The 141,443-nt window shown below is 47.1% G+C and overlaps 3 protein-coding genes and 1 long non-coding RNA gene across 22 annotated transcripts; 3 read left to right on the top strand and 1 right to left on the bottom strand.

The window, feature by feature from the left end:
- The first annotated feature begins 5,192 nt into the window (after window positions 1-5,192).
- Bbc3 (BCL2 binding component 3) lies at window positions 5,193-13,763 on the top strand. Of its 6 annotated transcripts, none has more exons than XM_063252966.1 (4): window positions 5,193-5,214; window positions 8,579-8,867; window positions 10,242-10,432; window positions 12,643-13,763. In XM_063252966.1, the coding sequence occupies exons 2-4, from the start codon at window positions 8,594-8,596 to the stop codon at window positions 12,757-12,759; spliced, it is 582 nt and encodes a 193-aa protein (XP_063109036.1). In that variant the 5' UTR covers window positions 5,193-5,214; window positions 8,579-8,593; the 3' UTR covers window positions 12,760-13,763. The 6 variants fall into 6 exon arrangements, with proteins under 6 accessions (XP_063109036.1, XP_063109038.1, XP_063109040.1 ...); XM_063252968.1 differs by lacking the exon at window positions 5,193-5,214 and adding an exon at window positions 5,980-6,267; XM_063252970.1 differs by lacking the exon at window positions 5,193-5,214 and adding an exon at window positions 6,681-6,859.
- Window positions 13,764-23,579: 9,816 nt separating this feature from the next.
- Window positions 23,580-86,488, bottom strand: Sae1 (SUMO1 activating enzyme subunit 1). Of its 2 annotated transcripts, XM_013146929.3 has the most exons (9): window positions 86,286-86,485; window positions 78,334-78,445; window positions 71,354-71,527; window positions 68,468-68,610; window positions 66,808-66,907; window positions 59,699-59,804; window positions 33,800-33,944; window positions 28,820-28,889; window positions 23,580-24,252 (listed from the first exon to the last, which is right to left on the bottom strand). In XM_013146929.3, the coding sequence occupies exons 1-9, from the start codon at window positions 86,381-86,383 to the stop codon at window positions 24,160-24,162; spliced, it is 1,041 nt and encodes a 346-aa protein (XP_013002383.2). In that variant the 5' UTR covers window positions 86,384-86,485; the 3' UTR covers window positions 23,580-24,159. The 2 variants fall into 2 exon arrangements, with proteins under 2 accessions (XP_013002383.2, XP_063109035.1); XM_063252965.1 differs by lacking the exon at window positions 33,800-33,944 and having other exon boundaries at window positions 86,286-86,488.
- On the top strand, window positions 36,325-38,082 carry LOC134476880 (uncharacterized). The gene is made up of 3 exons (XR_010048666.1): window positions 36,325-36,454; window positions 36,530-36,665; window positions 37,944-38,082. It is a non-coding gene; the product is annotated as an uncharacterized LOC134476880 (long non-coding RNA).
- A 14,124-nt stretch (window positions 86,489-100,612) lies between the features above and the next one.
- Window positions 100,613-139,642, top strand: Zc3h4 (zinc finger CCCH-type containing 4). 13 transcript variants are annotated; one of them, XM_063252958.1, is made up of 15 exons: window positions 102,029-102,125; window positions 103,510-103,571; window positions 117,646-117,865; window positions 118,116-118,226; window positions 120,338-120,560; window positions 122,035-122,189; window positions 122,661-122,763; window positions 122,847-122,986; window positions 123,493-123,603; window positions 125,040-125,151; window positions 125,614-125,723; window positions 131,373-131,737; window positions 131,936-132,279; window positions 135,358-135,609; window positions 136,456-139,642. In XM_063252958.1, the coding sequence occupies exons 2-15, from the start codon at window positions 103,534-103,536 to the stop codon at window positions 137,973-137,975; spliced, it is 3,804 nt and encodes a 1,267-aa protein (XP_063109028.1). In that variant the 5' UTR covers window positions 102,029-102,125; window positions 103,510-103,533; the 3' UTR covers window positions 137,976-139,642. The 13 variants fall into 13 exon arrangements, with proteins under 13 accessions (XP_063109032.1, XP_063109023.1, XP_063109033.1 ...); XM_063252957.1 differs by lacking the exon at window positions 102,029-102,125 and adding an exon at window positions 102,274-102,401; XM_063252953.1 differs by lacking the exon at window positions 103,510-103,571 and having other exon boundaries at window positions 100,614-102,125; window positions 125,040-125,156; window positions 125,619-125,723.
- Window positions 139,643-141,443: the final 1,801 nt, after the last annotated feature.

The raw sequence follows: 141,443 nt of genomic DNA, 5'->3' as shown, positions 1-141,443 counted from the left end.
GGTGACATATATTAACCACTCACTATGCCCCAATGATTTTGCTGTGTAGTCCAAACTGGCCTTAAATTCTCAAGATCCTCCTGTGTCAGCCTCCTGAGTGCTGGGACTCTAGGCAGAGACGCTCCACCCAATACTTTATTGACGTTCTCTGCAGGATTCTAAGAGGTAGTGGCCTTTACTCCCTCAAATCAGATACAATGAGGCACAAGCTTTGAACACTTGCCAAAGGGCACACAGCCATTAGGTGGCAGAACTGGAGGGCTGGGATTGAACTCCAGGCCTGCAGACAGAGCCCAGGCTCTTTTGGTTTCCCCATCCACCACCACCATGCAAGCTGGGGATTGCACAGCTGTGAGGACCCTGCCTAGCTTGTTCTCGAACAGGGATGATTTTTGCTTCCTTTAAGGAAGCCTTGCTACATGTTTAGTTTGTTGTATTTTTTACACAGCAGAGGATCCAAACAAGGGCTTTGCTCATGCTCAGCCCTTGTCCTACCACTGAGCCAAATTCCCCAGCCCTCTTTCCTTTCTATTTATCCATTTATTTTTGTAGTACTGGGGTTGAATCCAGGGCTTTTGCCCTGAGCTACATCTCCACACCAACACCCCCTTGGATTTTTTCTGTTTGTTTTTGAGACAAGGTCTCACTGTACAGTACCAAATGACTCTTGAACTCGCTGTGTTGCCCAGACTGGTTAGTCTCCTGCCTCAGCCTCCAGGGTGGCAGGATGACAGGTGTGTACCACCACATCCGGCTCACTTGTAATTTATAACACAAGCTCTTGCTAAATTGTCCAAGCTGGGCTCACTTCGTGATTCTCCTGCCGCAGCCTCCTGGGCGGATGGGGTCACAGGCATAGGCCTCCACCCCTGGCAGTAGTTTGTCAGGTTACTCTTCTGGACAAAGTTTTAGAGGTTTTTTTGTTTGTTTGTTTGGGAGCAGTGTAGCCACTCCAACCCTATTCCAGGGGATACCTGGCACTACCTGGGGATGTGGTTGTTAACTCAAAGGGGAGGACTGATTCAGGCATCTGGTAGGGAGAGGTCAGGGGTTCTATGCAGCCCCCTACAATGCCCATGACAGCTCCTAAGACAAAGAATCATTCAAGCTCAAAAGTCCCCACCATCAGGCACCGCCCTGCCCCCTTCTTTGCCCAGGATTTGGTCTCTCTGGCTCTGTGGAATTCCCTCCCCTCCCCCATTGGAAGCTTCCAGCCTCTCTCTGTTTACTTCTGTGGGTCACCCTCTAGCAGAGGGACCTATGACCCCTAGGAGCTCAGGAATCCTTGTCTCCTTTCAGAGGAGCAGTGGTAAGAGGCAGGGTTGCACAGGGCAGGCTTGGCCAGAGGCCCGAAATGTTCCTCCAAGAACTCTAGCAACAAGGAAGCCCCTTGATCCCTCAAGAATATTGTTAAGGCTGGACCAGAGAGGCTGAGGCAGGAAGATTGCCCCAATTTCAAGGACAGCCTGAGGTACATAGCAAGGCCAGCTCCAAAAATGAATGAATGAATGAGTCAGAAAGAGAGAGAGACAGTAAAAATGAGATGGGGGTAGAAGCAAACAGAGAGAGCCTATTGTTTCCCTCTGATCCTAAGGCCACAAAATTTATGTCACTACGCATGGGGTTTTAAATTTGAATTTGTAGGGCTCTAGAGAAGGCTCAGTGCCAGTCAGCCCCAGTTCCCATGTTATCACTTCCCACTGAACTCCTTGAGCTCATTTATTACTGATGCCCTTAGACCATGAGGCCACCAGCTTAGGGCAACAGGCTGGCAGGCTTTGGAGCAGGGTCAGGTAGTGGGAAGGGCTTGGACTGTGATGATTCTAAGGGCCTCTTCCCCTCTCTGCCACCTCCGGCCATCAAGTCTGTCCCATGCATTTTCTCTGAGACAGGGTCTTGCTATAGTCCAGGCTGGCCTTGAACTCACTATCCACCCAGGCTGGTCTCCAACTCAAGGTGATCCTCCTGCCTCAGCCTTCTTACAGACTAGGATTATGGGGCGTATGGCCTGGTGGCTGGCTTATATTCCAGCAGGTCTCTGGGTCCTGCACTGGGCAACCTGAGGGCCCCAGCTGGTGGGGATGACATCCAGGCTGCACCAGGAGCCAGCAGAGAACCCACCTCACCCCCAGCTTCTACACTGCATGGTCAGGCCCTGGCAGCCCTGACAGTAATTACTGATACTGACGACAGCAAACATTTATTAGGCACTTACTGTGTGCAGATACTACACAGAATGACTTCCATGTGTGATCTCATTTAATAAGTTTAAAGTAATATTTCTCAAACATCTTGGAACTTGATATATAGCCAGAAATATATCTTTGGGTTCTTTTGTCAATGTTTATTTTGTTTGTTTATTGAGGCAGGGTCTTGCTATGCAGTTCAGGTTGGTCTTGAACTCAATACCATATATAGCCTAGGCTGGCCTGGAACTCATGGTGATCTTTCTGCCTTAGCCTCCCAAATTCTGAGATTATAGACATCCACCGCCAGGGCTGGCAGAAACACATTTTTTTTTTTGAAATGTACTATCCACTCACTATACAGTAATAAATTCTTTTCACTTTCCTTGATTTCTTGATTTTGTTTTATTTTTTAGTTATTTATTTAGTTAGTTTGTTGCTTGAGACATGGTCTTGCTATGTTGTTCAGGCTGGCATTGAACTATGTAGCCCAAATTGGTTTCAATGCTCTAGCAATCCTCTTGCCTCAGCTTCCTGAGGGACTAGATTTACAGACATGTGCCACCACACCCAGTATATAATTTTCCTTTTAGATAGGGTCCCACTATTTAGTCTGGGCTGGCTTTGAGCCTAGCATGTTCCTGTCTTGAATTATAGGCATGGGCCATCACACCTAGCTGGATTTTTATTTTGTTTTATTTTTTGGTATCAGGAATCAAACTCACAACCTCACACTTGCCAGGCAGGTGCTGTACCACTGAGCTATATTGCCATCCCTACTTCATTTTATATATATATATATATTTTAATATATATATTTTTTAATATATATATTCGCTTTTCTTTACCTCATGTTTGATATGCATGCACTTTTTCTTTCTTTCTTTCTTTTTTTTTTTTTTTTTTTTTTTTTTGTCTTTTTCCTTTTTATCGGTACCAGGGATCGAACTCACGACTGCCAAGGCAGGCGCTTATGCCGCTGAGCTAAATCCCCAGCCCCTGATATGCATGCACTTTCATACTGAGCTCCACGCTCTATGATGTGTTCAGGGCTGACCTGGAGCACATAGAGATCCTGGCTCAAAAACTAAACAAGGGGACTGGGGATTTAGCTCAGCGGCATAAGCACTTGCCTTGCAAGCAGGCAGTCATGAGTTCGATCCACGGTACCGATAAAATAGAAAACAACAACAACAAAAAAAAACCCTCGGGGCTGGGGATTTAGCTCAGCGGCATAAGTGCCTGCCTTGCAAGCAGGCAGTCGTGAGTTTGATCCCTGGTACCGATGAAAAGGAAAAAGACAAAAAAAAAAAAAAAAAACCCTCAAAAAAAAAAAAAAAAAACAGCCAACAAAACAAAACAAAACAAAAAAGCAGGGGCTGGGGATTTAGCTCAGTAGCATAAGCTCCTGCCTTGTAAGGCAGTCGTGAGTTCGATCCCTGGTACCGATAAAAAGGAAACAGACCAAAAAAAAAAAAAAAAAAAAAAAAAGTGGCCAAGACCTATAAGTAATGGTGAGCATGGTGACACATGCCTGTAATTCCAGCACTTGGGAGGCTGAGGCAGAAAGATCACTGTGATTTTGAGGGCAGCCTGGGCTTCACAGTGAGTTCAAGTCCAGCCTGGACTACATAGCAAGATCCTGTCTAAATAAAGAAAAGAAAAGAAAAGCTGCAGGCAGAAAGTGATGATTACAGAGAAATAAATGTGAGGATGGAAACAGTATATATTTTCATTGATTGTGGTCTAGGGCTAGGGATGTAGCTCAGTGGCTCAGTGGTAGGACCGTGGCCTAGCATGTCTGAGGCCTTGAGTTTAATTCCCAGCACTAAAAAAAAAAAAAAAAAAAAAACCAGATAAACAACCACGATGGCAAATTATTGTGCACTTTTGTTACGACTCATCAAACTGTACACCTACAAAGAATGACTTTCATTGTGTGTAAATATATCTCAATAAGCTTGAATAAAAAGCAGGAAGACTGTGTGTGTGTTGTGGCTCCATGATGGCCAGGGCAGAGCATGCATCAGCCTCAGGTTTGCTCCAGAGTCCTCTGTTTGCTGCTGACAATCTGAAAGGCACCTGGAAAGGCCAGGATGAAGCTCTGTGGCACAGCTGTGTGCCTATCCTTAGGGAGCTCTGGGTTCTGTCTCCCTCTTTTTTTTTTTTTTTTTTATCGGTCCCGGGGATCAAACTCAGGATCCCCTGCTTGCAAGGCAGGTGCTTACGTTGCTGAGCGAAATCCCCAACCCCTTTTGGTGGTCTTTTTGAGACAGGGTTTCTGCTATGTACTCAGGCTGGCCTTGAACTCATTTTGTAGCCCAGGACGGAGTCTCGAACTCACAGAGATCCTCCTGTCCCAGTCTCCTCGGTGCTGGGATCACAGGTATGGAACATCACACCAGAGCTCTGGGTTCTATCTTTGCACCAAAACCAAAATCAAAACAACTCCTTGGGAGAAATAGAGAGAGAGGAAGGGAGGCTAAATTATTCTTGGAAATTTAGAAAGGGAGATTTCACACTAGGATTTGGATTTGCTGTTGCTCTAGGGAAGTATAAGCATCTGGTCCTGGAGGAGGCTGAGTCTGAGGACCCACACAAGCCAGCGGTCAGGCGGGTCTGTTGGCCATCCTTTCCCGGCCAGCCCAGTGCTGGGCAAGCAGAAGTGACGTGCCCACTGGTGATGGGATCTGGTTTGGGTGAGATGCAGAGGAATGGCAAGTGCAAGCTGGATGGAAGTCCAGAGTGCTGGGGAGGGAAGGTCAACAGTCAGAGAGGGGAGGGAAATGACAATAGGAAACTGAAAAGAGAAAGGGAACAGAAAGCTACCAGCAGCAGGGTGGAATTGGGTGCGGGGGCTGCCCGGGCATGTCTTGGTGGTGCCAGGTGCCTGCGGCTTCCTCCTTCCCACGGGTCCGCAGCAGATATGCGGGGAGCGCGGGCAGATGTGGATGCTCCAGAGTGTGTGCCATCAGGGAGCCGGGGCGCAGGAGCCTGGCTGAGGTGTGATTTTGTGCGGCGCACCAGGGTCAGTCTCTTCAGGGTCTGTAGTGATCTGTGTCTGAGGCTGGTTTCTGACAGTGTCACTGTTTTTTTTTTGGGGGGGGGGAGCACGTGCGGTGCCTGTGTGTCTGCTGTGGGAGTGTGGTTTGGCTAGGACTCTGTGTCCAAGTGTCCCTGGGACAGGTGTCTCTGTCTGTGTGCAGCAGAGTGGTTGGAGGTCCTGGTTAGGAGGTCCCCCTTCCTACCAGCCTGTCACTGTGTCCCTGGGCCAGCACCTGTGTGTGGTGGCAGCCTGCCTCGTGGGGATGCGTGTGAGCACAGTTTGGGGGCCTGCATGTACTCCCCAGTGTGTCTGTGCAACTCCGTGTCCCTATCGTTGTCCCAGTCTGTGTGTGTCCAGGGGAGCCTGCTAGTGACTTGGTCTGTGTGCTTGTTTCTGTGCGTGTGCGTCTGTGGGGCCGCGGCCGTGTCAGCATGTCACTTTGTGTACCTCAGAGCGTCAGCCGGCCAGTGAGCCTGCGTGCGGTCCCCGTGCTTGTCTGTCGGTCCCAGTCAGTGTGTCAGTGTGTCAGGGTGTCCGGCTGTCCGTCGGTGCGCCTCTTCGCTGCGGGCCAGGCCCTGCCCCGCCCCCGGTTGCAGGGAAACCCCCGGCAAGGATGTAGGGGGCGCGGCCCGCGCCTGCAAGTCCCGACTTGTCCCCGGCGGGCGGGCGGGACTGTGGCGTCACGCGGGGGCGGGGCGTGGGACCCGCCGGGCGGGGGCGGGGCGGAGCGGAGCGGGGCGGGGCGGGGCGGCCGCCAAGCGGCCCGGGATCCGCCGGGCGGCCAGAGACGCGGCGCGAACCACATGCGAGCGGGCGTCTGGCAGCGGCGGCAGTGGGGCGATCGGTACGACGCAGACGGCCAGCGGCCCGAGCAGCGGCGACAAGAGCCGCTACTGCAGTTAGAGCGGGGGCAGCCGGAACCTCAGCAGCAGCAGCAGCCGCGGCCAGCGGCGTTCGGCGGGCGCGCCCTCCTGAAGGAAGCGGCCCGTCCCCGCTCGCTGCCCCCTCCGGCGCGTTCATGCCCCCGGGGTGAGGGTGAGTGCGCCGTACCTCTTCCCCGTACAGCCGATCGGCCAGGCCGGGCGGGCTCCCTGGAGGAGGTGACGGGCATGCACTCGGAGAGCAGCGCGGGCGCCCCGCTCCTCACTCCACGCTCGGCCTCACCTCTGCTGGGGACTCAAGGCTGGGGCCGCCGCGCGGGAAGCTCTCGGGCCATCGGGCGCCAGTTTTGGGCGCACAGGTGCCTCTGAGGTCTGGCGGGTTTGTTTACAAACAATGGGGTGCGGGCTCGGCAGCGCCCCCTGGTGGCCAGTGAGGCCCGGGGAAGAGACTCGACCCGGGGTAGCCCCGGTCCCCGTAGCCGGGGCGGGGGGGAGGGGGTCGGGGGGCGGCACCAAGGGGCGGCCACACCCAGGGCGCGTGCCCGCTGGGGGCGGCGACAGGGGGCGGCTTGCGGCTCGCGGGCCGAGGAATCTGCGGCTCCTGCGGGCGGGGGCTGCGCCCCAGCAACAGCCGGTTATTGGCCCCGCGCTCGCCTGGCGGGCGGGGCAGATGCACGTGGCGGCGTGGGGGGGCTGTGACAGCGGAGGGGCGTCTGGGACCGCCGTGGAGCGCGCGCGTGTGCGAGGTTGTGGATCTGCAGGTGTCTCGCCTGGGTGTGTGCGAGTGTCTGGCTCCGAGTTTGTGCTGGGGTCTGCAGGGAGTGGTAGCGTCAATCCGAAGGAATGTGGGGCTTCGTGACCCGCCGGGGCGTCTGCGTGAGTCCCCGCGTGTCTGTGTGGGCTTGTGTCGTCGGCGGGTGGGGTGCACCTGTGTGTGTGTGTCTGTGTGCGCGCGCGCGCGCTCTGTGAGAGTTGTCTGTCGCGGGCTGAGTCTGCGGGTCTGGCGCCAGCGTTTGCCGCTGTATGTAGTTGTGATGTGTTTGTGTTGTTTGAGCAAGATCCCTGTGTTTATCCGTGTGTGATGCCCGAGTGTGCGGGGTCAGCATGTGCCCGCGTCTGGCCTGTGTGGACCTCCTCGTCTGTGACGGTCTTCGTGTGACTCCGGGGCATGTGTCTGCCAGTATTGGCGACGCTGTGCCTGGCGGCCGAGGGCTGCTGTGCCTTCTGCCCAGGTGTCTGAGTTGTGTGTGGCGAGGGCTGGTCTGTCTCGATCTGCGCTTGGCTTGGCTTGGCTGCCCGAGAACTGGTGACAGAAGCTCCGTGGGGTCCACGCAGTGCGTTTAGTCGGTGTTGCTGGCAGCCTTGAGTTGTGTGTGTGTGTGTGTGTCTGCGCGCATGCTGGGTCTGAGAGGCTTGTCACTGTGATCGGCTGGCTCATGTGTGTCATGTGGCTGCGTGTGTGTAGTGTTTATGTCAGTCACGTGAGACTAGTGTTTTCTGCCAGTGCTTTAGGTGTGTGTGTGTTTGTGTGTGTGTGTGCCTGTGTTGGGCTGCGCGGGATTAGAGTTAGCAGTGGTGTGTGTGTATGTGTGTGCGCGCACTCCAGTGCTGGTGCTGACAGTTGGTGACAGTGTTTTGGGGTTGGGAGGGGAGGGCGGAGGGCTGATGTCTGCTGCTTTGCTGGTGTCGTTGCCGGCGTGTGTTAATGCGTCTGGCTCTGTTGACATGTGTCCCTGTGTCTGCTTCCCACACGCAGTCTGGCGGCTGAGTTGGTGACGTGCAGGTGTGTTTTGGTGGTGCCCAGCACATGTGTCTGCTGTGTGGCTGTGTGCATCCTCCGGGGCCTGGGGGTGTGTCTGCGTGCAGAGGGGGAGACTGTGGGAGACTCCTGCTTGTGATGGTGCATCATGTGTGTCCCTGTGACGGTGGGGATGGAGTGTGTGGTGTGTGTGTGTTGTGTGTTCCTGGAGTACTGAGTGGTAGCGTGCCTGAGTGGGACATCTCACTGGGTGCCAGTGGGAAGTCAGGCTGGCAGTGCTGTGGGTGTCCTTGTGTGTGTGTGGTGCACTCTGCCACACAACCCATACATGTCCTGTGGGAGTCCCATGTGTCTGAAGCAAGTCTTTGCTGCCCTGCGTGCCTGTCACTGTGTTGGGCAGGTTGTCCCCACTCGCGACTCCCGGAGCAGAGTTTGCATGGAGTTTGCATAGCAGGGCCCTCACTAAGCTCAGACAACCCCTCTCCATGGGGGGCCCTGCCCTCCCTGTCCATCACCTTAATCTCCCCCAACCTACTGGCCAGCACTGCCCTATGTCATTCCCTAGTCGGGTGGGTCTTGTGAAGCCATCTCTGTCCCCTGTCACACACCCACTTTCCTCCATTGGGGTCCAGTGTGAGTGGGGTAGTGTGTGTGCGCGATGGGGGCCTGGCCCCTGCTTCCCGATGACCTCCCTTGTGTCCCGCAGGCTCCAGGGAGCGCCATGGCCCGTGCACGCCAGGAGGGCAGCTCTCCGGAGCCCGTAGAGGGCCTGGCCCGCGACGGCCCTCGCCCCTTCCCCCTTGGCCGCCTGGTGCCCTCAGCTGTGTCCTGCGGTCTCTGCGAGCCCGGCCTTCCGGCCGCCCCTGCCACCCCTGCCCTGCTGCCCGCGGCCTACCTCTGCGCCCCGACGGCCCCACCCGCCCTCACAGCTGCTCTGGGGGGCCCCCGCTGGCCTAGGGGGCCTCGCAGCCGGCCCCGAGGCCCGCGCCCTGACGGTGAGTGACTGCCCTGCGGCTGGGATGAGCGGCCTGGGAAAGCCAGGGTCGCCAAGAGTGGAGGAACTAGAGTGGGGGTGGAGAGGGAGGCCGCCAGCTGAGGAGGGCCACTGGGAGGGTGTGGCCAGTGTGGTCTTTGTGTTTAGAGAAGCAGGAAGCAGGGTGGGAGACGGGGATGGAGGGGGAGGTCGGGTGGGAAGTCCCTCCTGGAATCTGACTGCAGTCTTCGAGCTGCAGCCCACGGCCTTTTCCGGGCCTCGGGCAACAGCTGTTTCCCAGCTCCCCTCCCCCAGCCTGGTCGCCCCCACCCCAGATCCCCGAGGGATCGTAGTGGGAAGGAGTGTGGGCAGAGTGGGAGGATCATCACCTCCAGACTTTGGGGAGGGGGAGGTAGAAGGGAGCGTTTTGCCTTTATTTGCATCTCTTTGGCCTGAGCTGGTCCAGGCCACAACCCCAGAGACGGAAGGGGGGAGGGGCCATTGTGTCGGGAAAGTCCCCTTGGGGCAAGGGTGAGTCTTGGGGAGGGAAGAGTTAAAGGTCCCCTGCCTGATGGGCTATTAACCCTGTGGTGCCTGGCAGCCGGGAGTGACCGTCCTGGTTTCCCTTTTCAACCCCCCTTTTGTCCCTGGAGCCCAGGCAGTAAGGAAGGAGAAAACTTCCCAAGCTCAGTTCCTGGACACCCGCTGGGGCACCTGGGACCAGGGCCTCAGTGTCACAGATGTGGTAACTGAGGCCCTGGTTTGAAAGGCTTTAGGGAGCCCTCCTGCCAGGACCTGCTGTGACCAGGGGGAGGGACGCCAAAACGCCCGGGTGGGGGTGGGGCAGGAGGCATCTCCTGGATCCCAACCCCAGGCCTGGCTCTCAGGCAGCCCTTCTGGCCTTCTGGTCTCCCAGCCTCTGCCACATCCGGAGGTGTGGCCTGGCTGCGGTTGGACACCAGAAGGCAGGAGACCTGAGGCTTGTGACTCTGGGTGGGGTCAGTTACTGTATCCCTGTGTGACCTTGGCCTCTTGTAGGAGGGTATGTGTCAGTTTGTCTATCTGTCAAATACAGCAGCAAGATCTGGCCCTATTTTGGAATAGAGGTACTCATGCTGGATAAGAGTAAGGACTGCTAGACCGCCCGGAGGACTAGGGAGGCAGCTGGTCGCCTCCCCCGGCCCTTCTCTGGCTTTCTGATTTGTATCGAGGAGGAGCTGAGAAACCTGGCCCCAGAGGCAGGGATCGCTAGAAATGAGGCGGGGTGGGGGGGAGCCCGGAGGAGAAAGTGGGCGGCCAGGAAAAGGGAGAGGCAGGCCTTGGGGACCTGGGTCCCCCTGCAAACCTCTAGGCGCTAAGGGTGGCAGGTGGTGACCACGCCCTCTGCCTCCGCCAGGTCCTCAGCCACCTCTCTCAGCGGCCGAGCAGCACCTAGAGTCGCCCGTGCCCAGCGCCCCGGAGGCCCTGGCGGGCGGTCCCACCCAGGCAGCCCCTGGAGTCCGGGGGGAGGAGGAGCAGTGGGCCCGGGAGATCGGGGCGCAGCTGCGGCGGATGGCGGACGACCTCAACGCGCAGTACGAGCGGAGGGTGAGTGCGGGGAGGGCTGGCGGCAGGTGGGACTTCCCGCAGGGAGGGGGCAGCGGGCGCCCCCGCCAGATGTGCGGCAGCTGCTGGCCTGTGCGGCGGGGTCGCGGCGGGGACAGGCGGGCGGGGTGCCCGGGAGCCCCCGAGGCAGGGGTCCGCGGCTTGCACGGCCCTGCCCGGCCTGGTGCTGCGCGTCGCGGCCAGAGCCCGGCGCTCCCGTGGCCCGCGGCGGCGGGGACTGAGGGCGGCGCTCGGCGGAGCGGCTCCTATATCCTGGGCTATTTATAGCGGATGAGTCAGCAGCGCGCCGCGGCCGCGCCCGCCTCTGCCTCCGCCTCCCCGCCGCCCGCTCTGCTCGGCGCGGCCGCAGCGCCCCCCCGCTGCCCGGCGGCCCCGGCCCCCCCGCCCGGGCTGCGACCCCGCCGCCTCGGTGACAAACACCCCGCAGCCACCTCCCAGCTTGGTTCCTCAGAACGGGGCACCTGCATTGTTTGCTTGTGGGGGAAAAAACCCAGCGAGGAGCAAAATAAAAAATACTCACCGAGCTCTGCCCCGTCCCCCCCCCCGCCCCCCGCCCCCCCCCCCCGCGGGCCTGTCTCAGTGCCCTGCAGGTGCTGACCCTGGCTGTCCAGGCACTTTGCCTGCGGGCCAGAACAATCGCTGAGGCCTCTGGCCTGCGCTTGGCTTGGCTTTGCAGCTTTGCTTCCGGTGCGCTCCAGTTCACACAGCTGCCCCCCCCCCCGCCCCCGCAGGGCTTCACACCCCAGTCCTAGGCTAAGGTGCTTTCCACTTTTTCACTGCTGCATACTATGCAGAATCAACAATTTTTTTCTTTTTGGACTGAGGATTGAATGTAGGACCTTTGCACTGACCTACATCCCTTGCCCTTTTTATTTTTTATTCTGATACAAAGTCTCACTGAACTGTCCAGGTTGGGCTCCAATTTGTAAGCTTCCTGCCTTAGCTTCTCAGAATACTGGAATTAAAGGCTTGCGCCACTGTGCCCTATTAGGGCAGATTTTTTTAATACAATAGATCTTGACTTTTTTTTTTTTTAAGCCATTTTATTTCACAGAGAAAAAACAAACATAATTTCAAAGCGTGTTAATCAAGGGGCAACAGCAGTACATGAATTGTGCATTGTCGGCCCCAAATCATTCACAAGACTTCTGGGTTCGGTACTGGCACAAGTCTTTCTCTTCAGCGAACTCAGAGAATAATTGTTTTCACTGTTTCTTACATACATATGCATACTTTGTTTCAGCTTCTCACACTAGAGAGACAGTACCCTGTTTACACATGCGTGTCTGATTTATGGTCTTGAGCTGCTAGATCTCAGATTTTATTTCCATGCCTTCTCCCTGTCAGGGCGAGCACACGTGTGCATGGTGAATCTTCCCTGACTCCATCCTGCGCGGCGCCCTCCCCACTAGTAGTGTTTGGTGACTGCCTGCTTGATGGCGTTTCATAGCCACTGATCATAGCAGGTTTTTCTAACCTGTGCCTCCTTTGCCACCTTCTCCCAGCCACAGGAGCTAGAAGGCAGTGTGGAGGTGGCAGGGGCTGGTGCCAGGCATCTACTGCCAGGGTCCCTATGTGGTTGTTAGGGTCGTTCACTGACCAGCTGTGGAAGTGGCCTTTCCTCCTCACCTGCAGGGACAAGGGCAAGCAGGAGGGGCCTCTGGAGCTAACGGGTCATGTTTAGTACTGCTTTTAATTCCTCGGGGTGAGGGTCCAGATCAGTGATTTGGAACAGAGAGGGTCCTGGAGGCCCAGGAGCAGGCCATGGGCACTTGAACCACACCCAAGGCCTCTGCAAGGAGGCCCAGCCCCTCCCTGCCACCTCTCGTCTCGTCTGCCCCCCTTCCCACTATCGTGCCAGCCTTTAAGAGGACACAGTGGGAGCAGGCTCAGCCAGAGGTTAGCTGTGTGGCTTCCCCGCCTGGCACACAGGGATGGGGTAGTGTGCAGGGTCTGTGCTCTGTGGTCAATTCCGTCCACCATCCCTCCCTCTTAGGCTTGTATGAGAATGTGACCTCTGTCCCTAAGGAGGAAACTGGTAGCCCTGGGGGTGGAAGAGAGCTGGATGGGGGTTGGTGGCAGCGTGGTTCTGTTTCGGAGCTGAGCTGGGTCCTCACTGCCCTTTGTCCTAGTCACTCACTGCCATGTCACAGCATAGGTCCCCCCTAACCTCTCTTCTCTGTCTTTCGTAGAGACAAGAGGAGCAGCAGCGACACCGCCCGTCCCCCTGGAGGGTCCTGTACAATCTCATCATGGGACTCCTGCCCTTACCCAGGGCCCACGGAGTCCCTGAAATGGAGCCCAATTAGGTGCCTGCATCAGCCCGGTGGACGTCGGGGACCTGGGGGGCAGGACCCTCCCGCCTCCTGACACCCTGGCCAGCGCGGGGGACTTTTTCTGCACCATGTAGCATACTGGACTAGCAGCCCTGCCTGTTCTGGGGCGGCCCAGGGCAGCTGCCCTGGCCTGGCTCTGCTCCAGTGCCCCGATGGACTTGTGCCCGGAAGGAGGGTCGAAGGACTTGGCATCTGAAGGCGGCGGTGACCCCAAGGGGTGGGGACTGAGCCGCTGCCGCCGCCACCACTACCACCCCTTCCTTCTCCTCTTCCTCCTCCTCCTCCTCTTCCTCTTCCTCCTCGGTGTCCACCACCATCTCAGGAAAGGCTGCTGGTGCTGGCTGCCCGTTCCAGCTGCAGGGGGGACGCTGAGGGAGGGGTCCCCGGTGCTCCTTCACTTTGGGCCTGGCCTCAGGCCCCTGGTGCTTCCCCCCCTCCTCCTGGGGAGGGGGCCCGTGAAGAACAAATGAGCCAAATGTGACCCCTGGCCTCCTGGAGCCAGAGCGGGGAGCTGATGGTTTCCCCATGCTGGCGCCCAGCCTTGCTGGAGCTGGCTGGCAGGTGGTGGGCTCGCCTGCCTCACCTTCACCCTGGGGTGGCCAGGAGGGGTCCAGACTGTGAATCCTGTGCGCTGCCCGTGACCACGCCCCGTCCCCATCAGTCTCATCTCATAGGTTTAGAGAGAGCACGTGTGACCACTGGCATTCATTTGGGGGGTGGGAGATTTTGGCGGAAGCTGCCCCAGCCTTAGTCCCCAGGGCGAAGTGCTGGGCTGGAGGGAAGACACGGGGTGTCAGGGAGGGGGGAATCTCAGCGGAGGGAGGAGTCTGGGAGCGGGGAGGGGTGGCCCAGCCTGTAAAATACTGTACATGCGCTGCTGTAGATACCGGAATGAATTTTCTGTACATGTTTGGTTAATTTTTTTTGTACATGATTTTTGTATGTTTCCTTTTCAATAAAATCAGATTGGAACAGTGGATGAGTTTACTGCTTCCCTTCCCCATTCTGTGTTCTGGGATTTGGGACAGGTGCCCCTTTGGGCTCAGGGAACTCAGCAGGAGGGGTAGCTGGCTGTGCTGTGTGAGGGGCAGGGTTCTTATTTCCTGGGCTGCCTCTGTCCCACCGGGTCCAGGGTGTCATTGGAGCCCGGCATCTGAAATAGCTGATGGCCTATGACTTGCTCAAGCTCCCAGGACACCCCGGCTGCCCATGCAGAGGCGGGAATGCCGGAGCCCCTGGGGAACAGCCCATGCCCCTCTAGCCCCTCTGGCCCCTCTGGCTGCAGGTGCACCCCAAGCCAGAGCCAAGCAGGGCTTCGCCTCACAGCTGCCCTGAGGCCTCTCTCGCTGCCAGGAGCAGCCTGTGGTGAATTCAGGTTACAGATGGGAGCTGAATGCTGTCCTTGAACCCTCTTCTATGCTGGACTGGCACTGGCCCAAGAGGATCAGGGCACAAAATGCATGAGGACACTGATCCTGAGCCCAGCTCAGCTGCTTTTTCTTTCTTTCATCCTTTTTTTTTTGGTACCGGGAATCAAACTCACGACCTCACACTTGCCAGGCAAGGCGTGCTGTGCTGCTGAGCTGCATCCCCAGCCCTTTATTTTATTGCTTTTGGTGCTGGGGATCGAACTCACAACATGGAGCTTGCTAGGTAGGCACTTAGGTATTTTTTTTTAACAGGCATTCACTATACTGTAGCCCAGGCTGGCCTTGAACTTGGTGGCAATGCTCCTGCCTCAGCCTCCTGAGTGCTGGGATTACAGGCATGTGCCACCACGACCTGCCTGGCGGCTTTCTGGATGTACCTCTCTATGGGGGACCTTGAGGAGGCGGCCCTGAGTCCGCAAGCCAGGCACGGAGAGGAATCTGGCAGGACCAAGCAGAGTTCTGTGCCCGCGGCAGTGGCTGCCCGCTCCACGTCCTTCCCTTAGCAGCACATGTATGTGCGGGAGAGGGCACCTCAGTGTGGCAGCAGCGCCCTCATTCCTGCAGTCGCTTTCAGTTACCTGGGGTCAGGAATTGTTAATGAGGGATTCCCAAATTCTTTGCTTTCATTGCATCCTTTTTTTTTTTTTTTTAATCGCTACCAAGGATTGAACTCACAACCGCCAGCTTGCAAGGCAGGTGCTTATGCTGCTGAGCTAAATCCCCAGCCCCTCTATTTTTTTAAATTTTTTTTTGTCTTTTTCTTTTTTAATTGGTACCAAGGATCGAACACACGACCACACACTTGCAAGGCAAGTGCTTAAGCCACTGAGCTAAATCCCCAGCTCCTCCTCTATTTTTTTAAGAGTAGGAAAATTCATGGGGAAAAAGGGGAACAGGAATAGCTGGAGAGAGACAGGAGGGGCCCGGAAGGGTTGCCCATGCCTTCACCACTTCTGTTTGTTTCTATTTTTGCTTTAAGACAGGGTTTCACTGTATCATTCAGGCTGGCCTCAAATTCATGGTGATTCTCCTGCCTCAGCCTCCTGAGTGCTGGGATGACAGTAGCGCAACACCTCACCCAAAAGATTTGTTTGTTTCTTTGTTTTTGTGATACCGGGGATCGAACTCATGACCTTGTGCTTGCCAGCCAGGCTTATTTATGCCACTGAGCCAAATCCCTAGTCCCTCGCCCAGCAAATTTAAGTGAAATTCTAAAAAATATTCAAGTTATCCAAGGGAGAGCAGGGTGAGGGAAATGGGGACCAAAATGGGACCAATGGAAGGCAACCTGGAGTACTTAAATTCCACCATGAAACATTACTGGAATCCCAGCACTGTGGATGGCTGAGTGAGACAGGAGGATCACTTCAAGTTCAGGGCCAGCTTGAGCTACAGAGTGAGTTTAAGGCCAGTCTGAATTACACAGTGAAACCCTGTCTCAAAAACAAAAAACTACAAAACAAAAATTTGGTTTGCAGCATCAAAAATTATTACCATCATTATTGTTTTTTGTTTTTTTTTTTTGTGGCACCAGGGATCAAACTCACAACCTCGCGCTTGCCAGGCAGGCACTTATGCTGCTGAGCTAAATCCCCCGGCCCACCACCATTATTGTTTTGCAGTGTTGGGGATTGAACCCAGAGCCTCACATAAACTAGCCAAGCACAAGTTTTATGTGTAGTTTCGCAAATAAATTTGTCTTTTTTTTTTTTTTTTTATCGGTTCCAGGGATCGAACTCACAACTGCCTGCTTGCAAGCCAAGTGCTTATGCCGCTGAGCTAAATCCCCAGCCCCTTTTTTTTGCTTTTTTTTTTTTTTTTTTTTTTTTTTTATAAATTTGTCTTTTTAAAAAAATTTGGATGCCTTAGGATGTTTTTAGCACAGCTTTAAAAATTAAAAAAAAAAAAAAAATACATCTGCCCAAACAAAACAAAACAAAAATATCCTTAGCACTTATAATCTATTCAGAGTTAATATTGTACAGTTTTCAAGTATAATTTAGGAACCCTTATGGTGTACAGGTCCATTCACTCTGCCACCCCTATTACATCTGAAACAGTATTGTCGCCATGAGACAATAGAACAACTTTTGTCCTTGTGCTGGGGAGAAAAGATCACTGTGAATTCAAATTCAACATGGACAACATAGTGAGACCCTGTCTCAGAAAAACTAAAACTAGGCTGGATGTCGCAGCACATGCCTGTAATCCCAGAACTGGGGAGCCTGATGCAGAAGGATCTCTGAGTTCAAGCCCAGCCTATACTACATAGTAAGATCCTGTTTCAAAAAAAAAAAAAAAAAAAGCAAAAAATGAAATTAGGAACAAGTGACTTCCTTTTCTCCATTTTCCATTTCTATCACTCTTTAAATCCATGCTGAAGTTCCATGACCCCAAAGTATTATTTCTCTATGAAAAGTTTCCATTAGGATTTTCATCCATCCTTTTTTATTTTTTTGATAAGATCTCCTTAAATTGACCTGGCAGGACTTGAACTTTCCATCTTCCTGCCTCAGCCTCCCTTGGTGCTGGATTATATAGTATTGCCAAGGCGCCAGCTGCATTAGAATTTTTTTGTTTGCTTTGTTTGAGACAGGGCCTGGCTATGTAGCCCAGACTGGCCTTAAACTCACAGGGATCCTCCTGCCTTAGCCTTGTAAGTGTGGAATTACAGGCAAGTGCCGCCACCTCCAGCTCCAATAGAATTTCCTTTTTTTTTTTTTTTTTTGTCTTTTTCCTTTTTATCGGTACCGGGGATCGAACTCACAACTGCCTGCTTGCAAGGCAGGTGCTTATGCCGCTGAGCTAAATCCCCAGCCCCCCAATAGAATTTCTTATATTTTGGCTGGCAACAAATTTTCTTCATTTTACTTCAGTGTCTCCAAGGATATTTTCACTGCTTACACCCCCCTTGGTACCAGGATCAAACTTAAAACCTTGGGCTTGGGGCTGGGGATTTAGCTCAGCGGCATAAGCACCTGCCTTGCAAGCAGGCTGTCCTGAGTTCAATCCCTGGTACCAATAAAAAGGAAAAAGACAAAAAACAAACAAACAAACAAAACCTTGCGCTTGTCAGGCAGGCGCTTACGCCACTGAACTAAATTCCCAGCCCCTACAGGTTGTTTTGTTTCTTGCTGGGGACTGAACCCAGGGCCCAGGGGGCTGAGCCCCGTCCCCAGCCCTTTGCCAGTTCTTTTCAGCGCTTTTAAAGAGAGTTTTCCTGTCTTCTAGCCCCCATCACTGTGATGAGGGATCCCGAAACCTTTGGGCCACAGTTCTCAGGTGACAATGTCATTTTTATCAGGTGACTCTTGAGCCTTTTCTTCATTCTTAGTTTTCATATGAGTATGATGTGTCTAGATAGTTCCCTTCGTATTTACCCTTTTCAAATGTTTTATTTGGGGACAAGGTTTTGCTAGCTTGCCCAACCTGAATTCAAACTTGTGATCTCCTCTGAAGTGAGTTCAGAGCCAGCCCACACTCTAGGGGATCCCTTGTCTCAAAAAACCAAAACAAAACTTGCAATCCTCCCCCACCTCAGCCTCCTCTAGTTCTCAGGCTAGATAACTGTTTTGTTTTTGTTTTGAGAGAGGGCTTCACTACATTGCTCATACTGGGTTTGACCTTTAGATCCTTGTGCCTCAGCCTCAAGTGCTGTGATGACAGGTGTGCACCAAGACTCCCAGTCTTAGATGAGATAATTTCTGTTCCTCTATCTGCAGTTCACTGATTCTTTTCTCCCTTACGTCCTTTCTGCCACTGGGTCCACTCAATATATTTTTTATTTCAGATCCTCTATTTTTCAGTCTTTTTTTTTTTGTACGGGGGATTGAACTCACAACCTCAAGTCTGCCAAGCAGGCACTTTCATCGCTGAACTAAACCCCAGCCCTATTTTCTTTTTCTTTCTTTCTTTTTTTTGTCCTTTTCTTTTTTACCGGTACCAGGGATCGAACTCATGACTGCCTGCTTACAAGGCAGGCGCTTATGCCGCTGAGCTAAATCCCCAGCCCCCATCCCAGCCCTATTTTCAGTCTTACTGACTTCAGTCTTACAGCTTGGTTTACTTTTCTATCACACTTTCCTGATTCTGTGTACGTCAAACAATTTGGAACTATGTCCCAGATATCATGAATGTAGTGTTACAGGTCCCCTGGATTCTGTTAATTTCCTGCAAAGTGCATTGATATGCTTGGTAGCAGAAACTGCAGGACCCTGTGGGGGGTGTGATAGCTACACCCCGTCGCCTTCAGTCCTGCTCTGAGCTTTCCCTGGGTGGCTTCTTTCCTGTCCCCGACCCGCTGCTCTCAGCAGCCATGGTCACTCTGGACTTCAACCTCTGCTTCTCCATGCCGTGAGGCAGTGGTTTTCTGAGCTTTACTTCCTCAGGATAAAACTGTTGGAAAAACAAACAAAACCCAACCCACCCAGTGTTGGGCTCTTAGAATTTTCAACTCTTCAAAAATCCACCTGCTTTCTTTCACTCGGAAAGGCTTTGGGCCAGATGCGGTGGTGCACACCTGTGGCTGAGGCAGGAGGACAGCCATGGGTTCAAAGCCAGCCTGGGCTACACAGCAAGTCTCTTTCAAAAAACAGACAAACAAAATCCATGTAGAAATGCAGTGTTTCCCTTGGTCTTTTGTTTTTGCTGGTACACATGTAACATGATGGTGATCTGTGATCTATGAATCAATGTTTTAGAAACTACAAATCTAGATTTAAATAATGAAATGGTTTTGGTCTTAAAAGAAAAAAAAGGGGGGCTGGGGATTTAGCTCAGCGGCATAAGCGCCTGCCTTGCAAGCAGGCAGTCGTGAGTTCGATCCCTGGTGCCAATAAAAAGGAAAAAGTCAAAAAAAAAAAAAAAAAAAAAAGTGTTAGGAGCTCCCAAGCAGTTTTCTATTTTTCACTTGTCTAGAATTTATATTCTATATTTATTTTCTGGAGGAAGATTTTTCTGTTAGATGGTTACCAGAAACAGATTATTTGGTGCTGGGGTTTGGACTCTGGGCCTTTCGTAAACAGGCACGTGCTCTCCTACGGAGCTACAATTCAGATTTTAACATTTTGATTGAGACTGGGTCTCACTATGTATTTCAGCCTGGCCTTGAACTCATGGCGATCCTCCTGCCTTAGCCTCCCAAGTGCTAAGATTACAGGTGTGCACTTCTGTGCCTGGCTCTTCCTTTCTCATAGAACTGTCATTTTCGAGGACTGAAAGCAGGGAATCCACCCCCACCACCTAGATTAGATCCTAAGAGGCAGAGACCCAAGGACAGTTCCCAAGAAGGCCATATGTCATCTGAAATATCCAACAGGCTGCTAGAAAAGAAAATGTTAAGGCCATTGGTACCACCTTCTCATCAGAACCAAGGTGCTAAGTGGTCTCAGAACACAGAAGGAGAGACCCAGCGGCTCAGACAGTGAGGCCTTCAGCACCACTGTGGGCCCTTCCTGGGCCTGGTGGCTCATGCCTGTAATCCCAGCACTCAGGAGGCTGAGGTGAGAGGATCCTTGTGAGTTCGAGACCAGCCTGGGCCACAAAGTGAGCTCAAGGCCAGCTTGAACTGCATAGTGAGACCCTGACTCAACAAGACCAAAAAAAAAAAAAAAAAAAAATCAAAACCCATGTCAGTATCACTTCTTGCAAACAGCAACTTCTAGGCAGTTTATCTCAAACTTGGAACTGGTAACCCTGCTCTGCCTCCAGATGTTTGCATCCTGCAATGGTCATCCTGTGTACCTGTTTTCCTCCCTTAGAAAATACTACTGCTGTTGGGCGTGGTAGCTCAAGCCTGTAATTCTAGCACTCAGGAGGCTGAGGTGGGAGGATCATTGAGTTCAAGACCAGCCTGGGCTACAAAGTGAGCTTAAGGCCAGCCTGAATTGCATAGTAAGACCCCGTCTCAAAAAAAGACAAAAAAAAAAAAAAAAAAAAAAAGAAAAGAAAAGAAAAGAAAAGAAAATACTACTGCCAAGCAGTGCCTGCCTAGCAAGCACCATACAAAAAAAAAGAAAGAAAAAGAAAATGCTACTGTGTATCTTTATAAGACCTGCGGCTTGGTACAAGATACAAATGAACTATGGAAACAGTAACATGTAAAAGAAATTTAATTGGCACAGTGGTGCATGCCTGTATTCCCAACTACCCAGGAGGCTGAGGCAGGAGGATCCCAATTTTGAGGCCATCCTGGGCAGCTTGCAAGCTTCTATTTCAGATTTTAAAAAGTGAAATTACAGGGGCTGGGGATTTAGCTCAGTGGCATAAGCGCCTGCCTTGCAAGCAGGCAGTCGTGAGTTCGATCCCTGGTACAGACAAAAAGGAAAAAGACAAAAAAAAAAAAAAAAAAAAAAAAAAAAGTGAAATTACAGAAGGGTTGGAGATGCAGCTTAGTGGTAAAACACTCCTGGGTTTGACTCGCTCTGTCACTGTGAAATGGTACCACCCTACTCTTTTTTGGCAACTATTCTTCCTGCTGGGCCCCACTGTCCCCCCTCCCCGTCTTCTGGAAAACAAGGACACCTACAATATGTTTATTCACTAACGCTGGAACTGGGTCTTGGAGAAGTCTTTCTTAGTGACACAAATGGCACAGCTCAACATCAATGAACAGCAGACTATCAAATACAGGTGTGGGTGCAGGGCTTTAGCTCAGCAGCACAGCCCTGGATTAGTAAGTGCAAAACAGTAGATCCTGGCCCCACACACATGGGCACACACACACACTCGGGTGGTAGCATTTGCTGCACAACGCTAAGGAGGATCTCCAAGATAGAAATGGGGAGGGCCAGAAGTGGTGGCACACAGCTGTAATCCTAGCACTTGGGAGGCTGAGGTAGCAGGACTGCCACTAGTCCAAGGTCAGCCTCAACTATATAGTGAGACTTTTCTCAAAAATAAACACGAACAGGGATGGGGAAAAGCTGTCGCAATAAAATAGTCATGGTTTGGGTCTAAATATCCCCCAAATCAGGCATGGAAGCATGTGGCTGTAATCTCAAGTACTTGGAGGGCTAAAGCAGGAGTTTGAGCCCAGCCTGGGCAACTGAATGAAACCCTGTCTCAACGTAAAAAGCCTGGAGACCTAGCTGGGAGGCAGAGTGCTTCTGGGTTCAATCCTCAGCAGCACAAGATAAAGTCAGGTGTCTCTGTAAGGGCTGTGTTGGGAGGTGAGGCTTTGGCAGGCAGTGAGGTTCCCCCAGGGTTCCAGGTCAGTCTGACTGCTGAAGCCAAAGGCTCTGCACCCTAAGCACATGGTGTAGCACTGAGCCAACCCAGCCTCAGCACGTACTCTATCATACCCATTTCACAGAGGCAGCCACTGAGGTCCAAAGACTCACTCGCCCAAAGGCACTCAGCTAAGTGGCAGAATGTCTGGGAGGATTTACTCTCCAGCTGTCAGGGGTGACCTCTGGGAGAAATGAAAATGGGCCCAGTTAACATGTGCAAAAAGAAGCACCTTGTCTAACACTTATGAATTGAGAGGTCAGCTTTTTGTTGTTTGGTTCTGGTACCAAGAATCAAACTCATGACCTCATGCTTGCCAGGCAGGTGCTATGTGCTGAGCTTTTCCCTGGTTCTACTGTTTTGGAGACTGGGTCTCACTATGTAGCTCAGGCTTGCTTTGAACTATGTAGCCAAGACTGGCCTTGAACTTTAGGTGACCCTCCTGCCTCAGCCTCCTGCATGCTGGAATTATAGGCATGTGCTACCCAGCCCAGCAGTTGCTCCTATTTTGTGGCCCACAATGAACAGTCTGCCAGAGGGAATCTTTTTTTTTTTTACTGGTACCGGGGATCGAATTCACGACCGCCTGCTTGCAAGGCAGGTGCTTATGCCGCTGAGCTAAATCCTCAGCCCCCGAGGGAATCTTTTTACTGCTTGATTGTATATTGCTTAACTGTTTTGCAGGCTTAAAAAGAAAATCCTCTTGTCCTTCTGGACTCACCCAAAGGCCTTGGCCCAGCATTTGCTGGGCCCGAGATGCCCCCTGGGCATCAGGGTTGTGTATGCCACAAAGCCTAACAGGAAACCTGAACTGAATGAGTCTGCTGTCAGCCCCAGGCCAGCCCTTGTTCGTGGGTGAGGCCCTCTGCTCTGAGCCAACCTTCATGGAGGGGGTGCAGTGGGGTTTGAGCAATTACAAAACGCAAGTAATTTCATTATATTTTTTTTTTTACCGGTATCAGGGATTGAACTCACGACTGCGCGCTTGCAAGGCAGGAACTTATGCCGCTGAGCGAAATCCCCAGCCCTGGTTTTTTTTTTTTGGAAGTAATTTCAAAGGTGCCAGGCACTAAGCTACTAGTTATTAGTTACTGAACTCCTGACTTGCCAACTGAACCAAAGATTCACTTTGGCATCCTAAAGAGTTTCAGTATGGAGCTTGGGATGTACCCATTTCCATTTACCAAGTCAGTGCAAGAGCTGGAAAAGGGTCGGCTTGCTGGGGAGGCCACAGAAGGCAGAGCAGCATTTTGTAAAAGTCCATTACATCCAGTTGGCCTCAAGCTCCACCATCCTCCTGCCTCAGCCGCCCAAGGGATTATAGTGTGGGCCACATGTCCAGCTCATTAGCTGGTTTTGAGAGTTCAATGACCTCAGCACCTTAAGTACTTAACAATGTTGTTCCTACAGGAATCAGAGATGAAGGCCTTGTGCACTGGGCCCCAGCCCCAGGTAGATGAGCCCCTCCTGGGAAGTGAGGAAAACCTGTTTAATGTGAACCCGTGAATTCGGGGTATAATTTGAACTTCACTCTTTCCCAACTGGGGCTGGCGGCTTCCTGCACTGCCTGCCCCACTTCCCACCCACTCTGGGGTCTTCTCTGGGCCACTCTGTCTCTGCAGCACTCTGCAGGCAGAAAGTGGAAAGTTTGTAAAGCGCTGGAGGCGGCCACAATCCTGCCACTGTCTAGGCCCACTGCCTCCCCCTTGTGGCTGCAGTGCAAAGCCAAGACTTTACTCATTTACAATCTCAAAAGACCTCAATGTCAAGTAGCAATCAAACTACCGACCCTGATGCCACCCCTGATGCTGACGGCGCCCAGAGGGAGGCCCTCCAGCCGCGCTGCAGGGCTGCAGCTGCTTCTCCCAGTGCAGTCACTTGCCCACCTAGGGCAGGCTGCACTGACAGGAAGGGGCAGTCTTACCCTGACTCCCTCACTACACAGGCAGCCAGCATGGCCTCTGCAAGGGTCCCATAGGCCCGGGAGCTGGGAGCACAGCCACTGGTAGGTGCACTACAAAATTTGGGACTCCAAGCTCAGCTGCACAAGTGCAGCCAGTGACATTTCTGTAGGTTTAAAAGGGCAACACCAGGCCCATACCCAGGCAGCTTTCAACTGGAAAAACACACAAAGCGTAAAACAAATAACTTTATTATCACTCCTTGTTAAACAACCATGTAGAAAATCCGCACAACACTGACAGCTGCGGATGAGGGGTGAGCAGAGCACTGCCGCGGGCACTGGGCTGTCGGCCGGGCTCTTCCTCCCGGCTGGAACTCACTAATCCCAAACCCAAGCAAGTTGCACCCAGTTCAGAGCCACCTGTTGTTTTCCAGGGTGCATACTCTGGGGATGCGGAGGACGGATATTCTGGCTGGCCCCCTGCGGCACCTGTCAGTGGTGCGGGTTTTGCTGGAGCATCCCTCGGCTCAGGCCTTACTCCTCACCTAAGGCTGCACTCATCTCGGGGAGGAAGTCCAGGTATGGCCCAGAGGCGCGGGCAGGGAGGTGATGTCCAAGGGTATGTCCCAGACCATGCTCCAGGAGCGTCTGGAGCCTAGGTCCTGAGCAGCGCTGGGGCAGAGGTGGCACCAGCTCCAGCTCCAGCTCCAGCTTCGGGCCAGTAACCTGCCCCGGGCTGGTGACCTCACTATGCCTTCCTGGGGATGGGGACATGGTTTAGTCACATCCCAGGGCGGAGGGCTAGGTGTTGGCTCACTTGGGGCCCAGGCACTCGACGATCCCGTTCCCCTTCATGCCGTCGAAGAAGAAGAAGTTGTTGTGAGGGGGATCCCGCTGCGACAGAGCCTGGGGAAGAAAACCAAAGGGAGTTAGCTCAGCTCCAAGGCCCTGTGGAGGGCATGTGGGCAACAGCAACCCTCTCTTGGGAGTTTGAGCAAAGGTGAAAACCCGAGCTGTCCTTAGCTGGTAAAGGTTCTCAAATGGCACAGAATTTGCTCTAGAGGGGCTGTGTAGCAATGTCAAAAGGAAACGGCTTTGTTAGTTTTTGAGGTGGAGCCTTCTGCCTTAGCCTCCTCACATGTGTGCTACAGTACCCTGCTCCACGCCTGTATTTGGTGTGCCACCGTATCTAGGGTACAACCTTGTCATGTCTCTGCTCCACCCCTTACCAGATGTGTGTCCAGGCATATCACTGGATTTCTTTGGAGACAGGGTCTTCCTATGTAGTTCAGGCTGGCCTTGAACTATGTATGTCAGGCTGGCCTCAAAATGATAGCAATTCTCCTGCCCCAGCTTCCTGAGTGCTGGGATGACAGGTGTGCACCATTATGGGGCCATTTAACTTCTCTGAATCTTACTTTTGGGCCAGGAATGTAGCTCAGTGGCATAAGTGCCTGCTTGGCCCTTTGCTACATCCAGTGAGAGCAAGGACACTGCATGGAGGGTTAAAACACAATTCCCATAAACATCCCATGCAGCAGGCAGCATGAAGTAGCGCCACCAGGTGGGCGAGCAGCAGGGATGGTTACCGAGGACTGCACCTGGGCAAGTGGTGCCCTCTAGCCGTGGACAGCATGGTACCCTGAGGGGGTAGGTTAGGTCCCTGGAATGACTCTACTCATTCTGTTGAGGAGTTGAACTGCTTTACCAGCATTTGTTTTGCTGTTTTTTTAGGTATGAAGGGTGGAAACCTGAGCCTCTTTAAATTTTGAGACAAAGTCTTGCTAGATTGCTTAGTTGAGCAGAACTGGCCATCCTCCTGCCTCAGCCTCCCAAGTGCTGGGATGACAGGCATGCACCAGTGCGCCCAGCCCTCCAAGCTGTCCATGCAGGGTGGAGACAAGACGAGGCTGGTGGGAGTGCCTTGGAGCTGTGCTTCGTGGCAGCTTGTAAGGCCCATGTGTGCACACACTTTTCTAATGAGTAGGTTAGTAGGTGATCGCAAGGTTGTAATGAGATAGTGAACTTCCAAAAGGATGAAGCTTTACCACAAGCCCCCATCCAGGGAGAAGGACATCCCCACACAGCTCCCAGTGCAGTTTAATGGCTCCTGGGAGCATTGTCGCTAGTTGTTTTCAAGGTCCCCACCTCAATGCCGTCTATCTCAGGTACGGGTTTGATTACTCAGGTGAGCAAAATGCTGGGCATCTGCTCCATCCCGGGTACTTCGAAGGCCCCTGTTCTCAAAGCCTGGATCAGAGCGGCTTGCAGCTAGTTGAGGTGGTGCGTGGCCCTGATCTCTGCCCTCAGAGGGACGAACAGGAGGGCTCCCTCATGGCCAGATTGGGCTACACAGTGAGTTCATGGCCAGCCTGAACCCCACAGAGAGAACTTGTCTTGAAAAAAAAGGGTTAGGGCGTTAGCTCAGCAGCATAAGCACCTGCCGGCAAGCATAAGGTCTGAGTTCAACACCTGTTATCAAAAAACAAAAAAAACCAGAAGAGGCTTGCTTACAGAACGGAAAAATAACAGCACCTGCCTCTCTGCCTGCTAGAAATTCCGAAGATAAAATGTGAGGCAGGCCTGGCACATACTAAATTCTCCATAGGTAGGGGCTTGCTATAATTAACAGAGACTGGGGTGCACCACCAATAGATCTGAGGGGGCCACACATTCGGGCAGGTGTGATGCCTAGTGAACCACGGCTGGAGGTTCTAGGAGCAAAGCTACAGATGATCCATTTCCTACATTTGTTGATTGATGATCATAATCACACGAACAGATGGCTCCCACTGTACTTCCAGGCCACCCTGCAACTCCGGGCCCCAGGGACGCTCACGCTGTAGCTGTTCAAGCTGGGACTCCAGGCGTGTGACACTATGCTCAGCCTCAGCCAGATTCTAATTCAGGGTCCCAGGTAGCTGCTGCCTTTGCCCTCACCTCAGCACTGGGCAGGGAGACTGCCAGGGACCAGGGATGGAGGGAAAGCAAGGGCAGCTATGGCTTGGGAGTGTGACCACAGTGGTAGATGGAAGAATAAAAGGAAGGAAGGAAACAAGAGACCATCCCAAGTGAACAGCCTGTCCATCTGTCCTCAGCTCCGATGCTTCCTTCTTATAGTGAGATGAGGCCCTCAGGGCAGGGCCCTCTCGCCAGCTGGCTGCAGACAAGGGGCCAAGGGGAGCGGCAGGATGAGAGCAGGGCATGAGGTGAACGGGGCAAAGTGTAAAGTGCTTCCTAGCAAGATGGGGTCAGAGGAGATTCCAAACACACCCAGCAACCAAGAATGCAGAGAACACTGCTTCCTTGGAAAACAGAAACAAGATGCTGGGTGACAGCTGTCTGCAGTGGGCAGGAAGGAGGGAGCAGTATTAGGCCTGGGACACAGAGAAGCCACTGGGGGTCGAGGCCACCTGCTCTGGCCTCCTACTTCCACCCCCAGGGAAGCTGGAGCGGGACGTCCGGGGTGGGCTGTGGTCAGGCTGAGCTTGGGACGCCGGCCCACTTGGGTGACACCTGAGGTCTGACTGCCAGGTGAGGACACAGGCCAGGAGCCAGGCCACACAGCACAAATGCCGGAGGGCCACTTTTCTGCAGCACTAAGGATCAAGAGCAGGGCCTTATGCATGTGAGCACAGGTTCCAGCACTGAGCCCCACTCATCTCTTGCTGCTTGCCTGGTTGGATTATTTTTATTTTTTGTGTGTCTTTTTCTTTTTTATCGGTACCAGGGATCAAACTCATGACTGCCTGCTTTCAAGGCAGGTGCTTATGCCGCTGAGCTAAATCCCCAGCCCCTAATGAGTTTTTTTTTGGGTTGGATTTTTTTTTGATGCAGCATCTATATTGCCCCGACTGGCCTCACACTTATGATCCTCCTGCCTCAGCCCCTTGAGTAACTGGCACCATTTCGGTTTTCTACTGCTTCATTTATCCAGCGTTTGTTTTTTTGGTGTGTGTGTGTGTGTGTACCAGGGATTAAACTCACAACCTCATGCTTGGCAGGCAGGCACTTGCACCACTGAGCTAAATCCCTAGCCCTAGGATTTTTTTTTAAAGACAGGGTTGCACTATGTAACGATGTACCTTGGGCTGGCCTTGAGCTCATTTGACCCTTCTGCCTCAGCCTCCTGAGTACCGGGACCACAGGTGCGTACCACCACACCTGGACTACCACTTCTCTACCTCAATTCTTTCTCTGTAAACTAGAGTGGCAAGAGTTCCCACCTCACAGTGCCATCATGAGATACAACATGTTTACACTAACTTTGATAGTTCACTGGAGGCTTGCAGTAATTTCTACTGTTACTGGTGATGATGTCATCATTATAGGCTATGAAAATTCCTTCCCCAGCATGGTTTTCCATTCCCATCTCTCTTTCCTGAGCTGTCTACAAACAGCCTTCTGAACAGCTGCTACGACCTGAGCCAGGCACACACTGACTTTGGCTGCCAAGGGCTGAGCTGAGCTGTGGGGATGGACATGGTTCAGCCACCGCACACTCCACTCCTGTTGTCCTTCCTGGGTGCCTCTGACACACAGCAGGTCAGACTTCAGCAAAGGAAGGGCTCTGCAAGGAAATGGGGAAAAGAGGAGTAAAGGAAGGTGGTGCAAATGTCAAACTGAGTCCAGGGTCTCCACGTCTTAGACACGGCGATGAGAGCTGGACTCCAAGCAAACCAGCCTGCTAAGTTTGAATGTGACACATCTGCATCCAGAGGAATTCTTTGAGGCAGGTGTGACTGTCCAAGCAGGAAAGGTGATTACTACCCATCAACCAAGATAGTCAAGAATCTATGGAGGGGGCTGGGGATTTAGCTCAGTGGCATAAGCACCTGCCTTGCAAGCAGGCGGTCATGAGTTCGATCCCCAGTACTGATTAAAAAAAAAAAAAAAAAAAAAAAGAATCTATGGAGGGCAATGAAACGCGGTTCTGGGGTCTGACCCGGGACATGCACACATTCAGAACCACTGAGCCTCACACTCAGCCCAGCCAAAGGCAAATGCAGCACTACAGGGCAAATAGCAAGGTCCCCCAAGGAAGTAAGATCCACTGTGGGGAATGCAATAGTTTTAGCAAGCTGAACATTCCAGAAGACACCGAAGAGCTGCACTAATTAGCTGCTGGTTGTGGGGCCCTATGAAGAGCACAGACACCCACATTCCTCCTCTCTAGATGCCAGTGGCAGATGGGTTAGAGAAGGGGCTCTGACACCATGGTGACAGGCGGAAGTTCTGGAAGCCGATTTCGGGGCCTTAGTGTCCTCCTCTTACATGGGGATGGCAGTGCTGTGAGCAGCAGAGAAACCGATGACTCTGTTGGACCCTTGCTGACTGGCTCCAGGACAGGACAGAAGGACAGGCAGGACACGAGACAAAGCTGGGTGGGGTGAGAGAAGGGCAGCTCCCAGGTCAATCTGCACACCCCTCCGACAACTTCAGCCATGGTGCACGCACGAGCTACTTTCTTTACCTTCACGATTTCCTGGGCCAGGATCCCACCAACCACAGCGCACACCGGGGCCATCTCGGAGAAGCAGTACCTGCAGACAAAGTCAGCACAGGTGAGGCGTGGTGGCGGGCAGTGGGCGCGATAACGTCTGCAGACATATACTCTGGGCTCTTTGGGATGAGCACTGCTCCATTTAGATGTCCCCGCTGGCATGAAAATTCAGTGTGACCCGAGGTCCGGGAGTGGATGGAAAAGACCTCTGAACTTTGGCGAGAAGGAATTCTTTCACACACTTTTTCTTTTTAAAGTAAAAGGGAAGATTGTATCTGTGCTTCCTAAAAATAAGGTCCACAAGTATCAGATGTTTCACAGCCCCGGTCACATTCTCGCAATTCTGCTCTGACCAGAGCGGGGCTGGTTCCGCCACTATTCCCAGCTGAGCAGCTAGTGACGGGGCGCAGGCCTGTGTTAACACAAATAAGCTGCCCAACCTGGGGCCTGCACCACCTGCGGGAACTGCCCTGTAGGGCCAGGGTGGCGCATCCAGAGGACATGTAGTAGCTGCTACTGTCACCTGGTCCCAAAACTGGTCATCTTGGGGACTAATACACTTTCACCGAACACCTCAACAACAGAGGAGGTTTTTACACAGAATTGTTTTTTCCCTTCTTCCTGACATGGAGATTGAACTCAGTGTACTCAACTGCACACTCAGTAATTTTTTTTTTTTGAGGCAGGGCCTCCTTAGTAGCCCAGGTTGGCCTCAAACTCGTGGTAATCCTCCTACCTCAGCCTCCTGAGCTACAGTCAGTTCAAGGCTTGTCTGAACTGCACAGTGAAACCCTGTCTCAACAAAACCAAACCAAACCAAACCAAACCAAACCAAACCAAACCAAACCAAACCAAAGGGTCAAGTACATAAATCAGTTCATGATAAATGTTTTGGAGAAAAATGAAGCAAAAGCCAGGCATGGTGGCACATGCTCATAATCTGAGCACTTGGGAGGCTGAGGCAGGGAGATAGCTGTGGGCTGGATGGGCTACATAGGAAATTCAAAGCCAGTGTGAACTACATAGCAAGACCTTGTCTCAACCCTTTCCCCCAAGAATGAGGTGAATGTTTAGAATGCCTTTGGTCATAATGATCCCAAAGAATCCAAACATCCTTCATCTAGTAAGCAGACAACACATAAAAAGAATGAGCTACTGGTTTTATACCATAACATGAATAAATTCCAAATACACTAAGGTCAGCAAAAGACGCCAGGCTCCAAAGACCATAGATCTATGATCCCATTTATCTCATATTATGAGTAGGCAGAATTACAGAGAGCAGGAGAATAGGGAAGTGGCTACAGGATGGCACACGGCACCATGAGGGAAGTTTCTGGCATGATGAAACCTTTTTTAAATACAGAGGATTGACCCCATTGCAAAATTTTAAAAATGAGCCATAAAGCTGGCTGTGGTGGTGCATGCCTGTAATCTCAGTTACTTGGGAGCCTTAATGCAGGACAATCACAATTGAGGCCAGTTTGGTGAGACTGTGCCTGAAAAAACAGACACAAAGAAGGGCTAGGGATGTAGCTCAATGTAAACACCCTGGGTTCAATCCCCAGTATCACTCATACACACAAAAAAGTTAAAAAGGTTAATTTATATATACTTTACCATAACAAAAAATTAAATACAATGTACATTATGCCATATATATAAATTAAGATAAGAATGTTTATCAAGTATCTGTTACTATTGGAACACAATAAAAACTTTTGTGTTAACTAGTAAGATATTAGTTAACACTCATATCTAGACAATGAACAATGAGACAACTAGCATGACTCTATTTACATAGACAGGTAAATGATATGCTGGGAAAAAAACTAGTAAAGAACATGCAGATAATTCGGTCTGTTTTGATAGTTAAACAGAGAAAAAATGATTACATATACAAAGAAAAGTTCTGACCCTAGACTCAGAAATGCAGCAGTGGCTGGAATTACAGTTGAACTCTTTCTTCCACTTTACACTTCCTAGATATGGGGATCTGTCATTTCATAATATGGAAAGCAGTAACGCCAAGGAGAGAATAAATAATGTTAAGGCAAAGACGCGGGCAGGCAGACCTCAGGCAGATGACGGGAACAGAGGCTTGGGCACAGCTTTCCCTCCTGGAGGGTGGAAGCTCAGCTGCAAGACGGTGGCTCATTTCCTCACCAGCACCCTACTCCATGGTGGGCCCTCTTGAGTCTGTCCACAGACGGGGTTTCAAGAGCCTGCCCATCACCTCTTACTTATCAAGCAATCGAGCTGGAGCCCTGAGCACATGAGACCGAGACGTGGGAAAGCAGCTTCCACAGGAGGTGGGCAGGGAAGGAGGGAAAAACTGGCCAGCATCTCATTAGGCCGGTGGGGGTGAGCCGGCCCATTCATCACTGTAAATGGCCCAATGAGTCGCTCAGCTGTGTGCTCACGCTGGACATCCAGCACCAGGTACACTGGCAGCTGTAGCCTGCTGACCACTGGGGTGGGTCAGCTGCAACCGAAGCCCCCCATGACCTTGTCCCATCTTCTGCCATGAAACACAGAGCAGACAATGGCTTCTTATATACAGGTACTTCCTGTACCGAGAAATGAGCACCTGGCTAACTTAGCACAGGACAAGGGTCCCATCCAGACTTCTAATGTCACCAGCCCATGACCTCATGGAGACAGTATTACAAAAGCACTATATAGACTGCTGCTTAGTTTTACAATGGCTTTGTGGTTCAGGGTTCTGCAGTTGGTTCAAAGACCAATGCTGTTTTGGTGCTGGCCAGAGAGGGACTGGGGATACAGCTCAGTGGCATAAGCGCCTGCCTGGCAAGCATGAGGTCATGAGTTTGACCTCTGGTACCAAAAACAAAAGGTTCCCAGCTGGAAGTAAAGAAAGGCACTAGGAAAGAAGAAACTGATTTTTTTTAGTCTTTTTGAGACAGGGTTAAAACAAACACAAACATATACGCACTAAGGAAGGCCAGAGGTGTAGCATGGTAGCACACAGCTGAATCCCGGTACTGTAGAATGCTAAGGCAGGAAGATCACAAGTTTGAGCTTAGCCTGGACAACTTAGTGACTCAGTGAGACCTTGTATGAAAACAAAACAAAAACAAAAAAAATCACTAGCTCAGTTTAAGGCCCTGAGCTCAATCTTCCATACTAAAAAGTGGAAAGGGGGAAAAAAAAGGACCACCAACCCAAGAGACTGTAAGCAGTCAGGCATGGTGGTGCACACCAACAACCCCTAGAATATTCAGTGTGACCCTGTTTCAAAAAATAAAAACAAACCAAAAAACCTAACTTAAATTTTTCTCTCTCTTTCTTTTTTTGTCTTTTTCCTTTTTATTGGTTGGTACTGGGGATTGAACTCACGACTGCCTGCTTACAAGGCAGGCGCTTATGACGCTGAGCTAAATCCCCAGCCCCTCCTAACTTAAATTTAAATAGGAAAATAACATACAATGTAAGAGAGACCTGAGGCAATTAGCAATTACATGCAGCTGGGCAGGTAAAGTCCAAGAAGTCTTCACCATAGGAAGCTGCTGCTACTAGCTACACAACTTTATAGACTGGTTGCTTAACTCCTCCAAGATTTGGTTTCCTCACCTATAAAATGCATTGTGAGGATGTGAGGATTAAGAGTCTGTGGGCATAAAGCAACTGTCCTGCTATCTGGCATGTAACAACTGCTCAATCAACTGCAGCTATAACCTGGAGGCACTACAAAGCAGTTTGGGAAGTTCTTGGAGGCAGAGTGAGCAAGTGATCCCAGAATTGCTTGGAAGGAGCTCACAATCTGGTCACCATTTGATCTCAATCCAATCCCAAGCCCGACTCTGTACAGAGCAGACCAGAAAGGTAAGGTGAAAGCACCCTTAATATCCAAGGGGAAAGGATGCTGAGAACCTGGAGATAGAAACTGATAGGTTAGCAACCCAGGAAAAGTGGCACTTCCCGCTCAGACAACCTGCCTTACCCCTCAGACCCAACAACTCCATTCCTCTGCAGTTACACCTGCACACACAGTGTCCACAGTGTGTAATACAAGGCGACACACTGCAATGTTCTGTGACAATAAAAGCCTAAGCCCCCGCAAGCAGGCCATGGTTCAGAGCACAGTACCACGCCAGAGTCCATTGTGGTAGCTCATGCCTAAATCTCAGTACTATCAGAGGCTGAGACAGGAGGATTATAAAATTGAGCCCAGTCAAGGCAATTTAGCAAGATCCTGTCTGAAAAACTAAAAAATTACTGGGGATATACCTTAGTTTGAAGGTGATGGGTTCAATCTCCAGCACCACAACAAACAAACAAACACAAAACAAATATATCCCAGCTCAACATGCATTCAAAGTTGTAGAAAAGACATTATCCATTCATCAGGAAGTGGCACCCGAAAGACAACAGAAAGTAAAAAGGATGTGGACGGGATAGTGTTAACGTATCCTATACTGCCCCCTCATGTCTCATTAATTCACTCATACTAGACTCAAACTTGTGATCCTCCTGTCCTCTGGAAGTGCTGGGTTTGTAGTTCCACACCACCACACCTGGCTCCTTCCTTGAATTTTGTTTCCTTGAGAGACAGGGTCTTGCTATGTAGTTTAGCCTGGTCTGAACTCACTGTGTAGTCCAGGCTGGCCTTGAATTTGTGGCAATCTTCCTCCTCCCTCAGCCTCTCAAGTGCTGGGATTACAGACATGCACCACCACAGCCAGCCTGACTTGAATTTTGAATCATGAGAATGTACTTTTATCCCTGTCAAAAACAGAACCTGAATCTCTTTTATATTTTGTTTATTTTCATACCAGGACAGACGCAATAGGTTTAGGGCTGACAGAATGCTGGACAGGGAATTCTCAGAATGCTAAGTCTCCATGAAAGGTCTCCCCAAGTCAAGGCAAATTCTGGACACTGACATTTATCTGTCCAGGCTAAACTCTGAGAAACATTGAGACCAACCTGACAAAGTCGTCAGGAAGTAGGTCAGGGCTCACACCCAGGGAGTCAAGCACATCATTTCGAATGTGAAGCAGCAACTCTGAATCTTCCCCATAGGTATCCGAACCAGGATCTCTTCCTTTATCTGTGCGGAATTTCAGAAGCACTGGAAACAGGGAAAAGAAACGAAGTTGTAAAGCTGATTTTGTTAAAATGAATGCTTATAAACACCACTCACACCTATCTATCTACCTATCTTTCTTTTCCTCTCTCTTTTTTTAATCTTAAAAGAGAAATAAACAACAAAAAAATCAAAACAAGATAATGAGGGTAACAATGGTTAACATACTTCATGTTGTTATCTTTAAATTACTCAGAGTACAAGATATCAGCATTTAATTGTCCAAACCATATTAGTACAAACCTTTCTTTTGTTCTATCTTTTTCTGAGATGAGCTTCAGTACATAGTTCAGACTGACCTCCAAATCAGGACAATCCTCCTGCCTTAGCCTCTGCAGTGCTGGGATCACAGGTCTGTGGAACTACATCCAGCTAACATCTTTCTTTCTTATAGGAAGTAGTACATTAATCAAAAAGCTAATGTACTTCATTTATCCAATAAATCCAGTTAGTCCAGTAAACACAAAAACAAACTGGCTGTGACAGTATGATGAGAGTCTAACCATCTATCGTGTGGCTTCAGCTAAGGCTTCTCTGAGGACACCTCAGCAAGTGATTAAAGTGTCTGTGTGGCAGGAGTGTGTGGGTAGGTGGGGGAGGAGGGCAAAGGCCCCAACTATGGCCTGAGAAGAGGTCAGGAGCAAGAGGCATGCATTCTAGGCATCAGTTCAAAGAGATGCTTCAGCCAGAAAAGCTGGCCAAATTCTCAGACTTGGGTCATTAGAAGACTATGTCAACTCAGAAATGGACATTTAATTTTGGCTGTGAACCAGATGAAAAGTTCTGATTATCTTTAAGTCAGAGCTATGTGTAAGGAGACATCCCCAAAATTAAAGCTTTTGCTGGGCGTGGTGGCGCATGCCTGTAATCCCAGTACTTAGGAGGCAAAAGCAGGAGGATTGCTGTAAGTTTGAGGCCAGCCTGTGAAACTGTGTCCAAAAAAAAAAAAAAAATGATTAAAACTCTTAGCTTCCCCTCCCCTAAAAACTTTTAGCTTAAACAAAAAGCCCCTAGAGAAACATGATCCAGTTGACCAGGATACAAACACATGCTACTGCCACTGCACCTCATCCTTAGCAATAGAGGGAAGGCAGCAATACTCACATACAAACAATCCATTATGACCTCCAGACCCAGCAAATCCCTTCCTATTCACTTACTAGCAGTTATACCTGTGCATACAGTGGCCCAGGGTATAACACAAGACGACACAACACAATGTTCTGTGACAACGAAAGCTCCTTATTTTGGAGCAACCTGGTCCCAGGTGGTGGCCAGGCATTGTTCCCTCTGTGCTCCCAAAGCGGAGGGACAACTTGCCTTGAGTCTAGTCTCTGGGGTGAGGCTATGACAATGGAAGCTGAGACACATGGATGAGCAACAAGGCCCTAGCCCTGGGTGCTCCAGGATAGTACTTCAAGCCGTTCTCCAAGTACTTTCATTGAAGTCTCACTAGCATCTACTGATGGAAAAAGTGAACTAACTCAAATTACACAATTAGTACAGTGATTCTTCCCTAAAAACTAAGGTAGGCTGAAACTTGAGCAATCTGAAGTTGCTATGTGGATTTTTTTTTTGGTGCTGGGGATTGAACTCATGACCTTGTGCTTGCCAGCTTGCCAGACAGGTACTTAAGCCACGGAACTAAATCTCCAGCCCTGCTATGTGGATTTTTAAAAGTCCAAGCATTTGGCTGGTATGATTATACATGCCTGCAATCTGAGTACTTGCGAGGCTGAGGCAGGAGGATCGTTGCAAGCTGGAGACCAGCCAGGGCTACAAAGTGAGCCCAGGGCCACCCTGAACCACAGTGAGACTTTTCAGCAATGAGCGGCCAGGGTTGACAACTGTTCTGCAAAAGGCTCAGACTCATCATCTACCTAGCCTGCCTCGCCTAAGCACACATCTGGCAGGCAGACTCATGTGTAGGACAATGGTGAGAGAAATGGTTCTCTTGCATCTAAAGTGATGGTCATCAGAACAAATCACAGCACAGAACTCACAAAGCAACCAGAGGCCTCAGTAAAAGAAGCCACAATCTACCGGGCTGCATTTTCCTCAATGCCAATGCTTGGGGAAGCCCTAGGTCTAGTAACTTGCTCATGCCCCATGAATGATTCTGCATCCCTAACACTCCAGGATATCTGTTCATTCTCAATCCTGTCTGCTGTCTGGGAATCTTTCTCTTTCAGAGATACAACTTACGAAGTCCTTGTGCCACCTGTCCTCTTGGCAAACAACTCAAGCTAATGACAATTTGGGTGCTGACTCGAGGTGTCATCACCTAAATAGAACCTCTAACTCATAAATACAGGGCTGATGTCCTGATCTGTGGGAAATGCACTCCGGCAAGCATCTGAGGACTGATGGACAAAGACTGTGGGAGTGGCAGCTGCTCTCTGTTTTGGCGCAAGCCTCCTTCCAGAGCATCTTGCAAAAACAACGAAATCTGGAAATCTGTTTCAGTCTAGCCACAGCAGAGGATGCTTCATTTGGTACTGAGTTTTCTGTTTTGTTTTCTGAGGTTCTTTTGGTACTGGGACTTGAACTCACAAACCCACACTTGTCAGGCAGGTGCTGTGCCACTGAGTTGGTAGCTCCAGCCCCTGAGGATGATCCATTTGGACTGTGTGGACTCTCGGCGGGAGAATAAGTGTAGGCTGCTTGTACCATGCAACCCAAGGCCTAGCGGCTTGGCACAACCAAGTAAGGCTATTTGCTTACAAGTTGCTAGGCTGAGGACAGTAGCAGAAATGCTATGTCAGCAGCTCCTGCACGAGCCTCTCATTTCCCTGTCACAGAGACAGAAATCACAACTGCCACAAGGGACCAAGAAATACGGATAATTATTTTCTGCCTTTACCACAGAACTTTCATCTTACGGTTGGAAAGTACAGCTCTGGCAGTAGAGTCCAGAGTGTCAGAATGCCCACTACGTGCCGGGCACCATGCCGAATACAAGGCGTGTATGGATGCTCAGTTCTTCTTCACAACAGCCTGCTGAGGCCAATCAGTCCCACTACCCCTCTACGGTAGAGGGAGCACAGATTCAGACACTGAGTGGCTGTTCACTCAGTGGAGTAGCAATCGTGGAGTAGCAAGGCAGGAAAGTAAACTCAGGACTGACTTCTAACCTGTAATGCGATACAGGAAAATGGCGGGCCCGTGCAGGAACACAGAGGCCAAGTGGTCTGGCTCTCTGTCCCCATCCCGAAAAGGCCCCAAACTGACCACATTTTTGTCAGATGCACTTTCCAGATGGGGCACGAATTCTTACAATGGGTGCATTCATTGGGACTATGCACTCAGAGAACAGGCAGTGCAGGCAGAGATATGAAGTAAACTCTGCCCATCAGTCTTCAGAGAGCAAAAGTGGTTTCATCCAAGAGAAATAGTGGTTTCATCCTTGAGCAGCAGGAAGGTGGCTGCACAGCTGGCCCCAGACTTCTCCGGGCACCTGGCCTGCTCCAGTGCAGTGCGCTTGGCTGAGGACCGGCAGGCTGGCACCAGCCACATAGCTCAATGACCACATCTGAAGTATTCTTGGGGCTACTGGCCAGGGCACCGGTCAGCTGGGTCACTTATTTCAGTAAGGCAAACAGAAGCTGTCTTTCCCCCTCTTTTTTAAATGTCAGCACTCCAGTTAGAAGGGTGGAGGGGGCAGGGAGAAGCCTGTGTTCTAGAAAGGCAGCAGCCTCTGGACTGACCCTCGCCCATGACGAATTCTTGCTTATTAAATTCTCCTCTTTGTTCTGTTTTCACCGCTCCCAAATAGCCAGACGCGCGCACACTGCTGTTGACTCTGCACTTCTGAAGAGCACCTCCCTACCAGTTCACAGATTATAAAGCCGGTCCGTTAAGATCAAACAGCCAGGGATGCAGAGCCCTCTGCCAAAAGATGACTCATTGAATTGTATCAAAACACTGCACAAAATTAGCGTTCCAAACTTGATTAACTTCATCTGAACCTTTTAATTAACTCAGGCTGCTGAAGTCCAGGGGGATGACATCCACTGCTGCACATGACGGGCTGCTGTCTCTGCTGAAGCTCAGGACTTGCCCAAGTAGTGGAAAAGGCAAACTCTGGAAGCCAGAGAACAAGCAGCTCTCCACGGATTTAAAGCAAAACTGTACAAATGTCCTATCTCTAAAGTACTTAACACACTGAAATTTAATCTAAATACAGAATATCAAATTAACGCTTCAAAGATTGTGGATAGCAATTTTTTCCAACACTAGGGATTGAACCTAGGGACTCCTCACACATGCTAGGCAAGGACTCTACTACTGAGCTACATCCCTACCCCTTTTCCTTTGTTGATCATTTTAAGACAACTTCATGTGAAGTTGCTAAATTGCCCAGGCTGGATTTAAATTTACCACATTCAAATATTGTAATTTTAGGGGCCAGAGATGTATGTCAATGGCAGACAGCTTTCCTTGCATAATCAAGGCCCCAGCTTTGATCCCCACACAAAATAAAAATAATCAAATATCTGACTATATTTAATGTAATAACCAAAATGAGGAAAAAAAAAAATCCAAGGTCACCAAAGAAAGCCAAGTATTTTAATAGGAGGATAATAAAGTCAGTGCCACAAATTAGCCCCCAACACAATCGCTGTCTCCAAAACTGGCTCAAGTGAGGAGGAGAAGCCAAACGTGCATCAAAACCTCATTTCTGACGCCTGCTGTTGTTCTGGTGAGACACCTCGGTCCCAATCCTTCTGGTTCCCCCAAATTAATGTAGTCTGCTCCTCAGCTAGCTCATTTGTGAGGACTTGATACCTCTGAGGATAGTCTGGAAATCCACTCCTCACAGGAGCACACACATTCAGGAAAACGTAAAACACAGTTATTCGCTTAGCCAATAAGCTATTTTCCAGGACAAAGTTCTAGTTCTGACAGAGCCACGCATTCACCTAGGAAATAGACAATCAGTGATGACTTTGTACCAGGTTCTGAGCTGGGCAGGGGAGAGCAAAATGATGCCCTGTCCTTTTCAGACAATGCACGAGGCTGTCCATTAAAACTCAAAGGAGACATCAAATATGCCAAGTGGAAAAGGAGCTCTAACACAACCTGAAAGGAGGCTGCTCTCCCTAAGCAGCCAGGCTCCCTGCGCTGGCAGAGGCCCCACAGCCCACATGCACACGACTGCCCTTGGTTAGTTTATACTGCTGCTCTTTAGGACCTGTTCTTTGCAAGGGCTGTCTCAAGCCTCGAGCACTTTCAAGATGATGGGTTCAGTGTACCAAGGAAGATGTAGTTCTGGAGGAGCCAGACTGCTGGGCTAGTCCTTATTTTTCCACTAACCGTGACCTTGTGCAAATGACAACATCCTTGAGCCTCCTCCAGAAAATGGAACTCCCTAGCTGGTCATGGTGACATATACCTACAATTCCAGCACTCCAGGAGACTGAGGCAGGAGGACCTCAGGTTTGAGCTTAGCCGGGCAACATAGTGAGACCCTCAGTCAAAATTTAAAAAGAGCTGGAGATGGAAAAGCTCTAGGTTCAATCTTTAGTACCTCCCCCTCCACCAGGAATAGTGAGAACATTAAGCTGATAGGATTTATAGGTTAGATCCATAAAGCACCTACGATGGTGCAGGGTGAGATTTCTATTCTGACAGCCACTGTGCACAAACCCACCTCGCACACCCTCTAGCAAAGCCAAAACACCTGTTCCGGTGACCATGGCACCGCAAGACCGCTCATGCTCTAATCACTCATTTACCGTATCACTGCTGATTCAACTGCGAGGGTGTTTTTCTTTCCTTCAGTGCTGGGCACTGAAACTAGGGCCTTGCATGACAGGCAAGTGCTGCACCACTAAGCTGTACCCCAAGTTGTCAACTGTGAGCTACTGACTCACCCTGGACCATCTCCCGATCTCAATTCGCAGAGCGGCTCTCTGCATTTGACCTGAGTGCAAGGGGTGGAAGGGACCCAAAGCAGGGTTCTCCTGGAGCAGGCACATTAACAGATCTGTTAGGCAGGATGTCTCCACAGCTGGGGAACTAAGGTAAAGAAGGTAGGGGTACGATAAAAAGGAAAAAGACAAACAAAAAAAAGAAGGTAGGGGTGTTGACAATAAAGTGACACAGGAATAACCTCACAAATCCAATCAAATTAGGTCTGGTTTTCCACTAAGTGATTAGTTTTCAAGATACTCAGAAGGGTTCTGTTTCTTCTTTTTGGTACCGGGAATCGAAAAGGTTCTGCTTCTTATCAAGTGTTTATGAACATGCTCAACACAGAATGTTTAGGAAGAAAAAGATAGAGTATACTCTATAAGCTCCAAGAGGGAGTAAGAAGGAAGCCTTACTTTCAAGGTTGCATCTGAGGGCCAAAGGCAAGGGACAACCATGGGTGAAAATCAGAGGTGGACACAGGTGGACTGCGGAAGGCAGGGCCATCATGAAAACTTCTGTAACTGTCTCCCTCGGCCCCTCACCACTACAGCAACTGGCCACCTGCTCAGTTTAGCTCCCGCTGTCGCCTATGTCTACTTCCAGTATTCCTCTCTAACCTAGGAACAGAAGTCTGTGTGCGTGTATTTATTCATCCATCTCAGACACATTTCCTGAGCATCTGCTCTCACCCCTGTGCTAGGACCCACAAGTAACCACAGAGTTCCAGACCCTGTTTTCACATGTGGAGCATGTACTCTGCAGAGTGCAGGCTCAGAAGCCTGTCTGCCACCAGGGCCACCCACAGAACTTAGATATCTTTCTCCAGAGAGGCCTTCCCTGAAAGACCATTCCAAAAGATATCCCTTTTTGAACTTCAAGTCCCACCCAACTGTTTCAGGTATGTGTAGTAGTCCAAAAGCCCATGAGTTGACGCTCAAGCATGGCACTACTAGGAATCTTTAGGTCACCAAGAGTGCTCAGTGGCATAAGCACCTGCCTGGCAAGCATGAGGTCATGAGTTCAATCCCAATACCCCCCCCAAAAAAAAGAAGGAAAAAAAAAGTGTACCCTTGAAGGGGAATGTGGGTTTCCCGTCCCCACCTCTTGCATTCTTTTGCTTCCTATGAGGCAGCCCATCTTACTCAGTCACACACTCCCATCATGACGTGCTGCCCCACAACAAGTCCAAAAGCAGACAGATGGAAACGTTCAACACTTTGAGGCAGAACAAACCCTTCCTCCCTTTAGGCTGACTGTCTCAGTTATCTATTTTGGTGACAGAAAGCTAACACATCACCCTTCCGGCCCTCCAACAAGGCTTCAATGATGACCATGTCGGGAGCGACCCTATTCTCAGCATCTGCCTCTCAGTCTCTTCTGACAAAGTTCTGAGGTAGACAGATGAAAGCTGTTGATGGGGAAAGGAGAGAGCTAATTCTCAGAAATGATCTCAAAATATGAAGCCATTTTTTGCCTACCAAATTAAAGACTAAGATTACTCAAGCAAGAAAGCAGAGGGTCCCTCTCATCTAGAGCTGACAGGAGCATGAGCACTCACTAGGTGTTTTAAAAAAAATTATTAGATATTTTTTTTGGAGAGGAGTAGGATATTTAACTGAGACTAGAATCTGAATGAGGAGAGTTGTATTATTCTAAATTAGCAGATTGTGAGGTAAGAAATCCAAATTATAGTGGATCTGGGGCAGTGAGGACCATTAGGAAAGGGCTAGATCAAGCACATATGTGTACAGCCCTGTACTCAAACCACGAAAACCCAGAGACAATCTTGCATTTGGTAATAGGTGGCTATATGTTAAGTTGACAAAATATAATTACTCAGCTACTATGGTTTTTTTTGGTCTTTTTGAGGTAGGACCTCACTATGCAGTTTAGGCTGGTCTTGAACTCGCTTTATAGCCCAAATTGGCCTCAAACTTGCAATGATTCTCTTGCCTCACCTTCCTGAGTACTTGGATTATAGGTGTATAATACCACACGGGGTCTAAGATTATATTTAGGCAGTCTTTAGAGACTTTTCAGGCAACAATTAGGTTAAAACACACACACACACACACACACACACACACACACTAAAAGTAAACTCTATTATGTAAAAATAAAATAGGACAGAATTAGTAGGTTCAATTGCTACCACCCCTCAATTTAAGAGCTGGAAAAACTAACACTTAGAAGGGGCTCACAAAAAAAAAAAAAAAAAAAAAAAAAAGGGAGGGGGCCCTTACAGTGCAGTAGGACAAAAAAATTACCATGCTCTTAATCTCTATGCTATATTACTTCCTACCCTGGGAATGGAGATATCACATAGGACATTCAGTTTTTTAAAAAATCACTTTAATTTGGATTTCTTAACTTACAACCTGCTAATTTAGAGTAATACAAGTCTTCTCATTTAGATTCTAGTCTCAGTTAAATATTCTCCTCTCCAAAAACAACTAATGATTTAAAAAAAAAAAACAAAAAAACCCCAAAAAACCCTCATGATTTCTGAGCATGCCTCATCTTCAGGCCCACCCCCTGCTTTTTTCTGGAGCCAAGGTCTTATTATGCAGTTGCAGCCAGCCTTCAACTTATATAGCCAGACTAGCCTTAAACTCAAAATCTTCCTGCCTCAGCCTTCCAAGTGCTGGGATTCTAGGCAAGCACCACCACCACACCTTGTTCCTTGACTTCTATTTTATTTCTGAGACACAGTCTCACCAAGTTGCCCAGGCTGAACTTGAATGTGTGGATCATTCTGCCTCTCCCTCCCAAGCAGCTGGAATAACAAGCATGAACTGCCATACTAGGTTTTGACTCATTTTTAATGGGAACATTCGAACTACTGTAAAATGACTGTAACTAACAAACATGGAGCACACAGGGGCAAGTACACATTCCCAGGGGCCCCTCTGACACGGCCTTTCATCCATCAGTTTGCTAACTGCACCCTCTAGTCACAAAGCTATTCTGACAAAGCCTTCCTCATTGAGACCTTTCCAGCCTGGTCACAAGAAGCAGGGAAAGAGGGTCTTTTTTCCAGCTCGGCACTTGAGTGGCACATGACCCTGATTCTGGGCATCTGCTGCTCTCTGCCAACCTCTCTTGCAGAAGGAAGATGGCACAGGACATTCCCGTGACTGTTGTCTGACAGAGAAAAGATGTGAGGCTTTCAGCAAGAATTGCAGCTGGGCCTTGAAGCCCGTGGGCCGCTCAAACACAGGCAGTTGCCAGAGGTTGTAGCACACAGAAAAAGCCAAGACAGGTTCTTGACAATGTGGCCCATTATTGTAATCTGATCTTAGGATGTCTTGGTTTCTCATTTTGAAAAGGGAAATAAACTGTCCTACAGCTCCTGTGAGTTCAGATAAAATGACCATAAAAACACTATTAGTACAGCTAATAATTAAAGCCTGCCTGAGCACTTTACTGGGTGAAGGTTAAACACAGGCTCTAGGGAGGCAGCTTTGGCTGAAGTTTTGACTAATACTTTTGGGTTGCTGATTCTAGACAAATGACTTGGCCTCTTCAAGACTCAATTTATGGACTGAGCATATGGCTCAGTGGTAGAGCTCTTGCCTTGGATCTATGAGAGTGTGGGTTCGATTTCTAGCACCCAAAAAAAAAAATCAAGTGGAAACAGGTAAGATCTGATCTGCTGTGGGGTCCTCTGAAAACTTCATGGAATCATGGGTACAAAAAGCACATAATCGGGGCTAGGGATTTAGCTCAGCGGTATAAGTGCCTGCCGTGCAAGCAGGTGGTTGGGAGTTCGATCCCCAGTACCGATAAAGAGGAAAAAGACAAAAAAAAAAAAAAAAAAAAAAAAAAAAAAGCACATAATCTGTACTCAGTAACACACAGTGTATGCCTGGCCTCCAACGGTCCTCACAATTCTCCCAGGAAGCTTGAGTCAGGCTTGTTTTTCAGGCTGAAAAGGGAGCCAGGGACTGCCCCTCTGCCCTCTCCCTAGGCTGTCACTGCTTCAGGTAATAAAGTACCAAGCTGTGCTCATGGGCCACTGCTGCCCTTGCCCTCACCTTTCCTCTCTGCCGGCAATGCCTTCTTCCTTTCTCAATGACTGTAGTCTCTGTACTGTCTACTGCTGATAAAGGCAGTGGTGCACACATAGACACACAAACAACCACTTTTTTTTTCTTTTTCCCTATAAATTATTTTTAAACATTTGTGGTCGTGACAGCAGCAAATCAACAAGCAGGCAGCTGCTGCCCTATTATCGGAAACCATCTCCCTGTGGCTGTCTCCTCCACAGCAGCTCTTGTCATTGAGGGACACCAAAAACCCTCTGGAAAACATCAGGCCCCAGTCCTAACGTCCACCTATGGCCTGGATGGGAAAGGTTTCAAGTTCTAAAATCTAAGAAACTTCTGCTAGGGGTGATGGCACATGCCTATATTCCAGCACTCAGGTGGCTGAGGCAGGAGGATTGCTATAAATTCAAGGCCAGCTTAGGCTACATAGAGAGCTGAAAGCCAGCCTGTACTACATAGTGAACTGTCTCAAAAAAACCCCCAACAACAAAAGCTTTTTACTAAAATGAGATTTCAGACATTGATTCCTTATGATAGATTCCTGAGCGATCAATATTGTTTATAAAGCCTGCCTACACCTATGTCTTAGAGTTCTATCTATTCTCTCTTCTAGCAGATATAGTATTTCTTTTTTAGTAATATGCGTATTACTAGAAGCCAGGTATATATGGTACTGATGGGAATTAGTCCACAGGAGGAGGATCTCAATGTTTTGAGCTTAGGTCATGAAGAAGTTTCTGTGTTTCCACAGGAAGAAAGCGCTATGAACTACAAACTAATCTGCGTAGCTATTTGAACCAAGATAATCAGCTGCCTTAGGAAAGACAAATTCCCCCAGAGGGCCTAGCTGATCTGCTAGCTCCAGATATTTCTGGTCAGTAGCAAGCCCCTGGTTATGGATAGCTACAAGATGATGACAGTACTCCTTAACCCCACAGACGGGTAAAGCTATAATCTGTGTCTTGTAGCACGGTGGGGAAAAGGTCAAAGGACGATCATGCAATTACACTTCTAGATCAGGTGTGTCCAATCTGGACAGCCAGTAATGCAGCCCCCCAAAATCACAAGCTGCTAACACTACCATGTGGTTTTCAGAAGTACTTTTCATGAATTGACTACATGGTGATAGAGTGTGGGCTGTGCAGGGATGGGCAAGGGCACAGTGTAGGGCTAACCCTGCCTCCCCACTCACCAGTTAGTGGGATTAAAAACCCAGTGTATCTCATCTTCCTAATGCTTGGTGACCAGGTTACTGATTAACAGTGCTTTCACTGACCTACGCGTGTGTGCGCCTGTGAACACAGGCATTTGCTGTATACGGCAGGCATGTAAATTTTTTTCACTAAATGTGTTTCTTTGTATTGTTTTGTAAAATAATACAGCAAAGTCAAAATAAACTTTGTCACTTATATGCATTAACTGTATTATTTTATAGGTTGTCCAAGACAATTCCTCTTTACTCAATGCACCCCAGGCAAGCTCAATGGGTTGGACACCTATAATCTAGATAGTTTTACAAACCTAAAATTAATGAAGCCACAGATTAAGAACCAGTCAGATTCTACAAATTAGAGATAGGTGACCAGAGCCATCAATCTACTCATATTTTCCCTATATCATGTCAGACCTGGCTGGATAATAAAGAGGCGAGGGAGCCACGATCAGCTCTGTCTGGAGGGGGACATGGGGTTTGAGAGGACAGAAGAGCAGTAAGAATCCTGGAGGGACCATCAGAGCTAAGCGGTAAGGATGATCAAGGGCTAAAGACATAGGCAGAGGAACAGAATCATGTATAGAAATCCAGGCAGTGAAAACATAGGGTTACTGGACTTGAGGTCAGAAAAGTACTTCAAGCCAGGCATGGCAGTACACACGGAAAATACCATCTACTTGGGAGGCTGAGGTAGGACTTCACAATTTCAAGGCCAGCCTGGGCAACTTACTGAGACTGTCTCAAAAAGCAAAAAGTGGAGAACTGGGGATTTGGTTCAGTGCCATAAGCACTTGCCTGGCAAGTGCAAGGTCTTGAGTTTGATCTCCAGTAACAACAAAAACAAAAAGCCCACGACTGGAATGTACCTCAGTGGTCGAGTATGTAGTAGTCCCAGATTTAATCCCAAGGAAAAGAAAATAGCAAGAAGGCAGGTTGGTTCAATTAGGGCACAAGACAAGGGCTTAAGAACAGAAGTTGAAAGAACAAGAAGTCAGTGGGCTCTGTTAGGGGCTACCAGTCTGGGAAGGCTGACTCATACCCTGAAGACAACAGGAATGAAGGAAGGGCTTCATTTTTAGATGATCATCTGGGTAAGTAAAGGAAACACACTAGAAGGAGGTGGAAAGGCAGAGACCACCAGAAGACTGGCACCAGGTTGTGCCACTGCAGTATTGCTGCCCCCTGGGAAAATTCTCTGAACAGGGAAGCTGGGGTCTACCATGACCTCCTGCTTCCAAACTGTGAGTGAAAGGTCTGGTGTCAGAACCAAAACAGCTCAACCTGGAACACAGTTATTTCTAAACTCGTATTCTGACTCTGCTAAGCAGAGTGTTAAATACAGCTTCACCCAGAGAACCTCATACTTTATCTTTAATCCACCCCACCCAGGGAGGCTCAGGGTGGTGAAATGCCACCATTTACATTCCTGGAAAGGTCCTTTCAGCTTTCCACAAAAGCTAAAGGTTGATTTGCAGTTTGCATTGTTGTTTATATGCAAGCACATCCTCCCTACTGTTTAGAAGAAATTCTTTCAGCAGAGCAACTGCCCAAATGACCATCAGTCTCATTTAGAAAAATCCTTAGGCTAGGCCTGGTAATATAGCCTGAAATCCCAGCTACTTGGGCAAATGAACAAATTGAAGACCAGCCAAACAAATAAACAAACCCAGTAACAAAAAAACTTAGAGAAACAGGGCTGAAGAGAGCTTGCCCCCCTTGTACAAGCTACTAGGTTCAACTCCACACACAATGAAAGAAAAAAAAAAAAAGAATGAATGAATAAATAAATCAGAACTAACCCTCATCTGGCAGTGGGATTCTTTAGGTCAGTGGCTACCAAGGGCCCTGCTATTTTCACTCATGACGCATGATATTCCTCCTACCACATGGGGCCCTGGACAGCCTTAAAAAGTGTGGAAGAACCAAATGGTTTCCATCCAGAGACAAATGTGCATGATGAATCGAGATACCATCCTAGTGCTTAGATCTGAAGAAGTGCGAACAGGGTGCAGCACTGTGGTAGGATGCTTGTCCAGCCTGAGTTTGGTCCTTAGCATCCTAAGCACACACACAGACAAATAATCTTCCTATGGGCCTGACATGGATATCATTAATCCAGCGACTCAATACTGGGACTTTTCTAGATGCTAAGAGCTGGTTTTAAGCATTTTCCTTCTTTTAGTATTCTTTTCTTTTTGTGGTACTGAAAATGAAGCCCAGGGCCTTGTACATACTAGGCAAGTATGCCATTAAGTCACATCCCAGGCCTCCCATTTTAAATTTTGTTTTCAAATGATTTTACACTTGTATTAGTTTTGACCTCCAGACCTTTTACAAATTTTACTGTTCTTCTAGCTATTTTTTTTTTTTTTTTGGTCTTTTTCTTTTCTATCGCTACTGGGGATCGAACTCATGACCACACACTTGCAAGGCGCTTATACCGCTGAGCTAAATCCCGAGCCCCTCTTCCAGCTATTTTGAAGAAAACAAGACATTGTGATAGCCAGTGCTGATTTTTAAAAAAAATTTTTTTTGGTCTTTTTCATTTTTATCGGTACTGGGGATCGAACTCACGACCGCCTGCTTGCAAGGCAGGTGCTTATGCCGCTGAGCTAAATCCCCAGCCCCCACCAGTGCTGATTTAATATCATCTTACTCTGAAGTCCTACTACACTTTTGTTCTTGTTTCCACTGGTTCTATCATATTATATCTTATTGGATTTTATTATGTGTGATAGTATAAACAAATTTTCTACATTTTCAGAAAATGAGATAATATAGTAGCCACTGTTCTCTGTTATTTGGTTCTGAATGCCCTGTAAAGCTTTCATTCTTTTGAATGGTTTTATTCTGTTTTATGTTTTATACGATTGTATATTAAGTTATGCTCAACTATTTCAAAAAAAGAGACATTATGGTAGTTACTGTTAATTATGAGTTGTCTTGTAGTAAAATGCTGTGTTGCTTGCATTGTTCTGATCTGATCTGCTTTGTTATGTTCTCTTCTGTCTTAATCTCTTTAAAATAAAAAACAAAACAAATTTTACTAACTGTTCTTTTTAAATCGGTGCTTATGCCACTGAGCTAAATCCCCAGCCCCTAACTGTTCTTCTAATGTTCTTTCAAGTACAAGGAAAAGGTAATCTTCTGCAGTTCTGTAGTCCAATCCAGTGTTCCATTTAGTTATGTCTATTTTCTTCTACCACTTAGGAGGCTGAGGCAGGAAGATCACTGCAAGTCCAAAGCCATTCATGTAGTGATTCAAAGGCCAGCCTGAACTACATAGTAAGACTCTTGTCTCAAAAAACAACAGAGTTATGCCTGTTTTCCTTTGATCTGGAATGATGCTTCAAATCTTTTTGAAAAGTACTTTTGAAAAGTAGGGCCATTTATTTTCTAAAATACTAAATTTGAATTTGTCTTATATTCCCTCATTAGGAGACAAAAATCACAAATTCTAGAGAGCAATTCCAAAGCAAAATTGTAAGGGTATAGCTCAGCAGTAGAGAACTTGCCTACTATGCATAAGGACCTGGGTCAATCTTCAGCAATGCCCAAAGAAACTCAAACCAAAACAAACAATCAAAAACCCTGGAATATTGTGTTCTCAGTTCATTACATCAGGAGGCACGAGATGTGTCTGTACTATTACCATGATCGCTTTGCTCAGATAAAAACAATTTGCCAGGCTGGGGATTTAGCTCAGTGGGGCTCAAGTACTTGCCTGGTAAGCGCAATGTTGTGAGTTCAAAGCCCAGTATCAAAGCCAAAAATAAAAAGCAATCTGCCAGAGTTCTCCCATGTCTCTCTTTGCAATGTGTGCTGGGCCAAGCACTCTTATCACCCTAAGTTATCCATGTCTTTTGTCTGTCTTTTTTTGTGAGTCTCATTATGCAGTTCAGGCTGGCTTGAGCTCACTTTGTAGCCCAGGCTGGCCTCAAACTCACAATGATCCGCCTGCCTCAGCCTCCCAAGTGTTGGGATTACAGGCCTGAGCCACTTGGCTTACATGTCTTTCTTTATAATGAAAAGTATTAGAAGATACTCTGTTTCACAGCACACTTTACCTCATTAGCTTTGGCATCCAAGGATGATTCTTTTTTGAGATGGAGGTCTTAAATTTCCAGACTGTGATTCTCTTGCCTCTGCTTTTAAGTGCTAGGTCTGTAAGTATGCTAGTACCTGTAGTCTACCTGTACGCTAGTACAGGGTAAAGGCTTTTTTTTTTTTTTTTTTCAGACAGGGTCTTGCTATGTAGCCCAGGATATCTTTGAACTCCAGAGTTCAAGTGGTTCCCCCCAAATCAGCCTCCAGAGCAGCTGGGTCCTCCAGTATGTACAACACCCCTGGCTTCCTAAATTCTTATTTGCAACAATTTTTACTATAGTGATAGACAGATTATTTTTTATCTTGATCACTTTTCTTACATTTATTATCATTTTTGGTCTTTTGATGTGCTCCAGAATCCCTTGTTAGTCTGTGTGTGTGCGTGTGTGTTAGTGGTTAGGATGTTAGGGCTTTGCTGTGCAAGCAAGGCTAGCACTCTACCTATCACTGAGCCATTCACATATGTGGTCTTTCTCTCACTGCTTTTAAAGCACCCCTTACTTTCTGGCCTAGCAAGATATTCCAAGCTTACCCTTAACTTTTGTACCCCAGATCTAGAATCAGCCATTCCTCCAAGGATCCCTGCTTTCATTTAGTGAAGGAAGATTAACAAGCACAACCTGGGTATGCATATGCTTACTGCCTCTAGGATGTCTCTGCATCTATGCCCTGTTCATTAACAAATCTAGGGGCATATACATAATGTGTGAATGCATGTACACACAAATATCTATTTTTTTTTTTTTTGTCTTTTTGAGACAAGGTCTCACTATGAGGTTCATGCTGGCCTTGGGCTCACTTTGTAACCCAAACTGATTTCAAACTTGCAACCATTCACCTGCCTCAGCTTCCCAGGTGCTGGGATTATAGGAGTGCGCCACCATGCCTGGCTACAAATATCTATTGTATCACCACTAAAAAACTCTGAGTTTCAACCAGCATCATGGGCTTCCTTCTAGTGTGTTCTTTTAGTCTGCAGGTACACTGTCAAAATGTCTTAAAAGCTGAGTACTTTTGGTCCTGACTCAGTGCAATGTCATTGTCTCAAATGCAGCACTTCCCACATATTTAAAGACAGACATAAATGAGGAAACCAAGATGTTGTTCTACAATTTAGGCTCCTTTTACCACATGGTAGCAGTTTCCCCTAATAGTCTGGTCTATGCTTCAGAATCCTGGGAGCTTTAGGAAAATCTAAGATATGTAGTCACCCCTTGTTATTTTCAGTCAGCCAAGTTACGCTAGAAGGCCAGGAAATCTGTGTTTCAAACATCCTCTGGGTGAGAAGCCATTAAGTTCCAGCCTCAGTGTAGTGTGGCCTTTGTCCTGCTGGCCCACTGCATATGCCACTCCTCTACCTGCAAATTCTCATTTCTCTTTACCACCTACTCAGTACTTATTTGCGACTGTGTAATTCCCCAGAGATCGCCAGACTCTCAGTTCCCTGAGCTCCTGTGGCTGTTTGCTTCTGATTATTGAGTAATTCAGACATACTGAAAAACAGAACACAGTATGATAATATGACAACTTTTCATTGCAGTGGGGAGGAGACAGGGTCTTGCTATATGTAGTTTAAGTTAGTCTTGAACTATGTAGCCGAGGCTGACCTCAAGTTCAGGGCACTCCTCCTGCCTCAGTCTGCAAGTGCTTGAAACTATAGGTCTGTGCCACAACACCTGGCTACTATGTTTGTCTGAGACAGGGTCTTGCTGTCCTTAAACTCATTACGTAGCCTAGGCTAGACTCCAACTCATAATGATAATCCTGCCTTAGCCTCCCCAGTGAAGGGATTATAGGCATACACCACCACACCCGGTTTATAATATCTTTTTCTTTTCTAATAGCTTTTCTTATAGCACTCCATTACAATTCTCCTGACAAGGCATAGTATAGTTTATGCTTATTTTTTCCATTGGCAAAGAGACTTGTTTTTCCTGGTGATTCTCTGCAGAGGGATAAGGAAAACAGCAGGTGCTCACAAAATGTTTGGTCTGAGATTATTTTCAGCTTCAGTGTATGACTCAAATAGTCTAGGTACTTTTCCCTAACTCATCAGAACAGAGACTGAGAAAGTTAAGACTGTCAAGGATTCTCTGATAAGAACTGTAATTCTCATCTTCAGACAAATCCATCTCTTACTGCCCTGGATTAAACCTGCATGTTATTGTTCGTGCTGGTAAGTGAATGGTGTTTCCATACTAGACCTGATATTTTTAGCACTCCTGTTATGATAAACTCACCATAACCTCAAAAAGAACAAATCAAAGTCAACTTTTTGCCACAGGAAACCAGCTCTGCTTAATGTTTTGCAACATGCCACAGGAGAATAATAAAAAGACGAGACTGTTGCTCAGAGATGGCAAGGCAATTCTTAAGATAGTGGAAAAATGCAGCAGGAAGCATTCAATCTGACCACTATCTTATTAAGTAAACTGGAAAAACACTCAAGACCCAAACATAGCGAGCATATGGGCACATGTTCACAGATAAGATAGCAGCTGCTATACCAGAGGCTAAATTGTGAATGCAGCAGCAAGCAATGCCTGCCTATGAGTAGCGCCAGGGTCAGGGAGACTCTAGGCCCTTTAAAAGTACAGAGGGTATCCAAGGAGCAGGCAGCAAAAGGACCTTGTAGGGATACAGTGAGCAGCTGCTCTCCCAGTGGGACAAATGACCAGACAACAAGTAACTAGTCACTCATTCAAAAAAAATGCATTTACGGGACAGCTACTAGGTGTTCAATTAGGCAGTGGTGAAGCAGTCACGCTCTTTACTTTCAAATGTGCACCACAGCTGTGCATCCCGTCATCATAGGATCAGTATGAGGTTCTATCAGGGTATCACTAAGACATCTGTCACATTCCTAGAAAAGATCTTGGAGAAAAATTCCAAGGATTAGGAAAAATGTGAACAACTTACATGGCTGTCAGGATAAGACTGGTCATAGATGTGGCCCAGTGAAAGGATTTGCACACTACACAGTCTACAAGATATAGTGACTAACATACACTACAAAATCTTTTTTCCCCCAAAAATATTTCCTTATTACCTATGTCATTAAGATAAAAAACGGCGTAGTAATGCACACCTGTAGTGCACCCCAGCACTCAGAAGGCTGAGGCAGGATGATCGCTGCAAGTTTTGAGACCAACCTGTGCTACATAGTGAGTTCAAGGCCATCTTGGACTACAGAGTGAGACAGTTTCCAAGAAAAAAAAAAAAAGCCAACAAGGGTTTAGCAGTTTGATCATACAGGCATGTACACACAGACTCACACATAAAATTATAAACGCTAGTAATTTTTCAAATAAGAAATTCTTCACAGGGCCAGGAATTTAGCATGATGGCACAAGTGCCTGTTTGGCAAGCCCAAAGTTATGAGTCTGATCCAGCACAAAAAAAAAAAAAAAAAAAAAGGAAAAAATTTGAAAGCAGGGAAAATGAAAACTGATTAAGTAAAACTTTTTGCACCTTTGTAAGCTGTTTAATAATTTTTTCCCATGATACTTTTCTAATAAAAATAAAATTCAAATATTTCACAGAAAGTATTCAAATAGATGTTAGAATATTAGAGACTGAATCCATGGCATGCCAAGCATGTACTCTTATCATTGAGTTAACGTGCCCATCCCAGGTTTCAGATAAAAAAATAAAATAAAATAAAATAGTTCTTCCAAAGAGGGCCTTGCTGTGTAATTCAGGCTGGCCTTCAACTTGTGGCATTTCTCTTGCCTCAGCCTCCTAAAGTGCTAGGATTACAGGTATAAAGCACTACGCTTGGCTCAGATAATCTTTAAATCAGTTTTATATAGTGCAATAGGAATTCCATTTGCCTAATAGGTAGTGCTCCCGATTCGAAATTTAACGAAGATTAGACATGTGCATTATACAGGTCAAGGGCACAATCCACAGATCCAACAGACTTTCTTGCCTAATATTCTGGCTTTGCCTATAAAGCCAAGTACACAATGGAGCAATCACAACACACTCATTCTTGGCCACCTTTATAGGAAAACGGGACAAACAACTACACTTCAAAGGTTGTCATGAGAATATGTCAACTGCTTATCACAGTGCCAGGGTATGCAACAAGAGGCCCTCAATACACATAACCATTCTTAGATGTCACAAACACAGAGACACCACTGTCTACAAAACTTACCACTCCACCTGGATATTCTCTAAGGCTATTCCACATTCTGAAGTCAGAAGCTTATCAAAGTTTGACTTTGTGAGCTGGTATGGTGGCACATGTCTATAAACTCAGCTCTTGGGAGGTTGAGGCAGGAGAACCAAAAATTCAGGTAGAACCTGGGTTATTTTGCAAGACTCTTGTCTCAAAATTTAAAATGGAACCACACATAGTAGATCACACCTGTGACCCAGGGACCCAGAAGCCAGAGGTATAAAGACTATAAATATAAGTCCAACCTGAACAACTCAGTGACAGTCTGTCTCAAGAGAAAGGGTGGGCTTGGCAAGCACAAGGTCACGAGTTCGATCTCGGGTATCGCAATAAAATCAGAGAAAAATGGTGCGGTGGCGGGGGACAAAGGTGGTATAGAAGCTGTACCTGTGCCACTGACACCATCTCATTCTTTTTCTTTGAACTGAGGAAGTATAGATTATCCTTTACTTCTCTTAATAGGCATGGGTAAGAAACATAAATTCCTACACCAAAGATTATCCCAGCTGAATCAAGGGCAGTGCCAGTGATCTGAGCACAACTTTGCTTTCCCAAAGGCACAGGAATGACCACCACTCTACTTAGACTGCATGTTTAACACTATGGTTGGAGATCAAAACAGGCTGCGCGAAAATACATTTTGAGGCCAGGCATGGTGGTTTATGGCTGTAATCCCTGGGAGACTTGAGGTGAGAGGATCTCTATTTCAAGCCCAATCTCAGTGATTTAGCAAGACTTCATCTCACAGAGCTGGGTATGTAGCTCAGTGTAAAGATTCTGGGTTTTATCTCTAATACTACCTCCACCAAATAAATGAATGAATGAATGACTAATTGAGTCTAACTACAATAGAACTCAAGCACTAATTGGAGGATCTTGTTTGGGGGTTAACAAAATAATTTTTAGAATTTTTCTAAGGAAATATACTTATGATGGACAAACCTACTTAAGTCATAGCTCAATAAAGTTGTCTAAAATATAAAATAAAAATGCAAAAAGACATATGAGAATTTATTTCATTGTATTCTATGATTGCTTAGAATACAGACTTTACAAACTGACTGCTCAGTTAACTTAATCTCATCATTTATAGTGATACAAACAAAATTTTAAAAAAGGCAAGATGATTTATTTGCCTAAGATCACAAACACAGTTAATGGTAAGTACATCTGGCAGAACACATGGACACTCCTATGTTCTCACAGATAAACCACTAAAGTCATAGAAGATAAGAACCTCTTAATTATGTAACAGTTGAGCAGAAAACTCAAAATTAGTGTTTCTGTACATATACAGTAATATACCTGGAGAGTCAGTTTAGTATCTCCAAGCTACAGGTTCTAAGCTGCTAGCCCAGAAGAGCTGAGGGACATTCCCCTTTACTTCTGGAAGTTAGAGTGCAGCAGAAGACCCAGTGACCCAAGCAGGCATGCATTGGGACAGACAGCAACCCAGGTTCTGGTGGCCACAGCGTTTAGAACACTGCTTGCAGGTCCGGTTGCAGCTCCTCTGGAAAGACACAAGAGCTCAGAAAGACCAGGAGGGGAACATGCAGATGCTAACGAACAATAAAGGTTAGGGCTTGTCATCTGTTGCTGTAGACTGACCCGAGAAAGGTCATGCTGGGTAACTGAAGCTTGTGGAAGGGCACTGTGTATAATATAAAAGAAGTCAGAAGATGGGGTTTAGGCCTAAGCTACCATGAACCTGTGAGACTAAGGAGAGTCACTATCCTTCCATGTCTCACTTGCACCATAAAAACAGCTTAATTGAAACTGAAAAGTGAGTTCATTCTGCACATCAGAGAGGATCTGCAGGCAGTACTATTCAAAGGGCTCTGAGGCCACAGGGAAAGCGACAGGGTACATTAGACACCCAGGGAAGCTCCTTAGATGTATCGGTCAGAGGTGAGGATGGAAGGAAGATTGGGAAACACATGCTTGCCATTCTCAGTTGGTATGCCTCCTTAAGATTTTTGTAACAACAACGAGAAAGAACAGCTGGGTGGTGCATGCTTGTAATCCCAGCACCAGGGAGACTAAGGCAAAATGATCACTGTAAGTTCAAGGCCAGCCTGAACTGCAGTGAGATCCAGTTGCAAACAAAGACACAAAGGAACCTAACCCTATGACTATTACCATGCACTTAAAAAAAAAAAAAAGTTGTAACAGTCAACAAAAATGTCTATTAATGAATATTTTAAGCTGAGTACAGTGGCACATAGCTGTATCCTAGCTGGCGAGGCAAAGGCAGGAGGACCATCACAAGTTCTAGACAGCCTGGGCTACACAGTGGGTTCAAGGCCAATTTAAACTGTATAGCAAGACACTTTCTCAAAAAGACAAAAATGAAACACTGTTATCACCACACCTAATACACCTTGGAGCTTGAAACGGTAAGAAGAGAACTAGTACCATTTGGAGAGACTCAAAACATATCGGGTATATTTTCCAACAGTGTCACAGGCAGAATATTAAAACCCATCAGGAGGGGCTGAGGATTTAGCTTAGTGCCTGCCTGGCAAGTGCAAGGCGTAAGTTCAATCCCTGGTATCAAAAAACCAAGAAAACCAAAATGAAACAAAAAAAACCACATCAGGATTGGTGCCATGATAATACCTACTGAAAGATGAAATTACAGGTAGATGGATCAATCCCCAAACCTCTACTATGGAGTTGCAAAATGCACATGCTAACAAAAGCACCTAATTCATGGACCATACTATTCTTTTTTAAAAAATTTTTTGGTCTTTTTGAGACTGGGTCTCTATGCAGTTCAGGCTGGCCCTGAACTCACTTTGTAGCCCAAGCTGGTCTCGAACTCGCAAGGATCCTCCTGCCTTAGCCTCCTGAGTGCTGGTATTACAGGTGTGAGCCACCATGCCTGGCTGACCACACTATTATTATTATTGTTATTATTATTATTATATTGTCTTTTTCCTTTTTATCAGTACCAGGGATCGAACTCATGACTGCAACACCTGCAAGGCAGGCGTTTATGCCACTGAGCTAAATCCCCAGCCACGACCATACTATTCTTTAAGACTTTCTTCAAAGTTACATTCTTGTGGAAAAAAAAAAAAAAAGACTTGCTCGGGCTGGGGATTTAGCTCAGTGGAATAAGCACCTGCCTGGCAAGCTTGAGATCCTGAGTTCAATCCATAGCACCACAAAATAAAACAAAACGACTTGCTCTATGCTAGGTGTTTTGTTTGTCCATCATCCAAGTCATGCTAAAGTCCTCTGAGGTAAGCACAGGTAATCGGTCCATCTTCAGGGGGTTGGCCAAGGGGAATTTAAGTGAATGCTCAAGGTCACTCTTAAAAGAAAAAAGAAAAAGGTAGGGCTAGGGGTGTGGCTCAGTGGCAGAACACTTGCCTAATATACATAAGACCCTGTGTTAAATCCTCTAGCATTGCAGATAAACAAACAAGCAAACAATTTTTAAAATGGCAGCCACTGGATGTGGTAACATGTGCCTATAATCCCAGCACTTGGGGGAGGATCAGTCTGAGACCAAGTGAGACCTGTTCTGAAGAGTCACACATCAATGCCTGCCACATGAGTCATGATACAATGGTGTTGCTTCCTCCTTTGGACCCTGCTACTTTTTGATGTTGTGATAGTCAGCAGGATGGCCAACAAACTTGTCCTCTATTGTCCCAGCATATTGGTTTTGCTTCCTCAAAGGCCCTGCTGAAGGCAGGGGCAGCCACAGTATCTGGGCATTCATCAGCTTGTGCCTTTGAAGATATCTATAAATGAGATGTGTCACCATCTCACACCGACACTCACTACACCAAGATCCACCAGGCGTTGTACCTCAAGGAATAGACCTGTGCGCTCTCGCCACTTTGGACCCCAAAGGGTTGATAATCAGACTTCAGCACCTGGCTTGAGTTGTCCCTCCTTTGTCATTTATAATCTCTGACTCTTATTTCCTCAATCCAAGAAAACAAACTGGGGGTCATTTTTGCTAAACCTATCTCAGGAGGATGCTACAAAGTTGAGCTGGATGAAAAAATAATGCAGCAACTACAGAGGGTTAAATCAGCCTCTCAGTCCGAGCCCCATTACCTTTTGTTTTGAGACAGAGTCTGGATTATATGGTCCAGGCTGGCCTCAAATTTACAATTTTCTTGCCTCCAGCCTCCTGAGCTCTTTGTCTTGGGAGCTGCCCTTGACAGTGTGGAGTATTTTGCGAAAACTCTGGCCTTAACCCCCGCGTTGCCAAAATGGTTTCCCTGTGCAATGCAATACCCAAAACTGTGTCTAGACAGGGCCCAATAGCCCAAGTTGAGACTTGTGGTACCAGGAACCCTTCTTTCATGAGCACCACTTAAGAGATGTGCACGTCACACCTTTACAGGTGAGTGGCTGATGTTTCCTGAGGGCTTCCAAGGTGCTAGGCCCTGAACAACTTGCTTCCCCGATGTGGTCCAGGCACTGTGCTCACAGTGAACCCTGGACTGGACAGGCCGTCGGTTGCTCTAACCCCAGCTGGAACTTCTTCTATGCCAGCACCCATGGGCCTGCCCCAGCTACATGCTGGACTCATTTTCCACTTAACCCATTTAATTATATTTCTATTCAAATGGAGATATTTAGGACTTTAGAACAATTCCTTCTTTTAGACTATAACTCATCTGTTAACACAATTAACTAGTACTGGAAAAAGCTTTGTGCACAGAAAATAAACTTGTAGTAGTCTAGTTTGATCCTCTTACTAGTTATCAACGATGTCTCCTATGTATGTATTTCTCTGCCCCCTCCTTTTTTGGCGGTACCAGAAATTGAACAAAAGGAGTTACATTCCCCAGTACACTCCCTCCTCTTTTTGAGACTGGATCTCAGTTAGTCACACTATAGTCCCCAGACTGAGTTCAAACTTGTGATTCTCCTTCTTCACCCTTTGGACTCTAGGTATGCATGGTGCATTCACTCGTGGGGGTGGGGGTGGGAGGTGTGGTGCTGGCAACAGAGCTGGGGGCAGGGACTCTCACAGCACCCTCATAAGACATAAAATGAGAATACAGTTCAACTCAGCCCAGGGCAAAGCGGGGCTGGAAATTGTCCAAATGTAACCAAATGATACTTTTCAGCTTTTATCTGAGAATGAGTCACAATTATGCAGAAATATGGATTCCCTTAGGTCCTGCTGTGGATAGACAGGGCTGAAAGAGGTGGCTGAGGGCCTCTAGTATCCTATACAAACATTGTGCTACATGTTCTATGTTATGAAGAAACATAAAACACAAAAATGTCAAGGTCATGTATTTCCTTCTATGTGCTTTCCTGGTATGCGGTACAATAAGTACAAGGTATTTTTAAAATCATTAAAAATATGATTTTTATATCCACTTGCCGTATAACCTTGAGAACAGTAGTATCCTTAATCTGTGCCTCAGTTTCCTTGCTTAAAAGTACAGGGAGTTAAGAGTGGTGTGGTAAGGGGCTGGGGATTTAGCTCAGCGGCATAAGCACCTGCCTTGCAAGCAGGCAGTCATGAGTTCGATCCCTGGTACCAATAAAAACAAAAAAGACAAAAAAAAAAAAAAAAAAGAGTGGTGTGGTGGCACACACCTATTGATCCCACTACTTGAGAGGCTAAAGTGGGAGAATCAGGGGATCAAGGCCACCTTGGTCTCAAAAATTAACTGATTAATTAATTAAAAAATATGGAGTGGGCCAGGCATGATAGTATACACTTAAAATTCTAGCACTCAAGAGGTTGAGGCAGGAGGATCACCTAGGCTAGCCTGAACTACATATACCTTGTGCTTATTATTCAATGTTTTCAATTATTTTATATAGTGCTTTAAAAAAAAAGTGCCAGACATAGGAAGACCATCGACAAGTCAATTAATACTTTGCTAATATCTCCCCAAGAATGAGCAAGGATGGACTCAAAAGCAGCGCACTAGTAGCAATGTGGAGGGGCCATCCCCAAACCCAATTACCTCTGTGGTTTTCTGTTTGGGAAGGGAGACTGACACTTGTTTTAAAGACAAGGAAGAACCGTAAAGAAAGAAAAGTGATGGTGAGAAGTTGCTGGGTATATGATCCTACTTCTCTAAGGCTTAACTGTAGAGGGCAGCTCACTTCAACAGAAAAAAGCAAGTCAACCAAAAGCAGAGTTCAGTGCTGGGCCCCATCCCCATTTATTTATTTTACCATTCTAGAAGGGCCAACTGAGAGCCAGTTGGAAAGGGAATGGGCTCGGAGCAAACAGCATCCATGCTGCCACGCAAAGCCTGGCCCGCCTCACCTTGCAGGAGAAAGTAATCTGAGGTTGTACGCTTCAGGGCAGCCTTTGCTTTCTCACTGCTCCAGTCCACTTCTAGTGCCTCTTTGACAGGGCAGAAAACCACCTTCTGTTGAGAAAAAACAGAAATGCTCAGGGATGAAATGTAATGACTTTAAGAAACAAAGCAACAGCTTTTTTCTTCTCAGAGAAATTCCATTATTTAAACTTTCCTGATCATTAAGAGAAGCCAAGGCCCATTCAATCAAAAAAATGCTTGCTGATCACTTACTGTGGGCCCCTCTGTGCATGGGGACCCTATGACAGACATGCACCCTGCACTGAGGCAGGAGAGCCCGCTCCCAGGGTCCACCACACTTCCTTAAACCTGTTTATGTGCACACCGCAGAAATACTTGGTACAGTGAGAAGCAACGTTATGCATTTAAAAATATTCAATAAAACACTCCTAATATTAAACAAAAAGAACTAAAAATTAAACGGTTCTCAGAAGAATGGTTTGATGATGAATGGTAACATTAAGAAAAACAGTAACCAGTATAGGATAAAAGCTGTGGAAAAGGCTATGGAAACAGAATAGCATTTGCAAAAGCCCTGGAGGGTAGTATAAGTCCAGCTAAAACTTATAATGATAAATCAAGTTATCTTCTTTGGTGCTGGAGATTGAACCCAGATTTGCATATGCTCTACAAATGAGTTTTATCCTTCTCAGTCCCAAATCAAATTATCCTAAAAAATGCAATAATACATTTTATTTTAAAATATAAACAATTTATTTTTTTAATTTTGTACAATAAATACATTATCACTTCCAAACATTAGGAAATAACCATACAAGAAAGATGACTACTATTCTTGCCTTATCATGAGCAGTTAAGTCCAAAATCATCTTCTGGGAAAAATACCATCACCCAGTCATTTGCTGGACAGTGCAAGGCAAAGCCAGAATGCCCCGGGTGGCTTGGTGCCTTGGCCAGAAGGGTTAGAGCACAGTAAGGCAAGAGAGCCATTCCTCTGACTGACTGCATACAAAGGCTGAAGTGACAAGTGCATGTACTGAGAATTTGGGAGGCCCGCTTGACTGCAAACAAGCTTGGAGAGGTGAATGAATTCTCTGGGAATTAAGTAATTATCATCACTGGGAGACAACAGTGTCTCATTTTTAATTTTATGGATATAGCAAGGCATGGTGGTGCACACCACTAACCCCAGCAGGAAGATTGCCATGAGTTTGAGGTCAGCCTATGCTACACAGCAAGCAAGATGCTATCTGGAAAAACAAAAAGAAAGACACATTCATGGATATAGAAAGAAAGAAAGCAAGTGTGTGTGTGCATCCACACATCTCAATACTAACTAGCTGTGCCGCTGACAACACCCCTAAAGCAATGATACCCTACTATCAACAAGCACATTTAACTTCCACATCCTGGTTTCTAATCACCATTCCCCATTCACAAAAGCATTTCTCCTTAGAGAAATGGTTGATTTCAAAGCAGTGGGGTTGAAGTGTGGAGGGGTGGAACCGGGTAGAGTGGGGTGGGGCAGGGTGGGGCAGGGCAGGGGAGGGCAGGGCAGGGCAGGGCAGGGCAAGTATAATAGGAGCCAAGAACACCTGTGTCACACTAGAAGGTAAGGACATGCTCCCAGAAGTGAAGGGGAAACAGTAGCCAACTAGAAGAAACTCCTACTGGTCAAATCTGACAGTTTGGCAAAAAAAAAAAAAAAAAAAGAAAAGAGCTGGGCGTGGTGGCACACACCTGTTATCCCAGCAGGAGACAGGAGGATTGTGGCAAGTTCAAGACCAGCCTGAACTGCATAACAAGAACCTGTCTCAAAAATACCTCCCCCAATGAAAATAAAATCATATGAATAAATAATATAAAACAACTCTTAAACAGAAATCCATTAGTCTACAGACCTAAAAAAGTTTGATGAGAAATGAGATATTAACATGCTCAAGTACCTCTCTATAAAGCACATGCTGTTCATGTCAGGCCAAGAGAAACTTCAAATTGGAAGTCTGGCAGACACCTTAAAACAATAACATTAACATTACTAGTAAGCCATGTGCCAGATCACAAGATGTAATGGGAAGAGTGCATTCCCAGATACTCTAGCTACAGATGTGTAACTGGCATCTAATCACAAGAAAACATCAGTTAGCCTATGATCCCAGCACTTGGGACACTGAGACAGGGGAACTGCTGCAAGTTTGAGGCCAGCCTGTTCTGCACAATAAAACCCTGCCTGAAAAAAACGAAACAAAATGAAAAACAACAACAAAAAAGAAAATATCATATAAACCTAAAGGGGAATTTTACAAAGTAACTGGCTTATAATTTCTAAAGATGTCATGATAATCCAAATGTAAGCACAACCCTTAACTGGATCCTGGCACCATGCAAGAGCTTACTGGAGTAACTGGTAAAACTGAGTAAGATCTGGTGGTTAGAAAGCAGTGATATACAAATCTGAATTCTCTCGTAATGGCTGGTTTGTGTTTATAAAGAACACCCTCTTGAGAAAACAGATTAAAATACTTGGGGGTGTTAGGTGTTGGTACTTTACCTTCAAATGACTCAGACAAAACAATTATTAGTATTACACACAGCTACTTCCAAAAGCTTAAGAATGTCAGGCATGGTGGCAAACGTATGTAATCTCAGCACTCAGGAGGCTGAGGCAGGACAACTGCCACAAGTTTGAGACCACCCTGGGCTAGTTTGTTCAAGGGCAATGTGAACCACATAGAGAGACCCATCTCAAAAAATAAATACACAAATAAAAATCCAACAGATCCTGATAACATGGACAATCCACAAAACCACCAAAAGCAGCAATATGGGAGAGTGTCTGTGGCCTTTTATTCTAAAAGTTCTCCAGATTGACTCCAATCCTCACATTTTTATTCCATCATCTTCATAAAATTTCAGGTTACCCTACTAAACTTCTCAGGGAATTCACTTGGTAAATCAAATCACGAGGACAGCCAGTGTTCTTGGCCTGGGCCATTCCTTCCGTCACCAGGCTGGAGCTGAGAGGTCCCCAGGCTAAAATATGGAACCTATTCCATCCTTCTGTACAAAGGTTCGCAGGTTCACAGAAAACGCATTTTCAGGATGAGTCAGTGGGAAGGATGCATTGGGCAGGAGTTAGGGTGCGCTCGAGGGACCTGCGGCTGCCCTTCTCCTTGCTGCCTTGTCCTTGCTTCTCCTCCCTACACCTCACTTCCTCCACAGATGTGGCCGGGCAGGTCAGGAAGCTTCTCCATCAGGTGTGCATTGGAATAGCAGGACCAGTCGTGCTTCCCTGTACCCCACACTAGGCTTTGCACACACACACTAGGTATTTTAGAACTCACAGAGCTGGCTGTTTCAGAGTAAGGAAAGCCAGAGTGACTCTGCCTCTGTTATTTTATTTAATCTTCACCTCTGGGGAATTTCTGACTAAGTCTGTTGACTGGCAAATTTGCACCTCTCATGCCAACTCAAATAGTTCCTCTGGGAAACCTTTTTTGGATACTTCTTCACTACCACTTCATTGCTCTCTCCCCTTCTCTCTCTCTCTCTAGTAGTACTGGGAGCACTGAACTAGAGCCCTCACACTGAGGTACATACCCACCCCCTCTTCAATCTATTTTACTTTATTTTTGTAATTTTGACACAATATCTTTCTAAATTGCCAAAACTACCCAGGCTGGGCTCAAATATAATTGTCCTGCCTCAGCCTACAAGAGTGCTGGGATTACATGGCTGTATTTCATTGCTCTCTCCTTTTATCTGCTGAATACCAGGTAGGGTCTGTACCAGGCTTCTGACAATTCAATTCTGATTAAATCTGTCTCATGACCTCTCCTGGGTACTAAAGGAAGCAAACAAACTAGGGCCACACATTTTCCTACTGCCTTATTTATCATGATGGTACATGTGCTAGAAAAGCCCAGTATCTTCCTAGATGGTGTGAAAACCACAACTTCTGTTTTTCCTCTTTGTTTTTTAAAGTTTCTAATTTAGGAGCACAAAGTGTACCTTGAAGCAAAAGTGGCTTTACAACATTCAGCTTAACCTAGGAAGGGGGGAGGGGAAGGGAACTCTAACCAGAAACCTTTCACAGGAAACAGGAAGTGGTTTCTATCCCACACCAATTCTGTACTCATTGCACAATCCAACTAGTTGTTCTGTACAATTTAAGCAAAAGGGTTGATACTCAATCCAGAGTTTTTGAGCTCAAACATAACTTCAAAATCATAGGGCCACCTCTGCCAAAATGGAGAAGGCACATTATTGTAAGGTGACAAAGCCATGGCCAAAACTCAGTGTAGCCAGGCCCTTCTAGAGAGCTCTGGGTAAGACCACACAAAGACAAGGTTTGGAATCCCAGGGATTGTCATCAGGAATGTATTGAATGCCTCACAACCTTGCGGGCTCAGGGTTGGAATCCAGGCTTGAATTGTACAAGTGTAACAGCTGACTAACAATGTCAGCTGGGGAATATTTTGATACCTTCAAGTTCGGTCCCATGTAGGAAGAGGCTACACAAAAAGCTCTGACTGTAGGGCCTTGAGGAATGGTACACCAAGGCCCAGCCCGAGTGACTGCTTGAGCTGCCACATTCTCCTCTTACTGAGATAAAGTGGCTCCCAAAAGGTTTCCAGATCCATCCCAGTGGGCACCATTAGAATTGACTCCAGGGAAACTTCCAGCTGTGAATGGCTAACAAAGCTTGGCAGCTTACTCTGTATTTGAATGTAAAAGAGTGCTTCACTGGGAGAAGGCCCTTAAGCCATAAAACCCTGCACACCAAGGCCAAGTGTCACACTTGTAAGAGGGTGTGATTTATAAATTGACAGCACCCACAAAGCTGCTTTTGTACTCCTCCAGTTGTTAACAATTTACCCCCCTCCCCGTCAAACTATTCAGATAAAGCTTGACTGCTTGACTGAGCCTCCAAAATTTAAAAAAAGGAAAGGATGAAGAAAGAAAGAAAGAAAGAAAGAAAGAAAGAAAGAAAGAAAGAAAACACCAATGTTCAACTCTGGTAATTATGGTCCTATGAATAGACACTAAAATTAGGGCTTAATAATTCCTCTGTATCACACTCACAGCATCAAGCTCTTCCAATACAAACACACGAAGCAAAAGAAAATCTCCAGTGTTGCCTTGTTGGAGCCTGTAAGAGTTCCACTTCTGTGGTTTCTGCAAGTCTCTTTTGTGGTTTCTGCACTCCTTAGAAAGCCCCCTTTAGAGCAAATTTAACTTGAAATTATGACCTGATGGGTTTTTTCTCAACATTTAAATCTTTTAAAGCAAAAAAGTAAATATGGGCTTGTTTATGTCTTCCCTCTCAGTTCAACAAAACCAATTCAGATCACTTCAAGTTGTTTTCCCTTAGTGCATGATTCCAGTCTGAGAATCCAATACTTGCTACAGAAACCAATTGACTTCTAATTTCTTTTCCACTCCTTTCCTTAAATTTAGTTAATTCACCAGTTCCAAACAGACGCTAAGCTAACATTAATCACATTACAAAGCATACAACTAAATTACACATGGTGGCAGAGACCTGTAATCTTACTAAGGAGGCTGAGGCAGGAGGATCAGAAGTTTGAGGTCAGCTTGCATAATTTAGTGAGATCTGTTTAATACAAAAGATTACAGACATTGCTCAGTTGTAGTGATGCTTGGTTTAAACCTCACTACTAACAAAGGCAGGTGGGTTTGCCTATAATTCTAAGAACATAAATTTAAAACAATTTGGTAGGAGTCTACTGTCCAAAATTCTAAAAAACATAAGAGGACTGGTAGAGTGTTTGCTAGATGTTCAAAGCTGTGGGTTTAATTTGTGGACTGCCACTCACTCAGCCATACTCTCTTTCTTTCTGTATTTTTTTTTTTTTTTTGGTACCAGGTATCAAACTCACAATTTTGTGCTTGCCAGGCAGGCACCTGTGCCACTGAGCTAAATCCCTAGGCCTTTCTTTTCATATTTTATGTAAACAAATTTTTTTTTAAAAGACAGGTTCTTGCCATGTAGTCCAGAATGGCCCTGAACTCATGGCAATCCTCTTGTCTCAATCTCTCAAGTGCTGGGGTTACAGGCGTGCGCCACCATGCCTGACTATAATAAGTATTATCAAATGTTTTTTGGTAAAACAAATCAGGGGCTGGGGATTTAGCTCAGCGGCTTAAGCGCCTGTCTGGCAAGTGCAAGGTCATGAGTTCGATCCTAGGGACCACACACACACAAAAAAGGTAAAACAAATGAGCCAGGGCATGGTGGCACATGCCTATGATCAAGCTATTCAGAGGCTGAGTCAGGATGCTCACAAGTTTGAGGCCAGTTCAGAAAACTTAGTGAGACCCTAGTGAGAATAAAAATTTAAAAAGGACCAGTGGTAGACTTTCCCCTGAGTTCGGTGTGGGAGTGGAGGTGTTTAAACTGCCTCCTGCACAGTTAGCACTTATCAAATTGTCTATCTGAAAAAATTATTTGTACAGAAATAATGGTTTAGGGGCTGGGGATTTAGCTCAGCGCCATAAGCGCCTGCCTTGCAAGCAGGCAGTCATGAGTTCGATCCCTGGTACCGATAAAAATGAAAAATAGACAAAAAAAAAAAAAAAAAAAGAAATAATGGTTTCGGGGAGCTGGGGATTTAGCTCAGTGGCACAAGCATATGCCTGGCAAGTGTGAGCTCCATACTGCTCCATGCACCACATGTCAAAACTGGTAGCCTTTACACCTAAATCAGCCACTCAGGCACGCTTTCTTTGGCTTCCACAGTGGTGACCAAATAGCATTCAAAGCAATTTCAGTAGCAGTTAAAAAACTGGGGACAGTGCATATAAAAGTTGGCACTTCCCAACTCTCTTGAAAATTTACATCTGGAATGTGGACCTTCTTTTCCCCAGTGCAACAGCTGATTGGTGCTCAACTACAGCCACCTATGATGGGTAGGGTAAGCATGGGCGCCTCTCAAGACTGCCCCACTAGATTTGCTTTTTCTCATTTGCAATTGCAAAGGCTCAGTCCCTAAAAAGCCCCAAGGTTTCTGAGCTTGGCTCCTGTTCCCCACCCTCTCCCCATCCCCCCCTGTCAAGGCAAGTACAGTACCTTTTTGACCATTGTAGTCTCAGATGAATCAAGTTTTGCTCTCTTGGTGTCAGGTCCATCTTCTACTCCTTGGCTAACTTTGGCAACTTTGGTTTTCTCCCTAGAGAATTAAGTTCTATTATTATGAACTGTGTCATGATTGTAAAAAATAAGTATTACCAGAAGAATAGGATGGCATGTTGTGCAAAGCACAAAACCTTTGAAGTCAAACAGATCTGGGTTCAAATCCCAACCCTATCACAAACTACCTGATACATCAGTGACCCACTCTGTGGACACAGCAGTTCCTAACACCATTAATACAGAAGTGCAATAAATAAATTACTTGGCACACTGCCCTACACATTGTAAGTGCTCAATAAATGAAAGCAATTACTTTAGACCATTCTACCAGAATCCTAAAATAAATATCCAGCCAGGTGTGGTGGTGCACACATGTAAACCCAGCACTCAAGGGGCTGAAGCAGGAGGAGCACTGAGAGTTCGAGGCCAGCCTGGGCTACACAATAACTTCAAGGGCAGCCTGAACCATACAGCAAGGCCCTATTTCAAAAAAATGAAACTGGGGCCAGGTATACAGCTCAGCAGCACAAGCACCTGCCTGGCAAGCATGAAGTTATGAGTTCGATCCCTGGTACCAAAACAAAACAAAACAAAATTCCCCAAAACCAAATTCAACCTTAATTCCTTTCTTTTGCTGTGGCAAGCCTATGTTAAAATGACCTGGCCTGCTTTTCATTACTATAACTTTATTTGTAATATGCCCAAAAATTTAGATAACTCCACATCCACACAATGTTATCATTAGGAGATATCCTAAACATATTTCTCCTTCCTTTGCTTTCAATTGGCCAGAGAAACTTTGGCTACTTCCTTAAGAGGCTGAACAGGAGAACAGTTTTCAGGGCTCTTTTTACCTCTCATTAGCAAGATGGGGTGGGGCAAGTGTGTATCAGAAATTACAACCACAATAGCCAGACGTGGTGACTCATGCTTGTAATCCCAGCACTCGGGAGGCTGAGGCAGGAGGATCCTTGCAAGTTTGAGACCAGCCTAGGCTACAAAGTGAGTTCAAGGCCAGCCTGAACTGCATAGAAACCCTGTCTCAAAAAATAAAAATAAAAATAAAAAAAGAAATTACAACAACCAACTCACATACTTTTACAATACTTTACAATCTGCAATGTCTCATGCAGAAGCTACAAATTCAAAACACTACAGATCCTATCATGTGAGAATTACCAGTCGGCAACCTCAATGTTTGAAACAAGGAATAAGGTCTTCATTCCACCAGAGTAGCCTAGCCACAGAAACTTTTCCAAGGTAGAATTCTGCTGAATGAACCTCCAGGGCGATCTACCTAACCATCCCTCAAACTGAAAGCACGCCTTTACCACGCAGAAGATGTAGGTTTGACACCCAAAGTCCAGAATGATCAAACATCCACGTGGTGTACTCCACTTGTGGGACTACTGCATTTGTTTTAGGACTACTGTCATTTTGGAGGGCAGGAGCTGATCTTCTACAATTTTGAACCCACGATCAATCATAGTAAATTGTCAATTTTATAGTAAAATACTTTCCTTAGATGCTTTAATTCCTACCAATAGATAAGACTACATTTAAAAATATTCCATTCTCCTTTCCATGCCAAACTTACTCTACAAACTCATGCTCTCCAAGATTGGCAAATGTGTAGCCATGGTAGCCAAAAACATCTCCAGTGAAGAATTTGATGCTGTTTTTGTGACAGATCTGGTCAACTTTAACTATGACATCCCTGGAGCAGCATGTCAGGCACACCTGCAGAAGGAAGAAATTGGCTGGGTGTGAGTTTTGCAAACTGTGAATCACTGCACTACTGTCTAAATAAACCTTAATGAACAGTCAGTCTCTGGGCACATTAAAAGCCAGTTTCAACTGGTACAACAGGTTCTTTGGGTGCTCTGGGTAGAAGATGAAAGAGAAGGTACAGGTTTCAGTGTGTAGAAAATGTAAATTATGTGTTAGTCATCTTCTGCAGCCAAAAGAAATGTTTAGCTAGAAAAATAAAATCCAATAAATGAATGCTTCCCCTAATCCATAAACATATACAAACTACACAGTTGTCATCAAATAGACAGTAATAATTCAGCAAGCTATTTCTAAACTAGTAACTAGATCTATTAACATTCAAAGAATCTATGGTGAAAAACAAAACATTTTTTTAAACTGATCCAAAGATCATATTTCAATAGGAGAGCATTCCTCTTCTCTTGATTAGTATGTTAAAAAGACAAAGCCTGTTGAGATTATTTTCTCAGGGTCGGGGATTTAGCTCAGTGGCGTAAGTGCCTGCCTGACAAGCGCAAGGTCCTGAATTCAATTCCTGGTACTGCAAAAAAAAAAAAAAAAAAAAAAAAAAAAAAAGAAAGAAAGAAAGAGATTATTTTCTCACAGATTTTGGTGTAAAACTTTATCTGAATTAAAGGACAAAAGGAAAGGTTATAGGCCAAGTGACCTTGTATTTTGACTTAAAAGACAAACACTGATTCACTCAGTGGAGTTATGAGTATGCACCCTCTATGTTGTCTTCCAATAGCATGCCATGCTGGAAATAGCCAAGTTCTACTGCACAAAATATCATCTTTTAAGAAGCTCTGTGATTGCCATTAAAAGATAACTTTGAGGTTAGGGGTATAGCTCAATGGTACAGCAGTGGCTTAGCATAATTGAGGAACTGGGTTCAATTCCCAGCACTGAGGGAGAAAAGGGAGGAAGGAAAACAGTTACCTAGCTTCTAAACTGCACATGCTTTTGCCTGAACATAAGGCCATTTGATACAGCCTCTTTGTCTAGCAGACTGAGTACTAAAATAACACAGGAAGAAAAAGAAAAACACTTAATGTACCTCTTTGGTGTTTCAAAGGATGCAAACACCCAAGGAAAATGCACACCTAAAAGGTAAGAGAGCCACAGGGAACACTCATGAACTCCAGAGTCAAAAGTGATCACGGAGGGGCTGGGAATTTAGCTCAGTGGCATAAGCACCTGCCTTGCAAGCAGGCAGTCGTGAGTTCGATCCCTGGTACCAATAAAAAGGAAAAAGACCAAAAAAAAAAGCGATCCTGGAACACCTGTGTGGACCAGCTAAACAAGCCCCAGGGAGAAGTCATCCTTGCCCCATGCATGGGCATTATCTGGCCATATTCATCTGTTCTTATAAGCCATGTCTCTAAATCTACAAGTTGAAGGGACATTTCAAATAAACAAAGTGCGATTACCATGGATAAGGAAATGAAGAGAAGACTTAAGATGCAAATGGTTGAGTTTGAGCCCCTATACCAAAAAAAAGATTCAAATGAAAAGTACAACAGTACTTGAAGTTATAAAATAGAAGGGACTTGGGGCTGGGGATTTAGCTCAGGGGCATAAGCATCTGCCTAGCCAGTGCGAGGTCATGAGTTCAATCCCTGGTACCACAAAAAAAAAAAAAGAAAGGACTGGTTAAAAGGTCAAATACACAGATGATCCATCATTCCAAGCCCACGTTGGACAGATGGGTATACTATAAAATACAACAGTGAGATGCTGGGCATGGTGACAAATGCCTATAATCCCACTGCTTGGGAGGCTGAGGCAAGAGGATTGCCACAAGTGTGTGACCCTTCTAGTCTACATAGTGAATTCAGGACCAATCTGAACTACATAGTAAGACTGTCTCCAAAATAAAACAAAAACAAAAAACTGTGAAAAACAAAATAGCCAACCCAAAGTCCAACTTAGTATGTAACAGGCCTTTCACTTAAAAATAAGTACCACCTTTGTGACCCTCCACTGCTACCCTGGCCTTCCCAGGATAGAGGGGACTGTGTTTGAAAGATCAGACACTGATACAGAAGTTAACTCATCCTTTCACCCCCGCACAGAACTGTCAGGGAAAGTAAATGAGCTGCCTGTGCCTCACTGGACTTATGACTAAGGTGATACTGCCTTGTTATCCAAGGCAAATGAGACAGCCACAGGTCAAGGTAAAGTATGCTCTTCCTAAGACAAAACAGGAGCTGTAGTCGGATACAGTATTTCTACCACAAAAGTGTCTCTGCCACTGAAATTAACAACTTGTTATTTTTCTAGGAGAAAACATTTGTAATACTATACATCAAAGCTATGTGCAAAGATTCTGGAAAGTCCAAACAACCAGGCTGAAATGTGTTTGGGGTGACATACTCCCAGAAGCCAGCAGACAGTGTGTCACAACCACAGCAGGCCCTATAGACACAATCTATCTACCAGTATATTCATGTGGTATACTCAGCTAGAACAGAACAGCTTTAAAATGTACTTGAGAGGGGTCTGGGGATTTAGCTCAGCGGCATAATGCAAGCAGGCAGTTGTGAGTTCGATCCCTGGTACCGATAAAAATGAAGAAGACCAAAAAAAAAAAAAAAAAAAAAAAATGTACTTGAGAAAACGTTGAGAATTTAAAATTTGAAGGCTCTGGTACACCTACAACTAGTGCTTTAATTTGCTTAACACCCCTAGCAATCTTCATTAAGAAACTTACAGCATCAAACTGAGTGAAAAATGACTCAGGCTTCTTCTCTATATCCTCAGTGTCCACCTTCACATCCACCATGGGGTTGAGATTCTGGGCTCTCTCCAAAGAGGCTTCAGCTCTGTTTCGGCCAATGGACCCAGTGCGAATCAGGAACTGAGCTCCAGGATCATCTGGAGATACCTAGGAAGGAATAATTTTTTCTTTATTCTTTTTTTTCTGGTACTAGGAATCGAAATCATCATCTCATGCTTGCCAGGCAGGCACTTGTGTGCTGAGCTATAATGCCCAGCCCTGGAAAATAACTTTGAAGACAACGAACTTCCTATTTTAAAGGATACCTAAAATTGTATTACTACCATCAAATTGTATTACTGTTCCTATGGTGACTTGCCTAATATAGACTCTCTTCAAAGATTTAAAGCAGTTCATTGAACTTTTTCAAACTGATCACTGATAAAGAGCGCCCCCTTGTGTTTATAAAGGAAATTCATTCTAAATGAAAGTCTCTTCTTGCATTAAAATTTGCTTGTGTTTCTAGCTACTAACAAATGACTGATTACCAGTGATGAGAATACAGATTTTGCAGGGTGCAGTGACACACATCTATAATCCTAACAACTCAGGAGGCTGAGGCAGATAGATCACGAGAGTTCAAGGCCAGCCTGGGCTACACAGTGAATTAAAGTAAGCCTGAACTGCATAGCAAAATTCTTTTTTTTTTGTGGTACCAGGAATTGAAATGAACTCTCAGCCTGATGCTTGTAAGGCAGGTGTTTATGCCACCGAGCTAAATCCTGGGCCCTGCATAGCAAAATTCTTTTTTTTTGTCTTTTTCGTTTTTATCAGTACCAGGGATCGAACTCACGACTGCCTGCTTACAAAGCAGGCACTTATGCTGCTGAGCTAAATCCCCAGCCCCATAGCAAAATTCTTAAGAATGAGCAAATGAACAAAACAACCAACCACAGATTTTGGTTACAGTGCTAAGAACACAGAATCAACTACTGTAGATACTATCGTGTACCCAACTCTAAGCATTCAAAGAAATGCACAAGGATCCAGTCTCTGACTATAAATTGCTTAAAATCAGACCAATGCAAAAATCAGACACAATTAAGAATACCTGAAATAGGGGCTGGGGATTTAGCTCAGCGGCATAAGCGCCTGCCTTGCAAGCAGGCAGTCGTGAATTCGATCCCTGGTATTGATAAAAACGAAAAAGACAAAAAAAAAAAAAAAAAAAAAGAATACCTGAAATGAACTTTTATTGTATTTTATTTTTTTGTCATTTTTGAACAGGGTCTCACCATGCAGTTCAGGGCAGCCTTGGGTTTACTTTGTAACCCACGCTGGACTTGAACTTGCAGTGATTCTCCTGCCTCAGTCTCCTGAGTGCTGGGATCACAGGAGGGCACCACCATGTTTGGCTCTGAAATGAACTTTTAAATTTGATTACAATTCAAAGAGAAGATGAGTGGGGGCTAGAGTATGGACCTCACCGTAAGGCTGGATGTCAGTAGAGCAAAGCATCAAAAATGGAATATGGTAATTCCGTAAGTACTACAAAACTACAGACTCCAAACTGCTCACAAAGCATTTCTTCACATAACAGTACCTAATTCAGCCATTAATCTGTCAGTGATTTCACCACCTTCACTAAGACTATATTCAACAGAAGCAATCTCTGCTACCAATCACCCCTAGCATAGTCTTCCTCAACTTTCCTCCAAAAAAAGGATCTGGTCCTCCTCCTAATCCAGGCCAAGGCCAACCCTGCAGTATAATCCTTGATCCATTCCCGCCTACTTCTTCAGCCATTTCATTCTGCAGGGGAGGCTGGACTTCACAGTAATTATGAGCAAGGGCCCTGAAATAATCCAGGGTCAATTCAAATCTTTTATTCAAAACCTGCTTCAGCCAGGCATGGTGGCACATGCCTATAATTCCAGCTTTGTGGGAAACTGAGGCAGGAGAAATACAAGTATGAGGCCAGCCTACACAAAAGACTCTGTCTCAAAATACAATTTAAAAAATAGTAGGCAACCCACTCGGGATCCCTTCTGCCTCTCTACCAGACAGAAGCTTTCCTTCTCTCAATAAATATTATTCTGCTCTTAAAAGAAAATTTTAATAATAATGCTGGGGATGTATCTCAGCATTCTCTGGGTTAATATGCCCAATACCAAAAAACCAAGCCAAAACAACAAAAAAAAACCCAACACCTGGTTCAACTACTTGCTTTGTGACCTTGAGTAAATATAGTAGAACTACATACATTTAATTGCATGCACAAAATTAAGATGTTAATAAAAGCATACCCTTACTCCACCGACACTAGTCATTACCACCAGCCCACACATACCTTCCTTCCTCATGTCACTCCACGGCCCTGGCCTTCAATCCCAGTCTCTATTCGGCCCTCTTGGTACAGAGGTCCCTAGGATTCCACTGTACAACCACTTATCTCTTTACCCCATAAACCAAATCAATGCTTCTTTTAGTGTCCACCGAATCTGCAGTCATTTCTCAAATCCCTCTCAATAATACAGATTTCTTCCTTTTACCTCTCTGAGTTGTTTATAAAACTGCCCACCTAGCCACTGCTTCCTGGATATCCGATAACCTTTTCTTCTTCTCTTTCTTCCTTTTTTTATTTTCAGTACTGGGGTTCAAATCCAGATGCCCTGCCACTCAGCTACATGCCTAGCCCCTCTTTGTTTTCCATTTTATTTTGAGACAGAGTATCACTAAATTGCCCAGGTAAGACTCAAACTGGTCTCCCCCTCCCTTAGCTTCCCTAAATCCTGGGATTACTGGGTACTGAACTCAGCTAAATCCTTCATGATGGCCTCCATGTGTGTATGCCATCTTTGTGGGTAAGCCACCAAATATCCATCCAATCACCCAGGCAGAAACCTGCACTTCTTGTCACTGATATTTCCCTGACTCTAGCTGCATGGAACAGTGGCTAAGAGCATGGGTAGGTCCTGGACACAACAATAAGACCTAGGTGGACTAAGACTTCCCTTCCTTTCCTAGTTTTTTTTTCTGTAAAACAGTGATGACAACAGGCCCCAGTTGCTGTAGGCCAAACACAACTACAGCTCACAGAACAGGACCCAGGCACCTTCAGTAAAATCTCAGGTGCTGCAGCCATTCCTGCTTTTTCTTAAACTTTAATATGAACATGTCCACCAATTATGTCACCTAAATTTCTCTCTCACAGACATATGCTTCTTGTCATCTGTATCACCAAGATCTTTGCTCAAACCCTTTTTACCTCTCATCTATACAGCAGCAATCTCTCATCTACACAGCAGCAATCTAAGTGGTCTTCTGCCATGTATCCTGTACTGAACATAATTCACAAAATGATCAGTGATTTACTCAAACACATCTATTTACTGGTGACCTATCCCCATGACAATGATCTACCTTACTAATGATAAAGCCCAAAGCTGACCAGGTCCCCTTCTCCATCCATTTAAAAATATTTAATGAGCTTTTAGAACCTATAAGACTGAGTGAAAACTGTTTTTTATGAGTAGAAAATTTTATTGGGGAATAGAACAGCTTCTGAGAGACAGAAGGGATTCTAAACAGGTTGCCAACAAGTCTATTTGTCTGACAAAGTTTTATAGCACCAAGTCACAAATTATAAACAGCCAGTAAGATTACAAGTTTAGTCATTTAGCTAATATTGATCCAATGCATATGGATGACATCATTAAACTTGGTCAATAATCTATGGTTTTGGTCTTGTCTTTAGTCTTAGTAGATGGCAGACAATGGTTTATTCACATGGAAAGACTCAAAAGGGTGGTACCCATAATCTCAAGCTTTCTTAGCGAACAGTATAAATCTGGGCATTGTGACTGTAATCCTCAGGTGCACTTCCAGCCAGTTTTTGATGCATTCTCATCTTTTGCACTGACTCCTTCAAGAGCCTAGTCCTGTCTGACTGCCTGTATTTCTAGCCAATTTATGTCTATAATATTGCCCCTCTGAAGAGCTAATCCTACCTGCAGTTAGGGAAAAGGGGGCGTAGTTTCACTTCAAGCTGAGAGGAATCAGTGTAAGGGAGATAGCAGTCAGAAGCCTTCTCCAGAGAGCTCTTCGAATGGGCCTTGGCTACAAGTCACATTGAGGTTTAGCAGTTATGAAAGAGTTCATAAGGTCCATCTAGTAGATATAAGTAAAAGGAGTCTGGCACACTTGTTGCTGGTTCCATCTGCAGGATCACTTGGGACTGAGTAAAAATTTACAGTGGATTCTCCAGAAGGTCCTCCTAACACAGTCTTGACCTGAAACCTGCCCTACCCCCACCATGTTGGCTCTCATACTGTAAAAACACCACAGTGCTTGTTATACCATTTTTGCCCTGCTGATGGGCTTTTGTGCCAACATTCATGTTCCCCACCTAAAACAGCTCCTCAAACTTGATGCAACATTCTTTATTCTTTAAGATCTACTCAGAATATCCATGGCACCTTCTTGATACAATGACCCAAGTCACGTAACCTGCACACTGGTTTCTAGAAAAATTGAGAAGGAAACAAACTTTCAGCATGTTTCTATCTCTAGCACCTAGCAGACTACAAAGTACCCAGCAGGTACGCTCAGATGCTTGCTCAATACAAACTCAAAGTTCTCAGGAAGATCAACATCATCATTTTAGAGAGGAGCAAACTAAATTTGAGAGGTTAAGTCCTTTGTTCAGTTTGAAGAGCTAGGATTTGAGCCCAAGTCTGCATAATTCCAAAACCTTGGTACTATGCAGCACTGTTTCCCTAGGGTGTTCATAGTCAGGGAAATTGCAGATGGGAAAACCATCATGGGGTGTTCATGAATGGTTAATTTATCTGAGGGAGTCAGGATGAATAAATTAACTAGAAGCAGGTTACGTGAAGCCAGCAGTGGTCAACTCTCCCTATCAGACTCACCAGAGAATTCATTAACTCTATTTTTAAACTAACTTCTTGGATGTCCTAAAGTACACACAGCTGGAGCCAGGCATGGTTGCGCATGCCTGTAATCCCAGTGCTCAGGAGGTTGAGGCAGGTGGATGATTCCAAGTTTGAGCCCAAGTTACAAACAAAATGAGTTCAAGGCCAGCCTGAACTGCATAGTGAGGCCTTATCTCAAAAAGAAGAAAGAAAGAACGAATGAACAGTTGAGGTTGAAGATCACCTTGTTAGGCAGGAGAAAGGCACTGTGGCCCTGCAAATGAAGTGGTAAGGGACAGCGATCAGCTTGTTCAATGGGCAACAGTCATCACTGTTCCATGTGATATTAGAACCTTATCACACGTTTCACTGTATGATCACCCTCCATTCACATATTCCCACAACTAAGTGAGAAAGTCAGTATTTCTATTGTTTCTTTTTCTTCCTTTTTTTTTTTTTTTTTTTTTTTTTTTGGTAATGGGGACTGAACTCAGTATGTTCACATTGAGCTAGTTCCCACTCCTTTTTGAGACAGGGTTTTTCTAAATTGCCCAAAATAGACTTTAATCTGCAATCCTCTTATTTTAGGGTGTCAGGTATATATGGCTGATTTTTTTTTTTTTTTTAATATTTTGAAACAAGGTCACACTAAATTGCCCAGGCTGGTTTCAAACTTGAGATCCTTCTGTCCCAGGCTTCCAAACAGATGGGACTACAGATATGCATTACAATACCTAGCCCCCATGGAGTTTTATGTTTCCAAGCCAACTGCTATCAGTACAGTATTCTACTTAAACTCTCTTACCCTTTTCAAATGTTCCTCTTTGAATGAGGTGCTTTGACCTCTAGAGGGCAGTGTGATCAGAAAAATGCACCCTGTCCCCTGGCAGCTAGATTTCAAGAATATTTTTCCTTAGATTTTTTTTTTTCTTTTTAGTATGGGGAATTAAACTCAGGACCTTGTGCTTTTTAAAATGCAACTTAAAGAAAGCTTGGAATGCAGCTCAGCAGCACAGTTCCTGCCTGGCAAGCATGAGGCTCAGAGTTCAATTCCGTGTACCAAAAGAAAAAAAAAAAAATTAAATTGGGGGCTGTAAAATAAAGTAAACCAACTATCATTTCTTTTTTTTCCATATATCAGGAGATAAACACGTGTGTGTGAGAGACAGACAGACAGAGGACTGAATTCAAGGCCACATACTGAACTGCATCCCCATTCCTTTTTGTTTTACTTTGAGACAGCCCTCACTAAATTGCCCGATTTTGCCTTGAACTTATAATCCTTACTGCCCTGGTCTCTCAAAAATTATAGGAAATGCACACTATCCTCAGCTTGAAGTAGGATTTTTTTTTAGTAAAAAGAATACTTTCAACAAAAAAGGAGAATACTTTCAACCAGACATAGTGGTACACACTTGTTAACTCAGCACTCAGGAGGCTGAGGCAGGATTGCTGTGAGTTTGAGGTCAGCCTAGGCTACAGAGCAAGAACCTGTTTAAAACAAAAACAAAGGGCTGGAGATTTAGCTCAGCAGCATAAGCGCCTGCCTTGCAAGCGCACAGCTGTGAATTCGATCCCCAGTACAAAAACAAAAAACCCAACCCTTCCAGATCTTCCTGGACACCCATATAAAGAGTGTTAAGTTTTTCATTAATATCCTGATTGTCTAGTGGCTAAGAAAATAAATAAGCAAGTAAACAAGCTATCTGGGTCACTTGGGCTTCACTGTATTTTCAGTTAGTTATTCAGATGACTTTTATGGCCAGATTGGAAAACCATTTCTCTAATCCTTACAACCACTTTCCTAAGGGAGAGATTACTAACTCAATTTTACAAACTTACAAGCTCAGTGTGGTGACCTTGAGCCTACACTGTCATCCAGCCAGAATGTGGTACAGTTGGAATTCAAAGCTAGTGCCAGCGCTGTCAATCTCCACAGGCTATAGTTCCCCACTAACTACAGCTTGCTTTCTCAGCACAAGTAGGAAATCACAAAATGGGCAGAGCAAAGAGAAGGGCAGTGATAGGGCAAAGGCACACCTGTTCATGATCCAGCATGGTCAGTCCTTTCACTCCTGCCAAGATGAGATTCTTGGCAATTTCAGCTCCAAGTCCTTTCATGCCGACAAGAAGCACACGGGAGGCCCGAAGCCTGTTAAGGGAGACACTGTTAACCTGATGATACACAACAGTAGTGTGTGCTAAATCACAGAACAAAGTAACAGGGAACTAATTCTGGTTTCACAGAATGCCTAGGCTGATCTCAGACTCACAGCAGTCCTGTCTAACCTCCTGAGTACCACACACACCAGGGTGGAAGTGAGGTCTGACAGTCTCAAACCTACTAAACAGATACATTCCAACTCATCCCACACAAGTTCACAGGTACTGGGCTAGCATAATGAAATACAGTGATAATGTAAATATAACAGCCCCTCTCTCCTGGAAAGGAGGAGGACAGATAAACACATGCCAACTAGCACCAGGTATGGTAGTGCAATTTGTAATCCCATAGGCACAAGAACCACAAATTCCTGCCTGGTCTGAGCAACTTAGCAAGACCCTGTCTCAAAAGGAAGGAAACAGTTCAGTATGTAGGTCCTGAATTCAATTCCAAGTACTGGCCAAAAACAAAACAAAACAAAACAAAAACAAAAGTGATGAAAATTGAGCACGATAGAAATCAAGGATGAGAGAGAATCTGGGGGTTGTTTTGTTTCACGTTGTCTTTTTTTTTTTTTTTTTTTTTGTCTTTTGAGACTGGGTCTCTTCTACGCAGTTCAGGCTAACCTTGAGCTCTCTTTGTATTATAGGCTGGTCTCAAACTCGCAATGATCCTCCTGCCTCAGCCTCCCCAGTGTTGGGATTACAGGCGTAAACCACCACCCAGTTCATTTTGTCTTTTTTTTGCGACAGGGTCTCACTGTGTAGTCCAAGCTAGCCTTGAACATACTATGTAGCCTAGACTGGCCTCATACTCAGAGCAAACATGAACTCCTCCTGCCTCAGTCGCCTGAGTGCTGTGATTACAGGCATGCACCACCAGGCCCAGCATACAGGATAAATTTTTACAGTGATCATGAAAATAAAACTCCCTTTCTGAGAAAGTCTTACTTGAATAAAAATCTAAATAAAGGTCAAACACAAATATCTGGGAGCAGAGTATCCCAGCTAGCAAAGCAAGAAGCATAGAAACCTGAAGCACAGAAATACACTAGCATATTTCAGAGACAGGAGGACAGACAGGAAGACCTGTGCACAAAGGGAAGAATGATAGGAATCAAAGTTGTAGGCAGACCCTGGGGCCATCTCATAAAGGCTCTTACAGGGACTGGAAGGGTTCTGGACTTTTTCTGACCATAATGGGAAGCCATGGATGAGGAAGGTTTCACACTTAAGGTAAGAGAAGACAGATGGCAGAGCACAAACCGGTGAGATAGCCAAAGAGGTAGTAAGAGAGGATACTATTTATACTATTAACACAGAAGCAAAACACATGACACCATGAAAACAGGGTGTACACGGGTAATATTTAGCTCTTTTAAATCTGTAGAGCAACAGATGAGGCTAAGAATAAGGCAGTTAGAGAAAGGCTATCCTAAGACTCCAAAGTCACAGGGAAGCAGCATAGGTTCACGATATCTGAAATCTCTTGAATCAGAAATGTTTCAGAAGCATACTTTTTCAGATTAGAAAAAGGAAATATAAACTTTACATCAGTATAAGACAACCTCATCAGGATCTTAGCCAGTATCTTCTAATTAAAACCACTAATCATTCTGCAGAACATGTATGATTATTTTCACTGAAAAATATTACTAAGAATGTAGAACAGTATCACACAAATTTACGGTCTGCTAGCCAGTGAAGCTGCTACCAAAAAAAGGTTTTCTTAGGGCCAGGGATATAGCTCAATGGTACAAGCACCTCGCTGGCTAACACAAGGTCCTGAGTTTGATTCCTGGTACCTCCTCCCCGCAAAAAACAAGTTTTCTTTTCGGTACAGAGTCTCACTATGTAGTTCAGGCTGGTCTTAAACTCACTGTGTAACAGAAATGTCTGCAGTATATCCCTTTTGGGGCCAGGGTTTAGCTCAGCAGCGTAAGCGCCTGCCTAGCAAGTATAAGGTCATGAGTTCAATCCCTACTGAAAAAAAGTATATCCTGGGACTGGGGGTTTAGCTCAGCGGCATAAGTGCCTGCCTTGCAAGCAGGCGGTCATGAGTTCAATCCCTGATACCGATAAAAAAATGAAAAAGACAAAAAAAAAAAAAAAAGTATATCCTTTTTTTCTGAGTACTACTACATTAAAAAAAAAATAACAACAACAACACTTCTTTATTCATTCATCAGGGTATTTTTGTTTGGTGGGGTTTTTTTGGGTACCAGGGATCGGACTCATAACCTCATACTTGCCAGGCAGACACTTGTGCAACTAAGCTAAATCCCTGGCTCCATTCAACAGTTGATGGGCATTTGGGCTAGTTTTGAGATTTGGCTATTACAAACTGTGCTATTATAAACATGGGTATGCATATATCGCTATGGTATAATGCTTTTCATTCTTTCATGAAGATACCAAAGATGGTAATAGCTGTATCAAATGGAACCTTTAGTCCTAGTTTTTTTTTAGTAATCTCCAAATTCCACAATGATTGCACCAGTCTACACTCCCACCAACAATGAAGAAGGGTTCCTTTTTTTTTTTTTTTTTTTTTTTTTTTTTTTTGTATTTTTACTGGTACCAGGGATCGAACTCATGACCACACGCTTGCAAGGCAGGTGCGTATGCCACTGAGCTAAATCCCCAGCCCCCTGAAGGGTTCCTTTTCCCACAGCCTGGCCAGCATGCTATTGGTTGACTTCTTGGTAACAGTCATTCTTTCTGGGGTGACATGGAATCTCAGTATTGTTTTAATTTGCATCTCTTGAATGAGCAGTAAGGTTGAACATTCTTCCCCTTATTTATTTGCCATTTCTACTTCTTTATCTAGAAGTCTGTGTCAATTTCAGATGCCCATTTTTGGATTGGTTTGTTAAATTTGCACAGTATGGGGAGGCAGGAGGACACTATGAATTCAAAGCCAGCCTGAGCTACATGGTGAGTTCAAGGCCAGTCTGAACTACACAGTGAGACCCTAGCTCAAAAAAAAAGGTGGTAGGATTTTTGAGTTGTTTATATATTCTAGGTATTAGTCCTTTGTCTAAAGAACAGCTCAGACAAGTTTTTCTCACTCTGTGGGTTGTCTCTTTACTCTGTTGGTTGTTTCTTTTGCTGTTCAAAAGCTTTTGAAACCAGACACAGTGGCTCAAGTCTGTAATCCTAGCACTTGGAAGGCTGGGGCAGGAGGATCACTGTCTTTTTCGTTTTTCGTTTTTCCCGGTACCGGGGATCGAACTCACGACTACTTGCTTGCAAGGTAGGCACTTATGCCGCTGAGCTAAATCCCCAGCCCCCTGTAGGATCAGTGTCAGTTCGAGGATTGCCTAGCTTGAACTACATAGTGAGTTTCTGTTTCAAAAAAACCAACAGCAACAACTTTTTAGTAAGATGAAATCCCACATGTTGATTTTTTGTGGTAACTCCTGAGTGATCAGTGTTCTGTTCATAAAGTATTCACCTACACTTATATCCTAAAGAGTTCTATCAACTCTCTTCTAGCAGATGTGGTGTTTCTGTTTTAATATTTGTTTATTCTGATACCAGGAACAGAACTAAGGACTTGTGCTTGCCAAGCAGGCACTGTGCCACTGAGCTATAGCCCCAGGCCTGTTTTAATATCCATCTATTTTGGTACTAGGACCTTGCACTTACCAGGCAGGTGCCGTGCCATTGAGGTACATCCCCAGCCTCTGTTTTAATATTTAAATCTCTGATCCACTTTGATTTTAGTTTAGTGTATGGTGAGAGACATGGGTCTGGTTCAGCATGTGAAAAGCCAGTTTTTCCAGCACCATTTATTAGATGTTATCTTTCTTCCAGTAAAGGTCTTTGGCCTTTTGTGGAAGACAAAGTGACTGAATGTATTTGGAGTTGTTTCTGCATCACCTAGTCTGTTCTAATGACCCTAAGTCTGTTTTTCCCCCCAATATCAAGCTGTTTCTATCACAGTCACTTTGTAGTATAATTGCAAATCAGGGATTGTGATGCCCCCTGCCTTGCCTTTCTTTGCTTTCCTAGGTCTCCTCTGGTTCCAAATGAATTTTACGAATGTTTCCTCTAATTCTGTGAGGTAGGTTAATGGTATTTTGATCAGGATTGCCATCATATCTGTATAATCTTGGGAGTATGGCCATTTTCACTATGTTTGCTCTTCCATCCAAGATCACTGGATATCATTCCATTTTCTGATATCCTTTTGGGGTCTCCTTTTTCAGAGTACTATAGTTTTCAATGTAAAGATCTTTTACTTACTTTTGATTCCTAAGTATTTCATTCTTTTGGACCTTAATGTGAAAGGTGTGATTTCCTTAATTCCTGTCTTAGTGAGTTTGTTATTTGTGTACAATGCAGTACTACTCAGCCATAAATAAGGATAAAATTGAGACACTGCCAACTGAATAAATGGATGCATCCTGAGACCATACTCTATTTTTTTTTTTTTTTTGTCTTTTAGTCACTGAAATTTTCACTCTATTGCCTTGATTATAAAATACTGCTAGGCAACAGGTGTGTAATATGCATGAGTTAATGAGATTTAAGGTGCTGCATTGCTCCCTTTGGAGAGGACACAAACCAAGGAATGCAGTCAGCCTGCAATCACCAGAAAAATCAGTTTTTCCCCAAAAGCCTCCACAGGGAGCATACACCTAGTGACATTGAGTTTAGCACAGTGAACTGATTTCACACCTCTGACCTCCAGAACAGCAAGAGAATAGTCTGTGTTGTTTTACAGTAGTCAGTTTGTAGTGATTTGTCTCATTAGCAATATGAAAATATACTGACAAACAGAGCTATCAGGAACTTGCCCAAGATCACACAGCTACCACATGGCAAAAGCAGGTATCAACAGCTCAGACAGTATTACTTCAGAGCCTGCCTCTCAATATCAGAAATAAAATGTGTAGTCTTAAAGTCACATGATAGGTTGAGGCCAAGGAATCACAAGTTCAAGGCCAGCCAGGGCAATTTAGCAAGCACCTTAAATCTCCATACTCTTTCTCAAAATATAAAGCAGGTTAATATATATATATATATATATATATATATATATATATATATAACAGGTTGAGGAGGGTAACTCAGTGGTAGAGCACCCCTAGGTTCAAACTCCAGTGTGTCATGAAGAAGAAAATAATAAAAGGCTGGCTACTGTGTGGAGCAGAGTTAAGAACGATGAGGGAATGAATGGGTGTGGTGGTACAAATCTATAATCCCAGCACTAAGGGAAGTTGGTAAGGCAGGAGGGGTAGCTTCAAGTTTGAGGCTACCCTTGACGACATAGTGAGACCCTGACTCAAAAATAAAAAAGAAAAAGAGAAAAAGGATAAGAGCAGATTACTGAGGAGACAGTGACAGACATGATGTAGGGTGCCTGGGACTAAGAAATGAAGAAAAGTGGACGAAATAAGACTCAAAGCAGAGCCAATAGGACTTGCCAATGCATGGGATATGAACATAAAAAGACAAATATTAATAAAAAAAACTCTTGGATTTCTGGTCTGTGCCACCAGGTAAACAGTGGGGTCACCTACTAGGGTGAAAAAGGAAAAGAGATGCCTAAAATAGAGTAGGGAAGGGACACAGAATCTTAATTTTTATTTTAGGTTCTGAGAAAATAATATAATGCAGAAGTAGAAGAAAGAGGCAGAACTGCAGAAATATATGTGCACTGTTAGTCAAGTTTTCTAGAAAAAAACTAGTCAAATATACCAAACACTGAAAAGCCAAGTGAGATGACAGATACTGGACATGGCGGCGCACACTTCCTGAGGGAGGCTGAGGCACAAGAAGCACTGCAAATTCAAAGTCCACCTGGGCTACATAAAATGTCCACCATCTTCTCCATTTTACAGTCTCCCAACTTTTAGCCCTTCCATTTCATAAACGCTCCCAGAGTTCCACTATTCCACCTGGAGCTCTCTTAGAGGCCAGGTAAGGAGGATCTTACTTTGTCTGTACAGGGAATGAAATCACTGTCCTTCCTACTCTAGACAGCTGCTGTTAGTTGAAACAGATACAGGAACTTTTGTGTTTTATTTTGTTGCAATAGGGACTCTTACGTAGTCCAGGGCAGCCTTGAACCCACTATAGTCTGGACTGGCCCTATAGTCATGGTAACCCTCCCACCTCAGCCCCCCAAATTTCTAGGATTACAGACAAGCAGTACCTTGCTCACCGAGCACCACTGTTTTTGTCTCAAACTTATTCATGACCTCAACAGTCGACCAGAATCTTTACTTATTTATTTATTTATTTGGTCTTTTTCCTTTTTATCAGTACCAGAGATCGAACTCACGACTGCCTGCTTGCTAGGCAGGCCCTTTGCCGCTGAGCTAAATCTCCAGCTCCTAGAATCTTTAACTGTATTACTGCTCACTGTGCCTTTTTCTCCATACAGAATCATCCCTTTAAAACACAAATCACAATTTACTCCCACATTCAAACACTTCAACAGGTTTCCCAGCAGTTAGAATAAAGCTACTCTTTAACTCATTTGGCTCCTGCCGCCCTAGTTCTCTAATCTTCCAAGCAGCTCAGGCCTCAGGGATTTTGCAGTTACTGTTCCCTATGCTAGGAAGTTCTTCCAGGTGGCTGGATGGCTGGACAAACCTGAGGCTCAACATCACCTGTCAGAAGCCTTCTAGGCTGTCTAATCCTTTGACTCTCGCTCACAGGCTGCAAACACTGTTCAAGAAATACATGATTGATGTAATTCCAGCACTTGGAAGCTGAGACAGGCAGATCGCTGGGAGTTCAAGGTCAGCCTGAAATGCATAGAGACCCTGTCTCAAAAAGACAAAAAAAATTTAAAAATTTAAAAAACAGGGGCTGAGGATTCAGCTCAGTGGCATGAGCGCCTGCCTGGCGAGCACCAGTTTGTGAGTTCGATCCCTGATACCAAAAGAAAAAAAAGGAAAAAAAGAAATGCATGATTGAGCCAGGTACATGGACACAAGCCTGTAACTCCAGATAGGGGGGTAAGCAAAGAACACTACAAGTTCCGGTGCAATGTAGGCAATTTAATAGCTTGGTCAGATCTTGCCCCCCCCCCAATTTTTTTTTTTTTTTTTTTTTTTGTCTTTTTCATTTTTATCGGTACCGGGGATCCTACTCACGACTGCCTGCTTGCAAGGCAGGTACTTATGCCGCTGAGCTAAATCCCCAGCCCCGCCCCTCAAAATTTTTAAATAAATAAATAAATAAAGCTGGGCTATTGGTTAGTGATTGGCAGAATGCTTAAGCAGCAGGCTGGAAGCCCAAGGACCCCAAAAACGTAATCAATCGCATTTCTGAGATCTCATTCCCCACTTAACTGTACCGAACACCCAAGTGGCTTCTCCTGTGGGCTCTGTACACACCTCAAACCAAAGCACCCGTATCCTCTTTTGCTACCTATAGTCCTCTCAGATTCCCCTGGTCTCTCCAATCCTCAAAATCCACATTGTCATTCTGGCTCGGCCCCTAGGAGCCACAAAAAAACACTGCTCCCGCATCAGTTAGGGAGCCCGCCCCCCACCCCTGGAATGAATGAACCACTGTTCCTCCTCGCTTCCGGAGCCCGGTCCTCAGGTTCGAATCTTCTGCACTCTCAAGACCCCCCTTCCACCCTGTTCAGAGGCTTCCGACCCCTCCTACTCTACCCGCGACCACTCATCTTTCACGTCCTCCAGAAACACTCGCAGTCCATCCTCCAGCCCCATCAGGAGAGCCAGCCATAAAAATCCCGGCTCCGATATTCAAACCAGGCCTCCCGCCCCCTCACGCCCCGGGGCGCCTCCGACCGTCGCCCCCTCAAAAGCCCAGACGGTTTACGCCACTACGGCCCTGACCGTTTCTGAGCTTCCAATCCCCAGAGGCGGATCTGCCGATCATATTGTGCCGCCTCCTCCTCGCTGATGCCGCCACCGGCCTCCTCCTTCTCCACCATGGCGCCAGTTCTTGCTGCCGCTGCTCTCAAGTCTTCTAGCCAACAGTCTGCCGGCTCGCGCGCCTCCAACTGCCGCTAGCCGCGCGCCTAGACCCCGTCTGCGTCTGCGCAGGAGGCGGGGCCACGCCTGCTCAGACCGTGCTCCTCGGAATTTGGGATCACGTGGTCCTCCTGTGCCTCAAAGCCGGCACTACTCCCAGCCCTCTGTAAGGGGGTGGCGGGCGCTCCTATGGAAAGAATGTAAGTTCTGCAAATATTTATAGAGTTCCTGCTGAGATTCCAGCTGTGGAGGTGTGGTAAAATAAGGTTAAAAAAAAAAAAAACGGTAAACAAAGACCTACCCTTAAGGGGCTATTGAGGGAATTTTTTTTTTTTTTTTGTCTTTTTCCTTTTTATCGGTACCGGGGATCGAACTCGCGACTGTCTGCTTGTAAGGCAGGCGCTTATGCCGCTGAGCTAAATCCCCAGCCCCTATTGAGGGAAATTTAATTTTAAAAAAATGCCAGTTGTGGCATTTAATAAAAAAAAAAAAAAAGGCAGCACTTGGGAAGCTGAGGCAGGAGGACCACTCGAAGTCCAAAGACAGCTTAGACTACACAGTGAATTTCAAGGTCAGCCTGCACTACATAATGAAATCCGGTCTCAAAAAACCAAACCTAAATAAATTTAGGATTCCTCTGCTTTGTAAATTCAAAAGTGGCCAATGAAGAAGCGAGACAGTTAAACGGTTTATAAAACTTTAAGCTCTCTCAAACTTTTACTAGTGTGGAGGAAGGGAAAGGGAAAAAGAAAAAAAAAGAGAGAGATATGGCCAGGAAAAGCAACACCCACAAGACGGAAAAAAAGACTGTAATTTTTTTTTTTTTTTTTTTTTTTTTTTTTTTTGTCTTTTTGAGACAAGGTCTCAATATGCAGTTCAGGCTGGCTTTGGGCTCACTTTATAGCCTGGGCTGTTCTCAAATTCGCAATGATTCTCCTGGCTAAGGATTACAGGCATGCTCCACCACACCTGGCTGAGACTCAACCTGGAAAATTTGAACTCAACCTCGAGACTCAGTGACTTGGTGAGGCCTGCTGAAATTAAAAATTAAAAATTAACTTCCGGGGGCTGGGGGTTTAGGTCAGCTGCGAAAGCGCCTGTCTTGCAAGCAGGCAGTCGTGAGTTCGATCCCTGGTACCGATAAAAACGAAAGACCAAAAAAAAAAAAAATTTGACTTCCGGCCCCCTGGTTGGAGGGAAAGACGCTGGGAACACGTGGTTGGCTGTTGCCCACCATCTCCCACTGCCACCTGTTCCTTGGTCCTGCATTCACTTGTTGCGAAATTGCTCACTGGGCTGATGTGACACGAGCGCATCAAGGCGACATGGGCAAGGCTATAGAGATGCGGGGCTACATCAAGAAACTCATCAACTCTGGAAAAATGGGAAACACCAACAAATGAGCCGTGAGCATGGCTGACTTCTGTATTATAGAGAAAAACTTGATTCCAAAGCTGTTTACAGTACTGGCCCCTTGGTACCAAGGTCAGAATGGGGGTTACACAAGGATGGTGCAGGTTCCAAATCGAAACAAGCAGGATCGGGCAAAAATGGCAGTCATCAAATACAAAGGGAATTGCCTCCCATCCCAGCGAGACAGCAGCCTAGTACTTACACACTTTTAAACCAGCTGCTGCAGGGGCTTTGGCAGGACCTGCCTAAGAACCAAGAAGCAAGTGTCCACAGCACCCATGCAGCTCGAACACCAAGACTTTAGCTGGAACTGGAGTCTGTGGCTCACTTCAGTGACCGTGCTGACTGGCTTTTGGAGTTCTTTTTATGTCTGAGAAAGAACTGGAGCTAAAGTTGTAAAATGGACTGTTTTAAGGGGACCCAGAATCTTTTGGGGACCGAGATGAACCTCTCTTTGCCCAAAAGATAAGATTCCTTACCATGAAAAAGAAGAAGAAAAATAGAAAAACTGGGACTGGGATTTAGCTCAGCAGCTTAAGTGCCTGCCTTGCAAGTGCAAGGTTATGATTTTGATCCCCACTACCCCCCCAAAAAAAAAGAAAAAGAAAAAATAAAATAACTGGGGATGTGACTCAGTGTAAAGCCCTGAGTTCAATCACCAGTATGGAAGGAAAAACAAAATTCTGGTGGAATGGCGCTCACCTGTAATCTTGACACTGCAGGCTGAGGCAAAAGGGTCCCTCCCTCTCTATGTTCATCAGGGCCAGCCTGAATTCTATATGGAGACTCTACACTGCAGATAATGTGGAGATACCTGTGAGCCAGCAGGAAGGCCTGGGATTTGTGCTCAGTCCCTCCATTCTGGAAGCAGGCTGACACCAGCAAGGGAGCAGGAAGAGTAGGAGCAGCAGAGGCAGAGGCTCCAGTACGCCTCTCTCCTTCTCATCCTGTAACAAGGGAGGCCTGGCATTCCTGGAGGCTGGAAGGGCTTCACTGGCTGAGAATAGGAATTCTCTTCACCAGGATATGGATACTGTTCAATCACCAGGAACACAGAGTTTATTACCATTGGGTTGGACAATGCAGGGAAAGCTACCATCCCTGACCACTTTTTATGAATGAAGTTGTGTGTACATCCCCGCAATAGGAAAATGTAATAGAGATAGTGATAAGTAATACATGTTCCCCAATGTGAGATATTGGTGGCCATGACCTCTTCACATTGGAACCCTTACTAAACTAGTACAGAATTAGTAATATTTGTTGACAGTACAGACAGATTTCTGTAACTAGAGAACTCCACAGAACATTGGCTCATGAGCACATAAGGAAAGTTAGACTGCTGAATTTTGCTAATAAACAAAATGATAAAGAATGTATGACTAGTCAGGTATGGTGGTGCACGTCTGTAATCCCAGCACTCAGGAAGCTGAGGCAGGAGGATCACTGCAACTTTAAGACCAGCCTGTGCTACAAAGTGAGCCCAAGGCCAGCCTGAACTGGCCTGTGAGACCCTGTCTCAAAAAGACACACAAAAGGGCTGGGGATTTAGCTCAGCGGCATAAGTGCCTGCCTTGCAAGCAGGCAGTCGTGAGTTCGATCCCCCATACCGATAAAAAGGAAAAAGACAAAAAAAAAAAAAAAAAGACACACAAAAGAATGCAGAAATCTCCCAGTGCTTGAAACTCACTTCTGTTAAAGATCACTAATGGCATATCCAGGAATGCTGTGCTCTTATTGGTGAAGGATTTTGCCAAGGGCTTGAATGGATGATATCACAATTTAAGATTATAGGGGCTGGGGATTTAGCTCAGTGGCATAAGCCCCTGCCTTGCAAGCAGGCAGTCATCAGTTCGATCCCTGGTACCGATAAAAAAGAAAAAGACCAAAAAAAAAAAATTAAAAAAAAAAACAATTTAAGATTATATCATCTCTACTGAGCTCTTTTTATAGACTTTGTATAAACAAAGTGCTGGACTTCACCTGAAAGTTGCAAAAATTAATGGTTTAGATATATCTATAATTGGAGCTGGGATTTAGCTCAGCAGCATAAGCACCTGCCTTGCAAGTGCGTGGTCGTGAGTTCGAACCCCGGTACCAATTTAAAAAATACATACATTTATAATAAACTGATTTAGTCACACACTTCTGTAATCCCAGCACTCGGGAGCCTAAGGCAGGAGGATCATTGCAAGTTCGAGCCCAGCCTGAGCTACATAGCTCAAGGCCAGTCTGAACTGCGTAGTGAAACTCTGTCTCAAATAGACCAAAAAAAAGCATGTATTAAATCCATGATTGATATTTTTCTCATAAAAAATCCTTTGGGGACATTGTAGAGACTATGGTTACAAAGGGAGAGGAAGACATTTTGAACTTTAAAGAGCTCTATTGTAAGTATAACTCTCTCTAGATGAATATTGTTCTCTTCTGGTTATTAAATCAAAATAGGAATCAGTATACACTGTTTCCAGTATTTTGAAATGTAATGTTACTTCCAAAAAGTAGAGGCCAGGCATGATGGCACATATCTGTAATCCCAGCACTGGGGGAGCTGACAGGAGGATTGCTGTGGGTTCGGGGTCAGCCTAAACTGCACAGTGAAAACCTATCTTAAAAAGACAAAAAAAAAAAGGCCGGGCGTGGTGGCTCACGCCTGTAATCCCAGCACTCGGGAAAGTGAGGCAGGAGGATTGTTTTTTTTTTTTTTTTGTCTTTTTCATTTTTATTAGTACCGGGGATTGAACTCATGACCACCTGCTTGCAAGGCAGGCGCTTATGCCACTGAGCTAAATCCCCAGCCGAGGCAGGAGGATTGTTGTGAGTTCGAGACCAGCCTGGGCTACAAAGTGAGCTCAAGGCCAGCCTGAACTGCATAGCGAGACCCTGTCTCAAAAAGACAACAAACAAACAAAAACAAAACAAAATCCCACATATTTTTGGGTACTCTATTCATGTATCTTTCACGCTCTGAAATTTTGAAGGTTAATTCAAAAAATGGCAAGTTATAGAATATTCAAGAAAAGAAATAACTACTCTTTTGTTTTGAAATAGGGTCTTACTATGTAGTCCAGGCTGGCTTTGAATTCCCTTATATAGCCCAGGCTGGCGTTGAACTCACAGTGATCCTCCTGTCTCAGCCTCCCAAGTGCGAAGATTACAGGTGTACACCACCATGCCTGGCTTGAAATAACTATTCTTAACAATAGTTTTTTTAAATTTCAGTGAAAGCCAGAGGTTTACCTCAGTGGTGTAAAGCATCTACCTGGCAAACGCAAAGTTGTGAGTTCAATCCCCAGTACCAAGAAAAATAAAAAATACATAAATTACAGTGAAGGTTTTGGTAAGGAATGATAGTACATACAGTGAAAGTACTGATGAAACTTCAAAAGTTTCTTTCTATAAAATTTTTCTAAACCCAAATTAGGCATGGAAGGTCAGCATTAATGTTAGATTTTTGTGTTTTATACTTGTTTTAATGTTCAAATGCAGGTAAAACATTTAATATATGTCACCATGGTTTTACAAAAGTAAATTTTGGGCCAGGATAAAGCTCAGGGGCACAGCACCTGCATGGCAAGTGCAAGGTCATGAGTTCGATCTGTGATGACAGAATAAAAAAGAGAGACATGGTTTCATTATGCAGTTCAGGCTGGCCTTGAACTAACTTTGTAGCTCAGGCTGACCTCAAACTCATGGCAGTCCTACTGCTTCAGCCCCTCAGGTCCCTAGATAACAAATGTGTGCCAGCACACTTGGGTCTTATTTTTTTCAATCTGTTTTATTTTATTTATTTATTTATTTATTTATTTATTTATTTATTTTTTGTCTTTTTCTTTTTTTTTATCGGTACCAGGGATCGAACTCACAACTGCCTGCTTGCAAGGCAGGCGCTTATGCCGCTGAGCTAAATCCCCAGCCCCAATCTGTTTTATTTTAAAGAGAAAAACTCTACAAAACTGCAAAACAAAACAGAGACTGCAGCCCTTCCAGGGGGAGAACCAGCAGTGTCTCCTGAGATCCACGCCATGTTGGAACTTAGGACTCTGGGAAGCCAAGCAAGCACCTCCCCTCCCTGGTAAGCGGAGGCAGGGTGGCAGACTGTAACCCTTCCAGGGGGAGAACTAGCAGTGTCTCCTGAGATCCACGCCATGTTGGAACTGAGGACGCTGTGAAAGCAAATGACCACCCTGCCTCCTTGCTTAGCAATAGTGAACCTACTGCTACATGGCCTAGAGTCAGATAGCCCACTTCCCCTATCCTCCCCCCCCACTTCGCCCATTAGCAAATGGAAACCAGAAATCTGAGCGTCTCCTGGGAGGTTGACCATAGCAAATAAGCGGGGGACTTCCTTCTACCATTTCTTTGAAGGCAAATATTTTTATTACTGTTTTGCTCTTTTCTGATTAATGGTACTGCTCTATTCAATATTCTATTTTGATAAGTTCTGTAGTGTTCTATATTTCATCTTATTTTGATATATGTGATTGAAAGAACAACTATTACAAAGATAACAAAATATACTATGATACCTATTACTGTTACCCCGGTAACCTGCTGTGAAGTTCTGGACCAATTTCACTGTACAATCTTAGTTGGCTTTATTCTGACTTGTTCTGTTGGATACTTTCAAAATAAAATAAAAACTGCAAAACACAGTAATTAGGGGGTAACAATGGTATACACACACACACAGTTTCTTTCAGCTTCTCACACTAGTGAGATTATGATGTTTACACATGCATGTCTGATTTATTTCACTTATGAGTATGGCCTCAAGGTGCATCCATTTACCTATAAAAGTCTTTTTTATCCTTCTTTATGGCTGAGTAGTCCTCCATTGTATAAAAATACTACATCTAGCCCAGGTACATAGCTCAGTGGTACAGCACCTGCCTGGCAAGCTCAAGGTCCTGAGTTTGATTCCCAGTACCAAACAAACAAAAACCCACATCTTTTTTATCCATGACACCTGGCCTAATCTTTTATTTTGTTCTGTTTTGTTTCATTTTTTGAGAAAGGGTCTCATTATGTAGTCCTGGGTGGCCTCAGATTTGCAGTAATCCTCCTGCCTCAATCTTGAAAATATTGAAATTATAGGCATGCCTCACCACTCCTTTTACAAGCCTTTTTATTTTTTTGAGACAGGGCCTCACTAGGTCACTAAGCTGTCCAGCTGGGCTCAAATCTGCAATCTTCCTGTCTCAGCCTCTCAGACTGCTGGGATACACGAATATGCTATTACACCAGGTTTTAGGCCTTCCTTTTATAGGAAGCTTTTCTGGAGGGTACTGGCACTTTAATTCATAACTTTGCACTTGCCACGTAGGTACTGTGCCACTGAGCTATATGCCTGTCGCCTAGACCTCCTTTTATTTATTTGTTTTTGTCTTTTTGAGACAGGGCTTCACTATGCAGTTCAGGGGCTAATCCTTTTAAAAGGCTAATTAATGTTCCTTATGAATACACAATGTTTCATTTGTTCATCTATTGATGCATATTTGACTAGTTCTACCTTTTTGTTTTTTGAGATAGGAAGTAAGTATTTAGTTCAAGCTGGTACTGAACTCCATGTAGCCCTGGCTGGCTTCAAACATGCAATGATCTTCCTGCCTCAGCCTCCCAAGTGCTGAGACTATAGCACCATCACACCTGGCTATTTCCACATTTTCACTAGTGTAAATATTTACTATGAATATGTGTGTACAAATACACCTTAGAAATCCTTTTGTAGTTCTTTTGGATATATACCCATGAGGCAGCTTGGTGTTTTTTAGCAACAGCTAATAAGAACAGCTACCAAATTAAGTCTTTGTAATTTAAAGGGGATGGAGTATGGTTATTCAATATGTTGGCCCCTGGGTTTGCAGATTGCTTAATTACTTCCACCCAGGTGATGGCTCCCCCTTAGCCCAGGTGGGGAATCCAATTCCACCTGCATGCTGGTATTGCCTGGGGGCTTTCTAGTCTGTGGTGCTTGGAGCTCCCCTTTGGGGACTCTCATTAACTGGTGTGTGGTAGAGCTGAGACATGGGGAGCTTTATAAAATGCTCCCCAGATGATTCTAAGTGTAGTCAGGGCAGAGAACCATGGAGCCAAGTTGTGTGTTCTTGTCTTTGTTCGCTGTAGTCTTGATGCTTTTCTTTTTCTCAGGCCAAAGTTATAGTCACACTTCGGCGCTCACTGTTTGAAGTGCTCCTGGTTCGATACTTGAGCATTCTGACATGAAAGGATTTTCCCAATATTCATTTGTTTGGTACTTGAGGTGCAGGCCAGGACTGCTTAGTGTGGGTACCTAGCAGCTCTTGATCCTTCCAGCCAAAATGATTTGTTCAGTGCTTCATATTTTTGGTGCTCACTGTGCCTGCCAGAAGGATGTGTACCAAAGTACCTCTGTCACACTTAGGGCTATTTAATGACTGTTACATGCTAAGTGTGCTGGCACATGCCTGGCATCTCAGGTACCTGGGAGGCAGGGAGACCACAAGTTCAAGCCCAGCAACAGAGAGAGACCCTGTCTCAAACTAAAAAATGAAGAAAAGTGTTGAGGAGGTTTCAAGCCCTTGCTGGGTTCAATCCCATGTGTTTCCTGCCTCCCCCAGAAATAAGTTAGATGAAAGGGCTGAGTTCGTAGCTCAGTAGTAGACCACTCGCCCAGCCTTCATGGGGCCATGGGGTCTATCCTCAGCACTGTAACAAAATAAATGGAAAAAAGAGAAGCTGGCCGTGGTGGGGCAGGCCATAATCCCAGCACTCTGACAGGCTGAGGCAGGAGGATTGGCAATTGGAGCCTAAACTGGATAATTTAGCAATTTAATAAGACCCCGTCTCAAAAAACAAAAATAATAAAGGGCTGGGGGTGGGGCTCTGTGCAAAGTGCCTGGGTTCAATCAAAAAAGAAAAAGGAAGGGACCTGGGAATTTAGCTTTGCAGCATAAGTACCTGCCTGGCAAGTACAAGGTTGTGAGTTCGATCTCCAGTACCCTCCATCTCCCCAAAAAAATCAAAAGAAAAGAAAAAAGGAAGCAGAGATAGAGGTTATTTATGCACAGGTATAAGGATTCTTACTTTACTGCCCAATCCAGGTTTTTGTTGTTCTCAGTATAGTAGCAGACATTAAATGGCATTCCCAGCTCTTCTCTTTCCACTGTGTTTTTGCTATATAACCCAGGCTGGTATCAAACCCTTGAGATCCTCTTGCCTCAGCCTCTTGAGCACTGGGATTACAGCCATGAACCACACAGATAGCTCTATTTAAAAATAAATAAACAACAAAAAAGAAAGCAAAAAGAGGCTCTCACACCTGCCATCTCAGCACCTGAGAGGCTGAAGCAGGAGGATGGCCGTAAGTTTGAGGCCAGCTTGGACAACATAGTGAGTTCAATGCCAGCCTAAATTCTACAGTGAGATCCTGTTTCAAAATAAATGAATAAATAAACATAAAGAAATAGGTTTTTGCTAAATTGATAAGCTGGACATCAACTTTTGATCTTCCTGCTTTGGCTTCCTTGAGTGGTGGGATTAAAGGCCTATACCACCTCATCAGGTTTAAATCTTCAATCTTAAATTTATGACTCCAAACTTGTTGCACTTCCGTATTTTTTGTTTTATTCTCCTGAGATGGGAAAATGCCAGTTACAAGATCAAATAACCTCTTCCTTCAGGAAAGACAGAAGTCATAGGATGCCCAGGCAGTGGCAAGACTGTAGTGTGCATCTTTTGGCTAAGCCTCTAGAAATACTTTTGCTCACTGTTTGAAATTACTAAATACACATAGATCACAGGAAAATAAAGAGAGTTAACCTACTTCTAAGAGCAAAGGCACATTCTTGATTTTAAATTAGTTACCTACCCCAAATTTGTGATTTTTCGTACCATGGATCAAACTCATGACCTCACGCTTGCCAGGCACTGTGCCTCTGAGCTACATCCCCAGCCTTTACCACTGCAATTTTCAAAGTGATTCTGACAGTCCACACCTCTCGGTGCCTTCTCGCTCGCTAGTGGAAGACTGTCCTAGCTAGCACTCATTGGTCACAATGATTAAGGGCTCGTTGAGGGGTTGTCTATATATTTGGAGCAATTCTGAAAAATTCTGCAAAAACAGTCTAAGAGGGTCTCCCATTCTTTTCTTCCCCTATACTTTTTTTTGTCTTTTTCCTTTTTATTGGTACTGGGGATCGAACTCACGACTGCCTGCTTGCAAGGCAGGCGCTTATGCGCTGAGCTAAATCCCCAGCCCCGCCTCCTATACTTTTTTTATGGTTTGTGGCAAAAATGAAACATAAGGACACAGTCATCAATTTGGAGGGTATGCCTCTTAAAACTGTGTTACAACTTGTTTGTGTTTTTTTGAGACACGTCTTGCTATGAAGATCAAGCTGGCTTTGTTTTTTTGGTACCGGGGATGGAACTCACGACCTCATACTTGCCAGACAGGCGCTTGTGCCATTGAACTAATCCCCATCCTTACCAGGCTAGCTTTGACTCACTTTCTAGCCCAGGCTGGTCTCAAACTTGGGAGAATTCCTCCTGTGTCAGCCAAAAATTTTTTACCGAGGTAAAAGTCACACAATCTAAAATTAATCTTTTGATGGGAGACTGAGGCAGGAGGATTGCTGCAAAACTGGGCATAGCAAGATCCTGTCTCAAAAAAAACAAAAACAAAAACAACAACAAAAAATTAACCTTTTGGACCCAGAGATGGTGGCATACACCTGTAATCCCAGCACTTGGTAGGCTAAGGCAGGTGGCCAACTTTGGTTGCATAGCAAAATCCTGTTTCTAAAAGTTAAATAAATAAATAAAGTAATACTTTTTAAGCTGGAGGTGTTTATCAGCAATAAGGCTTTTGCCTTGCATGCATGAGGGTCTGGTCTGCTTCCTAGCACCACCAAACGAATAAATAAATGAGCAGCTCAGTGGCATTTGGTGTATTCATTACGTTATGCAACTATCATCTCTAGTTTTACATTTTCATTGCCAAAAGATGGTGATATATGTCTTGTATGTGAACTACCAAGAACCTACCATAGCTTTGCACAATTCAAAAAGAACTGGACAATCTAGCATTAGGTTAGCATATAGGTTAATATAATTGAGTATAAATAGTTTATCCCCAATTTATTTGGTTATTTTTTGATACACTATCAATATGTAGTCTAGGCTGGCCTCAAACTTGTGTGATCCTCCTGCTTCAGCCTCCTGAGTGCTGAGATAACAGGCACGCACCACCACAGTGGGTTCTTTCCATTATTTAGGCGCTCTCATTAACTTTGTTCATTATATGCCCATTAGGTTTTTTTTGTTCTGTTTTGGTTTTTTGGTACCAGGTATTGAAGTCAGGACCTTGCGCTTGCCAGGCAGGCACTTACCCCACTGAGCTAAACCCTTAGCCCTGTGCCCATTTGTTATGATTATATTGTAGAACACTTTAGCACACCTGGAAATAAGCTCCTTACCATTATCATTAATCACCAAAAAACCAAATTTCCAAAATATCCCTAAGAGAGCAATAATATTCCCTTGAGAACCAGTCCACAGCCAAAAACCACTCATTAATTTTCCTTAGTAATTTCCAAAATATCCTTTAGGGGGCAGCATCATCCCCTTGAGAGCCAAGTAGACAAGATTCCTCTCTCAATTTGACTATCACTACTTCTCTTACCTAATTTATATAATCCAGGGTTGGAACACTTAGTTTGGGGTTTTATTACTTTTTTTTTTTTCTGTCTTTTTGAGACAGGGTTTCCTTATGCAGTTCAGGCTGGCCTTGAGTTCACTTTGTAGCCCCAGGCTGGTCTCAAATTTGCAATGATTCCCTTGTCTCATCCTCCCAAATGCTGGGATTACAGGCATGGGCCAACCACGCCCAGACTATTACTTTGGTTTTTAAAGCAGGATCTCACCACGTAATTCAGGCTGGCTTTAAACTCACTATATAACCTAGGCTGGCCTGGAACTGCTGGCAATCATCCTGCCCCAGCTGGTGGGATTACAGGTTTGCACCACCATGCCCAACTACTTTACTTTTTATTGAAGATTAACATACAAACAGAAGAGTATGTAACTGCAGGTACACAGTGTGATGCACATACACAAAGTAAGTACACCACATAACCTGCATTCAAATAAAAAATTTGGATCCTGGCATGGGGGCATACTTGTAATTCCAGCAATCAAGAGGCTGAGGCAGGAGATTCACTACAAATTCTAGACCAGCCTGGGGTTAAACAGTGCATACTGGGGCTGGAGATTTAGCTCAGTGGCATAAGCGCCTGCCTTGCAAGCAGGCAGTCGTGAGTTTGATCCCTGGTACCGATAAAAACGAAAAATACAATAAATAAATAAATAGTGCATACAAGTCCAGCCTGAACTATATAGCATGAGTCTGTCTCAAAAAAGAAAAAAAAAAAAAAAGACTGTGTATGTAGGTCAGGCTAAAGGGCCTGGGTTTAATTTTCAGTACTGCAAAGAAAAAGAAAAAGCAACAACAATAAAAAGAATGAAATGCATACCTAAGGGGGCATGAACAAGAATGTTCAACACTGGGTGTAGTGGTATATGCCTATAATCCCAGCGCATTTGGGAGATGAGGCAGGAGAATCTTGACAAATTTGAAATCAATTTGGGCTGTATAGTGAACTCAGTGTCCCCTTGAACTGCATTGAGACCCTGTCTCAAACCAAATATGCTGGCATACACCTGTAATCCCAGCAATCAGGAAGCTGAAGCAGGGGGCTCACTTTAAGGCCAGCCTGAACTACAAAAAACAGGAAAAAAAGAAAACTGCTGAATATAAAGCCTAATCAAGAATTAAATGGTAACCAGGCATGGTGGCAAACGCCTCTAATCCTAGCACTTGAGAGGCTGAGGCAGGAGGATCATTGCAAATTTGAGACCAACCTGGGCTACAAAGTGAGCCAGAAGAACATAGAGAGACCCTGTTTCAAAAAGACCTCCCCCCAAAAAAAAGAAAGAAAAGAGTTAAATGAGTTAAATGGCAAGTCAGAGCAAATAACATCTAAAATTTAGGGCTTTTAAATCAGGGTTTGGTAGTCAATACTTGTAAATATTCTTTTTTTTTTTTTTTTTTGTCTTTTTCCTTTTTATCAGTACCGGGATTGAACTCACGACTGCCTGCTTGCAAGGCAGGCACTTACACCGCTGAGCTAAATCAACCCCTATAATTGTAAATATTCTATTATGATCTGAAAAACTGTTAAGAAGCACTCCTGCTTGACAGATAGTAAAAGAAAAACTTAGAAGCAGAACTTTTTTGGAGATTGAACCTAGATAGCACTAAGATACATCTCCAGCCTTTTAAAAAAAAATTCATCTTCAGCCCTTTTTACATTTTTTAATCTGTTTGACAGCAGAACTGCTATACTAGGAGTCACCTACCACTGACTTGTCATTTGTGCCCTGCAAGTTTTCTTGGTCCTGAAATTTAAATGGTCTGTACCTCATCCGAACTTGAAATAAGCTATTTTCTCTGCCTGGAACCTTCTCCCTCTGGTCCCATACTAAACTACAATCCTGAGTCTTTCCCCACCTTCCTTATTCTTTAGCTCTCAGTCCCCTCCCTTTCAATTAGAGATTTGTAATTAAACTTGTGAAGCTAGGAACCATTCTCATCATCTATGATGGGAGTGACACCGTAGAAAGGGCAATTAAATTAGTCAAAGAAGACCCCTCTGTTAGGTAGACATTAGTAGATCTCAGACAAAAGGAGAGTCTAAAACAACATGCTGAGATGCTTATAGTCAAGAAACAAAGACCTCAATGTATAATACACTTCTGATCCTTTACTCTCAGACCCTTAAACACAGGTTCTCTTCTAGAACAAGGCACACACTAGTCCTGGCTGCCATAGCCTACAGCCCAACGATGTAAGGAAAGGAAATGGCCTTTGAAGATCCTCTTGCCTTGGGTTGGGATCTAGTTTATATTAAAAGAAACATCTTTCATAACATTTTTTCCCTAAGGTTCTAACATGATTAAAGCCCCATGAGGGAACACTGGCCATTTGAAGACAGAAAGTCATTTTACAACTCCAAAGTAACTTCTAAGAAAAAACGTCAATAAGCATCATAATCACTCTAGTTGTCTGGACCTCAGGAGTAACTTCTTGTGCAGAAAGAACTACATTCGGACTTGGACACAAACGTTTGTGGCACTGCCTACTTTCTCACTGCAGTAAAAAAAAAAAAAATTTTTTTTTTTTTTTTTGGATAGGGTCTTGCTGTCGCCAGGCTGGCCTCAAACTCACAGTGATCCTCTTGCCTCAGCCTTTCGAGCGCTGGGATAACAGGCGCACACTACGCCCAGGTTACTACAGTAAATTGTATCTGTTTCTGCAGGCAGCCTGTGCGTTTTGACTGAGTTCTCTTAAGTGCTCAAAAGGACAAGGAGATTTGGAGTGCCAGTTCCTTGCGGCAAGAACGCCTGGCTTCCTGGTTGACAACCGGAGGTAAACTGAACAAGTTTACAGGAGGCAACGGAATGACAATTTCGATTAAAAATTTTGTCCTGATCCTCTGACCTGCAGCCAGTTCACTACTTTTTTTGCCCGTCCTGAAAACTGAACTCACAGCCTTTGCAAGTAGCTATAACATTCTTAGCTTCTTTTTATTTTGATTTAGTGACAGGGTCTCACTGAATTGTTCAGATTGGGCTGGATTTTAGGGTCTTTCTTGCTTCAACCTCCTGGGTCTTGCGCGCCACCGCGCCCAACTTTCAGTTTTTTCAGTTCTCACCTGCGAAGGGGAATAACAGCGATTCTCCCTAAGACGGTGCGAGCCTGACAAAACTACGTTTGTACACTGCCTTGGAACCCAGGTCGCGGCTTTCCGGTGGAAGGTTCCGTAATACAAGCCCCGCCCCTCTCTGCTCTCCATGACGTCACCGGCCGAGGTATCTAGTGACACCATCTCCGCCAAGCCCTACTCCAGCCCCTCTTCTCCGGAAACCTACGACTCCTGGGACCGACCTCCGGCTTTCGGTTATTTTTTTCTTCCCTTCCATTCTTCCACCTAAAACCTTTCACTTTTTCCACCTTCCTTCAAGCTAGCAGTTTTCAGTTCTTCTCGCTTGCTGTCTGGCGAGTTCCTCAAAGTCATTTGCTCTCAGTTAATCGCCTTTCAGTCCCCACCCGTTCGACTTAGTCACATTACCCCAGCTCGGTTTCTTTCGGCTATTTCCGCCTCCTACAGCCGTCTCTCTTCGGCTCTTTTCGGATTGATTTTTTTTTCGGTCCAGTACCCATACGCTTCGACTCTTTCCGGTGCCCCATTCTTTCTCTAGCTCTATCCTTATCATCGTCTTCGGCTGTTTCCATTTTCTTTTGGCTTCTCGTACCTCTCTGGCCCAAATCACTTTCAGCTCTTTCTGGCTCACCCCAGCCTCCAGCAGTTGCCGGCTCAGCTGTTTTCGGCTTTTTTCGCCTCTCCTCGGCCTCGCTTCCCTATCGGCTATTTCCGCCAATCTTCGGACGAGCAGTCGGTCCTGTCCCTCCGCGTGACGCAGCCCGGGCCACCGCCTCTCAGTTACCCCTCCCTCCACGCCCTTCCTCCAGTCTCAGTGTCTAGGTTCCTCCCGGTCGTGCCGCCATTTTGTGTGAATTCCTGACTGCGGCGGGGGCGGCAGCCGGGGCACTTAGGGCGGGCAGACCAGTCGGCCAGTCTCTCTGTGGCCCGTTTCCTCTCTTCCTAAAATCCTTTTTTGTTTTTTTTAATCCCTCTTCGCTCGCTCACCTCTACTCCCCTCCCCCTCGCTTGCTCCATCGCGCGCGGTCCGCGCTAATTACACCCAACCAACCCACTAGTGTCCGTGTCCTCGGGTACCCCGCCCCGGACCCGTGGGCGAGTGTGTGTGGGGGCGCTCGCTGAGATGAGGGCCCCGCGCCCGTGAGCGAGTGACCGGCCGCGGGCTGCGGAGAAAGCAGGTGGCGGGCGGCCCGCCGGGGCCTAGGCCGCGCGGCCTACGCGGAAGTCGGCGCCGAGGTGATTCCGAAACCGAAAAAATACAGACCCAGTTCCCACCAGGAGCCCTCTGAGCCGAAGTGTGCCCCTCCCGCCACGCCCAAGCAGTCCTTTTTCGTGCATTCACGTCCCCTCCCCCCCAAGGATCCATGGAGGCCGCGCCCGGGACCCCCCCGCCGCCGCCATCAGAGTCGCCGCCATCGCCATCGCCGCCGCCGCCATCATCGCCTTCGCCTCCTCCGTGTTCCCCCGACGCCCGCCCAGGCTCCCCGCACCTCCTCCACCACCGCCTCCCGCTCCCTGACGACAGGTCAGGCCCCCGGCCGCGCCGGGGCAGCGTCCCCGGGGGGAGGAGGAGGAGGAGGAGGAGGAGGAGGAGGAAGGGCAGCCGCCATGTTGGGCCGGGCCGCGGAGGAGGAGGAGGAGGAGGAGGAGGAGGAAGGGCGGGGTCGGTGGGTGTCTCTTGCTCCTCGCTCTTTCTCGCTTGCTTTCTCTCCCGGCCTCATGCGTTTCCCCCCCCTCGCGGCGCTCGCCCGCTCTCCCTCGCTCTCGCTCTGTCTTTTTTGGGCGCCATGCTGAGGGGAAGGTGAGGAGGCGCCCCCCGGACCCCCGTGCCCGCCCTGGGGAGGGGGCGCCGGGGGGCGCTGTGGAGGCCCGCGGGGTCCGCGCTGCCCCTGCGCCTGGAGCTGGCAGCCACCGGCCCGCCCGCCGCCTGGCTTCGGGGCGGGGTGGGGGAGGGGCTCCCGGACCCTTTTTGGGGGGGATCTCAAGCTACAGTCCCTCTCTTAGGGGCTTGGAGTTGGGGGTGGTCTTCTAGCCCCCGGCAGTATCCTTTCTCCTGGGGGAGGTGCGCCCTGCCCTTCTTGGATAGGCACCCGAGCTTTCTTAGGCAGAAAGTGGGGGTTCGCCCAGTCTTAATCTTTCTAATGGGGGATCTTTGATGGCGGCTCCTTTGCACTTTTTTTTTTTTTTTTTTTTGGCGGGAGGTGTTTTCTAGCTACACTCCAGAAAACTGAATCGTGGGGTGTATCTCTAGCCTTTTTGATGAAACCCCCTCTTTTGGAGGGACAAGCCCTTTCCCCACGCTTGTCCGTAGCGGGAGGGGTTCCCTCTTTTTTCTTAGGTAGGTGACCAGGGGGTGGGACCCCGGCCGTATTTTTTTTAGGGGGCGTTTGGTTCTTAGCTTGGGAGAGGAAGTTGCCCCTAGCTTTCTTTTGAGGTTCGCCTCTCCGGTATAAAAAGGGGCGCCCATCCCTTCCCGGAAAGAAAAGGTTTTCTGGTGCTTTGACTGCGGGTGGAAAAGGACGTCCCTCACCCCTTTAATTCAGTTCGAAATGGGTCCCCACGCCCTTCTCTGGCGCGTGATAATGGGGCCAGCCCCGCGCCTTTCAGATGAGCTGGGGACCTCTGTTTGCCTTGCTAGAGCAGTGGGCGTTGGGATGCAAGGTCGCTCACCCTACCTGGTGGGGTAGGGAGCCAAGGCTGGAGAGAGGATCTGAGCAGGAAAGGTGGGATTCAGCCGGCGGGAGAGCAAGTTGCCGAGGGAATGGGGGTGGGGAGGGGAAGAGAACGCGCTGGGCGGGCGGCTGTTCGGGCGCAGCCCAGGCCGGGGCTCAGCCAGGGCTCCCCCCTCAGGCCCCACGGCCCCTTTTCCCCCACTTCCACCTCCCCCTTTTTCCCTTTCTCCTTCACAGACCATACTTTGCTTTTTAAAAGAAATGCCACCCACATTCAGAGACACAAGTGCAGCAGTTTGGTGAGCGTTTACAAATTTTTTTTTTTCCTGTTTTAATTAAATGTATCGTCCTGGGACTCGCAGCCCTTCGCAGCCCGACTCCAGTTCAAGGAAATAAACAGATTAGCAAAGGTCTGTTCGCTAAGCCCACGTTGGGCTTCCGGGGCCCCCTCTCTGGGGGCAGGTGCATTACTCAAAGGTGCTCACATGCTTTATTCGACCTCTAAGGAGTTCTCTAATGTCAGAAGTGTATGTCTTACAATGGGTTGGGATGGTAAGTAGCCTCTTTTATTGAGTAATTCAATTATCTCCCTCTTTTTGTCCCTTTTCTTGCCTGCCTTACTCCTCGCCTTTAGACCAAAAGTGATGCTTGAGAGAATGAATTTATATGTTCAAATCAGGTTTCTAACCCTGTTGAGCCCTTTTAGACTTGCACATCCTTTCAATGTTTAATTTTAAAAATTTGACGTACACAGTTTTCTCAAAGAAAAAAAAGTATTACTGTAACATGACAAAAATCAGACTCTTGGGGACCCTCTTTCCATGTCAGTCCATTACTTTATCCAGCCACGTGTAGGAGACAAGTTTACTAAATTTGGTTTATGATACTTGCATTCAAGTTAAAGTTCTCCCCACCTCTCCGCCAAAAAGCTTGTGGTTCAAGTAGGTCCAGTTTCCTCATTTTATTCCAATGTGTCTTATGGTGACAGACGTTTAAATTGAGCAAGTCATTTGTAAAGTACTGTTGAAGCACAAAATGTGTAAACTGTGTCAAGCCCAATCTGCCTGTCTCCACTGCTCTTTGTTGGAAAGCACATGCCTGACTGTGAAAAGTTGATACCAAATGTGTTACACGCCCAGTCATGTTGGAGAGAACACGTCTGGTCCCCTATCCTACCCGTACAAAGGAAAAAAACAAACAGAAATGACTTGCAGAACCAAACACCACTTCTGATGTGTTTTACAAGCATAAGTTTTTGGGTTAAAAGACAAACACGTTGAAGTTACATTTTCATTCTAGTCCACTTTGGTCCCTTACATACTTTGTTAGCAATCTTTCTAACACACAGCCCTAGCCTTCTCCAAAAGACAGTTTCTTTTTTTCCATTCTTAGGAGAAACGTGTTCACTCACGTTTAGATGAACTGCAATTCATTAGGCCACTTACTTTATTCTTAATATGTTCACAACTGTGGTGCAGTGGTGGTCTTGTGTGTAAAATAAGTTATGGGAGGAAGAAATTCCCAGAATGAATAGTATCCTGTGAAAAATGTCCAAAGCACAAAACGAACACACTGTCCAGTCTGAAAAGGAATTGCGCTTATTTGGAGTTTCCAATCCTTGGTAAAATTCTTCCTCCAGGAGCTAAGAGCAGAAACTGGATGTTAACTGATGACTCTCAAGTTTATAGAATTACTAAATTGAAGAATGCTTATTTAAGTTTAGTTTTTTAAATGCAATTTTAAGGACATACTGTTTGTGAAAATTTTAGCAATCAGCTGAATCTGCAGATTTTCTTAAAGGACACACTCAGACACATCAACACAAGGGTTTTTTTGTTTTTTGCTTTTTTGTTTTCTCAAAGGAATTTCATCAAGTCTAAGAAGCCCCAGTAATTCAATCAGACTGCATTTTGGTAAACCTTGTTTTTGAAATGTCACAGTACTACCTTTTTTCTCCCCTAAACTGATGTACCAGTAGTAGTTAAAAATGAAATTAATGGATGTTGCAAAAGAAAAAGAAAAGGGTGTCACTCAGAATGCCTGATTTAACAGCAAATTGTAAACCCTTAAAACCTTTTAAATTTTTGTTCTCTCAGAGAGGATTTATTTCACAGCAAATCTAGATCTCCCATTAGAAACCAAACCAGTTGTGACCATAAAAGTATGAATGTTATAGTCAAAATCGTTCGTTTTTCTTTAGGAAAAATACAGAATTTCCTAATGCCAACCCATCCCATCTTACTGACCCTGAGTCAGGTTTTCAGTTTTGAAGGTTTAAATTTTGGATTCCTGACAAGCTAGAATTTTAGGTGGAGCTAGCTATTTTAGAAAACCACTACTGTGGTTTTTCTTGAGCCAGGAAGGCTGATCCCTTGGGAAATGTTTTCACACCTGTGGAAATGAGGCCTTCTTAGCTATTTACTGCCGGACAATTTGGCTTTGAAGTTTGTAAATTTGCATACAGTTGAATGTAGAACAATTGAGCCTAGTCAGGGATTCATCTTCTAATAATGCCTTCACCTCTGCTCCTTGCCCTTAGATCTCTTACCTCCCTGATGGAAAGAAATGGCTATCTCAAGGTTTCCTTAAGCTGTTCACTTGTGTTCTATTTTTGTGGCTCCTGAGTAGGGGGAAACATTTCTTTATAAAGGCCAGATCTAGTTACAGTAAAATACCTCTGGTGAAAATCACTAATGAGACTTTAAGTCTCTCTGGATAGCTTTAAGTCAAGTCATGTTCCAGAGAACCTAACTGGTCCCTGTGGACAGTATCTTCTAGTGCCACAGCAATTGATTATAGCCCTGTTTGGGGAAGTTGAATTATAGAGCAAATAGTGAAAATGCCAAGTTGAGTAAGGTGCCTAACCTGTATGTAGCAAGGCAGGCAGCACAGCTGCTGCTAAGAGGAGAGAAAAAAGGAGGTTCTGTAGCTTCCTGGCAGTTGATGTATATTAGGCTCTTTCAAGGACTAGACTATGAGCAGTCTGCTTATTGGTGGAGAGAATCCCGTTGGAATAAATGACCAGTTTCAGAATTAGAACCTAATATGGAAAAGCTGCCAGTTCTGGTGGCACTTGAAGTTCACTTTGATGAGTAAAAGTAAAAATGAGATTGAGGGGAACCAATATTAATGGATTTAGCCTTCCAAATTTTTTGGCCTAGACTTCCTGCAGAGCTCTTTGCTTTTGATATTAATGTAGACGCAATCTTGATGATGATGTGCTGAGTTTTTGTGTTAGTAATAATGTGAGGTGGGCAGTAAGATTGGTATATTACCCACCGGGGCCATTGTTACTCGGTTGGTGACAATAATGAAGATGGGGCCTTTTGGTTCGTGGTAGATATAGTTGCTTTCTTTAGGTTGTTTTTGTTGTTTTGTTTGTTGAGACAGGATCTAGCTATAAAGTTCAGGCTGACCTTGAATTCACTTTGTAGCCCCCCCCACCCCTGGCCTCAAACTCGCAGCAATCCTTCTGCCTTAGCCTCCTTAGAGCTGGGATTACAACAGGTGTGGGCCACCACGCCCACCTCTTTAGTTGCTTTCTGTTATGGATATTTATTTTATAGCAGAACGGTGGATGTTTGCTGGAAGCATAGTTTATTTTTACTTTTCCTGGTCAAATTGCATTGGGTAAAGGATCTTTCTAGTTTTTAAATATTTTTGCCATGTTGCATATGAGTGGATTAGTGACTTAGCTCCTTGTTTGTCAGGCAAATGGTGACATCCTTTTGAAAACTTGGAGGTGGCAACAGGATGTGGAGGAAGACTGTGGGTTTTGGAGCCAGATAAGAGTGCCCAGGCCTGGCTGCTCCCTGGCAGTGTGCAGTGGGCCTTGAGCATGGTGCCTACTTCTTAGAGTCACTGTGGCCAAATGGATACAAGGGTAACACTCCCACAATGCTCAGCATTCAGTGAGTCTTTCCCAACTATGTAAAGGTTCTAAATGGAACATTTACAGTCTCCTGGGTAAACTGAAGTAAGGCTGATGTCTGCATTTTTGAAGGCAGTTGATCTATCTTTCACCTTTCAGGGTTCTGGTCAGTTTATTTAATTGCAAAGAGCTGCTGATTGGGCTTGAAAGTAAGTAGAAGCCATTTTACAGCATTTCCTGCTTGCCCAATGTCCTTACTCTGGATGCTAAAAGAGTGCTATTGTCTCGAGCAAATACTATTGTCAATTATCTTGTTTTTTCTGTAGTGGGAGAACTCAGCCCGTGGTGTATGCTAGGCTAGGCAAGTACTCTACTGTCTGTACCCCTTTTATTTTATTTTATTTTTTGTCTTTTTCCTTTTTATCGGTACCAGGGATCGAACTCACGACTGCCTGCTTGCAAGGCAGGTGCTTATGCTGCTGAGCTAAATCCCCAGCCCCACCCCTTTTATTTTTAATTTTGAGACAGGACCTCCCCATGTGGCCCAGGCCATCCTTGAACTTGTGACCCTCCTATCTCGGCCTCATACCTGGCTGTCACGAATCTTTTGCACTTGGAATCTCAGTCAGTGCTACAGCCATGGTAGGGCTCCTGAGAACTGGAAAACCAGGGAACTAGAGCTTGAACCCACCAGCAGCTAGTGAGTGCTACCACCTTACTCAGTCTGTTGCCCTTTCCAGAGTCTCTGAGGGGACGGTCTGTCAGGATCCCACACGCCCGAGTATTTTGGCTGAGTCAGTTAAGGTTTTTATTCATTGAGCAGCCAGGCTTCCCCCACACTTTTTCTCAGCACAGAAACGTTTTTGTTTGAGTGTATAATGTACGAAGATTCTGTCTGGGCTGAGGACTTTGGTTATAGAGTTGGGCCAAGGTCACCTTTACCACCTTAATATTCTCTGGTCTGACCTATCTTTTGCAGTTTCTGGGCTCCATAAAGACTTGCTGGTGCTGCACTTTACTGATCCACAGGTGCAAAGTCCATGCCTTAAAAGCTGTAGGGCTAGGAGCTGGGCGTGGTGGCACTTACCTGTTATCCCAGCACTCGGAAGGCTAAGACCAGGAGGAGTTTGAGACCTGCCTGGGCAATATAGTAAGATACTTTCTCAGAAAGCAAAAACAAGTTGTAAGGTTAGCATAGATGGCCTGATGGCAGGCAGAGTCATTAAGAGACGTGGCCGGCCCAGAAGCTGGCTGAGACCAGTTTCCTTGTCCTAGTTAGGGCTCAGGTGGTCACCCAGAGTGTACTTCACAGCGCTAAGGCTGAGTATCCTGCGGGCTGCTCTGCTCCTTCCATGCAGTGCCCTCTGTTGGTAGAGAGATGAGAGTAGTGGGCGGCTGGCACCCCGGATGTGACTTCTGTGTTAACCACTTCTAAGCCAGTCCCCTTCGTCTCCCCAAGAGGTGACAATGTCTCTTCTACTTGTGCACTGTGGATTTTGTGCTGAGGGCTTCTCACATTAGCTCGTTTGGTGCAGTGGCGTTTGGTGCTGTGGCGATGCAACAGAAAGGGGAAGTCGTTTATCCCAGGTCACAGAACTGGTGTGCTGGAGGCACATTTCTTTCCCCATTGTGCTGTCCCAGATCTGGTGCATTTTTCTAACTGCAGGTTATACTCATTAGGAGGATATGAAGTCCATTTATTGATTTGTCTTCTTGATCGTAAAACAGTGACAAAAGAGGTTCAAGTTAGATGTGGCTTTGTGAAACTTTGGTTTGAGAGGAATATAGAAGAAGTGGTATGGGTCAAGTTAAAAGGTTGAAAGCCACTGCAACCAGGATAGGAGTGGCTTTGAGCTGCCACTGCTGACCTGTTTTTTTGTAGTGAAGGTGTATTATTGGCAGACAGCCACACCCATTTGTTATATTGGCAGTGTCACTTGGCAGCAGGGAGTCCTTGGGACCTAGACCTTGGCCCATAAAGCTGACAGTGTTACTCTTTAGCCCTTGCTGGCCTCCTTTCAGTGGTGGTCCGCCCACACATACCCCACCCCCATCCCCACTGCTATTGTGGTGGGAGGGAGTAAAGGGTACAGGAGATCTGTTGCAAGTGCGCTTGAGAGACATGAGTGTCGTGGGAGTGCCTCACTCCCTGTCCTCAGTCTGCAGCAGCTCTTACATTTCTATATTCTGCTTTTTCCAGGGAATGAAAAGGCTCAAGCCTGGGCTTTTGGGGGAGTGGGTGACGTAGGATTGAATTTGCAACCTTGTGCTTGCGAGGCAGGTACTTACACCACTGAGTTAACCCCCGCCCCAAGCCTGGGGTTTTGAATATCTAAATGGAAGGGATTTTCATTCATTAGGACTAGAAACTGGACACCAGTTGAAGCCTAGGTGTGGAAGTGGATCACAGCTAACCCATCCTGCTATGGCCCAGCCCAAGGATTTGGGTCTTGACACTAGTGTCACTTGTCAAATGACCATTGCAGCTGGCTTGGATTATTGCCCTTCTCATTTTCCTAACAGACAACATGGTTTAGATTTCCTTGGGATTCTAGGTTGGCCCTGCCACTGCCCAGGGCACCAGAGCAGTCAAGTAACCAAATCAGATGCAGGACATTGCAGGCCACTTCCCTGGGAGGCCTTGTTCACCTGTCTATCTCTTCACTTAGCCTGGCTGTTTCTAGCCAATCAGGAAGCCCTTGATAAGACTCAAAAAATGAGTTTATGACAAGATAGTCCTTCAGGGACCTCATCAGAGCTTGAAATGCTTTGCATTGCTGAGTGGGGTTCTTAGGAAATTATCTAAGAGGTTTGGGTAGCTGACACAGACACTCCATTCTTCTGCAGTGTGTCCTGAGCACCCTCCCAGAATGGGTCTGACCTTGTGCTGGGTTTTATAAACTTAGGGTGACTGTGAGCTTCTTTGTTTTCCTGTATGGTGTCCACAGGCGGCTGGAAATTAACATTGTTGTTTTTCAGATAATTGCAACTATAAGAAGAGATTATGTTGTTGGTCAGAAATTTCAAATTTAGGGGCCAGGTCTCTTGTTAGGAAAATAGTAGTACTTTGCCTTGATCCAAAATATGTTGAATGGAACCAAATTGATTCTCCTAAAAAATTATAAACAAGATGTCTTTTATTCATAGTTAAATAACACTTTCCTCCTGGGAGTAGTAGATATCTGGCTGCCTTGGGTGAGATCCAGCACCTCTGCAGCTTTCAGCCTGTTGGCATGAGAAGGTGGTTAGAAAACTTAATTCCTGAGAAGCAAATTCCAGAGGTTGATCTGCCAGGAGAAACTTGGATCTGAGATCTGTGTTTGCTGATTGAGCAAGGCTCTATTCAAAGTAATAGGAGTGGAAGAAGAGGTGGTGAGGCAAAGGAAATGGCAGGTTTGTCTCCGTGAGGCTCTTTTTGCAGGTTTGGGGTGGGTTTTGTTCTGTTTTGTTTTTTTGAGCGGGTTTCCCTATGTATCCTACACTGGCCTTGATCTTGCAGCAGTCCTCCTGCCTTAGTCTCCAAGTACTGGGATCACAAGTTTGTGTCTGTTTTTTTGTTGTCTGTTCTGTGAGGTTTGTGTGCTTGCAGGAGTTCCAGTTGCGGGTGCTGCGTGCTTGGGGGCAAAGGTGTTCAGTTTCCTGTTAGTGGCCTTTGCAGTTAACCTCCCACAAGTGTGCGCTTTGCTTTCTGCCTTGGAATCAGTCCTATTTATTTCTTACTGGGATTGCTTGGATCTTTCAGTGTACTTCTTGTTTCCTAAACCATCCAAACATCTTTGGTCACATTTTTAAATGCCATTGTTAGAAGGACTGTACCAATCTTACTTTTTTTTTTGTCTTTTTCCTTTTTATCGGTCCTGGGGATTGAACTCATGACTGCCTGCTTCCAAGGCAGGCGCTTATGCCGCTGAGCTAAACCTCCAGCCCCGATTGTACCAATCTTGTATCTGTGCATTTCAGTAGTTTTTACTCCTAAACATTTGGTGAGCTGGGTTTGTGCTCACTGCTCCTGGAATTCACCCCATGACCTCATCCTGGAGGTTCCCTCCTTGCTTTCTCCTGAAGAAACTGGGGATGTGAGATGTTTAAGAAACTTGTACAGTGTCTTGGTGCTCATTTTGCCAGCTGTTGGAATGCAGTCATACCTAGGAACCTGGCTGCTGTGAAACTCTTTGCATTTGGTGCTCTGCACAGCTTAAGGTGTTTTTCTGGCGATGAGCATTTCTTTGACATGCACAACAGCCAGAACTTAACAGTGTGGATTGCCTCATGACTGCCTACCTTTTCCTGCCAAAACTGTTTGGCCCTTGTCACCTTTTGGAGTCAATTAACAATGAGTACCAAGAAATCACTCTACTGTTTCACATATTCTGTTTTATATATATATGTCTTTGTTTTTTGCACTCAAGTTATAAATTTCAAGGTGAGGATTGTTTGTCAGTTGGCCTGTTTAGTACATTATTCTTTTTCACATAGTTTCTATTGTTAAGAGCTGGGGAAAAAAACAAACCTGGAGCTTGGAGTCAGAAAGTCTTGGTAGTGGCACCCCATTAATTCCAGGAACTTCGGAGGCTGAAGCAGCAGGATCACAAATTTAAGATCAGCTTGGGCAATTAAATTTAGTAAGATCTTTAAAATAAGAAAGGCTTAGGGATATATAATTCAGTGGTAGAACTCTTGCCTGGCTTAAGTGAGGCTCTAAGTTCAATTTTCATAGTATTAAAAGAAAAAAGAAAAAATTAAGTCCCAAACTCTGGTTCTTCCTGCTATCATCCTACGGGCAAATTAATTTTGCCCCATCTGAGAACTTCACATATGCTAAGCAAGTGCTGTGTCCCTGAGTTATATCCTTGGTCCTTTATTTGAAAACATGTCTCACTGAATTACCCAGGCTGGGCTCCTCAACTTTCTTCCTTCTTCAGTTTCCCTATACCTGGGATTATAGGTATGGTATGTGTTTCCATTCCATACCATACTGAACTGCATCCCCAGTGGCCTCCCATCCCCTCCCCCCTTTTTTTTTAATTTGAGAAAGGGTCTAAGTTACCCAGGCTGGACTCAAACTTGGGATCCTGTGCCTCAACTTCCCAGAGTGCTGGAATTACAGGTGAGTGTCACCATGCCTGGCAGGATTTATTTTTTATAAGGTAAAAGATACTGCCATCTTTCCTAACAAAATTAACAAGAAGTTAATGTCTCAAATACCCGGTCTAGGTTCCAGTTGCTCTGGTATCCCCTGTCGCAGCTACCAGGAGGTGGTGGCTTGGGTTTGGATGCCTGTATGATATGCCATCTTGCTTGTGCAGAAATGAAATTCCCTGGTTGGCCTCTGCTTGGTGCTCAGCTGGTTGCTGTGATGATGGCATGTTCCATGGAAAGTTGTGACATCACAGAGTGGGCTGTGACCACATCTGAGAATGCTGAGGTGAAGGGAGACACAGAGCTCTGTTGCCCTCAATTTCTAGTTGATAAACTAGGTAGTAAGGACACGGAAAAACACATCCAGAGCCCAGAGATTTAGTTCAAGGGTTTCCTGGCTCTGAAAGCCCTCAGTGAGATTCCCCTGTGGCTGCTGTATACTTCCTAATTCAAGGGAAGGTTGTGGGGGCCTTTCTTAGGTGTGAAGCCTGATCTGATATTCTACAGGAAAAGGAAAGGCCCTGGGCCTTTGCGCCTGCGTCCGACAGAGATAGGCCTGGATCTCGGATTTCTAAACTTAGGCCATCGGTTAAACATTTGAAGAGGCTGAGCCTCCTTGTAATTTTCGTAATTTTGTCCCTAGTTAATGGGTCATTCAGTGCCTACTCAGGCAATCTGTTGAGAGTCTGGGCAGTTAATGATCATAACCCTGACCTTCATATTAACCTAGCTGCCTCATGAACATCAGGTAATAGCCACTGTTCCCATGAGTTCCTTTTTGTTTTGCCTCTTTTTTCCCTCATAAGTCAGATAGAGCCATAAGCCCCTGGTACCTTTCAGATTTGTCCAACTTTTTATTTTATTTTTTGAGACTGGCTTTATAGTGTAGGCTGCCTTTGAATTCACTACATATCCCAGACTGGCCTCGAACTTATAGCGGTTCCCTTGCCTCAGCCTCCTGAAGTGCTAGGATTTCAGGCGTGTGCTGTTCAAAACTCTTGCCTAGACAGTTGCCATGTTGCAGGCATTGTTCTCCCAGGGGCCTTTTGTCCTTTCTACCTGGGTCTGGCCTCTCTTTGTCTCTCTTCCTGTTGGTCAACCACCTGGTTGTTTTATAGCATAGTGTAGCTGGGAGCTGGGGAAGGGGAGATGCTGGTTTCATCAGTTTTGCCAGCTGGATTGATTGAGAGAGGGTGGCAGCAGTCAGCAGAGCTTGCATTGCCATCAGCATCAGCCAGTCTAGGGATGTTTGGTCAGGTGTGCTCATGCTAGCTGATTCTTCAAATCTGTAGCTCTGTTGCCTCCCAAGTCAGATGCTTCATCCTTATTGTCTGATTTAGACCTATTGCCCCTCAAAATAGGTACTAATGTTACCCACTCCACAGAAGAGATTAACAAGGCTCAGGTTATAGAGCAAGAGCGCTTGCTAGAGAAGAGGCAGAGTTGGTTGAGTTCCTTGTAGGAAGACACACGGTGCCCAAGCCACGAGACCATGTGGCATAGCAAGTTTCTTTTCCAAGTACAGTACTGTTTTTGCTGAGCCTATGGTATGTGATGAACCCCACACACATCTGTGCCTTGGGGAGTTGGCCCAGTAGGTATTACTTAGGCCAGGAGTCCAGATCTGTTTGACCCAAGAGGCGGTCTGCCAGCTCTGAAAATGGAAACTCAGATGCTCAGGAAGCTTTGTCCTAGAGGTTCAGGACAGAGAGCTGCCTCTAGGGAGGCCTTGGCTTCTTCCCAGTTCCTCCTAGGGGCCCTTTCCAGGCATCTCAGTATGGCTGGTCTCCTGTCTCCTGCAGCTCTGGTGGCCGTGTCAGCTACAGCTGTGGTGGGATGTTGCTGGGCTAGGCTCTGGGAACACAGCAGCCTCCTCACAGGCTGCCCTTTCAGGGTTTGCTCCTGCAAGCTGGTCTCAAGAGGATTTGGCAGGTCTAGATTGAAATGATTAGCACAGTGGGGCTTCCCCACTTTTCTTGGGGGATTATGTCATAGTCTGTTAAGCATGCTCCCTCGGTATTTAATCCCACTCTGACATGGATTTTGCTGGCAGCCTGTTAAGTGGCACTGCTTAAACCTGGTTGCCATTTTGTGGAAACTGCCTTCGTGCAGTTGTGTGAATGGCCCTCAGGATTCTACCCGCTCTCCCAGTGGGCTTGATTTCCTTTCTTTCCGCTGAACATAGTCTAAAGGAAGGAATCAGTCCTAATATTGTTGTAGGCCTTTTAGCCTGGCTGGCATGGCCCATGTGACCCTCAGCAGAGTTAGACTGGGCCCTAGCACAAGGAAGACCCACCCATACATCCACCTCAGTGAATGAATCATCGGTGATCTTTGTAAAGTTCCTGCTTTTCAGCTATTCCCTAGGTAGAGAGACTTCCAAGTTTGCACTGCCTGTTGCACAGAAAGTTGTGTAGTTGAACCCTTCTGAGCCCCGATGTGTCTTGGAGTGTTGGTAGACAGTATGGAGAATCCATCTTTGGGATCCAAATGCTGTACTTGCCCACCTTGGTAAAAATGCTTTAGAAAGAAGAGGCTTCTTCCAGAATCATTCTGGATGATGGTTAAGATGCTTGAGTGCCTTGGCTGGTCTTTTGTTGTACTGCTGCGAACATCCCCACATGTTAGGTTAGAGCAGTCGTGTGTTTGTCAGGGCCAACTCTGGCAGGGGGACTGTGTGGAGGCCTCAGAGACCCTGGACAAGACAGTCACTTGCTGTGCCAGATGGGGGGCTCCATGGGACTGCTGGCCTGTTCTGGCTTGGTTTTGACTCTGCCCTCTGTGTCATGGAAGCTATCTTGCTAACTAAATTTCTGAAGCATATCAGTTTTCTATTAGGAAAATGAAAAGGCAGGTAGCTTAGTAGCTGGTAGTGTGTAGGAACTCAGAAATGTTTGTGACCTGAATGGTGTCCTACCTCCTCAGCGTTTCCCATTCCAGAATACACTGTGGAAGACAGTGCTGTGGTCAGCATTTCCTTATAGATTCCAACCAGTTACCTTTCTAGGCGCTCTCTGCCTTTCTTTGTGTTTGTCCCCTGTGTTTCTCTGGGGTGTGGTCCTCGCCCGCCCACAGTATTCCCATGGGGACAGTCAGTCTGTTCCAGTCACCACCTCCAGTGACTACACAGCAGGAAGTTTGCTGTGTCACTGAGTAACAGCTCCTCCCTGGGGAACAAAGCAGTTTCCCCAGTCAGGTGGTGTGCTCTTAAAGTGGGTGAGGACATCCTGCTGGTTTTGGGGCCCCTGCCTAGCTGCAAGGTGCCTCACTTGTCAGGAATGCCACCCCTCTTGTCCAGAGGTTGCTGGGTGTCTCCCTGAGGAGTCCCAGCCAGCTGGCAGGTCAGGAAGAAACAGCAGTCTCCGCACATTGTTACATCTCCTGTCTTCCTTTGAAATGACAAAAAGAGCTTCCTGTCCTGGCTTCTGTTCTGGAGCTGCCCTTGACCTCTGTCTCTGGAGATCTGGGAGGCAGTACCATTTGGGGTTTAAATCAGATCCTTCCCCTTTGAATCGAGCGTGAGATTGATAGAAAAGCTCCTCTTGAGAGGCTGCTTGGTGTTTGAGGCACAGTCCCTGAGTGGACAAAGGAGTGATGTGAGTGAAAGGGTCATGGAGGGTCCTAAGGAAATGATGGTTTGTTTCTCTTCCACAAAGCCCCTAGACCCTTTTGGGCTCCTGCCTAGCTGTTGCAGTCCCAAGGCCTTTTTCCTTTGACTTGTTTTGTTACTGTTTTGTGGGGAGGTAATGAGGATTGAACCCAGAGCCTCATACATGCTGGGCAGGTGCTCTATGAGTGGGCTAAATCCTCCCTTTTTTGAGACTTTTTTTTTTACTAAATTGCCCAGGCTGGCTTTAGATTTTGATCCTCCTACCTTGGCTGTCTTTGTAGCTGGGATTACAGGCATGCACCCCCGTGCCTACCTTTATGACTTTTGACATTATCTTTATCTCTTTGTGTCCTAGTTAACTGAGATGGATGGAATTTTTATGCTCACACACAAAACTTGCTGTAGTCATTCATAAGGAACTTTTTTTTTTTTTAAATCGGTACCGGGGATCGAACTCATGACTGCCTGTTGCAAAGCAGGCGCTTATGCCGCTGAGCTAAATCCCCAGCCCATCATAAGAAACTTTTAAGAGCTTTTTTTTATGCCACTGAGCCACAAGCCTGGTCCTCTTTTGGAGCTTTTGAAGTTAATTTTTGTTTTGTTTTTCTTTCCTCTGCTGCCTTTTATACTTGTAAAAACTGTGTCTGTGGGTTTGGCTTGAAATCTGGATTCCTTTTCTATCTGTCGTCCTCCCTGAACACTCCCTCACCCCCACCCCACCCACAGCGTGCTGCTGGCAGTGTCTGTTATATTTGGAGAACACTTTCTAAAGTATTGGGCATTGGGGTGACATGGGAGTCACAAGGCGGAGAAGGAGGTGAAGCAAGTTACAGGAGGGAAGGGGAAAACAGCCTCGGCCTAGGAGAGTTCCCCTTGCTCTAGTTGCTCAGCATCCCTGTCTGTCTGTCTGTGTCCCCATCCCCTGCTCAGCGATGGGACTGACAGTAAATCAGACCAAGAAGCCCAGGGCCCACAATGTCTACACCAGTGGTTGTTAAGGAACCATTGTGGAGTCCTTCAGTATCCCAGGCCCTCTGAGGAGCATGGAGAGCTGCGTGCAGGTCACTCCTGGTGCAGACCCAGGGCTTTCCCACCACTGTCCACCGGCACCATCTCTCCCCTCACTGAGTGTCCCTGGGGACACAGCCTCCAGCAGCCAGGTCACGGTGCTGCAGGAGGGGTGCCAGTCCTGTATCCCTGGGCCAGGCACTTCTGTGGTCAAGGGGGTTTCAGAAATGCTACCCAGTGAGATAGTGGCTGCTGCTGCTGCTGAGGTTCTCCAAGGCCCCTAGTTGCCTCTCCCTTCCTTCCCTCATGTGACCACAGAACCTGCTGCCATCGGCTAACAACGGTGGTCCTGAGGGACATTCAGAGACATCCTAGCTTGGGCTTGGGTTTGTCTACAACCTTTGCTGGTGGTGTCCCTGTCTTTTTTTTATTTTTCATGGTTCCAGGAGTTGTGCTTTCTGCCTTTTGTAACTAGGCAAATGCTGTGTCACTGAGCTAAACTCCAGCCCTAGCCTGCTAGCAGTGGTGCCTTTACATTTCATTGGTTTTTCTACCACCACCCTTCCAGTCAATTACACTCAGGCACAGTGCTTTTGGAGTGAGATGAGGTGGTTTTCACATCCTTCCACGGCCCATCCCGAAGATCACAGCGCTTGCCCCCACTCCTGTGGGTTCCCCAACCCTGAGCCCTTGAGTTTTGCTGTTGACAGCCCCCACTTCATGTTGACTTTGGGGTTGCTTTTAGGGAAGATGGTGAGTTGGAAGAAGGTGAACTGGAAGATGATGGGGCAGAGGAGACCCAGGACACCCCAGGAGGGCAAGAGAGAAGTCGGAAAGAAAAGGGGGAGAAACACCATAGCGACTCAGATGAGGAGAAATCTCACAGGAGGCTGAAGCGGAAACGGAAGAAAGAACGGGAGAAGGAGAAGAGGAGGTCAAAGAAGAGGAGGAAATCCAAGCACAAAGTAGGTCCAGGAAGGTTGGCGTTGCTGCACTGCTGGCACAGGACCTGTCCTGTCCGCCCAGAGGGTACTCTTCTTGGTGTCTGTCTTAATGAGCTGGCAGCTTGTGCTCCACTGCCACTGAGTGCCCCCAGGTGAGGCGATTCAGGTGGAACATGGTGCGCTTGGGGCACAGGCTAGTATTGCTTGTCCGGGGCTGTGTGCAGGACGGCCACCTGCAGCAGTCACTAACTCACCTCTCCTGTCACTGCAGCGCCATGCTTCTTCCAGTGATGACTTCTCAGACTTCTCAGATGAGTCAGATTTCAGCCCGAATGAGAAGGGGCACCGCAAGTACCGGGAGTATAGCCCCCCATACGTGCCGGTGAGTAACTGCTTGGCACCCTGGCGGCCAGGGAGTCGGGACCAGGAGTACTCCAGGACCCATGTTCATGGAGTTCTTTCCCCATTTGGGCTTTCTCTCATGAACTCCGTGTGGACTTTAACCCTATGATATTAGGTGTTATTTTTGTCCCTGTTTTACAGGTGAGGAAACTAGGAGTTAGAAAATTTCAGTGGTCGGGGCTGGGGATTTAGCTCAGCGGCATAAGCGCCTGCTTTGTAAGCAGGTAGTAGTGAGTTCGATCCCCGGTACCGATAAAAAAAAAAAAAGAAAATTTCAGTGGGGTCACCAGCTCTAAAGTAGAGGAGATAGGATTTAAACCTGGTGACAGATCTCTGTAAGGCTTGCTCTTGAGCCTTTTCTGAGCTGTGTCTACTCCAAAGCCTTGGCAGGACTCAATATGTCTCACTGGCCCAGGTGACAGCTGAATACTTTCTGCTGTCCATAGGTGACTTGTGGCAAGAGAAGGAAATGGTCAGGGGTATAAATTATCTTAAAAGGTTTGTTTGTTTGTTAAAGCTTTTATAGTGAGAGGTCAAATACTGCATTACATCTTTGAATTGAAGAATATAAATTTGTTCAGCACATTATTTGTTCAGTTTGCGTATATTTTTCCCCCCAGAAAAATCCAGCTTAAATGTAGATATTTTAAAATTAATGGACTTTGCTAGGCATGGTGTCACATGCATGTAATTCCAGCTCTTAGGAGCTGAAGCAGGAGGATTACTGCAGTTTAAGGCCAGGATGGGCTACATAGTAAGTTCAATGCCAGCCTGAAATAACGTGGTGAGACTCTGTCTCAAAAAAAAAAAAAAAAAAAAAAAAAGAAAGAAAGAAAGAAAGAAAAGGAAAGGAAAGAAAAAAAAAAAAGAAACTGGACAAATAGTACAGTTCCCTTATCCCTCACATGAGGCAGTCCCCCTTATCCTTGACACCTGCACTAGTGTGATACATGGTTATACTGCGAATTGCGTGCTGATCCATTAGTGTTCACTGATGTCCTTCACTTAGGTTACAGCTCTGGGTTTGGTTGCAGCATCACACAGTAATTTCACTGCTTGTGCTCTTCCCGTTCATCTTTGGCTTTTTCCCCACCCCAACTCCCAATCTTTAGTCTCCGCACTTTTGGCTGTTCTGAAATGCCTGTCTTGGTTGGAACCATACATTTCACAGTATTTTGGAACTGACTTCTTTCTCCTTGCAATATTCTTTCATTTATTTATTTATTTGTTTGTTTATTTATTTATTTATTTTGAGATGGGGATCACACTGTGGTGCCTAAACTGGCTTTGAACCCCTAGCCTCAAATGATTTTCCTGCCTCAGGCTCCCCAATAGCTGGAACTGCAAGCATATATCATGGCACCCTGTCTCAGCAACATGCTCTTAGGGTTTCTCCATTTTCCTTTTCCTTTTTTTTTTTTTTTTTGCCATGGTGCTGGGGAATCTAACCCAGGGCCTTGTGTATGCGAGGCAAGCACTGTTTTCATTGTTCTGTAGCTCTTTTCTTTGCCTTGCTGTCTGAACACATAATTAACCTGTCCATTCCCTTTGTGTATGCATGTGTGTGTGTGGCTAAGGATCAAACCTGGGTGCTCACACCTGCTCAGCAAGTGCTGCGCAGCTGAGCCATATCCCCAGACCTGTGTGTTTTCTCATTAAAGAACATCCCATTCTTTCTATGTATATGTGTTTTCCTCTTTTCCGGCACCACTTGGCATAAGCACACCTTTAGAAAGCATCTCCTGAAACTGCTCTTTAGTGTGGTTGGCAGGCAGGACAGTAATTGAACTCCAAGGCTTTAGAGTGCTTTCAGAGCATGGGCTTCCTGCTGATGGACCCCTCCCAAATGTGGTTGCCCTGGCATCCCCGGCAATGCCTCTTCTCTCGCCCTTGGTTTACTAGGGGTCACAGGGCCTGGGTTTCTGCTTGCTTTGAATGGCTGCCCTTTCCTAAGAGCCGACACATTGTCCAGCCCTTCAGGGGAAAGCCAGGCCCCAGAGTCGTCTGGGGCAGCTTGTGGGCACCTAGGAGGTTGGTGGCCCCCAGTCACAAGGCCAACTGATGTCTCATCCCTCTCCCCGGGACTTACAGTCCCACCAGCAGTACCCCCCATCACATACCTCATCCCTTCCCAAGAAGTCCTACTCCAAGATGGACAGCAAGGGCTACAGCATGTACGAAGACTATGAGAATGAGCAGTATGGAGAATATGAGGGGGACGAGGAAGAAGACATGGGCAAGGATGACTACGATGACTTCACCAAAGAGCTGAACCAGTATCGCCGCTCCAAGGAGGGCAGCAGCCGAGGCCGAGGTGAGCCAGCCAAGCAGTGTCTCCTCTAGGGCTGAGGCCAAGCAGACTGCAGTGCCTGACCCTCCAGAGGCTCACCTCTGGGAGGAGACACAGGTGGTCATTTAGGAAGGGGGGAGGTGTAAAGGGCTTTGGTGAGCTCCCCCGTGGTGTGGTGTGGTGGTGTCAGGAAGATCATTCCTGGCCAGACTGAGCTCAGGATAGTGCCAGGCTGGTAGAAGGCAGGGAAAAGGCCAGGCTGCCTGAAGTACAATTTTTTATTTATTATTTTTTTGTCTTTTGAGACAGGATCTTGCTGTGCAGTTCAGGCTGGCCTTGAGCTCACTTTGTAGCTTAAGCTGGTCTTGAACTCGCAATGATCCTCCTGCCTCAGCCTTCTCAGTGCTAGGATTACAGGCGTGAGCCACCACACCCGGCTGAAGTGCAATTTTTAAAGTTCATTTCAGGAGAACTGTGGGGAGAGAGGAGAGGGACAGCTTCTTTCTCATCTGGGCCAGTCTATCAGATGCTCACTGCCTTCCTTATCCCTGGTTCTCATCACCTGACCAGGTGTGGTTGCAGCCCAGGCCTCTGCCACACCTCTAGAGCTTGAACCTGTGGCCTACAGTCTGTGAGAGCATGGTGGGGGAGGGCCAGGCCCCAGAGATAGCCCAGCCTGGAACCTTGGAACTGTCTCCTTCCAGAGACAGCCTGGCCCAGGGGGCCTTTTGATTTTTTTTTTTTTTTTTTTGTGGTGAGACAAGGTCTCACTGTGTAGTTCAGGCTGGCTTTGGACTCACTGCATAGTCCAACCTGGCTGTGAATTTGCAGCCATCCTCCTGCCTCAACCTCCTGAGTGCTAGGATTATAGGTATGTGCCACCATCCTTGGCTTAGTTTTGCTTTTTTTTTCAGAGAGAGTCTCCTATGTAGTTCGGGCTGGCCTCAAATTCGGAGAGACTCTTGCCTCAGCCTCCTGGGTGCTGGGATTACAGGAACGTGTCACAGGCCTGGCCAGAATCTTCTAATTGAGAGTTTTTTCAGACTCGTGACCCCTGCCTGTTGCTAGTGGCCATACATTTGTCTTTCCTGGACACCTCCTTTTGACAGGCCTTGTGTTTGGGGGAAACCCTAGAGCAAACATTAAACAAACTTTGATAGCCTGATCTCATTAACTGATATATTCCAAATCTAGTTCAACAATCAGAATGATTTCTATTCTCTTTCCCCATAAGTCTTTGAAGTCAGTGTGTGTTTTGTACTCGTATCTCTTAGCTTGGAGCAACCATGCTCCAGGTGCTTGTGTGGCTGGTGGCTGCTGTTGGGCCCTTCAGCCCTGAGGGGACAGGTACCTGGAAGCAGGGCAAGGGCTGCAGTGGCCTTGTGTCCCGAAAGCCAGGGTGGATGGCAGGGACCAAGCTCCAGAAGGGCAGCAGAGGGACTGCCTCTTTCTCAATGGGGCATAGATCCCCCAAGGCTCACTGTGAATCTCCACACAGGCAGCCGAGGTCGCGGCAGGGGTTACAGAGGCCGAGGAAGCCGCGGGGGATCTCGAGGCCGGGGCATGGGCAGGGGCAGCCGAGGCCGGGGTAGAGGCTCCGTGGGAGGAGAGCACCCGGACGATGAGGAGGACTTCTACGAGGAGGACATGGAGGTGAGATTTCCTGGGCATGGTGGGAGGAGGCTGCAGTAGGACCCTGGGCTGCACTGAGGGAAAGGCAGCCTCGGATGGCAGTTTCCTGTGCTTTAAATGTTTACTTTGGAAGAAAGGAGCTCTTTACATGGAGTGAAATAGAAAAGTTGTCAAACGGCAGGCTGTGAAGAAAAGCCCCTCCTTAGAGACAGGATCCTGAACGTCCTCCAGACTTGCTCCACACCTTTCCTGGGTGGCACCTGTGTATTCACCCTGCCAGAGGAGTCGCGTCCAGGCCCTGATCTTCCCACCCTTCTGTGCTAGCTGCTCTGTGTGGTGCCACTTTGCTGGCCTTGCCAGGTCCTACCGTCCCAGTGGCACATTCAGTCCCTCGGGTTGGTCCCCTGCCTCCAAGAGGGCAGAGCACACAGTTCCAGGCAGTGTGCCCCGGGTCTTCCCTAACGCTGTCCTGCCCTCTGCTTCTCTCTGGAGCTGCAGTATGGAGAAGGTGAGGAGCCCATGGGGGACGACGATTATGATGAATACTCCAAGGAGCTGAACCAGTACCGCCGGTCCAAGGATGGCCGAGGCCGAGGTGGGCAGAGGTCCTGGAGGTGACATGCTGGGCATGGGACCCAGGAAAGGTCAGCAGACTGACGCCCTCTCTGCCTCCTGCAGGGTTAAGTCGAGGCCGGGGCCGGGGCTCCCGGGGTCGAGGGAAAGGGATGGGCCGGGGCCGAGGCCGAGGCAGCAGCCGCGGAGGAATGAACAAGGGTGGAATGAATGATGATGAAGACTTCTATGACGATGACATGGGCGTGAGTGACTCCTCTTTTAGATCCCATGATTTTGGCCAAGGCTCCTTGTGGAAATTCCTGTTTTTTTTTCAACGAGTTCCCCTGCTCCTAGCAACCCTTCCTGGGGGCTGATGGGCATTGTCATTTCTTGTGGGGGCTGCTCTGCAGGCAGGACCCACTGTGTTTATAGGCCCAAGTTGTCAGCATGTGCAGCCTTCTCAGTGGTCTGTGCTTCAGCAGCTTCTAGCAACTCAGCCAGTTAGCCTGGGAAGCCTCCCAGGAGGCTGCAGTCTGTGCTCCGGGGGCAGATGGGTCCCTGTCAGGCAGGTGGAACTCAAGCTCTCCACTGCCCATGGCTCAGGTGCCAGTGACTTTCCTGCGCCAGCACCAGTACCTGGCCCAGCCCCTGCAGCTTTGGCGTGTTGGTGCCCTCTTATCCCCTTTTCCTGTTGGTTACTCACCGGCCAGAGCCCATCTCCACCCTTCCTGTGGGTTCCTCACCATACCGTGTGCTGTGCTCCTTACAGGATGGCGGTGGAGGCAACTACCGGAGGGGTGACCATGACAAACCCCACCAGCAGTCTGACAAGAAGGGCAAAGTCATCTGCAAGTACTTCGTGGAAGGGCGATGCACGTGGGTAAGGAGCCTCATGACCTCTGGGAGTTGAATGTTGGGGGTGAACCCAACTGTAGGGGAGTAGGGAGTGATTGTGTGGTAGTCTGTGGTTCCAGGTCACCTGTTGGCACTGAGAGACACCAGGCGGGCCTGGAGAAGGCTCAGTCCACTTCTCAGCGTGAGGAGGACCAAGAGCAAGACAACATACAATTATTATTATTATTATTATTTATTTTTTGTAGCACTGGGGATCAAACTCACGACCTCACACTTGCCAGGCAGGCCCTTATGCCACTGAGCTAAATCCCCAACATACTATTATTTTGGTTTCACAGACTTTTTTGGCCAAATTTCTCACCTCATTCTTATGACCTCAAGGGCATGTATGAGCTGATGCTTATGCAAAGATGTGATGTTTCCTGCGTAAGGGATGGGAAGGGCATTACTAGCCTGTCCAGCGGGAGTCAGCTTGGGCTGTAGACTTGAGAAGAGTTGAGGGCTGGGCGATGGAGCGGTGGCCGCAGTGCTCTGTGGGAACTGAGTGTGGCTGGTGGCTTTGTCCAGCACACACGCACGGGCCCTGTTGCTCCCATGTGTCTGTCTAGGGGAGAAATCAGTGCGTGAATACACTGGATGTGAACTATTCCATGTTCTCATCACAATTCATTTCTTTTTAAAAGTTTATATGTATGAGCAAATAAAAATGAGTGGCCATTGCCAAGGGTACAGGGAAGTGGATAGAGAGCAGCTTCAGAAAGTGTGGCTCCACTGGCTCCGGCACAGAAGCCTCAGTCTCAGAGCAAGGAACCTGAGGGCAAGTGGGCAGTGCTCAGTGACTCGCAGGTGCCAGGCTCCTTCTACCCTTTGCTTGTCTTTAAGCATATGGCTGTGATCCTTGTGTTTGCATAATGGCTGCTGTGCCTCTGGACATCACATCCAAGTACGAAGAGGAAGAAAAATGGGCTAAGGAATGTTTTTTATTCAGAAATTTTCCTCTTCAGCTTTTGCCTGTATCTCATTAGCTGGTTCTGCAAAGGAGGCTGGGAGATGGCATACTTTCAGCTAGGCACATTCTTCCCCAGACTAAATGAGGGTTCTTTTAGGAAGGAAGAAGTGTGAATTTCAGGTAGGTGATGCACAGCAAATGGTTTAAAAAAAAGATGAGTAATGAGCAGGATGGGAAATAAGCCAGGAAGACGGAGAAGACAGTTGAAAAGTGGCAGGCATGGAAAAGTGGTGATGGCCGTGTTGGGAGAACAGGGAGCCAAGAGGAAGGCACGTGGGCAGGTGCTGGGGTAGCTCTGCTGGGCAGAAGCATCAAGGTCAGAAGCCTGCCTTTCCTGAGACCAGGGGCCTTGGCTCTGTTCTACACAGTGGCGACAGTGCTTCCCTTTGTAGACAGGCGTAAGCGACGGCTTGCAGCACCACCACCTTACGCTTTCTGTGCTTCTCTTCCAGGGAGACCACTGTAACTTTAGCCATGACATTGAACTGCCAAAGAAGCGAGAGCTCTGCAAGTTCTACATCACGGGGTTCTGTGCCCGAGCCGAGAACTGCCCCTACATGCATGATATCCTTTGCCACTGCTGCAGCTGCAGCTGCAGCTGCTCCCCCAGGTGAAGCAGGGCTCTGCATTCCCCCTCACCTCTGCCCCATGGGGGGCCTGCTGGTCCGCTCTGCAGGCCTGCGGTACGCCTGCCATGCGTCCTCTCAGCACACGTTCTCCATGTTGGCTTTACACAGCCTGAGTTGTTTTCCAGCTGGCTCTGTGACCTTGGGCAAATCTCTTTAAGGTCCCCCTTCGTTGAGGGTCTGAGGACACAGCCCCAAGGCCAGCTTGGTGGTACAGAAATTGTTCTGGAATAGGAATTTTGTGAGTCATGTTTCTGCTCTGGTCTGCTGCCAGCCCAGTGGGCAGCCTGAGAAAGTGTCCTCAGCTGTGGGCTTCACTCTTCATCACTAGAGGAGAAGGGGTCGGGCTCTGTGTGGGAGGACCCATGAGGTGAAGCCTTTGCCTTAACTTGCTGTGAACGTGACTTTCCCTGTAAGCTGTACCACACAACAGGGAACTGCATCAATGGGGATGACTGCATGTTTTCCCATGACCCTCTGACCGAGGAAACGCGAGAGCTCCTAGATAAGGTAAGGGTGCAGAGCCACACTCACAGGAGCCAGGAAGCCTGCCTGCCACAGCCTCAGTGTTGTTGCTGTCCACTCCGGCCTCCGCAAGACCAGAGTTCCCAGTCACAGTGATCTGGGGCTGGGCTGTCTGAGGAGGGAAACAAGACTGTGACCCCTGCCTGGACGCTGTGTGAGTGGTCAGACCCATGTGAATCTTATCCTCAGCAGCTAGGGCAGGCTGCTGTGAGGTGCACTGGGGACCCTCGGTGAGGGATGTTGCCTGGTGGGTCTCCACATGCACCTTGTGATGTCTTAAAGACCAGGTGCTGGATGTGTGAGGTGCTCAGGTGCTCCTCAGCTGCTCTCATGAGGAGGTAGGGCTGTTGGGGGTCTTGGAGGAGGAGACTTGCTCAGGGAGCTGTTGGGATGATTAGGGCATCTTGTCCTCACTTTTCTGACATGGATCCATACAGGTAATAAAGAGGGAGGAACAGATATCCTTCCGCTTGGTGCTTGCCCTTCCTAGTGTACAGAGACCAAAGGGGATTGGCTAGTTTTTGAGGCAAAAGGACTGAGACCACCAGTACATCATCTAGCTAGAAGGGTCTGTCCATCAGGACTGTAGGGGCCACAGGGAGAAGCCCTGGGGAAGCAAAAGGGAGAGATTCCCAACGTGTCTGTGGGCAGAGTGCTTGCTTTTGCCATTTCCTTTGAGGAGTCTATCATCCTAGAATTGTGTAATCAGAAAGTACCTAGAGTTCAGCTATTCTCTTACAGGGCTAGTAAGGTGGGCTAGGTGATTCCTAACTGACTTCTGCCCCCTGCTGGAAGTCTAGAGTTTTGCTTTAATAGGAACAACTGAGCCTTGCAGTTCTCATTTTAGGATTTTTAGTACCACATTTTTGTTTTTAACTTCATTTGCTACTTGTTTTTTTGTTCTTGTTTTGAGGCAGGGTATATTTTTGGTTTTTTGAGACAGGGTCTTGCTACGTAGTTGAGGCTAGCTTTGAACTTACTGTATAGCTCAGAGTGATCTTGAACTTGCTGTGATCCTCCTGCCTCAGCTTCCTGAGTGCTGGGATTACTGATGTGCACCTGCCTTCCATTGTTTTTCCTTTTTTCCCCCCTTCTTCCCTTTCCATCTCTCCCCTCCCTCGTACCTCTTCTCATCTGAACATTTCCTTCTCATTTTCCAATGTCTGTTTTACATTTTGGTTCTTATTTACATTTTTAGTTTTTCACACCAGAAAAACAAGGTGGCATTTAAACAGATGTGTCCAGTTTATTTCATTGCAGAGTATGGTCTCAAGGTGTGGCCATTTAGCTAGAAATGTCTCCAGATTATCCTTCTTTATGGCAGTGTAGTATTCTATTGTAGAATACCATTTTAGTAATCAGTGAATAACAAAGAAAATTGAGAGTTTTTATTTTCTTTTTCATGGTGCTGGGAATTGAACCCAGGGGCTCAAGTGTGCTCAGCAAGCTGCGTCCCCAGCCATGGAGAGTTGTGTTTTCTGCTCATCGCCTCCATGTGGGTCAGCTCTGTTTCTAGCACTTGCTGGCTGCAGGTAGCATAGGCCTCCATGATAGACAGTACTACTTCAGAGGCCCTTCTGAAAACAAAGTGGTGTATTTCAGCTCCTGGCCACACACCTTAAAAAGTGCATAGGTTTAAAGGTTGGTAAACCAGGAAGAAGAAGCATGCTAAGATGAAGATTTTCTAGAAGTACGATGTGCCTTGCCCCTCTCGGAAGGGCCTCCCCTAGCCCTTGGAGCGCCTAGAGCTCCCTGGTGCCTGTGGTAGTGCGAGCCGTGGTGCCACTCGAATAAGGCCCAGCCTCCCTCTCCTAAACTCGGCCTTTTTTTTTTTTCTTATCTTTTTTTCTTTCTTTTTTCTTTTTTATTACTGTTGTGGCTTGAACCCAAACCTTCACACTAAGCCACATCCTCAGCCTTTTTCTATTCTGAGACAATGTTTCCCTAAGTTTTCCAGGCTAGGGTCAAACTTGAAGTCTTCCTACCCCAGCCACCCAAAGTGCTGGGATTCCCCTGATGTCTGCTCTTCCACCCTCCCCGCCCTCCCCTTTCAGTTTTATCTTCCCACTTGGGATGCTTTCTGTCTGTTGAGAAAGGCGAGTTTCCTGCTGTCCACTCCATTGGAGGTTGGCGAAGAGGCTTATTTGGAAACAAGTGACGAGAGTAACAGTTTCCCTGTCCAGGTTCATCTGCCAGTGGTCCTTTGCCCCATTTCCTTTATTAGGCACTGGCTTAGTGTAGCTGTGTGTGTGTATGCATTGTTTCTTGAGCACTGGAAAATATTGTGTGTTCACCTTGGTCCTTCACTTTCAGTACTTCAGTCACAGATAGGAGTTTTCCCCCTTCTTCTTCTTCTGAGACCGAGCTCTCACTGTGTAGTTCAGGCCTACCTTGAATTCACTGTGTAGCTGAGACTGGCCTCAAACTCGAAGCAGTTATCCTGCCTCAGCCTCCTGAGTGCTGGGACTTCCAGTGTGCATTAGCATGCCCTGTGATAGTTTTTTGTTTATTAGTTTTTTATAGTCAGGTGTTAAGATGTAGTTGGGATCCAGAAAGTTCTCCTGTGCAGTCTGCAGTTCTGTGACTTGACCAACAGGTAGAATTATTATCACCGTCACACAATGCAAATATAGGAAAAGAGCATCATGTAAATGGAAGTGCCTGGTAAATAGCCCTGGGGGGAGCAGACTGTGGCTTCTCAGATTGAGGATAATGTATTTGAGATTTACCTAGCTGTTCAGGCTTGTTGCTGCTGGTTGCTGTGTCTCCGCTGTGTATATGGTCAAGTTTGCTTAGCCAGACGTTGGTTGAAGAACATTAACATTGTATGTGAACAGAGCTTGAGAGTGTGTGACCGACCAACTGCCTTGAACTCATTTATGTGGCAAAGCCTTTGCATCTAAGCAAGTGTGACCTTTGTTAGCTGAGAAGGTGACTTTGACTTCAGGAAACCCATCAGGTTGATGAGCATCAGTTCAGGGGGGGTGCAGGACTCAGCAAGGTGCTGATGACCATGTCTGGGTCAGTGGCCCTACAGTGGGGAGGCCAGGAAGCGCCTGGGCCTGATGGACAATGCGACATATCCGTGCTGAAGAACCCCACAGTAGTTTGGGTTTAGTCTTCCTGCTTATTTTCCCTGAGGTAATTTACATGTCTGTGCCCTGGGCTCAGATGCAGTTAGCGCTGGGTATAGGGTGTGGGGAACCCATCTGTATCTTGAGCATGTCCCTCCTGGATGTCCCTGGGCTGTGCTGCTGGGCACCAGAGATGGAAAGCGCTTGTTCTCAGCACAGACGGGAGGTAAAAGCAGCTGAGATGCAGCTGTGCAGCAGGCCCTGGGGAGGAGCAGGTGGCCACCTTCCTGGCCTTGAGGTGCCCTCATGGAGCATCTCACTCCAGTCACTTGACCAAGGGTCCCTCAGGTGCCTCCTGGGTGTGACCATTGTGTTTGAGCTGCCCAGCAGCTGTCTCAGTCCCCAGAGCCGACAGTCTGATAGAGAAGAGGCAGTGACCAGCTTCTCATATCTGCTGAGCAGATGTGAGTTCTGTGGCCTTGAAGGAGCAAGCTCTTCTGGGGGTGTGAGGAGGCCTCATGAGGGCTGGGGTCAGGGTGACTTGGAATAAGAGCAGTGGCAGATGTTGCTGTGAGGGACCCAGGCATGGGGGTGGAGGCCAGGGAAGTGAGGGGCGCATGGGCCACCGAGGGCCAGGCTCTGGAGGGGCTTGTGGGAGGAGAGGATGGAAAGGAAGCCAGGGTGAAGTGTGTTGTGTTTAAGGGGATATAACCTTGTTAATTTTGGTCTTTGACTAGAAAGCATTGAGGCTATTCTGAAAAGACTGAAGGGCTAGTGGCATGGCCATGTTTGTGACCTTGAACTTTGCTCTGTGGTGTGCAGAGAATCCTGGAAGATTTGAGGGAGGCTAGGACTAGGACCGGGGCCCAGGACCAAGACAGCAGGCAGTATGTGGAGGGCGCTCAGGGTCCCAGTTGCTGAGACATTGTGTCCCAGTGTGGATATGGGTGTCTCCCTGTGGCAGGTCTGTGCTGGCAGCTGGGAATGCAGCAGAAAAGGCAGTAGTCCCCGCCCCGCTAGGGTGGACAGGATGGGCAAGCCAGGGATCAGTCAGTAAAGGAATGGCCAAATATGTGGTCTTCTCAGCGGCAGTAGTGCATTGAGGCAGCTCACAGTGCCTGAGTGGGGAACGTAGGAGACAGGCACCAGCACTCTCCGTTGACATTTGAGACCCCCATAAGTGGACCAGAAACCACACTAGAATAGAACCCCAAGGTGAAGTCTGGGCTGAACTAAGTCCTACAGGAAGACCTTGGCCGTCCTGTCATGCTGAGTCATGGTTAGCAGTTGGGGTTTCAGGAGAGATGGGAGGTCTTCATCCTGGCAGATCCACCCACCAGAAAAGAAACGTGGCTGGGCCATGAGCTCAGGGTAAAGTGCTTGCCTAGCATACATGAGGCCCTGGGTTCATCTCCAGCAGTACATAAAAAAGAAGGCAAGAAGGAGGGATAGACTCACAGATGGTGCAGTGTGGTAAACCTTGCTAAGCCTGTCATAAAAGGCACTACTGCATGGTTCCGCTTAGACGTTTCCTGAGTAGACCAATCCGTAGAGAGAATAGGTGAGTGGTTGCCAGGGACTGGGGAGGAAGAGGCAGGAAGTGACTGTCTAATGTACAGTCTCCTTGGCGATGTTGAAAATGCAAGTAGATGACGTGGCAGTTGCCCACCTCTTAAGTGTATTCAGTGCCCTGAATTGTTCACTGGAAAGCAATTGAAACGCTACATGTGATGAGATTTGTATTTTGCCTCCCAGGACAGGAATGGTTCTCCCTGCTTGCTGATCCCAGAAATCAACCACAGAGTGGTATCCGATGAGCGTTTTTGCTTGCTTGTTTTTATTTTGTTTTGTTTTTGAGACAGAATCTTACTATGTAGTATAGTCTGGCCTTGAACTCAGGGCAGTCCTGCCTCAGCCTCCTGAGTACTGGGACTACAGGCATGTGCCACCATACTCAGCTTATTTGTTTTTGGTTTTGGGGGTTATTTATTTATTTATTTTTAACTTTTTATCGGTACCAGAGATCGAACTCACGATCGCCTGCTTGCAAGGCAGGTGCTTATGCCGCTGAGCTAAATCCCCAGCCCCGGTTTTTGGGGTTTTTTTGTTTTTTAGTTTTTTAGTTTTGAAACAGTGTGTCTGTGTAGTTAAGGCTGGCCTTGGACTTACTATGTAGCCCAGACTGACCTTAAATTTGTGGTGATCCTCCTGCCTCAGGCTCCCAAGTGCTGAAAGATCCTCCCGCTTCAGCCTCCCAAATGCTGGAATTACAGGCATGTGCTACTACAGGCAGCAGTTTTTGAGATAGTACCTCAGGTACCCCATGCTGACCTCAAACTTGCCTCATCTGATGAGGATTTTGTTATAAAAAGGATTTGTAGGGCTGGGGTGTAGTATAATGGTATAGCACTTGCCTACTTGTGTGAGGGCCTGCCAAAAAAGGGCAGGACAGGGGGATCACAGGGGATCCTGGCTCTGTGCTATAAGGGCCTCAGCATATTTGTGTTTTACAATTTTCCTTGGCAATTGACCCTCTCTTTGTCCCCTTTCTTACCCGCAGATGTTGGCTGATGATGCAGAAGCAGGTGCCGAAGATGAGAAGGAAGTTGAGGAACTGAAGAAGCAGGGGATCAATCCCCTGCCCAAACCACCACCCGGTGTGGGCCTCCTGCCCACCCCACCTCGGCCTCCTGGGCCCCAGGCCCCCACCTCTCCCAACGGCAGACCTATTCAGGGCGGCCCTCCGCCCCCTCCTCCGCCCCCACCCCCTCCTGCTGGGCCCCCTCAGATGTCCATGCCAGTGCACGAGCCACTGTCTCCACAGCAGCTACAGCAGCAGCAGGACATGTATAACAAGAAGATCCCCTCCCTGTTTGAGATCGTCGTGCGGCCCACAGGACAGCTGGCTGAGAAGCTAGGTGTGAGGTGAGTGCTCCAGCCTCGTGAGCCTGAGGTCCCGGCCCCAGCAGGTTCCTGTTTCTCCAGAGGTGTTGGAGTTCCCATCTGGGACCCATGACCATGAGCTCCGAGTCCTTTGCACTTAGAGCTCCCTCCTCCACCTGGGGGTGGGTACTGCCACTATGCCTCAGCAGTAGCTTTCACAGGCACCATTTCCTCCTCTAGGTTCCCTGGACCTGGTGGACCCCCAGGGCCAATGGGTCCTGGGCCAAACATGGGACCCCCAGGGCCAATGGGGGGCCCCATGCACCCCGACATGCATCCAGACATGCACCCAGAAATGCACCCTGATATGCATCCGGACATGCACCCCGATATGCCGATGGGCCCTGGCATGAACCCTGGCCCGCCTGTGGGTCCTGGCGGTCCCCCCATGATGCCATATGGTCCTGGAGACTCCCCACATTCTGGAATGATGCCCCCCATCCCGCCAGCCCAGAACTTCTATGAAAACTTCTACCAGCAGCAGGAGGGCATAGAGATGGAGCCAGGCCTCATCGGGGATGCAGGTGCGCGGGGCATCCTGGGGGCTGGGCTTAGCAGGGTGGAAGGGAGTGAAGGTACAGTTTTTCTTCCTTGCTCAAAGGCTCTTTGGATATGGGACACCAGCTCCTTTTTTGTCCCATTTAATAGCCCAGTGTTTCGTTGATATTAGGCTCATTATTTGTTGAGACCAAAGGAGTTTTGTATTTATTTTCAGTATGGCTTATTTTACCTGTTTCTTTGTGGTGCTGGGGATGAAACACGAGGCCTCACACATTAGGCAAGCACTGTACACTGAGCTACTCCTCGGCCCTTTATTTTATTTTCAGACAGTCTTTTCCAAGTTGCCCATACAGGCCTCAAACTTTGGCGGTCCTCCTGCCTCAGCCTCCTAAGTAACTGGGACTAACAGTCCTGCTTACCATGTCTGGCATTTTATTTGGTTTTTAAGAATTTGTGCAGCATGCTTAGAATCAGGAGCATGACCGAGTCAGAAATAAGTACCTTAACCAAAGACTTCTTTTAAGACAGTTCGGGGGGGGGGCTGGGGATTTAGCTCAGTGGCATAAGCGCCTGCCTTGCAAGCAGGCAGTCATGAGTTCGATCCCAGGTACCGATAAAAAGGAAAAAGACACCCCTCCCCCCAAAAAAAAAAGACAGTTCTGGGCTTGGAGCTCCCGGTGCTGACCTATGAGTGTGCTTGTCCTATCCCTGTGGCATTTCTGTCCTCCCTTTCTGTCTGGGTGGTGGTATCCTGGTGCCATAGTCAGTGAGGGCTGGGGGACGTGCACAGCAGCAGGCGCCATCAGAGTAGAAGAGATTCGCTTGCAGCCCGAAGGGCTTGGGGCACATAGCCAGGTTCAGCCTCACTGTTCTGGTGGAGTGGGGAGGGTGGGAATGGGTAATCATTACTTACCATTGTTAGAAGACACAGAGTAGCATGGTGGAGTGACAGCTGGAGACTTGGGGCCCTGGCAGGACAGTCACAGAGGCCTGCCTTTCTGGGAAGTAAGAGAGGGCAGTTAGGCCTAGAGGTGGCTGCAGGCTCAGCTCCACATTCCGGCAGCAGCTTGTCAGATGGGCCCAGCCTGCGAAGGAAGACTGAGAGGGTCCTGTTGTTGTGAGGAGCACTGGCAGTAGATGAGGGCATTGGGAATCGGGGCACCTGGGCTATTGTAGAGTGTCCCTGACAGGTGAATCCTCAGTAACACCGGCACCGGCCACATTTCCAATCCTCAGTTGTCCAGCAGGGTAGAGGTGACCATGCCACATGTGAGAGGAACATGGCAGGCCTGCAGAGCGGGTGGCTCAGAGCAGCCCTCCAGCTTTGGTCACCTCGAGATTCTGAAGGGTGCTTGAGAGGCATCAGGGAGCCCTGCAGGGTGGAAGTGGGGAAGTAAATAGCCTTGGCTTGTGGCAGTGAGAAGGCAGAGTGGGGGCACTGACAGGCCCGCACCAGTGTGTATAGACGTGTGTGGAAAAAGCTCTGCTGGGAGGCAGACCAAGGTTCAGTCAGCCTTTAATAGTCACCCTAAACCAGAAACGCTTGCGTCGCCTGTAATCCCAGCACTCGGAAGGCAGAGGCAGGAGGGTCACTGTGAGGTTGAGGCCAGCCTGGGCTCTGCAGTGGGTTCAAGGCCTTGTCTCAAAAAGAAAAAGTAACTCTAGTCTCTAGAACAGCAGTGTGGAACATATGGCACACATGCTGTAGCAGCCCATTTGTTGTCATAGGATGCTCCAAGACATTTGCCATGGCTACTGTAGAGTAATTTGCTTTTTTAAGAAATTGAGATCAGTTGCCAGGGATTTAGCTGAACACTATAAGCACCTGCCTGGCAAGTGTGAGGTCATGAATTTGATTCCTGGTACCAAAAAATAAAAATAATAAAATAAAAACTTGAGATCTGCTAGGCATGGTGGCACTCAGCTGTAAACCCAGCACACAGAAGGCTGAGGCCGGAGGATCCCTGTGAGTTGAGGTCGGCCTGGGCTACAGAATGAGCTCAAGACCAGACTGAGCTGCATAGTAAGACTGTTTCACAAACAAACAAACAATAAAATGTGTAAGTCCCTGTCATAAAACCCACAATCTCCATAGTAATGCTGCCATTCACTGTTGCTCATGACTGCTGTGCCATGAAGGAGGAGCCTTGGCTGTTATGTCACCAAGCAAGTGCCCTGCCCCCAGTAGGCGAGGCACAGAGCAGGCTACTGAGCGCGCAGGCACGCTCTTGTTTTTTGCTCCATAGCCTTGTCAATGAAATATTTGTCAGTTTATATTTGTTGGTTTAAGTCCAATTAATCCCTCGGTAACACTGGCCACATTTCCAATCCTCAGTTGTCCAGGCAGGGTAGAGGTGACTATGCCACATGTGAGAAGGACAGCAGTGACCCTGGACACATTCTGTCCACGGTTCGCGTGTGCCTCCTTGCTCAGCAATATGTACATGCTCAGCCCATGTACATGCTCACCTGGTCCCAGAGTGGTACCAGGTGACTGACTCAGCCCTGCAGTCCTACGCTCCTGGGTGAGTGCCGCTGGGAGGAGAGTTCAAGGCCTGCCCATGAGGAGTAGAAGTCACCCCCAGTCTCAGGGTTGCTATGGAGGCTTCATTCTCCTCTCAGAGTTGTTTGTTTGTTTGATTGATTGATTTCGGCAGATAGGGTTGAGTTCACTGTGAGACTCAGTAGTGCTTTTCATGACTTCAACTTGAGAATCATGAAACCAAACTGGTGCTCATTATAGATAGGTTAGGAGCGGGCAGGGAAAGCGAAAGCTTCCCCAAGGCCTGTCAGCTCCTGTCCCTGCAAGGACAGTCTTCTGTCTGTCCTGTCCATCCTCTTGCCCCACCTTGCTTTGCACATGGCCAGCTTCCTCCCATTTCCATTGGTGAGCACTGACTGTCGCTGCGTCCCTCCCCTTGTAGACTGGACTGCCTCATGGCCTGTTGGGTCCTCTGTGGGCACCAGGCATGGGAAGGGGCAGGACAGCTGGACGTCCACACTCGGCACCCTGCAGGCAGCTCCTCCAATGAAGGGCTGGGGATGGAGTTGGTGCCGTAGTGTCCTTCCCGACCCGAACCCTCGGTTCTTCCCTGCCACAGAGGACTACGGGCACTACGAAGAGCTGCCGGGGCAGCCTGGGGAGCCCCTCTTCCCCGAGCACCCTCTGGAGCCAGACAGCTTCTCTGAGGGAGGGCCCCCAGGCCGGCCGAAGCCGGGTACCGGTGTCCCCGACTTCCTGCCCTCAACCCAGAGGGCCCTGTACCTGAGGATCCAGCAGAAGCAGCAGGAGGAGGAGGAGAGAGCGAGGAGGCTGGCTGAGAGCAGCAAGCAGGACCGGGAGAATGAGGAAGGCATGTGTCTCGCAGGGCAGGGCTCGGTGGGGACGCGATCGGGACTCTTGGTGGGTAGGAGCCTACACCAGGGAGGACTGCCATTCAGGGTCATGTGATCAGGCCAGGCTGTTGCTATTACTAGAGACTAGAGGCCGGGCTGCCCTTCAGTGACTCAGGAGAGACTTCATACCACTGAGGAGGGTGGTAGGCTGGCAGGATGGGCTCCCACATCTTGGAAAGGGTACTTGGGGCCTCACTTCTATCCGTGGAGAGTGCCCCATGGGAGCTAAGTGAAAAGATCTAGTCACTGAAGTCTGTGTGGTCACAGGCCAGGTGGGCAGCCTGGTGGCACCCATCTCAGGGGGAAGTATGCAAGTGGCATCTGGGCGCAGAGGGCAGGGTCACGGAGGGCCCTGACAAGTGCATGGGAGCCGGGGGGGGGGGGCAAGTTGGTGGCCCCTCCCAGGTGGCTCAGGTTCCTCAGCCAGGGTCTTGCTTGCACCAGCTCCAGTGGTGGTTCAGCCCTCATCCTTCCTGGGGGCGCTGTAACATTGTAAGGGATCCGAGGATAGTGCCTGACATGACCTCCGAGGCAGCTGACAATCCATTTAAATGGGACAGACCACTTGGGACAGTGCTAGCACAGTGGGAAGTGCCACATATGACAGCCCCAGCCTGCAGGGGCCCTGTGCTGGGCCCAGGGCACAGGGATCTCCTTCCATGTCCCAGGAGACCCCGAGAGGAGACCTTGGTTCTGTGTACTGAGAGCAGAGCAGCCCTTTGTCCTGTGGGCTGCCTAGGGACCCAGAGGGCTGGGGGCAGATGTGACCACTGACCCTCCCCTACTCCTCTGCTCTTGCTCAGGTGATACCGGAAACTGGTACTCAAGTGATGAGGACGAAGGTGGGAGCAGTGTCACCTCCATCCTGAAGACACTGAGGCAGCAGACATCCAGCCGACCCCCTGCGTCAGTTGGGGAGCTAAGCAGCAGTGGACTGGGGGACCCCCGCCTCCAGAAAGTACACACCACTGGAGGCCGACTGGCTGACCCCCGCCTCAGCAGGGACCCCAGACTCTCCCGCCATGCTGAGGCTTCTGGCGGCTCGGGCCCTGGAGACACTGTGCCTTCTGACCCCCGGCTGGCTCGCTCCCTGCCTGCCTCGAAGGTTGAGGGGAGCCTTCATTCCAGTCCCGCTGGCCCCAGCAGCTCCAAGAGCTCTGGGGCTCCCCCTCAGGAGGAGGAGGAAGGCGAGCGGGCCCTGCGGGAGAAGGCTGTGAACATTCCCCTGGACCCCTTGCCCGGGCACCCGCTGCGGGACCCAAGGTCGCAACTGCAGCAGTTCAGTCATATCAAGAAGGACGTGACCCTGAGCAAGCCCAGCTTTGCCCGTACTGTACTGTGGAACCCCGAAGATCTGATCCCTCTGCCCGTCCCCAAGCAGGACATGGTGCCCCCTGTACCTGCTGCCCTGCAGTCCATGCCTGCCTTGGACCCCAGGCTACACCGTACCAACCCCACAGGGCCCCCCGGAGCCCGCCAGCGCCCGGGCACCTCTGCAGACCCCAGCACCTCTGGCTCTAACCTACCCGACTTTGAACTACTCTCTCGCATCCTCAAGACTGTTAACGTTACCGGCCCCTCTGCAGCCCCCAGCCCGAGTGACAAGCCCAGCGACCCCAGGGTGCGGAAGGCCCCTACTGACCCTCGACTGCAGAAACCAGCAGACTCAGTGGGCTCCTCACGTGCCACCAAGCCCAGCCCACCTGAGGAGTCCTCTCCAGCCTCCAGCCCCGGCGGGGGGTCTTCCCCACCAGCCACAGCACCCTACGACCCCAGGGTGCTGGCAGCTGGTGGGCTGGGTCAGGGCAGCGGCAGCGGGCAGAGCAGTGTGCTGAGTGGCATCAGCCTCTATGACCCGAGGACTCCTAATGCGGGTGGCAAAGCCGGGGAGCCTGCTGCTGACACGGGTGCCCAGCCTAAGGGGCCTGAGGGCAACGGCAAGAGCTCGGCCTCCAAGTCCAAGGAGCCCCCTTTTGTCCGCAAGTCCGCATTAGAGCAGCCAGAAGCGGGGAAAGCAGGTGCAGATGGGACTTCTGCCTCAGCCACGGACAGGTACAACAGCTACAACCGGCCCCGGCCCAAGGCCACTGCGGCCTCAACGGCAGCCACAGTCACTGCGCCTGCAGAGGGTGCTGCACCCCAGCCCGGAGTGCACAACCTGCCTGTGCCTGCGCTCTTCGGGACTGCGAAGCCAGTGCCCAAGACAGGCTCAGGAAGCCCATTCGCTGGCAACAGTCCAGCCCGCGAGGGCGAGCAGGACGCAGGGTCCCTGAAAGACGTTTTTAAAGGCTTTGATCCCACCGCCTCCCCCTTCTGCCAGTAGTGTTACCCAGGGCCAGTGCTCCTGCCACCCCACCTCGTCCAGGGTGATATTTAAGGGCAGCAGTCAGAGCTGGGATGGGGGGAGTTGGGGAGGGACTGGGCGTGCTTTCTTTTCTTTTTTCTCCTCTTTCTCCTTGTTTTTTTGTTTTTCCTCAAGTAGTATTCTTTTGAGACATAAACTGTACATAACCATCTTGGGTGGGTTCTGTCCGTGCTGCAGGGCCTCCCCCCAGGACAAAGGGAACTCGCGTGCCTGAGGAGGCACGGAGGGTCAGTCACTCCACTGCGGGCGAGGAGGGACTGAGCCCAAGCTCACGGGGCTGCAAGGAGTCCATGCCCACAGCTTCAGCCTCGGAGAGCAGAAAGGGACTGAGCAGCCAGCTGGGAACCCTCCAGGGGCCTCCTCTGCCCAGCCCGGCCCCCAGTACCTCCCCAGTTCAGACTGCACAGCAGCCTGGGTGCGGTGGTAGCCCTGAAGAGCTGCCTGGCAGCAAGTGTTCTGTCAGTATTACCCGTCCTGCCCCGCATGCCAGGGTCCGCTCTGGCCCCGAAAAGCCACAGCACCCTGTGCGCCTGTACTGCCGGCCTCTGCCCTGGTGACAGCTCAAGGATCCGTGGCCGGCCCACCCACAGGCTCCCGGCGGGAGCCCGGGCAGCCCCAGCACAGTGTTGGCACGCTCTGCTTTCTTTGCTCCTTAAACTGTGGTGTCTAAAAGAGATGAGGCACTGGTGTGCAGGCTTCTTCTCCCAGGCCAGCGGATGCCATGGTTCAGAGTATCATGCACTTCTCGGAAGGGGGATAGGGTAGGAGACTCGAGCTGGAGCAGGCAGAGGGGCCAGGATCCCTGGGGACAGAGAGGACTGAACCGGGACAGAGTAGAGATGTTCAGTGGCCTCTTTCCCCCTAATCCTGCCACCCCGCCTGAGGACTGGCCTTGTCCAGGGGCCCTGTGTCTTCTCACAGTGGGACCTGGCCACCCAGCTGAGGGTCCCCCTCCTGTCCCATGGTAGCAGCCCCATAAGGCTCCTGGGCCACTCCCCCCCCCCCCCCCCGGAGAAGTAATAGCTCACCAGTTTGGGGCCAGGAGCCAGGGTGGGAGTGGCCAGACTGAGTACACGGTGGGGCTGAGGTGGGGTGCTGGCCAGCCTCCGCCTTTTGTGTTGTTTTCCAAAGCAATCATCCGTGAGATTTGTCTTCAGCCACCAGAACCGGCCATGGGCAGGGCCCAGACGAGTGAGGTGAGGAAAGGGCACAGTGTGGCAGTATTTTGGGTTTGGCTTCCCCCCACCTCTGAGAAAGTAAATGCTTTTTTAAAACCGAAATCTGTGGATGAAATAGAAGCCAAAATGCTCCTCGGAACATTCAGCTTCAAACCTCATGGGACTATGAATTCATCCGGAATTCCCTTTTGCCATCAGGCTGAGCTTTTAATGAAAAATTGTTCGCTAACCAGGATTGTAACAAAAGTGTAAATACTATTTCAGAGTTGAAAGTCGATGGTGCAAATATGTATATAATGTACTGTATTTTTACAATGATCGTCGCATGACTACCCCCCCCCCCTTTTGTACTCCATATCTGTCTTCCAGAAACCTCTCCTGCCTTTTCTCCTATGTCTCTTAAACTGATAATTGTATTACTGCCATTAAAGGATGCAGTTATTTTAAGCAGCCTTCGGGTCTCTCCTGCCCCAGGACGGTGGCGCCTCAGTGGCAGGGAGCGGGGGAGGTCACTGCTGCTTTGTTTTTTTCCTTGTCCCATGTGGCTGCGCTTTGCCACGGAGCTACACCTCAGCTGCATCGGGGCTCCCTGGGGAGCTAGAAGGAGAGGACACGTGCAGTGTGGTGGTGGCCCCTTCCAGTGATGGTTTGACTTGGGATATTTTGACCTTATCGTGGGGCAAAGCAATAGGCATGGAGCAGAGACTATGCTTTTAAATTGGAATTTTGAACTAAGATCACCTTTTCCCAGACTGGTGACATGCAGTCTGATTATTCTTGGGGTGCTGAGAAGGGGAAGTGAGGTGCAGCTCTCACTCTACACACAGGGTGCATGGCCAGGCATCGTGATGCTGCCTGTAGACCCCGTACTTGGGAGGCTGACCAAGAGGATAGCCACGAATTCAAGTACAATCTGAGCTACATAAACCCCCGCCTCAACAAAATGAAACAAAAAACACACAAGGTGCTGAACACTTTGTTACAAAACAGGTTTTAGCGAGGCCAGTGACACACAGCTGTAATCAGCACTTGGGAGGCTGAGGCTCCTGCCTCCTGAGGATCACTGCCAGTCCAAGGCCAGCCTTGGCAACATAGTGAGTTCAAGGCTAGTCTGAACTATGTAGGAAGATCTTGTCTCAAAAAAAAAGCTTTGAATGGAGATCAGTCTAAAAGCACCGAGTTTGGTCACAGCACTGCAAATAAGCAGGCCTGTTGCTGGGTGGTGGTGCAGTAGTTAAGCATTCTGAGCACCTTTAATCCTCCACCTCCGGGAGATGGGGGATTTAGCTCAGCGATGCAGCACCAGCCTGGATAGCACAAGGTCCTGAGTTCAATTCTGTGTCCCCCTCCAAAACTGTTCCCACAAAGCCTGATTTAGATGCCAGTCTCATCCAAACACCTCACAGAGCTATCTAGAATGATTGGCCAGATACCTGGCGCATTTGACACAGTGAAATTAACACAAAGCTAGCCATCAAAGACCACCACTGAGGCAATGAGCCCCTTATTATTCACTACCTGATTACAGTTGCCCACACCCATTAATGAGCTGGAGAGGTACCCGGGAGCCAGCATTAAAGTGGGTTCCCTCCCAGTGAACCCTCAGAGGGCAAGTCCGTGGCACCCCAGCACTTTGCTTCACCCCCACCTTGGTCCTGAAGCTTCCCAAAGCAGGACAAGATTTAGCATGGGGGCTACACAGTTTAAGACCCACAGGCATTTACCCTTGGGCAGGCGGACATTCTTGTCACCTGTGCAGAACCCAAGGCAGACAGAGGAGAATTTGTCTGTCTTAGGAGGTGGAGGTGAGGTCACAGAGACAGTTTAATGGTGCACTTGTATAACCCTGGCACTCTGGGAGGCTGACAGGAGGAATGCAATTTGAAGTCCAGGCTGGACAGCTTAGTGTCTCAGGGAGACCCTACCTCAAAGTAAAAAATGTTGGGGGTGTAACTCAGTGTGAAGGCCCCCAATTCAATCCCAAGTACTGCCAAAAAAATAAAAGGCGTAACTCAGTGGTGGAATGACTGCAGAGATTTCCAGCCATGTGGTGCTCCTTACGATAGCCACTGTCACCAGATACCATTGACTGGGTGGTTTCCACTAGCACGGAATGGGCACACTTTAGTCCACAGCACCCACACAGCCCTGTGCCACCATGACCCTGATCACCCAATGAAACGCAAAAGCTTTACACATTCTTTTCAAATTTTTCTGACAATTACTGTTTTAAGCTATGTGAGGACTT

The sequence above is a fragment of the Cavia porcellus genome, unplaced genomic scaffold (genome assembly GCF_034190915.1).
Source record: "Cavia porcellus strain 051 isolate PalLab524CR breed Dunkin Hartley unplaced genomic scaffold, mCavPor4.1 scaffold_7, whole genome shotgun sequence".
Lineage (NCBI taxonomy): Eukaryota > Metazoa > Chordata > Mammalia > Rodentia > Caviidae > Cavia > Cavia porcellus.
This window is presented reverse-complemented; position numbering and strand designations above follow the sequence as displayed.

Excerpts from the sequence above, each read along its gene's own strand:
- Sae1 (XM_013146929.3), bottom strand. The coding sequence starts at position 86,383 with ATGGTGGAGAAGGAGGAGGCCGGTGGCGGCATCAGCGAGGAGGAGGCG. Across the intron at positions 71,528-78,333 it reads CCATGCTGGATCATGAACAG|GTATCTCCAGATGATCCTGG; the intron begins GTGTGCCTTTGC and ends ATTCCTTCCTAG. Across the intron at positions 66,908-68,467 it reads GGAGAGCATGAGTTTGTAGA|GGAGAAAACCAAAGTTGCCA; the intron begins GTAAGTTTGGCA and ends TTAATTCTCTAG.
- Zc3h4 (XM_063252953.1), top strand. The coding sequence starts at position 101,965 with ATGGAGGCCGCGCCCGGGACCCCCCCGCCGCCGCCATCAGAGTCGCCG. Across the intron at positions 122,987-123,492 it reads TCTATGACGATGACATGGGC|GATGGCGGTGGAGGCAACTA; the intron begins GTGAGTGACTCC and ends TGCTCCTTACAG. Across the intron at positions 125,724-131,372 it reads CGCGAGAGCTCCTAGATAAG|ATGTTGGCTGATGATGCAGA; the intron begins GTAAGGGTGCAG and ends TCTTACCCGCAG.
- Bbc3 (XM_063252967.1), top strand. The coding sequence starts at position 6,957 with ATGTGGGGCTTCGTGACCCGCCGGGGCGTCTGC. Across the intron at positions 6,990-8,578 it reads TGACCCGCCGGGGCGTCTGC|GCTCCAGGGAGCGCCATGGC; the intron begins GTGAGTCCCCGC and ends TGTGTCCCGCAG. Across the intron at positions 10,433-12,642 it reads ACGCGCAGTACGAGCGGAGG|AGACAAGAGGAGCAGCAGCG; the intron begins GTGAGTGCGGGG and ends TGTCTTTCGTAG.